General features: G+C 33.7%; 17 protein-coding genes, 1 non-coding gene and 2 pseudogenes across 20 annotated transcripts; 13 read left to right on the forward strand and 7 right to left on the reverse strand.

The window, feature by feature from the left end:
* Window positions 1-18,870: 18,870 nt before the first annotated feature.
* On the reverse strand, window positions 18,871-20,983 carry LOC125829559 (uncharacterized). Its single transcript, XM_049508774.1, has 4 exons — window positions 20,969-20,983; window positions 20,134-20,253; window positions 19,146-19,815; window positions 18,871-19,094 (listed from the first exon to the last, which is right to left on the reverse strand). The coding sequence occupies exons 1-4, from the start codon at window positions 20,981-20,983 to the stop codon at window positions 18,871-18,873; spliced, it is 1,029 nt and encodes a 342-aa protein (XP_049364731.1).
* Window positions 20,984-24,256: 3,273 nt separating this feature from the next.
* LOC125829541 (uncharacterized) lies at window positions 24,257-26,101 on the forward strand. Its single transcript, XM_049508755.1, has 3 exons — window positions 24,257-25,360; window positions 25,456-25,635; window positions 25,712-26,101. Exons 1-3 carry the CDS (start codon window positions 24,257-24,259, stop codon window positions 26,099-26,101), a joined length of 1,674 nt encoding a protein of 557 aa, XP_049364712.1.
* A 10,137-nt stretch (window positions 26,102-36,238) lies between these two features.
* On the forward strand, window positions 36,239-36,684 carry LOC125829549 (auxin-responsive protein SAUR68-like; annotated as a pseudogene).
* Window positions 36,685-39,257: 2,573 nt separating this feature from the next.
* Window positions 39,258-47,752, forward strand: LOC125829545 (auxin-responsive protein SAUR68-like). Its single transcript, XM_049508760.1, has 2 exons — window positions 39,258-39,359; window positions 47,150-47,752. The coding sequence occupies exon 2, from the start codon at window positions 47,155-47,157 to the stop codon at window positions 47,599-47,601; it is 447 nt and encodes a 148-aa protein (XP_049364717.1). The 5' UTR covers window positions 39,258-39,359; window positions 47,150-47,154; the 3' UTR covers window positions 47,602-47,752.
* A 4,750-nt stretch (window positions 47,753-52,502) lies between these two features.
* On the forward strand, window positions 52,503-53,021 carry LOC125829550 (auxin-responsive protein SAUR68-like). The gene has a single exon (XM_049508764.1). The coding sequence runs from the start codon at window positions 52,503-52,505 to the stop codon at window positions 52,944-52,946; it is 444 nt and encodes a 147-aa protein (XP_049364721.1). The 3' UTR covers window positions 52,947-53,021.
* Window positions 53,022-53,983: 962 nt separating this feature from the next.
* On the reverse strand, window positions 53,984-54,400 carry LOC125829554 (auxin-responsive protein SAUR21-like). The gene has a single exon (XM_049508767.1). The coding sequence runs from the start codon at window positions 54,324-54,326 to the stop codon at window positions 54,051-54,053; it is 276 nt and encodes a 91-aa protein (XP_049364724.1). The 5' UTR covers window positions 54,327-54,400; the 3' UTR covers window positions 53,984-54,050.
* A 656-nt stretch (window positions 54,401-55,056) lies between these two features.
* Window positions 55,057-55,524, forward strand: LOC125829552 (auxin-responsive protein SAUR68-like). Its single transcript, XM_049508765.1, has one exon. The coding sequence runs from the start codon at window positions 55,057-55,059 to the stop codon at window positions 55,495-55,497; it is 441 nt and encodes a 146-aa protein (XP_049364722.1). The 3' UTR covers window positions 55,498-55,524.
* A 1,004-nt stretch (window positions 55,525-56,528) lies between these two features.
* LOC125829555 (auxin-induced protein 15A-like) lies at window positions 56,529-56,822 on the reverse strand. The gene has a single exon (XM_049508769.1). It carries the CDS (start codon window positions 56,793-56,795, stop codon window positions 56,529-56,531), a length of 267 nt encoding a protein of 88 aa, XP_049364726.1. The 5' UTR covers window positions 56,796-56,822.
* Window positions 56,823-57,404: 582 nt separating this feature from the next.
* Window positions 57,405-57,993, forward strand: LOC125829553 (auxin-responsive protein SAUR68-like). The gene has a single exon (XM_049508766.1). The coding sequence runs from the start codon at window positions 57,477-57,479 to the stop codon at window positions 57,903-57,905; it is 429 nt and encodes a 142-aa protein (XP_049364723.1). The 5' UTR covers window positions 57,405-57,476; the 3' UTR covers window positions 57,906-57,993.
* Window positions 57,994-58,781: 788 nt separating this feature from the next.
* On the reverse strand, window positions 58,782-59,340 carry LOC125829542 (auxin-responsive protein SAUR21-like; annotated as a pseudogene).
* Window positions 59,341-59,816: 476 nt separating this feature from the next.
* On the forward strand, window positions 59,817-63,219 carry LOC125829544 (auxin-responsive protein SAUR68-like). 2 transcript variants are annotated; one of them, XM_049508759.1, is made up of 2 exons: window positions 59,817-60,220; window positions 63,086-63,219. In XM_049508759.1, exons 1-2 carry the CDS (start codon window positions 59,887-59,889, stop codon window positions 63,196-63,198), a joined length of 447 nt encoding a protein of 148 aa, XP_049364716.1. In that variant the 5' UTR covers window positions 59,817-59,886; the 3' UTR covers window positions 63,199-63,219. The 2 variants fall into 2 exon arrangements, with proteins under 2 accessions (XP_049364716.1, XP_049364715.1); XM_049508758.1 differs by lacking the exon at window positions 59,817-60,220 and having other exon boundaries at window positions 62,752-63,219.
* Window positions 63,220-64,640: 1,421 nt separating this feature from the next.
* LOC125829560 (auxin-responsive protein SAUR68-like) lies at window positions 64,641-65,087 on the forward strand. Its single transcript, XM_049508775.1, has one exon. The coding sequence runs from the start codon at window positions 64,641-64,643 to the stop codon at window positions 65,085-65,087; it is 447 nt and encodes a 148-aa protein (XP_049364732.1).
* Window positions 65,088-67,111: 2,024 nt separating this feature from the next.
* LOC125829548 (auxin-responsive protein SAUR68-like) lies at window positions 67,112-67,558 on the forward strand. The gene has a single exon (XM_049508763.1). The coding sequence runs from the start codon at window positions 67,112-67,114 to the stop codon at window positions 67,556-67,558; it is 447 nt and encodes a 148-aa protein (XP_049364720.1).
* A 4,481-nt stretch (window positions 67,559-72,039) lies between these two features.
* On the reverse strand, window positions 72,040-72,699 carry LOC125829547 (auxin-responsive protein SAUR68-like). Its single transcript, XM_049508762.1, has one exon. It carries the CDS (start codon window positions 72,694-72,696, stop codon window positions 72,250-72,252), a length of 447 nt encoding a protein of 148 aa, XP_049364719.1. The 5' UTR covers window positions 72,697-72,699; the 3' UTR covers window positions 72,040-72,249.
* Window positions 72,700-76,481: 3,782 nt separating this feature from the next.
* Window positions 76,482-76,928, forward strand: LOC125829546 (auxin-responsive protein SAUR68-like). Its single transcript, XM_049508761.1, has one exon. It carries the CDS (start codon window positions 76,482-76,484, stop codon window positions 76,926-76,928), a length of 447 nt encoding a protein of 148 aa, XP_049364718.1.
* A 1,685-nt stretch (window positions 76,929-78,613) lies between these two features.
* LOC125829543 (auxin-responsive protein SAUR68-like) lies at window positions 78,614-79,187 on the forward strand. Its single transcript, XM_049508756.1, has one exon. It carries the CDS (start codon window positions 78,693-78,695, stop codon window positions 79,140-79,142), a length of 450 nt encoding a protein of 149 aa, XP_049364713.1. The 5' UTR covers window positions 78,614-78,692; the 3' UTR covers window positions 79,143-79,187.
* A 4,766-nt stretch (window positions 79,188-83,953) lies between these two features.
* On the reverse strand, window positions 83,954-87,307 carry LOC125829561 (uncharacterized). The gene is made up of 6 exons (XM_049508776.1): window positions 87,147-87,307; window positions 86,398-86,977; window positions 86,239-86,334; window positions 85,481-86,042; window positions 84,291-84,411; window positions 83,954-83,963 (listed from the first exon to the last, which is right to left on the reverse strand). The coding sequence occupies exons 1-6, from the start codon at window positions 87,305-87,307 to the stop codon at window positions 83,954-83,956; spliced, it is 1,530 nt and encodes a 509-aa protein (XP_049364733.1).
* A 17,021-nt stretch (window positions 87,308-104,328) lies between these two features.
* On the forward strand, window positions 104,329-106,134 carry LOC125829562 (cytochrome P450 78A7-like). Its single transcript, XM_049508777.1, has 2 exons — window positions 104,329-105,342; window positions 105,517-106,134. The coding sequence occupies exons 1-2, from the start codon at window positions 104,329-104,331 to the stop codon at window positions 106,132-106,134; spliced, it is 1,632 nt and encodes a 543-aa protein (XP_049364734.1).
* An 18,909-nt stretch (window positions 106,135-125,043) lies between these two features.
* Window positions 125,044-125,124, forward strand: TRNAL-AAG (transfer RNA leucine (anticodon AAG)). Its single transcript has one exon. It is a non-coding gene; the product is annotated as a tRNA-Leu (tRNA).
* Window positions 125,125-126,720: 1,596 nt separating this feature from the next.
* LOC125829602 (OVARIAN TUMOR DOMAIN-containing deubiquitinating enzyme 5) lies at window positions 126,721-129,969 on the reverse strand. 2 transcript variants are annotated; one of them, XM_049508807.1, is made up of 3 exons: window positions 129,845-129,969; window positions 128,394-128,509; window positions 126,721-127,847 (listed from the first exon to the last, which is right to left on the reverse strand). In XM_049508807.1, the coding sequence occupies exons 2-3, from the start codon at window positions 128,495-128,497 to the stop codon at window positions 126,962-126,964; spliced, it is 990 nt and encodes a 329-aa protein (XP_049364764.1). In that variant the 5' UTR covers window positions 128,498-128,509; window positions 129,845-129,969; the 3' UTR covers window positions 126,721-126,961. The 2 variants fall into 2 exon arrangements, with proteins under 2 accessions (XP_049364764.1, XP_049364765.1); XM_049508808.1 differs by having other exon boundaries at window positions 128,394-128,506; window positions 129,844-129,962.
* Window positions 129,970-144,179: the final 14,210 nt, after the last annotated feature.

Genomic DNA, 144,179 nt, shown 5'->3' on the forward strand with positions numbered 1-144,179 from the left:
TTACTTTCATATCTCAATGATCAACCAGTTTCTTGTATATAGTTTCCCATGTAGTGCTAGAAAAAGAATGAAGAATCATTTAGGAGATCCAACATTGTTACAGATCAATTTCCTCCATGGTAGTTTAGGATATTCTCATAGTAGCTTATAATACGTTCTTTTGACAGTAAATGTGGTCATTTGAATTAGGTCTACTTCACGCATCCCTATCTTCTCTATATACTGTTGTATCTTCTAAATCTTCTGTATAATCCAAGTAGCTTGTCGATGTTCCTTACCCCACAATGAGCTTCCCCTACCATAATTGATAGAGTTGGTTTGGTTCTTGTGGAATCAAACTCCATGGAAGATGAATTAATATGAAGATTTGGTATGAAGATAATTAGTACAAAATAAAATCAAAATAGTATCTTGGTAGGTGAAATTTAGGTAAACCATAAAATAGTTTCACATGTTTAACCTTCACATTTTTGACACATAGTGATGTCATGGATGACATCAATAGGAAGAATTATTCCTATAAATAGGTAGCTCGTAATTCATTTTCAAATCATCATCTCACTTGCCTTCTCACCTTCTAAGGCATTTGATGTTTTCTCTCTTGTAGTATTTCACTTGTATTCTTTGCAGAGTGAAATAAATAATGGTGTAGTTGTTCTTTGGTGGACGTAGGATCATTTTGATCCGAACCACGTTAAATATTGTTGTTCTTCCTTGTTCTTTAATTTCACGTTTCCGCTAACAATTGGTATCAGAGCTAAGGTTCTGTCTGTATATGCTCTGTGGTTGCAGCACAGTCTGAACTTCCACATCAGAAAAGAATTACTTTGGTTTTCTGTAGTTCCAAATACATTGTAATAGAAGAGGAAGAACAAGTAACGATGAGTTCCATGAAGTTTGAAATTGATAGATTTAGTGGGTGCAACAACTTCAATATTTGGAAGATCCAGATGATGGCGTTACTGCGGAGGGAAGGTTCAATCCATGCTATTGACGGAAAGTATCCCGATAACACATCAGATTCCGACAAGGAGAAGATTGAAGGAGATGCATTAAGTGTAATCCAATTGTCCCTTGCACCTAACGTACTTGTCATCAAGGCATATACCAAGCACACCTTGTCACGAGTAATATCTGTGTAGTGGAGACCCGATATTAAATAGTTCAAGACAAACTTTAGCCAGACACGTGTCTCCCAAAGCATGTGAGCATAGGGAAGAGATTTGTGATATCTCTTCCCACTGTGCTTAGTCTATTGCGCCATGGACTGTGGACCGCACAGAGTATGTCGGATGACCCGATATAAAGAGCGTATATTTAACCCTGTCAGCACTAGTAGGTCCGTGTCCTGTGGTGTACCCAATGTCATTTATACCTGAGGGAGTGATAGACACATTGATTCCTCTCACCGTCACAAAATGGGTTCTTGCCTCCGCTGCCCAGTTGGCGTAGAACTCTCGGACCATGTGCAAGTTCCACTTTTCCGGTTCGGCAAAGATAAACTCCATCCACAACTCCCTAATTCGCCTCAGGATTTGTAGGAACTTACGAGCTAGGATGTTCCTGTCAATACAAACATCGGAGAAATAAGTGGCATCTGTGTGCTTTTTGTACCATGCCTTCCCTTCTTTGGTTACAACCTTCACCCAAACCGCCTGGTTTGGTCCCTGAGAACTGCATATGCGGGTGAGACATTCCCACTCCGGACACGTATTCTGTGGCTTGATATGGCCACTTCCTTGCCAGGTTTTTGTGAAGTCGACATGATTACCTATAAGTATAGTATAGTTTAGCCCACCACTCATAACATTGATCACAATTTGGGTGGTGCGCATACACTACCCATACTTATGTCACATCATGCTTCAACCTAGGTACTCAGACTTCCCAAAAATGACCGACAACACGCTTATTTAATTAACACATTCATGGAACCAGATAAACATCATTATATTTGTCACAACCATTCAACAATCAAGTAGTGTTACTCAAGACTTCACACGACTATGATAGACCTATATGACACTTTAGAAATACATGGCCTTAAGCCACAACTAACTTGCAAGTGTGACACACACATGCCTATTCATCCTTCAAGTCCCAGATGACTATACCACTTCGATATGCAACTACATATAGCCATCATGATAGGAAAAACAACAGTAAACCAACACTTACAATAATCTGAATAAGATGGTCAACTACCCCTTCATATATGCAACAAACTTCCCATACTAGCAAATAGAGGTAATTTCTACTCAGACTGCGAAATACCGGATATACACAACATAGTGTCCACAATTAGAATCAAAGTACTGCCCCATTCCTCTAGCCCAACATGTGCAAGAAGCTACCCATGTTCATGCAAAAATCATAACCAGACCGATTCATAACCCCAACAATAAATAGTGGATGAGTTCTACTCAAAAATTCGAAAACACCCAAAGCAACACACATACACCACTGTAAGCACAACCCTTTATAGTCCAAACATCACACACAATCATACAAACAGTGACAACGATTTCTTCATACCAAAACGCCCAATTTGTGCTAACAAGAGTAGCAAAATACGTACCTATCGTCTTGTAGTTGCAGAGAATCAAAGGGAAGAAGGGTGGATTTTTGCTTCGCGATACGATTAGAACATAAGAATTTGCCCAGGCCAAAGAGAGGGAAAAAATCACGTGAATTTGGGATGAAATGGGTGTGGGGACGAAAATTAGGGGTTAAAAAGGGACTGGGTCGAGTTAATTTCAAAGAAAAATGGGTAAAACCCATTGAATTAATAAAAATCAAAACCGGACTTACCTGGGCGCGACGCAGGCTCTTTACAAAGTGTTTTGCCTGGCCAACTTAATTAATTCCAAAGGAAATAAAAAACATAACCAAGCTCCACGACGCGACTCTATCACATATCTGCCTTCTTTTTGACGTAAAATTAACTTACTGTCGAATCAAAATTTTGAGCCTCCCTCCGCAAAGCTCGAAGTACATGGACCGTTCTGCCTACACTTGGAAAATTAATTCCAAGCGAGGCAAAATTTAGACCCCTCTCCGTGATACGGCTCCTTCATGGAGCTGCCTTGGATCAACATTTCTGATTCCTGCATATTTCAAGCCCAAAACTTGTTGGTCAAAACACGATGGGTTGCCTACCATCAAACGCCTTAGTTTTGGTCGTGGAACAATTTTTTTTTGTACTTTTCTGAATATATCATTTTTTTTACTAATTCCTATGAATTGAAATAACAAAACAAAAGCAAAGGAATGCTAACTATTACAAGGGTTCACAGGTTGCCTCCTGTGTAGCGCCTGATTTAACGTCGCGACATGAACCATCTCATGACTCATTCGTCATTCAATGTGAGAGCTTCAAGCTCACGATCAACATCATTCCTTAAATAATGTTTGACCCGTTGCCCATTTACAAGGAAAGTAGAGCTCTTGTCCTTGTTCTTTAGCTCCATCGCACCATGTTGAGTCATTCTAACAACTTCAAAAAGGCCACTCCATTTAGACTGAAGCTTTCTGGGGAACAACTTCAACCTTAAGTTAAACAACAACACTAATTGACCAGGCTCAAAGGTGAGTGACACAATATGCTTGTCATGCCACCTCTTGGTCTTTTTTTTGTACAACTTAGCATTCTCGTAGGCGTGAAGCCTGAACTCTTCTAACTCATGCAACTGCATTTTTTCTCTTCTTTCCAGCTAACTCAACATCCAGATTCAACTTTTTGATCGCCCAATATGCCTTATGCTCCAATTCAGTTGGTATGTGACACGCTTTTCCAAATACCATTCGATAAGGAGAAGTCCCTATTTGTGTCTTGTATGCAGTCTGATATGCCCACACAACATCATCTAGCTTGTCAGCCCAATTTTTCCTTTGGGCATTCACCGTCTTTTGTAGAATCTGCTTGACTTCTCTATTAGACACTTCCACTTGCCCACTAGTCTGGGGATGATATGCTGTAGCTACCTTGTGTCTCACCCCATATTTAGCTAACAATTTACGCACTGAACTATTAATAAAGTGTGTACCTTCATCATTGATCATATCCCTTGGAGTTCCAAACCTTGTGAAAATGTGTTTTCGGATGAACTTCACAACCACTTTTGCATCATTGGATGGTAGCGGAACTGCCTCCACCCACTTAGACATGTAGTCCACTGCTACTGCAATGTATTGATTACCACGGGACAAGGGGAATGGTCCTATGAAGTCTATCCCCCAGACATCAAAGATCTCAACCTCCAGTATATTGCTCAATGGCATCTCATGCCTTCTAGAAATGGTGCCCATTCTTTGAAACTAATCAAAACCCTTCACAAACATAGCGGCATCTTTAAAAAAAGTAGGCCAAAAGAAACCAAATTGCAATACCTTATGTGCAGTTCGCTCTCCCCCGTGGTGTCCATCGTATAGTGAAGAGTGACAACTCTCCAACACTTGTGTCATCTCCTGTTCAGTTATACACCTTATCATCATATGATCAGGTCCCTAGTTGAATAAGAAGGGCTCATCCCATATATAAAAGTGTGCATCATACTTCAACCTCGACTTTTGATGGGTTGAGGCCCTAGGTGGAAATAAACCACTCACCAGAAAGTTAACGATGTCAACATACCAAGGCACTTGAGCAAGGTCCAAAGCAAGCAATTGCTCCTTAGGAAACTCTTCGCGAATCTGCCCCTCATTCTTCACATGAGATGAATCCTCCAATCTAGACAGATGACCAACTATATGGTTCTCAGTTTCCATCCTATCTCTTATCTATATATCAAAATCTTGCAATAGCAGAATCCATCTAGTCAACATCGGCTTGGCATCCATCTTATTAAAGAAGTACCGAATTGCAGCATGATCAGTGTAGACTATAACTTTGGCTCCCACCAAGTATGATCTGAACTTATCAAATGCAAACACTAATGCCAACATCTCCTTCTCATTAACAATATAATTTGACTGGGCTGCAACAAGTGCCTTGCTAGCATAGTAAATGGATTGAAACATCTTAGCTTTTCGCTGCCCAAGCACTGCCCCAACCGCTATATCACTGGCATCACACATCAACTCGAATGAGAGCTCTCGGTTTGGACCAATCAGAATATGAGCTTCTATTAACTTCTTTTTTAGCAACTCAAATGCCTGCAAACACTTCTCATTAAAGACAAACTTCATCTCTTTCTCTAACAGGCTGCACATAGGTCTTGCAGTCTTAGAGAAGTCTTTGATGAACCTCCTATAGAATCCAACATGGCCTAGAAAACTTCTAACTCCCTTCACTGTGATGGGTGCCGGCAACTTCTCAATAACCTCCACTTTGCTTTGGCAACTTCCAGCCCTTTCTCGGAGATTTGTGTCCTAACACAATCCCCTGTCGAACTAGAAAGTAACACTTCTCCCAGTTCAACACCAGATTGTTTTCTTCACACCTGGCAAGAACCCTGTCAAGATTAGTCAAACACAGTTCAAAAGACTCACCAATCACTAAGAAATCGTCCACGAACACATCAACAAAATCCTCCATCATATCATGGAAGATTGCCATCACGCATCTCTGAAATGTCGTCGATGCATTGCATAAGCCGAATGGAATGCGCTTGAACACATACGTGCCATACGAACAAGTGAATGTAGTCTTCTCTTGGTCCTCTGGTGCTATAACAATCTGATTGTACCCTGAGTAGCCTTCAAGGAAGCAGTAGTATTCCAGACCCTCCAATCTATCCAGCATCTGATCAATAAAAGGTACCGGGTAACGGTCCTTCCTAGTGGCATCATTTAACATCCTGTAGTCTATGCAGATATGCCACCCCGTCACTGTTCTTGTGTGTAGGGATTAACTCATTCTTCTCATTAGTTAGCACAGTCATTCCTCCCTTCATGGGCACACACTGTACTGGACTCACCCACTTACTATCTGATATGGGGTACACAATCCCTGCATCTAACCACTTGATCACCTCTTTTCTCACCACATCCTTCATCAATGGATTCAGTCTCCGTTGATGTTGTGCACTCGACTTATGCCCATCATCTATGTAGATTTTATGCATGCACAACGCGGGACTAATTCCATGGATGTCGGACATTTGCCAACCCAAAACTGCATTTCTCTTCTTCAAAGTGATTAAAGCTGCTTCCACTTCTGCATCAGACAATGCTGCAGAAAAAATAACCGGTAAAGTTTTAGCTTCACCCAAAAATGCATACCTGAGGTGGGCTAGCAATGCTTTTAACTCCAACTGGGGTGCTTCTTCAATGGAGGGCTTGGGTTGAGGACCCAACATCCTATTTAAAGGCTCCCAACGATCTCCGGATGTACCTACAAGTGCCACACCAAGATATTGCACCATTTTCTGTGCCTCAGCATCCCCATAGATATCCTCTCCTACTAACACTCGCTTTAAAGGGTCTTAGATGCAATGTATCGAGCCTCTGCCTCAAGATCTATCACATTTATGGCAGACAACTTTTCATAAATAACTAGTAGCTTTAGTGCTTTGTACACGTTGAACACCTCCACTTTATCATAGGCTCACATAGTGAGTTGCCCAGCTATTACATCTATCATAGCCTGCCCAATAGCCAAGAAAGGTCTTCCTAACATGAATGGGACCTCAGGATCTGGCTCAAAATTCAACATAACAAAGTCTACAGGGGATATCAATTATCACACTTGCATTAACACATTCTTTACAACACCCTCAGGACTAGCAACATATCTATCAACCATCTGTAAGATGATGGTAGTAGGTTTAAGACTACCCAACCCCGGGTTTTTGTATAAAGAAGTTAGCATAAAATTGATACAAGCTCCTCTTCATTGTGCATTACATACAAAATTAACAGAATCTTGGTTTGCACCACATACCTTTGCACTATGATCACCACCTCCGCAGTTCTCACACCAAGTTGGTGGTTGTTGAACTGCATTCACCTATGCTGGCTGTTGTCCTAATGCTAGATTGCTAAAGTGGGTGTTCATCATATTCTGCATTGCAGCAATCTGTGCAGTTAAAACAGTCACTGCATCTACTTCTAGCATACCTGCAGTTTTTGTATCATAAGTTTGACCCTCCTCCGTTCCATTCGGGGTTACCCTGTGAAATCCTGTTCAGCAAGGTGAATAGCTCAGCATATGTCTTCTCCAAAGCCTGACCACCTGTAGCTGAATAAAGTAGAATTTTGGTGTTAGGCTCCAATCCTTGAATGAAGGTATGTACCAACACCTCATTAGATTGATGATGATGTGGGCATCTCATCAGCATCGATTTAAACCTGTGCCAAGCTTGGTACAAGTTCTCTCCCTCTTACTGTCTTAAACTCAGAATGTCGCTCCTCAACTTAGCTATTTTTCCAGATGGAAAAAATCTGATGAGGAACTGCTCTGCAAGGTCATTCCAAGTGGTAATTGAGTTCGCGAGTTCTGAGTTTAACTATCTTTTTGCTTCCGCAAGCAGAGAAAAGGGAAATAAAGTGAGCCTCACGTAATCCTCGTTTACTTCAGTTGTAGTGTAAGTATCACTGATCTCGAGGAAATTTTGGATATGAAATATTGGATCCTTGTGCGATAGACCAGTGAACTACCCCATTAGAGTGCAATAGTTGCACCATACTCTGTTTCAGTTCAAACCTTCCACCAGCTGCATGAACTTCCACCAGCTGCAGGTTTCTGAATGCATGATGTCACATTGGTGGTACATGGGATTGCCACGTCTCATGCCTTCATCTCAGCTATTACTTCAGGTTCCTCTTGCTCAACTCTTGCTACTTGAGATGTTGGTTCACTATCAAAAAGAGAGACTGGGTAAGTAAGTTGTCTTAGCCTTCTTCGGTAGTGCACGAATCATTCTGGTTCAACTAGAGGTGATACCAATCCCTGATTGTCGTCCAGTTTGAAATTCCAATACAACCTGTAACAGTGAAATGCTAAGATCAAGTTGTTAATTGAACTTCAAAAATAAAAAAAATCAGATAATTCCTATTTCTAAAGTCTCCGACAGCGGCGCGAAAAACTTGTTGCGCCCAAATTGCACACGCAAGTGCACGTGGTCGTTCAATTATTAAAGCGGCTCTTATAAAGAGCTGGATATCATACCCATGGGGACTTACGCTTAGAATCACTTAATTTCTCCAACTTTCAGCTAAGCACAAGTGTTATCAAGATTCCAAAAGTGATTTATTTTATAATTCTAAGAATTCAACAAAATGTAACAAACGCAATTCAATTTCAAGGGTTTAAAAACAATGATTGGGTAAAGTCTAAGGCTACAGCTTCTTTCAGGATTCATGCAATTAATATAATTTAAAATGGATATTTATCAATTATCGAATCAATGAATCACAGGGTTAAATGTATGATCATGGTCTCCCGACCTCTAATAGCCTACGATAAATGACCGCCTATTTATACTAAAAGTCGTCGTTCTTCAAAACCTAGAAAAAGAATAATTTAATAAAATAAAGTATTAGCCTATTTATACTAAAAGTCGAAACGACCAAAACTGGGACATCAGGGCGCGACGCAGCAGCTACACAGTCTACTCTACCTAAATTCGAGCATCGTGAATTAATTTAAGACTCCCTCTCCGTGACGCGGAGAGGGCACAGAGTGCTCTGCCTGGAATTGTACTTTATGAGCCAAATTGTAATTTCTCTCTGTGATGCGGAGAGGATACGAAGATGCCTTAAATGACATTTCTTCAATCTTCTTCCTTGCTTCCTTTCGACTCGGATCTTTTGTGTTCCCCATTGTCCATTTTCGTGCTCGTTTCTCCAATTAAGCTCACCTACACAACTAATCATGTTGGTTAGCTCATAAACAACTAAAAGACTCGATAAGACTATAAACAAACACACATTGAACTCATACTTAGCTTTAAATATAAGCAATATTAGATTTCTAGGCATATAAATAAGCCTAAGATCACTACCCCACACTTAGAGCTTTGTTCGTCCTCGAATAACTTACCAACTACTCCTAGACTTAGACTCTCTATTATGGTATTTGTGCATCCGCCACTTTCTTCCGAGGATCTGTAAACAGTTAACACAAACATGATTTCATTCAAAATTTGCATGACTCCTGTAATTGACTTGGCAACTTTTTGCAACCAACGCATTCAACAACATGTGCCCCATTACATATCATCTATCTTTCATACAAAAAGTGCCCCACACTCTAAAGAATAGTCCACACACTCAGATCAGCAAATTGAATATACTTTGAGGACTTTAAAAACATGGTACACTCTCAGTCAACAAGGACATTAAACATATATGCATTGAGAACCATAAGCTTGCCCATTATGTACATCTCTACTAATAAAGTGTATTATGCTCAAAATCAAATAGGACTTGTTCCGGTTGTAATGTAGACTTAAGGTAGGGAGGATTCATTTAGATAAAATCAGTGACTTATTCCCTCTAATGCGCCATATTCAACTTCCTTTTTACATTCACAACATTTTATTCTCTTCAGCCCCCTCTTTCTTTATATATTTCCACTAGTATTACCCACCTTACCTTTATTTATCACTCGCCCCTTTATTTGTATAGCTCTTTTTTTCTCATTTTTTTTAAACACTCACCACTAGCCATCCTTGACTTAGAGATTTCTCTCGAGTTAAGGTACATTTTTCCCTTGTAAGGGCCAGGGCCATCATTGAGGTATTTACCAAGTTAGCCACCTTCAACTTAGGCTTTTAACCTTAGTCGAAGTGCACAATGTCCTAAGGACCAGGGCCAATCTCGGATTAAAACTCATGAGGTATCATTTTACCACCTCTTTTCATTCTTCCCCAACAAACTAACATTTCTACCCTATTTACTCTTTCCGTTGTTTTCACTTTTCCTCCTAACATAGTGCATTAGGGATTTGGGATTAAAGCTAACGGTATTAATAAAAGGGATTTGGGTTCATTACGCGGGTTAGAACAAAATCAAGGCTAACAAGGCTCAATTGAGCTATACCAGGGATATTATTTCCGATAAGGATAAAATTCAAGACAATTCAAAGAAAGCCTATTATCATCTTCTAAACACAACAACACTTGTATTTCGCTTCGATAACAAGCCAGGCAAGTTGTAGACTCAGATGCATTCATGAATACTACAAAAATCTCACCACACATAGCACGAGTTCTAATCAAGAATGGTTCAATCACAACACATAATCAGTTCATGCACAAGGTCCAATTTAAGCTTATGTTGCAATCATTCAAGCCAAATACAAAAAATTTACTGCATTCATATATCAACTTCAGATCATGCTTTCATACATATTCCTTTCAGAATTTCAGCTTTAGCATAAAGCAACCTACGACTCAATGACGAAATTGCCCTTAAGACGGTCGTCATCCATCTATCATTAGGCAGTGTGACTCAACTACGATTACTGACTCAATCCTACAAAGACAAAATATTTTTATATTTTGCATGGTTCAAAGGGTCTTTCCTTGGCCAAAAAACCAAAAACAACCTCCAAGGAACCCAAAAAAATAAAGCAAAACAAAAAAAAAAATAGACTCTAACAATGTTCAACAATAAAAATATATACATACCAGGTATGCTTTTCACCCCTTACCCCACACATATACATTAGCACTGTCCCCAGTGCTTTACAAAATTTATCAAAATAGTTCAAGAGGTAAGTTGAAAACACTCCCTGATCAATCCTCCATTGCATCACCCCATTCAGCCTCATTACCGTCCTGAGTGGGGTCTATCTCCTCATCCGAGGTGGACTCCACATCTGAGCTGGTCCACAATTTCTCCTCATCAGTCGGAATGTCATTGTCGATCGACTCATAAACTCAGGACTGATGCCAAGTAGTGCCTTAGCGTGGTCATTAAGGGGGTAACACATCTCAACCTCTCCCAGCTAGATGCCAGGCAGCCATTCTGATGGAGCAGCATCTCTAAGCCATACATTCTGGCCATAATCAACTCATCGTGTCAATGACACTCAACAGTGGTGAGAATTGGCCCAAACTTAATGTCAAAGCCCTTGGTCCTAGTGATGTCCACCGGTGCTGGGAATAAGGGTGCCATGTAGTCCACATTTTCTTCAGGGACACCTGCAGCACGACACATCTTAGTAATAAGGCCACCAAAAGCATACACGTGCCCTTTGTGAACTCGGGCCTTTCGCATAGCAGATATTAAAACAACTCTGATATTCAGCTTTGTTCCAGTCATCAAGGCATATACCAAGCACACCCATGTTACGAGTAATATTTGTGTAGTGGAGACCCGATATTAAATAGTTCAAGACAACCTTTAGCCAGACATGTGTCTCCCCAAGCATGTGAGCATAAGGAAGAGATTAGTTATATCTCTTCCCGCTGTGCTTAGTCCATTGCGCCATGGACTTTGGACCGCACAGATTATGTCAGAAGACTCGATATGGAGGGCGTATATTTAACCGTGTCAGCACTAGCGGGTCCGTGTCCTTTGGTGTACCTAATATGTCATTTATACCTGAGGGAGTGATAGGCACATTGATTCCTCTCACCGTCACAAAATGGGATCTTGCCTCCGGCGCCCAGTTGGCGTAGAACTCTCGGACCATGTGCAAGTTGCACTCTTCCGGTTCGGCAAAGATAAACTCCCTCTACAACTCCCTAATTCGCCTCAGGATCTGTAGGAACTCACGCGCCAGGATGTTCCTGTCAATACAAACATCGGAGAAATAAGTGGCCTCGGTGTGCTTTTATACCATGCCTTCCCTTCTTTGGTTACAGCCTTCACCCAAACCGCCTGGTTTGGCCCTTCAGAACTGCATGTGCAGGTGAGACGTTCCCACTCTGGACACGTTCCTGTGGCTTGATGTGGCCACTTCCTTGCTGGGTCTTTGTGAACTCGACATGATTACCTGCAAGCATAGTATAGTTCAGCCCACCACTCATAACATTGATTACAATTTGGGTGGTGCGCATACACCACCCACACTTATGTCACATCATGCTTCAACCTAGGTACTCAGACTTCCCAAAAATGACCGACAACACGCTCACTTAATTAACACATTCATGGAACCAGATAAGCATCATAATATTAGTCACAACCATTCAACAATCAAGTAGTGTTACTCAAGACTTCACACGACTATGATGGACCTAAATGACACTTTAGAAATACATGGCCTTAAGCCACAACTAACTTGCAAGTGTGACACGCACATGCCTATTCATCCTTAAAGTCCCAGATGACTATACCACTTCGATATGCAACTACACATAGCCACCATGATAGGAAAAACAACAGTAAACCACCACTTACAATAATCTGAATAAGATGGTAAACTACCCCTTCACATATGCAACAAACTTCCCATACTAGAAAATACAGGTAATTTCTACTCAGATTGCGAAATACCGGATATACACAACTTAGTATCTACAATTAGAATCAAAGTACTGCCCCATTCCTCTAGCCCAACATGTGCAATGAGCTACACACGTTCATGCAAAAATCATAACCAGACCGATTCAAAACCCCAACAATAAATAGTGGATCAGTTCTACTCAAGAATTCGAAAACACCCAAAGCAACACACATACAACCCTTTATAGTCCAAACATCACATACAATCATACAAACAGTGACAATAATTTTTCAAAGAAAAATGGGTAAAACACATTTAATTAATGAAAATCAAAACCTGACTTATCTGGGCGTGATGCAGGCTCCTCACGAAGTGTTTTGCCTAGCCAACTTAATTAATTCCTGAGGTAATAAAAAACATAACCAAGCTCCACGACGCGGCTCTATCACAGAGCTGCCTTCTTTTTTACGTTAAAGTAACTTACTGTCGAATTAAAATTTTGAGCCTCCCTCCGCAACGCGCCAAGTACACGGACCATTCTGCCTCGACTTGGAAAATTAATTCGTAGTGAAATAAAATTTAGACCTCTCTCCGCGATGTGGCTCCTTCATGGAGCTGCCTTGGATCAAAATTTTTGATTCCTGCACATTTCAAGCCCAAAACTTGTTAGTCAAAACACGATGGGTTGCCTCCCATCCAGCTCCTTAGTTTTGGTCGTGGCACGATTCATTTTTTTGTACTTTTCTGAATATATCAGTTTTTACTAATTCCTATGAATTGAAATAACAAAAGAAAATCAAAGAAATACTAACTATTACAAGGGTTCACGGGTTGCCTGCCGTGTAGCGCTTTATTTAACGTCGCGACCTGACCCATCTCATGACTCATTCGTCATTCAATGTGAGCACTTCAAGCTCATGATCAACATCATTCCCAAAATAGTGTTTGACCCGTTGCCCATTTACAAGAAAAGTAGAGCTCTTGTCCTTGTTCTTTAGCTCCATCGCACCATGTTGAGTCATTCTATCAACTTCAAAAGGGCCACTCCATTTAGAGCGAAGCTTTCCGGGGAACAACTTTAACCTTAAGTTAAACAACAACACTAATTGACCAGGCTCAAAGGTGAGTGACACAATATGGTTGTCATGCAACCTCTTGGTCTTCTCTTTGTACAACTTAGCATTCTCATAGGCGTGAAGCCTGAACTCTTCTAACTCATGCAACTGCGTTATTCTCTTCCATCCAGCTAACTCAGCATCCAGATTCAACTTTTTGATCGCCCAATATGCCTTATGCTCCAATTCAGCTGGTATATGACACGCTTTTCCAAATACCATTCGATAAGGAGAAGTCCCTATCGGTGTCTTGTATGCAGTCCAATATGCCCACAAAACATCATCTAGCTTGTCAGCCCAATCATTCTTTTGGGCATTCACCGTCTTTTGTAGAATCTGCTTGACTTCTCTATTAGACACTTCCACTTGCCCACTAGTCTGTGGATGATATGTTATAGCTACCTTGTGTCTCACCCCTTATTTAGCTAACAAATTACGCACTGAACTATTAATAAAGTGCATGCCTCCATCACTGATCATATCCCTTGGAGTTTTGAACTTGGTGAAGATGTGCTTTCGGATGAACTTCACAATCACTTTTGCATCATTGGATGGTGGTGCAACTTTCTCCACCCAGTTGGACATGTAGTCCACTGCTACTAAAATGTATTGATTACCACGGGACAATGGGAATGGTCCCATGAAGTCTATCCCCCTGACACCAAAGATCTCAACTTCCAGTATATTGCTCAATGGCATCTCATGCCTTCTAGAAATGGTGCCCATTCTTTGAAACTGATCAAAAACCCTTCACAAACATAGCGTCATCTTTAAAAAAAGTAGGCCAAAAGAAACCAGATTGCAATACCTTATGTGCAGTTCACTCTCCCCCGTGGTGTTCACCGTATAGTGAAGAGTGACAACTCTCCAACACTTGTGTTGCCTCCTGTTTAGCTATACACCTTCTCATCATCTGATCAGGTCCCTGCTTGATTAAGAAGGGCTCATCCCATATATAAAAGTGTGCATCATTCTTCAGCCTCTGCTTTTGATGGGTTGAGGCCCTAGGTGGAAATAAACCACTCGTCAGAAAGTTAACGATGTCAGCATACCAAGGCATATAACTACAAAAAAAACCCAAATTGCCAACAAATTTTACTAGCAACTTTAGTTGGTTAGTAGTCTACTAAGAAATTACCAACATATTTCTAACTGAACTATATTTTAAAACTTAACAACGAAATTCTAACAGATTACCAACCAAATCTTACTAACTAAGTATTTTAGTTGGTAAATACAGTGAAAAAAAATGGCGCCAAATTTAGCAACATTCTATCAATGGATTACCAATTGAAATATTACTAACACACACCTTTTGTTGGTAATATTACCAACGAAGTATATATCGGTTGGTAAATATGACAAAAAAATTGTTTATATACTTTATTAACATATTACCAATGAATTACTAACCAAACATTTTCCAACGGCAAGATTGTGTTGCTAAATTTACCTACCAAATATAAATGTGTTGGTAAATTAGTAACGAAATGTAATTTGTTGGTAAACTTGCCAACCAATATCCAATTAGTTGGAAATTTTGCTGACGAATAAAGATTGTAGTTAATAAATTACTAACATCATTAAAATAGTTGGTAATATACCAACCGATCATTAATCCATTGGTAAAATTTACAAACATACTAATCATTTTTTATCTAACAGGAAGGCTGGTTCAAGTTTTGAGGCTTCCATTTTTTTGTTTGTGCCGTTAGGTGTTTTAAATCTTATGTTTTGGCCAAAATTTGACTTTGGTCAATATTTTTGTGAACGTGCTCAGATAAGAATTCCGTCAGCGTAATTAAATCCAAAGGTCATTTTTTATCTGATAGGATGGTTGGTTTGGATTTTGAGGCTTTCACTTTTAGTGTGTGCCGTTAGGTGTTTTAACTTATAAATTTTGGCCAAAATTTAACAGTCAATATATTTGATAAACGTGCTCAGATGAGAATTTCATCAATGTAGTTAGTTGCGGAAGGTCATTTTTGATGTAATAAGATAGAGGGTTCGGGTTTTGAGGCTTTCATTTTTAGTTTGTGCCGTTAGTCATTTTAACTTTTAGGTTTTGACCAAAATTTCACTTTACTCAATATTTTTGGTAATTGTGCTTGAATTGAAATTTTGTCACCGCGGTTAGCCATATAAGTTTAGTTTTGGTCTCATAGGATGGTTGGTTCAGGTTTTGAGACTTTTATTTTGAGTTTGTGTCGTTAAGAGTTTTGACTTTTAACTTTTGGCGAAAATTTGAATTAGGTCAATTTTTTTGGGAAACATGCTCAAATTTGAATTTTGTTAGTGCAGTTAGCTCTGGAAGGTCATTTTTCGTCTTATAGGATGGTTGGTTTGGGTTTTGAGATTTTCATATTCAATTTGTACCATTAGGCGTTTTAACTTTTAACTTTTGGCCAAAATTTGACTTTGCTTAACATTTTTTGTAAACGTGCTCTGATAAGAATTGTGTCAGCGTGATTAACTTCGGAAGGTCATTTTTATATCTAATAGGATGGTTGGTTCAGGTTTTGAGGCTTTCATTTTTAGTTTGTGCTGTTAGGTGTTTTAACCTTTAAGTTTTGGCCAAAATTTAGATTTGGTCAATATTTTTGGTAAACGTGCTCAAATTAAATTTTTTGATATAATGACATGTGTCATATTGAGATTAATTTAACTTGTTATCATAGATTTTACATTGTTTCATTCAAATATGATTTATAAAATTGATATTAATATTTTTGGATTTATATTCGTGCTCTTAGATTTTTAAATGCAACAAATTAATAAATATTTTACTATTGAATAATCATTCAGTTAATAATATTTTGAACATATTGTCAATCAATTACTAACCTAACATTGAACTTGAATTATATATTACCAACAAACTAACACTCAATTAGTAAATTTATTTGAAAAACAAATAATCATATTAACGTATTTAAAATTTATTACCAACAGGGGTTGTGGTGGAGTGGTAAGTACTCCTTCATCCTTAACCAAGAGGTCTCGGGTTCAATTCCCCTTGGGTACGGAGTCACCTTTGTTAGGGAGCGCTTTACCCCCCAATGTCAGACTTCCCGACGTGAATTCAGATTTAGTTGGGCTCCAATGTGAGTACCACACACCGGATGGGAAACCCAAAAAAAAAGTACACCGGATGGGAAACCAAAAAATAAAAGTATTTAAAATTTATTGGTAAATTACCAACATAAATTTTCTGTTACTAAAATTGCCAACCAATTACCAATGTATTTAGAAAAGTTTACGATTAGACATTTGTTACTATAATTACCAATGTATTACCAACGAAATCGAATAATGAAGAAAAAAAATTACTAACTCCTTTTCAATTCGTTAGTAAAGGTACTAACAATATACTTACAAAAAATTAGTTGGTGAATTTACCAACGGAAATTTCAGGGCCATGTTTCAAAATTTTGTAACATCTTTGGGTGTTTACCAACTGATTTTTGGTTGGTAAGTTTACCAACAAATTAAAATCGGTTGGTAATATTTACCGACAAGCCTTTTAGCAATGGATTAATATAAGTTGACATTTGGTTGGCAACTCAATTTGCCAACCAATTTGATCAATTTACCAACAAATTTTTTTTGTTGGTAATTGGGGTTCCTTTTGTAGTTGAGCAAGGTCCAAAGCAAGCAATTGCTCATCAGGAAACTCTTCACGAATCTGCCCCTCATTCTTCACATGAGATGAATCCTCCAATCTAGACAGATGATCAACTATCTGGTTCTTAGTTCCCATCCCATCTCTTATCTATAAATCAAACTCTTACAATAGCAGAATCCACCTAATCAGCATCGGCTTGGCATCCTTCTTATTAAACAAGTACCGGATTGTAACATGATCACTGTAGACTATACATTTGGTTCCCACCAAGTATGATCTGTACTTATCAAATGTAAACACTAATGTCAGCATCTCCTTCTTAGTAACAGTATAATTTGACTGGGCTACATCAAGTGTCTTGCTAGCATAGTAGATGGATTGAAACATCTTATCTTTTCGTTGCCCAAGAACTGCCCCAACCGCTATATCACTGGCATCACATATCAACTCGAATGAGAGCTCCCAGTTTGGAGCAATCAGAATATGAGCTTCTATTAACTTCTTTTTTAGCAACTCAAATGCCTGCAAACACTTCTCATCAAAGACAAACTTCATCTCTTTCTCTAACAGGCTGCACATAGGTCTTGCAGTCTTAGAGAAGTCCTTGATGAACCTCCTATAGAACCCTACATGGCCTAGAAAACTTCTAACAACCTTCACTGTGATGGGTGGTGGCAACTTCTCAATAACCTCCACTTTAGCTTTGTCAACTTCCAATCCATTCTCGGAGATTTTGTGTCCCAACACAATCCCCTCTCCAACTAGAAAGTGACACTTCTCCCAATTCAACACCATATTGGTTTCTTCACACATGGCAAGAACCCTGTCAAGATTAGTCAAACAAAGTTCAAAAGACTCACCAAACACTGAGAAATCGTCCATGAACACTTCAACAAAATCCTCCATCATATCATTGAAGATTGCCATCATGCATCTCTGAAATGTCGTCGGTGCATTGCATAAGTCGAATGGAATGCGCTTGAACGTATCTGATGGTAGTCTTCCCCTGGTTCTCTGGTGCAATAACAATCTAGTTGTACCCTAAGTAGCCTTCAAGTAAGCAGTAGTATTCCTGACCCTCCAATCTATCCAACACCTGATCAATAAAAGGTACCGGGTAATGGTCCTTCCTAGTGGCGTCATTTAACTTCCTGTAGTCCATGCAGATGCGCCACCCCGTCACTGTTATTATGTGTGGGGATTAACTCATTCTTCTCATTAGTTAGCATAGTCATTCCACCCTTCATGGGAAAACACTGTACTGGATTCACCCACTTACTATCTGATATGGGGTACACAGTCCCTGCATCTAACCACTTGATCACTTTTTTCTCTCTACATCCTTCATCACTGGATTCAATATCCGTTGATGTTGTGCACTCGGCTTATGCCCATCATCTATGTAGATTTTATGCATGCACAATGCGAGACTAATTCTATGGATGTCGGCCATTTGCCAACCCAAAACTACGCTCTCTTCTTCAAAATGATTAATGTTAGTTCTACTTGTGCATCAGACAATGCTGCAGATAAAATAATCGGTAAAGTTTTAGCTTCACCCAAAAATGCATACCTGAGGTGGGCTGGGAATGCTTTTAACTCTAACTAGGGTGTTTCTTCATTGGAGGGCCTGGGTGGAGGACCCAACACCCTATTTAAAGGCTCCCAATGATCTCTGGATGTACCTACAAGTGCCACATCAAGATATTGCACCATTTCCTGTGCCTCAACATCCCCATAGATATCATCTTCTACTAACACTCGCTCTAAAGGGTCTTAGATGCAATGTATCAAGCCTCTGCCTTAAGATCTATCACAGTTATGGTAGATAACTTTCCATAAACAACTGGCAGCTTTAATGCTTTGTACACATCGAACACCTCCACTTTATCATGGTCCCGCATAGTGAGTTGCCCAGCTGCTATATCTATCATAGCCCGCCCAGTAGCCAAGAAAGGTCTTCCTAAGATGAATGGGAACTTAGGATCTGGCTCAAAATTCAGCATAACAAAGTCTACATGGAATATCAACGATCGCACTTACACTAACATATCATCTACAACACCCTCAGACCTAGCAACAGATCTATCAGCCAACTGTAAGATGATGGTAGTAGGTTTAGGACTACTCAACCCCAACTTTTTGTACAAAGAAGTTAGCATCAAATTGATACTAGATCCTAGATCACATAATCCTCGCGCATGAATGCTTTGCCCTATAGTAATATGAACCGTAAAGCTACCCGAATCTTTCAGTTTAGTGGGTAACTTATTTTGGACTCTGGAGCTGCACTCTTCAGTAAGTGCAATGATCTCATATTCAGTCAGCCTCCTTTTATTTGCCAGAATCTCCTTCACATATTTAGCATACCTAGGTATACCCTGCAAAACATCTACCAATGGCAAGTTAATGTGAACTTGTTTCAAAAGAGAGAAAAACTTACCAAAACATTCATCCTCCTTCTGTTTCTTAAACTTTTGAGGGAATGGAGGAGGTGGTTTCACTATTGGTTGCACTCGTTCTTCTTGTACAACAACTTCGCTCTCCTTGGGTTCACTATCTTTCATCACAACTTTAGTGTTTCTTTTCTTAGGAGCTAACTCTTCCAATTGCAAACCACTGTGAGTACCCACCGCATTTACTTGCTTGGGATTTGGATCAGTGTTTCCCGACAAACCTCCTTGCGGTCTTGAGTTCTGGGCACTAGCAAACTGCCCGAATTGCTTCTCCAGATTCTATGTAGCCAACTGATTATTTCACACATCAGCAGCTTACTGAGCTTGATCAGCCATGATCTTTTTCAACATCTCCTCCTTGCTCATGTTACTAGACTACTTATTTGGCTGCTCTCGTTAGATCTGTGGTTGGTACCCTTGTGCATTTCCTTGGGGTCTATACTAATTTTCGCCTTGAGCCTGATTTTGATTTCCACCCCAAGAAAAGTTTGGATGGTTGCGCCAACTCAGGTTGTAAGAGTTTCCATAGTTCTGAAGGCCTCCTCCTAGTTGTGCATTACCTACAAAATTAACAGAATCTTGGTTTGCACCACATACCTTTGCACTATGATCACCACCTCCGCAGATCTCACACCAAGTTGGTGGATGTTGAACTGCATTCACCTGTGTGGGTTGTTGTCCCAATGCTAGATTGCTGAAGTGGGTGATCATCATATTCTGCATTGTAGCAATCTATGCAGTTAAAGCAGTCACTGCATCTACTTCTAGCATACCTGCAGTTTTTTGTATCACAAGTTTGACCCCTCCTCAGTTCCATTCGGGGTTACCCTGTGAAATCTTGTTCAGCAAGGTGAATAGCTCAGCATATGTCTTCTCCAAAGCCTGACCACCTGCAGCTGAATCAAGTAGAATTTTGGTGTTAGGCTCCAATCCTTCAATGAAGGTATGGACTAACACCTCATTACATTGAGGATGTTATGGGCAGCTCATCAACATCAATTTAAACCTGTCCCAAGCTTGGTACAAGTTCTCTCCCCCTTATTGTGTAAAACTCAGAATGTCGCTCATCAACTTAGCTATTTTTCCAGATGGAAAAAATCTGATGAGGAACTTCTGTGCAAGGTCATTCCAGGTGGTAATTGAGTTCGCGGGCTCTGAGTTTAACCATATTTTTGCTTCCCCAAGCAGAGCAAAGGGAAATAAAGTGAGCCTCACGGAATCCTCATTTACTCCAGTTAGAGTGTAAGTATCACTAATCTCGAGGAATTTTTGGATGTGGACTGTTGGATCCTCGTGCGATAGACCAGTGAACAACCCCATTAGAGTGCAATAGTTGCACCATACTCTATTTCAGTTCAAGCCTTCCACCAGCTGCAGGTTTCTAAATGCATTATGTCACATTGGTGGTATGTGGGATTGCCACGTCTCTGACCTTCATCTCAGCCATTATTTCAGGTTCCTTTTGCTCAAATCTTGCTACTTTAGATGTTGGTTCACTAGCAACAAGAGGGACTGGGTAAGTAAGTAGTCTTTACCTTCTTCGGTAGTGCACGAATCATTCTAGTTCAGCTAGAGGCGATACCAATCCCTGATCGTCATCCAGTTGAAATTCCAATACAACCTACAACAATGAAATGCTAAGATCAAGTTGTCAATTAAACATCAGAAATAAAAAAATCAGATAATTCCTAATTCTAAAGTCCCCGGCAGCTGCGCCAAAACCTTGTTGTGCCCAAATCGCACACGCAAGTGCACGTGGTCGTTCAAGTATTAAAGTGGCTCTTATAAAGAGCCGAATATCATACCCACATGGACTTACGCTTAGAATCACTTAATTTCTCCAATTTTCAGCTAAGCACAAGTGTTATCAAGATTCCAAAGTGATTTATTTTATAATTTTAAGAATTCACAAAATGTAACAAACGCGATTCAATTTCAAGGGTTTAAAAACAATGATTGGGTAAAGTCTAGGGCTGCAGCTTCTATCAGGATTCATGCAATTAATATCATTTAAAATGGATATTTATCAACTATCAAATCAATGAATCACAGGGTTAAATGTATGATCATGGTCTCCTGACCTCTAATCGCCTAAGATAAATGACAGCCTAACTACATCGTTGAGCAGGGATAGGCTGGATCAAGCATCGAGCATTACGATTTCTTCTTGTATAGTGACCAAGCATAGTTTCTAGGTATATCCTTATCCTAGATACAAATTAACCATAATTATTATGAGAAAATCATGCTCCTTATTTCCCACGTTCTATCCTCTTATTCCTCTCCCGAGTTCAATTTGGACAATGTGTTTATTTCATTGGTGATCAGTCACGAAATACGAAAAACAAGAATATAAGAAAGATTCATATGATAATTGATATTAAACCAATGAAAACTTAATAGATTACAATCATCTTGTAGCCACAACTCTAGAACTAGGGTATGTAGCTACTCATAATCAAAGATTCGATCAAACAATGTTTAAGTATCATAGAAAGATCGAAAGTAAAAGAGTTTAGGAAAGAACCCTAAAAATTGATGAAATAGATCTCCAAGTCGTCGTTCTTCAAAACCCAGAAAATGAATAATTTAATAAAATAAAGTATTGGACCGCCCATTGGATGATCAAAGCCAAACTTTTCTTCAGCTTGAGCTAACAAGTTTTGAAATAAAGGCTAGCTCAAGTATGATACTGGCATGACGAATCGCTTCTTCTGGCTCTCTCCAACATGTATTGTGCAATGTCCTTTTGGAACACCTCCAAATGTTGAAGGCCTCCTTAGAATTCGATTAGCCAGAATAAATGGAGTCATTTTGGTATCCATTATCTCAAGAAATAAGATGTAACTTGTTGCGCCCAAATACACACGCAAGTGCACATGGTCGCTCAATTAATACAGTGACTCTTTCGAGTCGGATTATCGAACCCAAAGGACTTCAAATCATTAAACACTAACTTTGTTGTAACTAAAATAAATTTACTTATGTGGCAGAAAGGTTTAACAGTCTGTTTAAAGTAACACCATTAACACAATTTTCAATTATTAACTACTAACAATTAAACCAGTTGCAAACGGGATTTCACAATTTGGGAGAAATTCCAGGCTTTTAGCATGCATCGATTTCAAGTATAATAAAAATTATGCCAGCATTCGACAGGTTATCCTCATTATTGATTCACAAGGTTGAATTTATGATCATGGTCTCCCGACCTCTAATCGCCTACCACCATTGACAACATAACTACATCGTGGAGTGGGGATAGGCATGAACCAATCGCGCAGCATTACACTATAATCTTGTATATTAACCAAATGAGGCCTATAGGTATATTTCTATTCCATAGCCGAAACACTCTATGTTTTTACCCTAGAATGAACACGTTCCTCACATTCTTTTATCTATCCCTCCATTCGTCTTTCGAGTTCAAGAGAGGACAAAAAGTTTATTTCAATGTTGGTGAGGCATCAAAATAGTAAAATCTAGAATGTAAGCATAAATCATAAGAAAAGCCGTCTCATGCTAGAGTTAAATAATATTATGCCATCAATCGTAGCTACAACCCTAGAATAAGGGAATTTAGCTACTCATAATATGATTCATCATAAAATAATGTTCAAAGATCATTAAAATGTTTACCAAAATGAAAGAGTAGAAGAAAAACCCTAGAATTCGTCAGCAAAAATAGCCCAAATCGCGTTCTCCTCATTGTTTTGAAAAAATGACTAATGATAAATGTGAAATAAAACACGTGAGAAGAATCTGGAGTCCAGGTCCGCAATGCGGACTTGTTCCCTCGCTTCAAATTTTTAGAAGTTCATTCCTCCTCCGCGACGCGCCTATATCGCACACTTCATTGTTTTGTGCACTTCGTTTGCCACACTTATCTACGAGATCCGCGACGCGGAAATGCTCCCATATAATGTATTTTTCCAGCTTCTTGGCCATTTCTCCTTAGCAACTTAATTTCTATTTTCATTTTCTTAGATGGCTTCCTTTTTCGCTCCTTTTCCTTGCTTTTCACCCTACAACCACCTAATCATATTAGTTAGAGGACAGACAATCAAATTACTCTAAAATTGCAATTCAAACTAGGAATTTGCTCTCGAACTTGACTATAAATATGGGATAAATTGATTATTAGACACATAAATACGCCTAAGATTATAACTCCAACTGATGAAGGAAAGCAAAAGACCAAGAACTTTGAGAATTGCACAGAAAATATAAGTTTTTTTTTAATGTCAGGATACTCTCATTTCTTTTTCTTCTCTCTTTTGTTTTCATCTTACAAGTTTACGTATAGATGTGCAGTTAAAAACACATTTTCTTACTTTTTCTCAACATTCCTCGACTTCTCTTGTTGATTTCTCTGTCAAATCACGAATTTGTAGCAACTTTTTTTGTAAAACGATCTCTTTCTATTAAAGCGAGAGATGAAAGAGAAGCGAGATGATATATATGTATATTTCCCAATCCAGACAAATATTCTTTAATAAAATTATGTAAATATATAATTATAAGTTATATATTTATTATTAATATTTTATTATTTTGAATAGACATAATAGTTACCAACTTCCTAAACCGTTGTGTAGTTCTATGATAGACACAACTCCTCCATAAAAATGATAGATTTCCTAAATCTCTTTTCCTCTCTCTCTCTATATATATATATATATATGTTAGAAATGATGTTCGAAACCCTACATTGTTTGTAATGGCCGCCGATACTCTTTCTGATTCCGATCAAATATTTTCCAAGTTACCAGAAGACATCATCGAGAAAATCCTGTCTTGTGTAACTCTGAAACAGAGACCAATAGTTTCTCTTGTTTCCAAAAAATGGCAACAAATAATAAAATCATTCAATGACGATCTCAATTTAGTCCATAAATATTCTTCAAAGATAGCATGTGGATACTGTGGCTCCTCTCAATTGGACCGTCATGCGTCCTGTTTATGCTCCGACACTGATCTCTACCATGTCGATCCATTTATTAAACTTGCTGCAGACAACATCAGTTTCAAAGAGCTTTATTTGTTCATACCACCTACTTTTAGGTATTGTGCGTCTCCCGGAATTTTAGATTCCAAATTTTTAACCATTCTCCATATAAAAGGAAATTGCAACATGAATATTATTCGAAAATTTAATGTAATGCCTTCATTGAAAGAGTTGTATTTTCATTCTGTTTGCATTTTTTCGCACACCTTCTCCAATTTTATACCCAAGTGTCCTCTCCTTGTTCTGTTAACTTTGATAAATTGTGACAACCTTAATGAATTAACAGTCCCCCATCTCAATTATCTCGAAAAGCTTCATGTCAATACTCGCAAAAAAATTACAAAAATTGAAGTAAAAGCTCAAAATCTCCTCGAGTTTCACTTGTGTTGTCCAGCCTTTACCAAACTTGATCTGTCCGCTTCTACTAAACTACAACTCCTCCATATAGATTCTACAAATGTTCCTGACTCATTTCCTCATGACATTTGCTCAACATTCCCATCTCTAAAATCCTTATGTCTTATATTATGTAGAGGATTGAAAAAAATCAAAATTGTGAGTCCTCTATTAGAGAGTTTGACATTGAATAACATCATTGATTTGGACGAAGCATTCATAGCTACTCCTAATTTACAATTGTTCAACGTAATATATAGCTTTAAATTCCAAACCCCGTGTCCCATAGTGGGATCAAGGCATATGGAAGTTGAGATGGGTGCTCGTGCAACCAATAACTTGCTTGAGTTGAGAACTTTTGCTGAAAATTTGGGTGAAAATATCACGTTGTCCTTGGAAACTGACACAACTGGAGCAAAGGTATGTACTTACATCTTTAGTATTTTTCAATTCGATTTCCTTTCATGTTTGACAAGTCATTTTGTGTTGAATATTATTTTTCATTGTCTATGAAGGGGGTAACATTTCAGCCAGGAAACCTTGGACCACTTTGTATCAAGTGCATAAATTTGGTAATACAATCTTCATTTAAACCAAGATATGAATCTTTTCTTGCTGAATTTTTTGGTTACTTCCATCCGCGGACCTTGGTAGTGACAGTGAATTCAGATGCCCACAAACATGACTTTATACAGGTATTCTACAATATTATAATGACTTCATTTTTCTCCTTAATAATTTCCCATCTTCACTTATGTTATGAATTTGTAGGTCCTAATGAATGAGCTGGAAGGCTGGAACAGAGACGGCACTAAACGTTACAAACGTAGTGAGTACATATTTTGGTACAGTGCATTGAAACGCTTTACAGTCCTTGGATCAACTGCATTTGCAAGACAAGAAAGGGAAGCCAGGTGTGATAGGTCCACGCTATTTGCTGGGTCAGGGGAAGGGTCGAACCAGAAGGGGCTATCAGTAGACTTACCCAACATTTCTACAATTACAAAACAAGAAAGGGAAGCTCGAAATGGTAAGCGCCCGCTCTGTGCAGGATCTGAGGAAGGACGGGAACAACAATGCATATTGTTCGTAGCCTTACCTAACCTTTCTACAATAACAAGAGAAGGCGCTCATCAAATTAAGTTGCAGTTTGAGTGGTAATTGTCACATAACAAACATTTGTTTAGTTATTTATATATAGCTGAATTAATGGATAATGTTGTAACTTTAATGCAGGTATAATTGAATCAGAATTGCAACTAAGCAAGAGTAGTTCTATGTTGGTGGAACACAATATTGTTGTGCAACTTACAAACGTAGGCAAATTTAGAAAGTTTTTTTTCTAATGTACTATCCCTTAGTGTTACAAATATATATATATATATATATATATATGATAAGTTTCATATCAAATGTTTAGTGGTTGAGCAAAATTGGTGACTACGGATGAGACAATGGCACATGAAGCTTCACATGGTTTTGCTTACTCTAATTCTATTAACTATTTTGGATAACAAATTTGTTGAAGAACAACATTAGGCCCCACTTTTATTTGAAGGACACCCTTAAAATAAAATCCACCAGAATTGATGAAGTTGATTGCGAAGATGGAAATCTAAAGGTCACCTATCTACAAGACAAAGAAAATAGCGGAACATGGTTTTGGTTGTTACCAACAATTGTTCATTTAATGGTTTCAAATTATTGGCATTGAGAAAAGAAACAAACAAACTTATCATCTTTTATTTTTTTAATTGAATGGAAGATGTTGTCTTATTCCACGCAGGTGAACAGTGAATAAATACAATACATAAGGTGCTAATAAAGGAAAGAAATAAAGAGTGATTCGTACAGATCTGCAATGATCCATACAAATCTGCTGCCTATATATATATATATATATATTACTAAGATTAAGTCTATATACATTCTATAGCACTCCCCCTCAAGCTGGAGCATGTATGTTGATCATGCCCAGCTTGTTACAAAGATAATCAACTAGAGTTCCATTCAATGCCTTTGTGAGCAAATCAACTACTTACTCTCCGATCTTCACGTAACCGGTGAAAATCAAGTTTTCCTGAATCTTTTCACGAATAAAATAACAGTCAACCTCAATGTGTTTAGTTCTTTCATGATACACCAGATTTGAGGCAATATGCAGGGCAGCTTGATTATCACACCAAAGTTTTGCTGGTGTATGATATTCCAACCCAATTTCAGTTAGATGATGATATATCCACATAATCTCACATGTAGTCTGTGACATAGCTCTGTACTCATATTCTGCACTTGATCTAGACACAACACTTTGCTTCTTACTCCTCCATGAAACTAGGTTCCCCAACAAAGACACAATAACATGTAGTCGATCTCCTATCAATTTTGGATCCAACATAGTCGGCATGTGCAAAAAACTCAACACGAGTATGACCGTGATTGCTATATAATATCCCAAGACTAGGGGCTCCTTTCAAGTAACATAAAATCTGTTCCAAAGCTGCCTAGTGTTTGACTGTAGATGAGGACATGAACTGGCTAACAACACTTACTGCAAAAGCAATGTCTGGACGAGTCACAACAAGGTAGTTTAACTTCCCAACTAACCTCATGTATCTCTCAGGATCATCAAAGGGGTCGCCGTCATCTTTCATAAGTTGTACATTTGGAACCATTAGAGTACTGCAAGGTTTAGATGCCAGCTTTCCAGTGTCTGCAAGAAGATCAAGAATATACTTTCTCTGAGACAAAAGAATTCCCTTCTTGTTTCTATTTACCTCTATACCCAAAAAGTATTTCAACTAACCCAAGTCTTTCGTATGAAACCTAGTATGCAGGAAGGATTTGAGGGAAGAGATCCCCGCATAATCACTTCCTGTGATGACGATGTCATCAACATACACAACCAACATGATAGTGTCAACTGTTGATTGTCGGTAGAAGATTGAGTGATCACATTTGCTCATTTTCATCCTAAACTCCATGACTACCTCACTGAACTTCCCAAACCAAGCTCGGGGACTCTGTTTCAAGCCATACAAGGACTTCTTCAAATAAAAGACTCTCCCATACTCCCCTGAGCAACAAAACCAGGTGGTTTCTCCACGTATACTTCCTCTTGAAGATCACCATGATATACAACTGATGTAAAGGCCAATTCTCAGAAGCAGCTAGAGAAATGAACAAGCGGACGAAAGTAAGTTTCGTAATTGGAGAGAAAGTGTCTGAATAATCTAATCCATAAGTTTGAGCATACCCTTTAGCCACAAGCCTAACCTTAAGTCTTGCGACAAAACTATCTGGATTAACTTTAACTGTGAACACCCACTTACATCCCACTGGTTTCTTCGTGCTAGGTAAATCCACCAAATCCCACGTGTGATTTTCCTCTTAGGCATGTATTTCCTCAAGAATCGCATCATACCATCCAGGATGGTTCAAAGCTTCCTTCACTATTTTGGGTATAGAGATGAAGTCTAAAGAAGCAACCAAGGACCTCGACATAGAGGATAAAAGGTCATAGGAAACAAAATTAACAATGGGATATGTGGATTGATAAGTCCTTTTACCTTTGCGAAGAGTAATAGGGAGATCCAAATTCTCTAAAGGATCGGGTGAAGAAAGATTTGATAACAGAGGAACCGGTGCAGAACACGTATCATCGATCTCTCATCTCTTCGAATAAACTTGAACAATTGGTGGTCTTACTAGAGCAGAAGTTGTAGATCCAATAGTCAATTGGTGTTCAATAGAGGAGCTAGGAGATTGAAGAACATTATTTGATTGTTCTGTCACAACACCAGTAACCTGATAGACTAATCACTCATCTTCCTCCTCTTAAGTTGTAAAAATGGGAGGTTCATAGAAGAATGGCGGTCTCTGAAAATACCTCATCATTTGACACTAAGTATTTGCCAAGCTCAGTAGAATAACATCAATACCCCTTCTGAAGGTGTGAATAACCCAAGAAAACACACTTCAATGCCTTAGGGCCCAACTTGGTAACAGATGGCCGAACATCTCGAACATAACACGTGCTTCCAAATACCTTAGGCTCCACCGGAAATAGTGGCTTGTTTGGAAAAAGAACATTGTAAGGCACATTACCAATAAGAACAGTCGATGGCATGCGATTAATCCAAAAACAAGTTATAGAGACTGCATCAGCCCAAAATTGTTTAGGAACCTTCATTTGGAACAAAAGTGCTCGATATGTCTCAAGTAGGTACCTATTCTTTCTCTCATCAACTCCATTTTGAGAGGGTGTATCAACACATGAAGTTTGATGGAGAATACAATGTTGTCTCATGTAGGACTGAAACAATTCTGACATATATTCTTTGTTGATTTGTAAATATCTAAGTGTGATCAGATATGATTTTATAGGATTTAAATTGATCTTATAAAATCATATCTGATATGCTATTGAATAGGTTAGGATGTTAGATCAATAAGATCATCCCTTGATTCTCAAATTTGCCAGAATCAAGGGATTTGATTGCTAGATAGTTTGGTTTTCTATACTATAAATTTGTATCTCTATGGATGAATAAAATAGTACAACTTTGGTACCAAAACTTACATGGTATCAGAGAAACTTCATTCTTATTTTGCTTATGACTAGAACAACATTTACTGGGTTACGTCACCCAGCGGCATTGATAGAAGCCGAGAGTTCTAACAAAGCTCCAATGAACGAAGGCACTGATTCTTCTCATTTTTCTTTTCAACTTACTTCTCACAAGCTGAATGGAAAGAATTATTTGGAATGGGCGCAATCTGTCCATTTGGAAATTGATGGCTGAGGAAAACTTGGACACCTGACTGGAGAAACGAGAAATCCTGAACTAGGAGACCCGAAAATGAACACCTGGAGATTAGAAAACTCGATGGTAATCACTTGGCGACTAAACTCCATGGATCCTGCCATAGGTAAGCCATATTTATTTTTTCCCACTGCTAGGGATGTTGGGAGGCTGCCAGAGAGACTTATTCTGATTTAGAGAATGCCTCTCATATTTATGAATTAAAAATTAAATTGTGGAAAGCTAGGCAGGGGGAGAGAGGTGTTACTATTTATTATAATGAGATGGTTTTCCTATTGCAAGAATTAGATCAATGCTATAATGATGAATGAGAGTGTCCTAAGGATAGCGTGAAAGCAATGAAAAAGGAAGAAAATGAGAAGGTTTATCTATTTCTAGCCGGGTCGAACCAAGAATTTGATGAGCTTCGTTCTCGAATTCTTGGAAAAAACCCACTACCCACCTTGAGGGAAACTTTTTTTGAGATTAGGCGAGAAGAAACAAGGAGGACTGTTATGCTAAAAATAGATCCTAATCTGGAAACAAAAAATATAGATTCTTCTGCTCTAGTTGCTGCGAAAAATGAAAATGATAGGAAAAAGAAGCTATGGTGTGATTTTTGCAAAAAAATACCGACACACTCGTGAGACTTGTTGGAAAATCCATGGGAAACTGTCTAATTGGAATAAAAAAAGGGCAGACAACCATGGAAACCAGGTCATTCAATGTACCAACGAAGAATCAGGGATGAAGTCTTCTCCAGAAATGCCACCATTCACCAAGGAACAATTGGAGCTACTGCACAAACTTCTCCAATCTCAACTCCAGATCAGTAAACCTGATCCACCTACTCCTACTTGTTCATTTTCTCAAGCAGGTAATGTACCTTCAGTTTTTTTGAGTACAGATTCTACTGGTATTAGTTCTTGGATCATAGATTCAGGGGCAAGTGATCACATGACATGGAATTCCCATTTTTTCTCGACTTACATTCCATCTGCAGGAAATAAGAAAGTCAAAGTTGTTGATGGTTCCTTCTCGGCAGTTGCTGGAAAAGGGACAGTCAAACTAACCCTCTTTTTTGACTCCTGTTGATGTCCTTCATGTTCCAAAATTGTCTCATAATTTTTTGTCCATCAGAAAATTGAGTCAAAACCTTAATTGTCGTGCTATCTTTGACTCTATTTCATGTGTATTTCAGGACAAAGTCTCGAGGAGGATGATTGGCAAAGCTAGAGAGTCTGAAGGTCTCTATTTTCTTGAAGATGGTGACAATTCAATAAATCTAAGTTCAGCTTGTTTGAACTCTGTTCTAGTTGATAATAAAGTCATGTTATGGCATTATAGACTTGGTCATCCTAGTTTTCATTATTTGAAGCTCTTGTTACCTCAATTGTTTAGGAATAAAAGTGCATCCCCCTTTAAGTGTGAAATTTGTGAAATGGCTAAACATAAACGTTCATCTTTTTCTTCCCAAAAATATCATGCAACAAAACCTTTTAAGTTAATCCATAGTGATGTTTGGGGACCTTCTAGGGTAGCAACTGTAAATGGAAAAAGATGGTTTGTGAGTTTCATAGATGATCACACTAGACTAACTTGGGTGTACCTATTGAAAGACAAAGGAGAAGTAAAACATATGTTTGAGGCTTTTTATGTTATGGCAAAGACACAATTTCATGAGAAGATTCAAATATTTTGGAGTGATAATGGGAGAGAGTTTTTCAATGACCATCTAGGCAGTTTTTTCACTTCCAAGGGAATAGTCACTAAATTTATTTGCGGAGAAGCTCTTCTAACATCCACCTATCTTATTAATACGATGCCTTCCCGTGTCTAGGTTTCAAAACCCTTTTTAGTATGTTTAAAACATATTTCCCTAATTCTAGATTGACCGCTGACCTATCCTTGAGAGTCTTTGGGTGTAGTGTATTTGTTCATATTCATGATCATAATAGGAGTAAACTTGACCCACGTGCTAATAAATGTGTTTTTGTTGGCTATGCCCCTAGTCGAAAGGGATACAAGTGCTATGACCCAAATACTAGGAAGGTTATTGTCACAATGGATGCCACATTTTTTTAATCTCAATTATTTTTTGGAACTCATCTTCAGGGGGAGAAACATAGAGAAGATTCGAGGGATAATAAGGATCCTCTTGACCTCACATGTAAGGAAAAAAATGATCCAAGTTTCATGATAGATACGGGAAATAGTATTTTTGGTAATAACCTAGATAAGGTAAGAGATCCCAACTTAAATATTGAAAATAAGAAAACTCAGACAATACAACTTATTCATGATACAATTAATGACAAGAACATGGAACAAACAAAGGAATTAAAGGCATACATGAGCAGAAATCGGAACCAAGAAAAAGAGATCAAGGACTCTCATCAGAACTAAATGTCCACCCCGCAAGATCTCATTGATACACAAGGTAATTCTATAGAACCTAATTCTGATTTTCCTTTTGTTATTTTAGACCTTGATCTTCCAATTGCTAAACGTAAAGGGGTAAGAAAAGTCACCAACCATCCCATGTCAAATTCTGTGTCATATAGAAACTTGTCCCCTTCCTATATAGCTTTCCTTTCTCAATTATCTGGAATGGAGATACCGAGAAATGTGCATGATGCTTTGAATGTTCCCAAGTGGAAAGAGGCAATTATAGAGGAGATGAATGCTCTTGATAGAAATGAAACCTGGGAAATGGTGGATCTGCCATGTGGAAAGAAAACAGTGGGTTGCAAATGGGTGTTCACCATCAAATTTAAATCATATGGGTCCCTGGAGAGGTATACGGCACATTTGGTAGCAAAAGGGTTCACTCAGATCTATGGGATTGATTATCTTGAGACATTCGCTCCAATTGCGAAGTTGAATTCAATCAGGGTTCTTCTAACCATTGATGACAATCTTGATTGGCCCCTTCAACGACTAGATGTCAAGAATGCATTCTTGAACGGAACACTTGAAGAAGAAGTCTACATGGATCCTTCTCCGGGTTTTGAAGAAAGGTATGGAACTAGAGTGTGCAAGCTAAAAAAATCTCTCTACGGGCTCAAACAATCTCCAAAAGCTTGGTTTGAGAGGTTTACTCAATTTGTAAAAAAACAAGGGTACACTCAATGGCAAGCAGATCATACCATGTTCATTCGACACTCTGTTAAGGGAAAGACAACTATCCTGATAGTGTATGTCGATGATATCACACTTATAGGAGATGACTTGCCCGAAATGAAAATTTTTTAAAAAACAATTGGCCTCAGAGTTCGAGATCAAAGATTTGGGCCAATTGAAATATTTTCTTGGCATGGAAGTAGCAAGAAGACATTATGGTGTCACAAAGGAAGTATGTACTAGATCTTCAAAAAGAGACAGGTATGAGTGGTTGTCGTCCAGCTAATACACCTATTGATCCAAATATGAAATTCAGAAACAAAGAAGGAAATTCAGTTGACCAAAGTCAATATCAGAGACTAGTGGGAAAGTTGATCTACTTATCACACACTCGGCCTGATATAGCTTTTGTTGTAAGCTTAGTGAGTCAATTTATGCACTCTCCAAAGGAAGAGCACCAAGAAGCGGTCTACAGAATTCTAAGATATTTGAAAAGTTCACCAGAGAGAGGTTTGTTTTCAAAAAGGGACAAGATAGGGGCATTGAAAGCTTTACAGATGCAGATTGGGCAGGTTCTACTATTGATAAGAGGTCTACATCAGGATATTGTACTTTTATATGGGGAAATCTTATGACTTGGAGGAGTAAAAAGCAGAATGTTGTAGCTCGTAGCAGTGCTGAAGCTGAATACCGATCTATGGCCCATGGGATCTGTGAAATGATTTGGCTCAAGAAAATGATGGAAGAACTAAAAAAATTATTTGTGTTACCAATGAAGTTGTACTGTGACAACAAAGCTGCCATAAGTATTGCTCACAATCCAGTTCAACATGACAGAACAAAGCATGTTGAAGTGGACAAGCACTTCATAAAAGAGAAGATTGAAGAAGGAAACGTGTGCATGCGTTTCATCTCAACAAATCAACAAATTGCGCATATTTTCACAAAAGGCTTGTTTAAACCAAAGTTTGAAATTTTTGTAAGCAAGTTAGGCATGACAGATATTTACATGCCAACTTGAGGGGGAGTGTTGATATGTAAATATCTAAGTGTGATCAATTATGATTTTGTAGGATTTAAATTGATCTTATAAAATCATATCTGATATGCTATTGAATAGGTTAGGATATTAGATCAATAAGATCATCCCTTGATTCTCAAATCTGCCATAATCAAGGGATTTGATTGCTAGATAGTTTGGTTTTCTATACTATAAATTTGTATCTCTATGGATGAATAAAATAGTACAACTTTGGTACCAAAACTTACATTATTTAGCATTATCACTCCTTAGAATACGCACTGAAGTATTGAACTGAGTTTTGACTTCAGCACAAAAAGCACAAAAATGAGTAAACACTTCAGAACAACTCTCCATAAAATAAATCCAAGTCATTCGAGAGAAATCATCCACAAATGTGACAAAATACTTATGTTCAGTTTTTGAAACAACATGACATGGTTCCCAAACATCTGAATGAACTAACTCAAAAATTGACTCCACTCGCTTATTAACCCTTGGATTTGTTGAGCTACGATAGTGTTTGGCAAATTGACATGACTCACAATCTAGTGAAGGAATATTCTGAAACTGAGGACAGAGCTTCTTCAACATAGGCAAGAAGGATGTCCTAATCGACAATGTGCCTCAAATGGAGACACGACACAAGAGTAGGAAGCAAATTGAGGCTCCCAATATTCATCAAGAATGTAGAGACTATTTGATACATGTCCTTTACCAATAACTTTATTTGTCTTCAGATCACGAAACAAACAATGATCGGGAAAGAATGAGATATAACAGTTTAGGTCTCTGGTAAGCTTACTAACAGACATCTAATTAAAGGCTAACTTTGGTAGACCTAATACAGATGACAAGGTAATGGAAAAAGTTGGTTTTACAGTCCCAGATCCTATAATATTACAGATTGAACCATCAGCAACCGTCACATGAGAGAGTGCTCCGTGTGATCGAAAGCTAGAGTATATATTAGGATTACCTGTCATATGATCTGTGGCACTTGAATCGATCACCCATTTATTCGAATAGGATATAAGACATGCTTTTCCTGACTCAACAAGAGTAGTAACTAAAATAGATTCTTTTTTGTAATTTTTGATATTGTGAGAATTTTGCAAACTCTTCCGCCAAAACCAAAGTTTTTTTATCTGAAGACATAGGAGCCACAATTTCAGTAATTCTCTCCAAATATTTCAGAAGCACAAGAACTCATCAACAGAAAATATAACCAGAAACATGTACGTGACCCCACAAACACTTATGAACAAATTCTAAAAATGATTTTATCAACTAAGAAATCAATTGTCCACCCAAAATGAAGAATCTGAGTACTTTACCAGTAGACAAGAGCAAGTAATGAACAATCAAATACCCAAACAAGTAGTTCAGAGAAAGAAATCATGAACCGCAGCTTATGACCAAACAACACCAATTATCTGAACTCAAGTAGAAGCTAGCAACTACAGAATCACAAATCACAAACCAGATTCAGTGTAGCAGAATAAAAACGAACCTGGAAGTGATGAACAAACTTTCCAGATCGTATTTTAACACCATAACACACATGAGAAGTGACGAACAGACTTTCCAGATTGTATTTTAACACAAGAACAGATATGAGATTCGCCAGAAATACGTGTCGATGCCGTAAATTAAAACCCAATCAATTCAGCCAGACACACACCTTCACGTGCCGACACGTGATGTACAAAAGATTGTATGACTGGTGCGTGACAGCCACTCGCTTCACAACCAGATGCCGATGAAGACTGGTTTGGCTAGAAAATATACTCCACCTCCTTCTGTGGTAATGATAACACAGACTGACCACTTTAAATCAGAGGAATAGAAATCCAAACTTCTTCCGTAACATAGCCAAAATGACACGAGCCTATTGGCTATGATACCATGTAATTGCATGGAAGATGTTGTCTTATTCCAGTAGGTGAACAATGAATAAATACAATACATAAGGTGTTAACTAAGGAAAGAAATAAAGAGTGATTCCTACAGATCTGCAGTGATCCCTATAAATCTGTTGCCTATATATAGCTATGTATATTAATTAGATTAAGTCTATATACATTCTATAACAATTTTCAAACTCGTTGCATCCATATATTTTAGGCCCCATATCAACATGGCCAACAAGCATCAGCACACGGCTTTGCCTTCGGTAGTTAGTGACAAAAACTTCAGCTCCAACCCAAGGCATGTCTATAGACTCCTTATATAAATAATCCCCCATTCATGATCTCTTTTCATCATCAAGCTCAAGCATTATCAATTTACCATCAAAGGTCTCTAAATTTCTCATTTAATTTCTTTCTTATAGTCTTCAAAGGAAAAATGGCAATGCTCAGTGCTAAGAAACTCATCAAGATGGCCAGGAGATGGCAGAAGTTTGCAGCCATGTAGAGGAAGAGAATTTCATTTCCAAGAAATGGTAGTGCTGCAGACAATTGCAGTACTTCCTCATCCCCTATAGTTGAGAAGGCCATTTTGTAGTATATACAGCTGATGAAGCCCGTTTTGTCGTTCCATTGGCTTACATTGAAAATGAGGTCATTAGGAAACTTTTAAGCATGTCCACAGAACAGTTTGGGTTACCAAGTGGTGGCCCTATTAAATTACCCTGTGATGCAGCCTTCATGGACTACATTGTTTCACTAATCAAGAAAGGCGTAGTTGTAGAAGATCTTCACAAAGCATTGCTCCTCTCAATTCCTTCATGTTGCTGTTCAATTTCTTCTTTGTACCAAGAAAGTGGAACTCAACAGATTCTTGTTTATTGAGTTAAGGTCAACAATTTTTTATGTACATGCTAGCTCAAAAATAGTTTCTAGACAGGGTGGAGATTGAAGAGAACACAATTGTAAAGCAAATCATACACATTTAATATTATTTTTTCTGAAAATTGGCCATATTCAAGGCTTTTGCTTTTCAATTTGGTTACAATAAGTCCTAACAATCTAATCATATAATTGAAAACTCTAATTCAAGCATTATAAATCTTCAAAGGACTTGTCAAAAGACTTCCACATCAAACCCCACATTCAGGAAGCCTTTTGAACCAAATGGGAATAGAGTTAACAGGTTCAGTGGAAATAACCCTAGAAAGAGGTTAACTGCCGCAGAAATGGATAAAAAGAGGGCTAAAGGGTTATGTTATTCTTGTGATGAAAAGTACGTGGTTGGCCACATGATTGACACTGAAAGTACCCATAAATTAATTGACCAGGAAGTGGAGAAGAGGTTAAGTTGTAAGGCTAACCCTATCTTGGAGCAGTCAATGAGTGTAGTTGATGAAAGAGAAGTGCAGACTGCCTCTATATGTAAAAATATTCAACAACTCTTACACGGAACAACTTTTGCTTCAAACTTCTTGATATTGTATTGGGAGTGCAATTGTAAAACACGTTGGGCAGAATCTTGTTTGACTTCAGCAATAGGACCATTGAATTTATGTATCAGAGCAAAAAGCATGTGCTAAGAGGTTCTAGTAGTCAGTTCAAGTCATCTAAGGCAAAGGTCTTTTGGTCGGGCCCTTCCCTGGACCCTGCACATAGCGGGAGGTTTAGTGCACCAGGCTTCCCTTTTTTACTCACGTCCTTTTGACTGGGGAGCTGCATCATTTTATTGATGCAGACTCATGTACGTAGATACGAGATCAGGCAATATGCTAGGTTCTATATTCTCTGCTCTTGGTAAGCCCCTCTCTGTTCCAGGGGCTTAGTCTACAGTTCTCGAGTTCTCCAATCATTCACATTTCTTCTTAAAGTAATGTCATATCATGTTTCATCAAAACTAACAGATATGTATACATTTGTGAGAGATCTTTGTTATTTTTTTACATACGTAAATTTGACTACTTTCGACCATTAAGTAGGATATCTTGTTTGACGATTTCAAGATCAAAGTGTTCCTTACACTTATGCTTTTCTCGTCATAACAGCAATATAATGCCACTATCAAATTTCACACAAAGAGAATTGGATGAAACAATGAATACCATAAATTTGTATTTTTCAAGTCAAAATGAACAGATCTGATAGTAAAAGACTGTGCTACCATCTCTTCGACAAAAAACCTCGAATAAAATTTTCTAGTTCATCTTCAGTATGCACCAGCTTTAGGTCTTGTAAAATTATTTAACACAACCACATAAAGGAGGGGTTCACGAGCTATAAATGTTGATAACAGTACTTAACCGCTGACGTCAATATAGTCAGCAGAATGGCTGTGCAAAATATCAGGCGCATTAATCCATAGAATGAGGAGGCATGAAAATACAAAAAGTTTTAAGTCTTCTAATCAAGTGACTTGAATTTTTTTTTCTTAAATAAATATTGTCTATATCCATTTGACAAGAGGTGGTTAGTCATTTTAGCTCAACTTTACATGCAAAAATTCCTTGTTTACTAATACTATACAAAATGGTTAAGAAACAAACAAGGAATTATTTTATTTCACTGTCTACTATCATTCATTTTTCTCATTTCTAATCCTATTGCTTGACAAAATTTCATGGGCAAAAGAATTTACACTGTGTTCCTACTCATAATCTCCATAAGTGGGAAGTGAGTTCAACGAACAAATCCTCTTTGCAAGGTATTGTGAGACCGCCCATTGGATGATCAAAGCCAAAATTTTCTTCAGCTTGAGTCAACAAGTTTTGAAATATAGGCTGGCTCAGGTATGATATATTGGCACGACAAATCACTTCTTATGGCTCTCTCCTATATATATTGCGCAATGTGCTTTTGGAACACCTCTAGATGTCGAAGACCTCCTTAGAATTCGATTAGCCTGAATAAATGAGTCATTTTGATACCCATTATCTCAAGAAATAAGATGCAACTCTAACTGATGAAGGAAAACAAAGAACTTGTGTTTTGCTGACATGTTTGGGTTTGAAATATATATATATATATATATATATATATATATATATATATATATATAAGCTTATGACAAGTTTCATATCAAATATTTAATGGATACTTGTGAGGCAATGGCACATGAAACTTCACATGGTTTTGTTTACTTTGTTACTATCAACTCTTTCAGACAATAAATATGTTGAAGAAGAACATTAGGCCCCACTATTTTTTAAGAACCCCTTTAAAATAGAATCAACAAAAATTGATGAAGTTGATTGCCAAGATAGAAATCTATAGGTCACCTATCTACATGACAAAGAAAAGAGTGGAACATGGTTTTGCTTCTTTAATCATCATTTATTTTCAAACAAGCTGCATCCACAAATTTTAGGCCCTATATCAACATGGCCAACAGGCATTCGCATATGGCTTTGCCTGCGGTGGTTAGTGACAAAAACTTCAGCTCCATTTTGTATAAATAATCCCCCATTCATGATCCTTTTTCATCATCAAGCACAGGAATTATCAATTTAGCCATCAAAGGTCTCTAAATTTCTCATTCCATTTCTTGTTTCCAGTATTCAAAGGTGATAAGAGCTTATGCCTTTTGGTGTTTTGATGATCTCCTCACAAGTGCAGGGACCTGGTCCTCTGCAGAGTATGAATACTCGTCCAGCTGTCAAAGTGCTGTACAGCTGTAAAAGCTGTCTGCGTCAGAAAGTTGGTGAAGCTGCAGAGTACTTCACCAATCAGAAGCAAGGAGGTTGCTTGTACGTTTGGTAATAACTTTTTATGGTATATAACAAACAAGATACAACAATATTACTCATTCATTCAAAGAGAGAGTCTTTCAAGCTTCAAAAACAGCAATGGACTTGATCGATTGCTTCAAGAGCTTTTTGTACCAGCTGTTATTTTGTTTGCTTGTAATAGTTCTGATATTGTAAGATCCGTTTCACTTGTGAAAGAAGCGTTTCAAACTTGTTTGAGTCATTGTAAGAACTAGGTTAAGGGTAACTTAGGTTCTTACTCTAAAAGTCTATATTAATCGGTTAGGATTAGTATAGTGGGCGGTGTTGTATCCGCTTAGCAAAGTCTAAGTTATCTAAGGGTGATAGCTTAGTGGGTAGTGTTGTATCTGCTCTGGCTCATCTAAGTAATAGGAGGTTTTGCTTAGGGTTGGGATTAGTAGGCTAATCTCAGTTTGTAAACTTGATTTTACTTTTGCTTGGTGAAGATTAGTGAAAGAAGTTTGAAAAGTCCTGGCAGGCCAGGTCGTGGTTTTACTCCCTTGAGCAAGGAGGTTTCCACGTAAAGTTGTTGTGTAATCTTTACTTTCAGCACTTTGTTTATTTTCTGTTATTGTAACTGTGTTGAGGACCTGGTCCCATAGATAACATGGACGCATAAATTCCAACAAGTGGTATCAGAGCGAGTCTTTTCTCTCTGGTTAACACCAAGAAAAGGAAAGATCTTGACGGAATGGCCGCTCCACCTAACATAGAGGAAGGACAGTCTTCGACCAGACCACCTCGATTCAATGGTTAATATTATGGATGGTGGAAAAATTGTATGCATGATCATATCAATGCAGATGACACTGAGTTGTGGGATATCATTCTTGATGGTCCTTACATTCCAGTCAAGGAAGTGAATGATGGAGAGACCACCACTTCTATCGTCAAGACAAGAAAAGAATACAATGAAGCTGATAGGAAGAAGATTGAAAAGAATTACAAAGCCAAGAAGATCCTAGTGTGTGGGATTGGAGCGGATGAGTACAACAAAATTTCTGCCTGTGAATCAGCCAAAGAGATATGGGACTGTCTCCAAACAGCCCATGAGGGAACACAACGAGTAAAAAAGTCTAAGGTCAATATTTTTATGACTCAATACGAGAATTTTTGCATGAAGGAAGGTGAGACTATCTTTGAAATGAACTTAAGATTCACTTCCATCACCAACGAACTAAGGTGCTTAGGTGAGCCCATTCCCTTAAGCAAACAAGTTTGCAAGATTCTCAAGGTTTTTCCCAAGTCATGGGAAAGCAAAGTTGACGCTATAACAGAGGCAAAAGATCTGAAGACACTTGCCATGGATAAGTTGATTGGAAATCTCCAAACCTATGAGCTGAACAAAAAGCAGGGGACAAACATGAAGGAGGGAAAGAAGGAGAAATCTATTGCTCTGAAAACCTCACAAAATGATGCGACTGAGGAGGAAGATCAAATGGCCTATGTTACGAAAATGTTTCAAAAAATCATCAAGAAACATGATGTCTTTCAAAAGAAGGCTTCGACCAGCAGAACATCAAACGGAAATGACCTTTGTCATAAATGTGGCATGCCTGGTCATTTTATGAGGGAGTGTCCTAGCCAGAAGCAGGAAACTCAGGATTTCAGATCTTGTAAGAGGGACCTGGTCCTAGACAGTGCTCGGAAGAAGGCTCATGTTGATCAGTTGGTGAGAAAAGCCTTTGCTGCATGGGGAAATGATTCAAGTGAGTCACAAGAAGATGTAGAAAGTTACAAGGATGTTTCAATGATGGCTATTGAAGATGATGAAAATGTCTTCAACTCCATTTTCTCTTTAATGGCTAAATCTGATAATAAAGAGGATCAAAATGAGGTAACTCTTCTCGATCTTAAAAATGATTTAGACTCTCTTCCCATTAAAAATTTGAGAAAACTTGCTGCTCTATTAATTGACTCAGTTGATGAACTGACCTCTGAAAATTTGATGATAAGTGAAAAGTTGAGTATGTGCGAAGATGAAAACTCAGTTCTTAATGCTCAAATGTCTAAACTGAGTATCAGGATAGGTATCCTCGAGAATGATAGTCTGGAACCCAGTGAGGGACCTGATACCTCAGTAGGTGAAAAGAGAAAGCTTAGCATCCTTGAGGAAGAACCGGAAGAAAAGCTCAAAATCCTTGAGTCCAAGTTAGTTGCTTCTCTTGAAACAAATTCTCTACTGAGAAAGGATCTGAGTAAGGTCAAGGAGGAGTTAAGCCACTCTTTAAAATGGACTGACTCTTCTAAGATACTCTCTAATCTGTCTAATCAGAGTTTCAATGGAAAGAAAGGGTTGGGCCGTAGACCAATAGAACCTCTTTATAATCCTCATAGCAACTATGTGTCTGTATCTGACAATCTGTTGTGCACTCACTGTGGGCGTAATGGTCATCTAAAAGAAAAGTGTGAGACTTTGAGAAAAGCAAAAGAAAAGCATGAGAAATTTGTCAGATCTGAAAATAATGATAAAAGGGAACTCAAGGGACCTAGTCCCCGTTATCGGTTTAGTAAGAACACTTTGCCCCCCCGGACAGGAAGGTTTCTTATTAAGCCTTTTGATAGTTATTGGGAACTCCGTCTGAAGTGGGTTCCCAAGTCTAATAAGTGATTCTTGTGCAGAAGAGAGGAAGCAGTCAATGCTGGTACATGAATAATGGATGCTCAAGGCATATGACTGGAAATACTCTTAACTTCATCTCTTTGGAAGCACACCAAGGTGGTGGTGGGTCATTTGGCAGCGAAAAGAAAAGTTTTATTCTTGGTATTGGCAAAATCGGAAGAATTGTAGATCATTCCATAGAAAGTGTACACTATGTGGATGGTCTGAATTTTAATCTCTTAAGTGTGTTTCATATTTGCAACAAGGGAAATGAAGTCAAGTTCATGTCTCAAGGGAAACAACTTGTCATGTCTGAGTGCTCAAACTGATGATGCAAATTTTTGGCATAGACGACTGGGTCATATAAGTACCTTTTTACTTAATAAGCTTGTTGCAGGGGACCTGGTCCGTGGACTACCAAAGCTGAAGTTCTCAAATGATAAAGTCTGTGACACCTGTGCAAAAGGCAAACAAACAAGATTTTCTTTCAAGGCAAAGAAGGGTGTGAGCACTACCAGACCTTTGGAACTTCTCCACATGGATCTGTGTGGACCTGTCAAAATTCAAAGAAGATGAGGTAAAATATATATTCTTGTGATTATTGATGAACTCTCCAGGTACACCTGGAATATGTTTCTGCCGAAAAAGAATGAGACTGTCGGAATTTTGATTGCTTCTGCCAAAGCAATTCAACTAAAGGTCAACTGCAAGATTGCTAGTATTTGATCTGACCATGGGACAGAGTTTGAGAACTCTCAAATTGAAAGTTCTTGTGCTGGAAATGGAATCAATCATAATTTTTCTGCACCAAGATCTTCTCAACAAAACGGAGTGGTTGAGAGAAAGAACAGAACTCTGGTTGATATTGCAAAGACTATGTCGATTGACTCAGGGCTGGCTATGAACTTCTGGGCAGAAGCAACACAACATGCTTTGTTACTAAATAGATCAGGTTTATGATAAAGAAGACACCGTATGATTTGTTGAACGACAGAAAGCCTTCAATTGCTCACTTTAAGCTATTTGGGTGCAAATGCTTTGTACCAAATAATAGAAAGGATGACCTGGGTAAGTTTGATGCCAAGAGTGATGAAGGTGTGTTTGTAGAATACTCTTCTACTAGCAAGGCCTACAGAGTGTCTAACAAAAGAACTCTATGTGTCGAAAAGAGCATTTATGTGACATTCGATGAATCTGAGAAAAATTGATGATCAAAGGGAGACCATGAGATGGAAGAACTGATCTAGGAAAGGGAAGACAAAGATATCCAAAACTCTGGAAACAAACAGGTTGCAAAGGAAATTGCTGCAGATCTCACAGGAACACCTGGTCCCTTTGATACTACCCAGAAGGTTCCATCTCAAAATCATGAAGATGATGATGCTGAATTTGATGCTGAAATCGAAGAAGAGTTGATCAGAAAGTCCGGATGGAAACATCAATCCTCACATCCATTGGACAATCTCATCTCTCCACGTAACTCTGGAATTCAAACTAGATCCAGGACAAGAAATCTAGTTGCATATTCAGCCTTATGTCATCCATTGAACCAAGAAACATCAATGAGGCTCTACAGGATACAGATTGGGTAACATCAATGCAAGAAGAACTCCGTCAGTTTGAGAGGAGCAAAGTGTGGCACCTGGTCCCCTGACCTATCAATATAACAGTTTTTGGAACAAGATGGATCTTCAGAATTCTGATAGCATTTGCTGCTCATATGGAATTCAAGCTTTTTCAAATGGATGTCAAGAGTGCCTTCTTGAATGAGAATCTAAAGGAAGAAGTGCATGTCAAACAGCCCCCAGGCTTTGAAGATACAGAACTGCCAAATCATGTGCTGAAGTTAGACAAGGCTTTGTATGGGTTGAAACAAGCTCCCAGAGCTTGGTATGAACGCCTATTAATAATTCTTCTTGCAAATGGGTTCAAAAGAGAAATTTGCTGATCTGCTGAACAGTGAGTTTGAAATGAGCATGACGGGAAAAACTCACTTTCTTCCTAGGCCTACAAATCAAATAGTCTGTTCAGGGTACCTCTATATGTCAAGAGAAATACATCAAGGAACTGCTTTGAAAGTTCAATCTGATTGAAGCAAAAGTTCTTGACACTCCCATGAGCACAAGTTTGAAGCTTGACTTAGATAAAGATGGAGTTGAGGTAAATCAGACTATGTATAGGGGAATTATTGGGTCACTCTTTTACCTCACAGCAAGCAGGCCAGCCATAGTGTTCTGTGTAGGAATGTGTGCAAGATTTCAAGCAGCACCAAACGAGTTTCACCTGAAGGCAGCCAAACGAATCCTGAGATACTTGAAGGGAACTCAGGACCTGGTCCTCTTCTACCTAATAGGTGAATCACCTGATCTAATTGGTTTTGCAGATGCTGACTATGCAGGCTTTCTTGTAGATCGAAAGAGTACATCAGGCATGTCACATTTTCTTGGATCATCACTGATTTCCTGATGGACAATGTTGAGAAGCAAAATGTGGTGATGAAGTTCTGTAAGACTAAAGACCAACTGACTGATATCTTTACAAAGTCATTGAGTAAAGAATGTTTCATTAAAAACAGGACGAGGCTGGGGGTGCACAAGATTACATGATTCCTTGACAAGTTTGCACAAAAATCTTCTATTTTGATTTTGTTATGGAGGGCAGGTATCTATACTTGTTTTAATGCTTGTCACTTAAGAATTCACTTCTGGTACCTTAATGCAGGTATACACTCATGGTGTGTCTAGCTGAAGGGAAGATTAAATCATACAGACAGGGTTGCAAACTAAAAAGGGGACCTGGTCCTCCTAAGGTTAATATCACTTACGCTACACTGTTTGTATGTCAACTTCACTGCCACGTGTCCCTCGCCCATTCATCGCGTCAGTTTCAGATGTCTTTTTGCTTTTAAACCAAAGGTCGCTACTGTTTGGGGACCCGATATCTTTTTGGTTTTAGATAACACTTTTCTTAGTGAATCAAATTCACTAATCCCCTTTCCAAAGCTTTTCACTCTTTCTCAAAATGCCTAACTCTAATTCTTATTCAAAAATCCCTAACTCCCAAGAAGTTGAAAATCCTAGTTCATTCAACTTCTCATTTCCTACTCCAGAAGGCTGCAAAGAAATCTCCTGTGAAAAAAAAAAACTAAGTGAAGAAAAGGAAATGACAAGGGAGGAGCGGTTAACGTCTCGACTACTGTCAGGAATGTTGAAACATGTCTGGATGAAGAAATATTAGGGATCATTTTAGGGGTTCTTATGGAAGGAATTCAAACGATTGATGGTTGTAAACCATCTAGTGACTCCACAAAATGTGGAGATGTCAAGAATGCAGGGTTACCAAAAAGGTTTCTCAAAGGGGATGTCATGGAGAAACTTGATGAACTTGAAGAGATCAACCTCCCTGCCATTATGCTGGAATGTGAGTGTGTTAAAGGAAAATCTAGGGGCAGATCTCAAGTGACAGATGTTCTAGAGTAGCAGGCTACTCTTAAATGGGAAGTAACTGATCTCACTGAGATTCTGAATGACTAGGAGGCTAAAATCCCTAAACTGAAGTCTGAATTGTAGAAGGCGGTTTCGAGGGGACCTGGTACCAGTGATGGAAATGAGCAGGTGTTGCAAAAGTTGAGGGATGAAAATGAAATGTTGCTGAAGACAAATGCAGCTTCTCAAGGCTCATGAGGATGCAAATGAGCATCTATCTATGTTTATGCGCACCCTCAATCCATTTCCCCTTCCGTCCTAAAAGTGTCTTGTTTCCTTAGTTTCCCTTTTTGTTCTTCAATCCTGATTAAAACTCTTGTGGCTTTGTGTTTGTTTTGCTTGACTACAGTGGTCAGTATTTGTGATCTAATGCTATTTATGTTTCTCCCCTGTTCATGTGTGGCTTAATATTCTCTTTATGCTTACATACACATGTTCTGTGTGGCCTAAGGCCCTGAATTCTTTATTGCCTTGCATTTAACTTGAATATGTTTACTGCTTCACCTTTTCAATGATGTCAAAAGGGGGAAGTTTTGTTGTAAAGTTGGTTGTGGAATAGGGGCACTGAACTAAGGGGGCACGGTGGTTGTTAGAGGAATTGATTTAAGGGGAAAACACCAGTCATTGAATGAATGTCTGTTCACTCACGTGAGGAGTTATGCAGGTTGTTTGTCATCATCAAAAAGGGGGAAATTGATAAGAGCTTGTGCCTTTTGGTGTTTTGATGATCTCCTCACAAGTGCAGGGACCTGGTCCTCTGCAGAGTATGAATACTCGTCCAGCTGTCAAAGTGTTGTACAACTATAAAAGCTGTCTGCGTCAGAAAGTTGGTGAAGCTGCAGAGTACTTCACCAATCAGAAGCAAGGAGGTTGCTTGTACGTTTGGTAATAACTTTTTATGGTATATAACAAACAAGATACAACAATATTACCCATTCATTCAAAGAGAGAGTCTTTCAAGCTTCAAGAACAGCAAGGGACTTGATCGATTGCTTCAAGAGCTTTTTGTACCAGCTGTTATTTTGTTTGCTTGTAATAGTTCTCATATTGTAAGATCCGTTTTGAATCATTGTAAGAACTAGGTTAAGGGTAACTTAGGTTCTTACTCTAAAAGTCTATATTAATCGGTTAGGATTAGTATAGTGGGCGGTGTTGTATCCGCTTAGCAAAGTCTAAGTTATCTAAGGGTGATAGCTTAGTGGGTAGTGTTGTATCTGCTCTGGCTCATCTAAGTAATAGGAGGTATTGCTTAGGGTTGGGATTAGTAGGCTAATCTCGGTTTGTATACTTGCTTTTACTTTTGCTTGGAGAAGATTAGTGAAAGAAGTTTGAAAAGTCCTGGCAGGCCAGGTCGTGGTTTTACTCCCTTGAGCAAGGAGGTTTCCACGTAAAGTTGTTGTGTAATCTTTACTTTCAGCACTTTGTTTATTTTCTGTTATTGTAACTGTGTTGAGGACCTGGTCCCATAGAAAATGTGGACGCATACATTCGAACAAAAGGAAAAATGGCAATACTCAGTGCTAAGAAACTCATCAAGATGGCTAGGAAATGGCAGAAGTTTGCAGCCATGCAGAGGAAGAGGATTTCATTTCCAAGAAATGGTAGTGATGCAGACAGTTGCAATACTTCCTCATCCTCTATATTCGAGAAAGGCCATTTTTTAGTATATACAATTGATCAAGCCCGTTTTGTTGTTCCCTTGGCTTACCTTGAAAATGAGGTCATTAGACAGCTTTTGAACATGTCCGAAGAAGAGTTTGGGTTGTCAAGTGGTGGCCCTATTACATTACCTAGTGATTCAGCCTTCATGGACTACATCGTATCACTAATCAAGAAAGGCATAACTGCTGGAGATCTTCACAAAGCGTTGCTCCTATCAATTCCTTCTTTTTGCTGCTTGACTTCTTCTTTGCATCAAAAAAGTGGAAACCAACACCTTCTTGTTTGTTGAGTGAAGGTTAACAATTTTGTTGTACGTGCTAGCTGAAAAACAGTTTTTTAGACGGTAAAGATTGAAGAGTACACAATTGTAAAGCAAATCATACACATTGAATATTATATTTGTCAGAACATTTACCATATTTAAGACTTCTACTTTTCAGTTTGGTTACAGAAGTCCTAACAATCTAATCTTGGATTGATATCTCTTCTTTTTATAAGCGAAAACTCTAATTCAAGCATGATAAATATATCATTAAAATAAATTTTCAAAGGCAAAATAACACACACTTATCACCATTTTGATCTGTATTGTTTTATCTATTTTTGTCAGAACTTCATTTATTGAGTTGAATCAAAACAATTATTTCATAATATGAAAGATGAAAACGCTGTAAGTTTCAAAAGCAATTAATTATGGGGAGTTAGTTCCTGGATTATTGTAGGAAAGAACATCCAGTGGCTTATTTCCAATGTTTTCTTGCTCTTCTTGAATTTGCACAGCTGAAGCCACCAGTTGAGAGTTGATTTCTTAGATGGTCACTCAACTAATAGTAATTATCTCAAAAAGTCACTTTCTTTGTTGAAAACTATCAGTTGAGTAATTTTATGGGGATAAGGCACAAGTAGCCCCTAGATTGTGACCGAAATCCCAGAGATACATCTTAACTAAACTAAGGTCTTATTACCTCTGAACTCATTTTTTTTGTAATTTTGTACACCTTTTGGCTTATGTGGCACACTCCGTGACTCTACACAGTTGAGGCGGGTGAGAGGTATTTGGATGCCACGTAAGCCAAAAAGGTAAACTATCAGTTGAGTAATTTTTCTGAGAAATCAACCCCACCAGTCCTGTAAACTCCTATTACACAAAAATGAATCAACTGGTCAAGTTAGTTAGCTTTGGCATATCAACATTTAGTTATGGGCTGCTAAATTAATTAGAAGCAATTAACAAATTAGATCCTTTTCCCATTTCTATAAACACATCTTATCATCACAGATTCAATTATCAATTGAATATTACTTCAAAGTAATTACTGAAATTCTATTCTTCATCTTCTATCTTTTCATCCAACATAGCTGAATAACTCGAGCTTCTCCGCTACACTACTTTTCAGCTTCTAAAACCTCGGATTCTACTTTAATTGTAACATCCGGCAATGTGAAATAATTGAAGAGGCTTAGAATTGGAAATTTTCATTTTTGGAAAAAAATTAAAAAATCTGGAAATTTGGCTAAGTATGGGAAAAAGGTGAGTTTTTGGCCAACTTTGAACAGTATTACTCTTAGCTAAAGATGAGTTAGGTGTAGTTCCAGTTATGTTTGCAAAGCTCGTGGAATGATCTTTCCAACGCAACCGAGTTTGCTCGATTCCGAGTTCTTATGAGGGAGTTATGCCCTTTGGAAATTGGGCAGTTGGCAGGGAAGTCCGTCTGGAAATTTGTAAGGGCATTTTGGTCTTTTCCCTAGCCTTTTCTTTTGGATATATATGAGTGTGTTAGACTGATTTAGATCAGTTTTCCCTTTTAAAAAGTGAGAGTTAGGGTTGTGAGTGAAGAGAGAAAGAAGAGAAGAAGGAGAGAAGAAGCAACTTCGTAGAGATCGTCGTGGATATCGTCGGGGGTGATCCCTATTAAGGTATGTGAGTTCATAGTGTTGGGTTGGTTCTTTGCCCCACACGCCAAGCTCGTTTTATTTATGAGAAAAATATTGGTTGTGTTGTTGAAGTTGTTGGTTGTGGTGTTGATGTTGTTGAAGTTCTTGTTGGTTTGGTGTATGTTTCCGGTGGAGTTTTTGAGTTGAATCTATTGCATGTTGAGGTATTTTACGATCCTTAGTGTTTGGGGTTGAAACCATTGAAGGTAAGGGAGGTTTAGAGTTGGAAAAATGAAGGAGAAAAGTCAAGTTTTCGGGGAAAAGGGTTGGGGCGTCGCGCCAGCCAGCGCGCCCCAAAAGGGACTCTGAGGTCCAGCCCTTGGGGCGTCACCCCTACCAGAGCCCCAACCAGATCCTTCTGACCTTTGAGGTCTGGCGCTCCGCGCCTCTCAGAGCGCCAAGTCTTCCCATTCCTTCCCCACTTTTTCATGCATGTTCCTAGGTATTGTACCTATGTTCCCTAGTTGTTTCCAACACCCCAAGGTACATTTAAACGTCAAGAACTCGTCCATAACATGTGATCAAACACCTTGAATCCATAATCAAATTCAAGGAGAGTTAGTTTCCAAGTCAAGTGAAGTTAGAATTCAAGTGAAGTTAGAAGTCAAGTGAAGTTAGAGCCAAGCTTAGAAGTTAAGAAGTAAGTCAAGCAAGTCTCTAAAGTTTTTCAAGAGTCTTTAATGAACGTTTTAACTTCATTTTAAGGCTCAAGTTTCCAGTCAAGCAAAGAGTATAAAGTTTCCAATCAAGCAAAGAGTATCGAGTTTCAAGTTAAGTCAAGAGTTTAAAGTTGAGTTCATTTCTCAAAAGTTATAAGGGAACTAAGTATTCCCTAAGAGTTTATAAATGTTTTTACATTTGAGTAAGAGGGGAACCATGTTTTCCAAAAGAGCCTTTGGGCTAAGCATTGAGTAATTAACTCAAACTAAAGAAAGAGGTTGTTTTAAAAGTAAAGCTAAGGTTTGAAGTTCTTTTCTTCAAAGAAGTATATGGGGACTATGTATTCCCAAAGAAGTTTATAAATATTTTCACATTTAAACAAGCTTTGGAACTGAGATCTCCAAAGAGCCTTCGGGCTAGTTTTTCAGAAAAAGAGTTATCGCCTTCTAAATGAAGCAAAAGAGGAAACTGAGATTTCCAAGATAGCCTTTGAGCTAAGTTTTTGAGTAATTATCTCAAATCAGCAGGAAGACATATGTTTTTAAAACATAAGATCCAGTACAGTTTTGGGAGTAGTATCGAGCATCGAGTTGGGGGAGCATTCAAGGAACCCACAGCCCCCATAGAACCATGTTAGCCACCATGGGTAGAAAATGATCTTACTTTTTAGATGAATCCTTTTCCAGATAGACTGGTGGATCCATTAGGCAGTTCAGGTCTTATACCTTTGGCCGGGTATAGGATGCTCTGGCAGCGTGAGGTCGATCGATGTATCATCACTATAGCTCTATGTGATGGTTGTCGGTTAGAGAAACTCCCACAACAATTATTGTATTTTTATACACAACAGTTATTGTATTTTTATACACAACGGTTATTGTATTTTTTACATACATCAGTTCAGTTGTATTTCTATATATATCTCAGGCTTATGGTATCTTTGTATACACATCCGAGTTTATAGCAGGTTTTAAACAACTTTTCTTTATATTGCACTTGTTTAAAATTGCATTATATTGAAATGAGTCAGTCAGGTTGAGTTGAGTTGAACCAGGTAAGTTATTCAGTTTCTTCCAGATTTCCTTCTAGCCTATGTTGCTTAGCTTTCCAGCTTGCATACTCGTACATTCAATGTACTGATGTCAGTTGGCCTGCATCTTATGGTGATGCAGACGCAGGTACCCAGGATCAGCACCGGGTACGCCGTTGATCCAGTTGAGCATTCCAGAGTCAGTGGTGAGCCTCCTTGCATTCCGGAGGACTCTGTTATTTTGTGTTTCTAGTTTTGTTTTGTTATGATGTTGCGGGGTCTGTCCCAACATTCATATCAGTATTATAGAGGCTTCATAGACAGTCAGTCAGTTAGTATTGAGTCTCTCATCTATGTATATATGTAAATATTCTATTTTGAGACTCGAGTTGCCTTTTTGGCCAGATTTTTATTAGTTAAGTTGTTTTATGTCCTTGCATTGCATGGAGTTATTCAGTTAAGTTAGGTTTCCGCTGAGTTAAGAAGCCAGGCCAAGGGTTCGCTTGGGGCCAGCAATGGTCTTCAAGTGTCGGCCACGTCCAGGGTGTAGGCTTGGGGCGTGACATTAATCCCTGCATTTTAGGTAACAACTCGATAGGAATCTCTTCCTTATCAGGTATTCCATGACTTGAGATTTATCCTTCTTATCTAGTAAATACCCCTTCAGTTATCTATGATTCTATTTTTCGCCACAACAAGCATCTGATTTCAGCTTTAGCACTTCAAGGTTAGGCAATTCACTCAAGGTGTTCAGGTAGTCCTATGTCTGACCAATTAGGACCAATTTTAATTCCTTGAGATGTGACAGGAAAACTTTTTGCACTTGGAATAGATGGACAAGATTATCAAACTACCTGTTTTTCCACCAATTTTATAGTCCTTCGTAGTCCCGTAAAATCTTAGCTTTTTGATGTTCTCACACCTTGGAATGATCTCTTTTGTACAACATTGTGGCAGCATGACAGAAACAATTTACAGGTATGGAAAACCTGAGCACCTATCCCCATCAACAGATCTTGGAGGATTTCAAAACAAAATTCAAGACAATGGCACATGAGATTTTTGCTTACTATGGTATTATCTAGTATTCAAACCAAAAATTTGTTGAAGAACAACATTAGGCCCCACTTCTATTTTAAGGACACCCTTAAAATAAAATTCACAAGAATTGATGAAGTTGATTGTCAAGATGGAAATCTAGAGGTCACCTATCTACATGACAAAGAAAAGAGTGGTACATGGTTTTGCTTCTTACCGGCAGTTGTTCATTTAATGGTTTCAAATATTGGTATTCAGAGAAGAAAGCAATAAACTTATCATCTTTCATTTTCAAACTAGCTGCATCCACATATTTTAGGCCCCATATTAACTTGGCCAACAGTCATCGGCACATGGCTTTGCCTTCGGTGGTTAATGACTCTAACACAAGGTCTATCAATAGCCTTTTATAAATAATCCCCCATTCATGATTCTTTTTCATCAACAAGCACAAGCATTATCAATTTAGCCATCAAAGTTCCCTAAATTTATCATTTATTTTCTTGTTTCCAGTCTTCAAAGGAAAAATGGCAATGCTCACTGCTAAGAAACTCATCAAGATAGCCAGGAAATGGCAGAAGTTTGCAGCCATGCAGAGGAAAAGGATTTCATTTCCAAGAAATGGTAGTGATGCAGACAGTTGCAGTACATCTTCATACTCTATAGTTGAAAAAGGACATTTTGTAGTATATACAGCTGATCAAGTTCGCTTTGTCATTCCATTGGTTTACCTTGAAAATGAAATCATTAGGCAACTTTTGAACATGTCCGAAGAAGAATTTGGGCTACCGAGTGGTGGTTCTATTACATTATCCTGTGATTCAGCCTTCATGGACTACATCATTTTCCTAATCAAGAAAGGCATAACTGCTGGAGATCTACACAAAACGTTGCTCCTATCAATTCCTTCTTGCTGTTCGACTTCTTCTTTGCACCAAGAAAGTGGAAACCAACAGCTTCTTGTTTGTTGAGTCATAATACATGCTAGCTGAAAATAGTTTTTTAGGTAGGGCATACACTGATGAACATTACTGTAAAGCTAATCATACAGATATATTGAATATTATTTTATCAGAGAAAATTTACCATATCCATGGCTTTCACTTTTATGCTTGGTTATGAGAAGACTTAACAATCTAATACTCGATTGGTACCTCTTATATATTAAAACCACTTTGTTTATGGAAAGAATTTCACTTACAGCAGTACCTTCTTGATTGAATAAGGTCTAAATGATCAATAAATCAACTATGCCTCCTTTTATGTGTATATGCATTAGTATGTTCTAAATATCTGCATTAGGGTGGCAGAGATGCGAGACAACGACATCTGAAGTACTGTTGTGCTTGTCTTCTAAGTTAGCATCCAATGTGAACATTTTGTGGTATTTTCAGAAGCAATTAGGTGAATAAAATAATATGAGCTAACTAGACTTGAAATCTAAAGAAAAACTCAAGTATGATATCAAACAACTGCAGACGTTCTTAAAATTCAATTAGATTGAATACGTAGAGTCATTTGTTGATTCCCCTTCTTTCAAGATATGATTTTTAACTCTAACTGATGTTATAAGAATGAACAAGTAACACATAATCTTGAGAAATGCACGGAAAAGGAAAGGTTTTTGCACTGTGTATATATAAGTTTATGGAAAGTTTGATATCCAAAAGTTTATCCAAATATACAGACACTAAACTTGTTGAATAGTATGCCTCAGCTTCTCATAACTTAGAATCAAGGACATCATAAAAAACTTAAAGCCTTAAGTATAGATAAAGCTGATGACTTGGTTCCGCTATGTAATTTCTTGTTTCTTATCATAAACTTCATTCTTATTTTGCTAAATGATACTTTCTTGGATGTGTTAGTTTGCAAGCAAATATAACCAATAAAAATAGTGATTATAAGAAACAGTACTTCTGCTATTAATAAATTATTCATGGAAACAACTTCTATAGATTCTTGTGTTTCTGAACTATACAGCGAAAGTTCCTTTCTAAATCTCCTATTTCTAATATCTAAGTCTACTACTCTACAAAATTTCATGTGCAAGAGAATTTGCACTTTGATACAATTTATGATCTCAAGCGGGATGTGAGATGAACAAACACGTCTTCCTTGCAAGGTATTGTGAGACCACCCATTGGATGATCGAAACCAAACTGTTCTTCAGCTTGAGTTAACAAGTCTTGAAATAAAGGCTGGCTCAAGTATGATATTGGCACGATGAATCTCTTCTTCTGGCTCTCTCCTACATATACTGCACAATGTCCTTTTGGAACACCTCCGGAATTTGAAAACCTCCTCAAGATTCTAGTACCTTGAATAAGCGGACTCATTTTGATACCCATAGTGAGATACTTTGTAACTTCAAATGATGACTTCACAGAAAGATAAAGGATTTTGAGGAATACACATCAAGTGAAACTTGTGTTTTGCATAAAAAACTTTCTATGAATGTATATATACAAAGTTAGTGGTAAGTTTCATATCCAAATTTAATGGTGAAGAGAATTTTGTGGCCACTGGTTAGGGACAATGACACATGACCTTCCTTGCTCTATTATTATCACGTATTCAGACAATAAATTTGTTGAAGAACAACATTAGGCCCCAATTTTATTTTACGGACACCCTTAAATTAAAATCGACAAGGATTGATGAAGTTGATGCCAATATAGAAATCTAAAGGTCACCTATCTACATGACAAAGAAGAGATCAGAACATAGTTTTGCTTCTCACCAGCAACTGTTCATTCAATGGTTTCAAATTATTGACATTGCTGAGAAATACCGAGTAGGCCTAGTTAATCAAAGATTAGAAAGGAAGAAACTTATCTTCTTTTATTTTCAACGTAGATTCATCCACAAATTTTAGGCCCCATACCAACTTGGCCAACAGACATTAGCACATGGCTTTGGCTTTGGTTAGTAACAAAAACTTAAGCTCCATCTTGTATAAATAATCCCTCTTCTATGAGCCTTTTCATCATCAAGCAAAAGCATTATCAATTCATCCATAAAAAATCTCTAAATTTCTTATTTACTCTCTTGTTTCCAATCTTCCGGTTTTTTTTAACAATGATCAGTACCAAGAAACTCATCAAAATGGCCAGGAGATGGCAGAAGTTTGCAGCAGGGCAGAGGAAGAGGATTTCATTTTCAAGAAATGTTAGTGATGTAGATGATTGTAGTACGTCTTCATCGTCTATAGTTGAAAAAGGGCATTTTGTAGTATATACAATTGATCAAAAGCGCTTCGTGATTCCCTTGGTTTATCTTGAAAATGAGGTCATTAGGCAGCTTTTGATCATATCTGAAGAAGAGTTTGGTCTGTCAAGTGATGGCCCTATTACATTACCTTGTGATTCAACCTTCATGGACTACATCATTTCGCTAATAAGGAAAGGCATAACTGCAGGAGATCTTCACAAAGCATTGCTCCTATCAATTCCTTCATGTTGCTGTTCGACTTCTTTTTTGCTCCAAGAAAGTGGAAACCAACAGCTTCTTGTTTGTTGAGTCATAATCAACATTATTTTTATTACATTCTAGCTCAAAATAGTTTTTAGATAGGGCATTCACTGAAGAACACACTTGTAAAGCGCATCACACAGATTGAATATTATTTAATCAGAGAAAGTTTATCATATCTGTGGCTTTCAGTTATACATTTGGTTATCAAAGGTCCCGAACTATAATTATTTAATAGGTCCATTCAGTTGTCAACCAAATGAAGAAATAAAGAAACTCATCAACTTCCATCCTGTCAAACAAGATTTTTTCACAAATTTAATACCCCATATCAATATCCAACAGACATCAGGCTTTGCTGAAGTATCCACATTAAAGTGGCAAAGGTGAGAGACAGCAGAATCTGAAGTACTATCACGTTGCTTTGTCTTCCAAGTTAGTGTCAGCATATTAAAAATAAACTTGTTAAAGAAAATAAGATGTCCAAAATATATTTGTGCAGAAACAATTAGGTGATAAAACAATTGCAGATGCTGAAGACGTCCTTAAGTGGAGTCATCTTGATTGCTGTTCTTTCAAGATATTATTTTTAACTCTAAATGATGATCTAAGAATAAACAAGAAACAAATAATCTTTAAAAATGCACAAAAAATGAAATATGTTGTCACTGTACATGTTATGGCAAGTCTCACATCCAAAAGTTTAGTAGTCGAGACAAATAAGGTGTTGCTGGTGAGAAACAACTCAAATAACATTCTTATTCCGATAAATGATACTTTTTTCGATGTGCTAGTTTGTGACACACAGTGCAACTGTTGCATGCAGGGGCTTAATTAATTTGCTTAGAAGAAATATCATAAATGAATAACAGAATTGTTTTAGCAGATACTACCAAAATAGTAATAATTAGAACCAGCACTTTTGCTATTCATAAATTTATCATTGAAGATTTTTTCTAGTTTCTTGTGTTTCTGAACTATACAGTGGATTTTACTCTTTCTAATATCCAAGTCCTACTACTACTTCACAAAATTTCATGTGCAAAATTTGAATTTGCACTTTGATACAATCATCGTCTTCAGCAGGATGTGAGATCAACAAACACGTCCTCTTTGCAAGGTATTGTGAGACCACCCATCTGATGATCGAAGCCAAACTGTTCTTCAGCTTGAGTTAACAAGTCTTGAAATAAAGGTTGGCTCAAGTAAGATATTGGCACGACGAATCTCTTCTTCTGGCTCTCTCCTACATATACTGCACAATGACCTTTTGGAACACCTCCGGAATTTGAAAACCTCCTCAAGATTCTAGTACCTTGAATAATCGGACTCATTTTGATACCCATAGTGGGATACTTTGTAACTTCAAACGATGACTTAAAAAGAAAAAGAATGAATGATTTTGAGAAATACACAGCAAGTGAGACTTGTGTTTTGCATAAAAAAACTTTCTATGTATGCGTATATATACAAAGTAGTGGTAAGTTTCATATACAAAATAAATGTGAAGAGAATTTGGTGGCCACTGGTGAGAGACAATTGCACATGAAGCTTCACATGGTTTTGCTTACCCTGTTATTGTCAAGTATTCAGACAATAAATTTGTTGAAAAACAACATTAGGCCCCAATTTTATTTTATGGATACCCTTAAAATAAAATCGACAAGGTTTAATGAAGTTGATGCCAAGATGGAAATCTACATGACAAAGAAGAGAGCAGAACATGGTTTTGCTTCTCACCAGCAATTGTTCATTTAATCGTCTCAAATTATTGGCATTGGTGAGAAGAAACGAAGAAACTTATCGTCTTTTAAACTAGCTTCATCCACAAATTTAGGGCCCCATATTAACATGGTCAACAGGCATCAGCACATGGCTTTGCCTAACAAACTTATCAGCTCCTCTTGTATAAATAAGCCCTCTTCCTTGAGCGTTTTCATCATCAAGCACAAGCATTATCAATTCAACCATCAAAAGTCTCTAAATTTCTTATTTACTTTCTTGTTTTCAATCTTCCGGAAAAGAAAATGGCAATGATAAGTACCAAGAAACTCATCAAAATGGTTAAGAAATGGCAGAAGTTTGCAGCCCTGCAGAGGAAGAGGATTTCATTTCCAAGAAATGGCAGTACATCCTCATCACCTATAGTTGAAAAAGGACATTTTGTAGTATATACAGTCGATCAATTTCGATTTGTCATTCCATTGGCTTACCTTGAAAATGAAGTCATTGAGCAACTCTTAAACATGTCCGAAGAAGAGTTTGGAGTGCCGAGTGGTGGCCCTATTACATTACCTTGTGATTCAGCCTTCATGGACTACATCATTTCGCTAATAAAAAAAGGCATAGCTGCTGGAGATCTTCACAAAGCGTTGCTCCTATCAATTCCTTCTTCTAGCTGTTCGACTTCTTCTTTGCACCAAGAAAGTGGAAACCAACAGCTTCTTGTTTGTTGAGTCATAATCAACATTTTTTCTTATTACACTCTAGCTTAGATAGGACATAGAATGGAGAACACAATTGTAAAGCGCATCATACAGATTCAATATTCAATATTATTTTATCAGAGAAGATTTACCATATCTACATCTTTCACTTTTACATTTGGTTATGAGAAGACTTAACAATCTAATCCTGGATTAGTACCTCTTATGTATTAACACCTCTACGATATCCATTCTTCATTCAAAGGTCCCAAACTATTATAATTTGTGAGAAGTTCCTAAGTGTTATTCCGCAAGCAAATGAAGAAAGAAAGGAAATCTGCAAGACTTTTTCACAAATTTAAGACCCCATATCAATATCCAACAGAAATCAGGTTTTACTAAGTATCGCGTGGCTTTGTCTTCCAAGTTAGTGTCAGAATATTAAATTAAACTTGTTGAACATAATAAGATGTCCAAAATATATTTGTGCAGAAACAATTAGGTGAAAAAACAACTGCAGATGCTGAAGAACCTAAATGATGTCCAAAATATATCGCGCGGCTTTGTATTTCAAGCTATGATTTTTAAATCTAAATGATGATCTAAGAACAAACAAGAAACAAATAATTTTGAGGAATGCTCAAATACTTATGTGTATATATAAGTTTATGGCATTCAAATGACAGTCTTATTCCACTAAATGATACTTCCTTCGATGTGCTAGTTTGCGCCACACGGTGCAACTGTTTCATACAGGGGCTTAAATATTTTTTGAAGAAATATTCTAAATGAAAAACAGGAATTTTTTTTGCAAATACTACCAAAATAGTGATTATCAGAACCAGCACTTCTGCTATTCATAAATTGATCATTGAGGAAATTTTCAAGGTTCAAGTGTTTCTGAACTATACAGTGGATTTTTCTCTTTCTAATATCTAAGTCCTACTACTTTACAAAATTTCATGTGCAATAGAATTTGCACTTTGATACAATTCATCGTCTCAAGCGGTATGTGAGATCAACAAACACGTCTTCTTTGCAAGGTATTGTGAGACCACCCATCTGATAATCGAAGACAAACTGTTCTTCAGCTTGAGTTAACAAGTCTTGAAATAAAGGTTGGTTCAAGTATGATATTGGCACGACGAATCTCTTCTTCTGGCTCTCTCCTACATATACTGCACAATGACCTTTGGGAATACCTCCGGAATTTGAAAACCTCCTGAAGATTCTAGTCCCTTGAATAAGAGGACTCATTTTAATACCCATAGTGATATATTTTTGTAGCTTTAAATAAGTGACTTAATAAAAGAAGGATTTTGAGAAATACACAGAAATTGAGACTTGTGTTTTGCATAAAAAACTTTCTATGTATGTGTATATTTACAAAGGTAGTGATAAGTTTCATATCCAAGTTTAATGGTGTAGAGGATTTGGTGGCCGCTGGTGAGAGACATTGGCACATGAAGCTTCACATGGTTTTGCTTACTCTGTTATATATTGTCAAGTATTCAGACAATAAATTTGTAGAAGAATGACATTAATCCCCGCATTTATTTGAAATAAAATCCACAAGAATCAATGAATTGATGCCGAGATGGAAATCTAAAGGTCACCTATCTACATGACAAAGAAGAGAGCAGAACATGGTTTTGCTTTTTACCAGCAATTGTTCATTTAATGGTCTCAAATTATTGGCATTGCTGAGAAATACCAAGTTTGCCTAATTGATTAAAGAGAAGAAAGGAAGAAACTTATCATCATTTATTTTCAAACAAGCTGCATCCACAAATTTTAGGCCCCATATCAACATGGCCAACAGGCATTGACACATGGATTTGCCTTCGGTAGTTAGTGACAAACACTTCAGCTCTAACTCAAGGCCTGTCTATAGCCTCCTTATATAAATAATTCCCCATTCATCTTCATCAAGCACAAGCACTATCAATTTAGCCATCAAATTTCTCTAAATTTCTCATTCAATTTCTTGTTTCCAGTCTTCAAAGGAAAAATGGCAATGCTTAGTGCTAAGAAACTCATCAAGATGGCCAGGAAATGGCAGAAGTTTGCAGCCATGCAGAGGAAGAGGATTTCATTTCCAAGAAATGGTAGTGATGCAGACAGTTGCAGTACATCTTCATCTTCTATGGTTGAGAAAGGCCATTTTGTAGTATATACAACTGATCAAGCCCGTTTTGTCGTTCCCTTGGCTTACCTTGAAAATGAGGTCATAAGGCAACTTTTAAGCATGTCCGAAGAAGAGTTTGGGTTGCCGAGTGGTGGCCCTATTAAATTACCCTGTGATTCAGCCTTCATGAGCTACATCATTTCACTAATCAAGAAAGGTGTAGCTGCTGGAGATCTTCATAAAGCAGTGCTCCTCTCGATTCCTTCATGCTGCTGTGCAACTTCTTCTATGCACCAAGAAATTGGAAGTCAGCAGCTTCTTGTTTGTTGAGTTAAGGTCCACAATTTTTTGTACATGGTAGCTCAAAAATAGGTTTTAGAAAGGCGGATATTGAAGAGTACACAATTGTAAAGAACATCATACAAATTGAATACTACTTTATTTGAAAATTTACCATATTTCCTATTGCATATATTTTGATCAAGATTTGAAATACAAAATATAGAAAACTAAATCAAAATCTGAGATCCGACCCTTCTTCCGAAAAAAGGGAAGGAAAGGGAGAAGAATCTTCTCAAATGGATCCCTCTTGTTCTGTTTAGTCCAGTCCATGCATTTATTAACTGAGAAAGAAATCCACCAGGGCAAAAATACTAAAGATGCATAGAAAAGAGGACTGAGACACGGCCTGAACTCCCACAGGGGGAAGCAGTGGGGAATCTTGGACAATTAGATCCACCCGATCGATGAACACTCAAACCAAACTCGCCCAGCCTTTTGCGCACATGGATGCGAGAACCAATCCGAGTAATCAATCGCTTTTTCAATTCTTTTGAATTCATTGATCCTTTTCCGCTTCCGAGAATCCCCCACTTCTTCCACTCTGCCCCGAAGAGTAACTAGGACCAATTTAGTCATGTTTTCATGTTTTCATGTTCTCACTATTCAATTTGGTTATGTAGTACTAACAATCTAATGTTGGATTTTAGCACTTCCTTGATTGAAGAAAAACTAGATGGTATGAAAATTTGAAACAAAGGAGATCAAACGATCAACATTCAACTGCGTCTCAAACCCAAACTGTTTAGTCTCAATTATATGAATCAACTTTATGTGTTATGTTCTAATCAGGTTCCATTCACTCCCATAAAGGTCTCAGTCCATTCGGTCGTCAATTTAATGAAGAAAATAATAAACTCATTATCTTCCATCCTTTGAAACAAGATTCATCCACAAATTTAAGTCCCCATATCCAGAAGGTATTCTGCATCAGGCTTTGCTGAGGTATTTTCATTAAGGTGGCAGAGGTGATAGACAACAGCATTTGAAGAATAAACTTGTTGAAGAAAATATTATGTCCAAGTATATTTATGGTATTTTCATAAGAAATTAGGAGATAAACTACAATATGATCTAACGGATCTTGAAATAAAGGTGGATTCAAGTATGTTATTTGATTAGACTTAATAAATGGAGTCGTTTTGATACCCATTGTTTCAAGAGACAATTTTATTATTCTAAAACATGACCTAAGAGAAAACAAAAAAACAAATAATTCTGAGAAATGCAGACAGCTCAAAAATTCTAAAAGAATAACGGAATTGTCTAGAAAATATTACTGAAAAAGAGATTAATCTGAACTAGAACATTTTCTATTCATAAATTGATCATGGAAGAATTTTCAAGGTTCGTGTGTTTCTAAACCATACAGTGAAAGTTCCTCTCTCAATCTACTCATTCTAATATTTAAGTCCTACAACTTTACAAAATTTCATTTGCAAAAGAATTTGCACTGTGATCCTACTCACGATCTCCACAAGCGAGATGTGAGATCAATGAATACATCCTCTTGGCAAGGTATTGTGAGGCCACCCATTGGATGATCGAAGCCAAAATGTTCTTCAGCTTGAGTTAATAAGTCTTGAAATAAAGGCTGGCTCAAGTAAGATATTGGTATGACGAATCTTTTCTTCTGGTTTTCTCCAACATATACTGCACAATGACCTTTGGGAACACCTCCGGAATTTGAAAACCTCCTGAAGATTCTAGTACCTTGAACAAGGGGACTCATTTTGATACCCATAGTGAGATACTTTGTAACTTCAAATGATGATTAATTAAAAGAAAGAATACACATCAAGTGAAAGTTGTGTTTTGCTTAAGTTGATTTCTATGAATGTGTATATATACAGGTTAGTAGAAAGTCTTCAATCCAAATTTAATGGTGAGAAGCAATGGCACATGAAGCTTCACATGGTTTTGCTTGCTCTGTTAAGACAAAAAATTTGTTGAAAAACAACATTAGGCCCCACATTTATTTGAAATTACTATACACAAGAATTGGTGAAGTTGATGCCAAGATGGAAATTTAAAAGGTCACCTATCTACATGACAAAGAAAAGAGTGAAACATGGTTTTGCTTCTTACCAGACATTGTTCATTTATGGTTTCAAATTATTGGCATTGGTGAGAAGTAATAAGTAGATTACAACTAATAGGCCTAATCGGTTGTTCATCAAAGTAAACTAGCTTCATCCACAAATTCTTGGTCCCATACCAACTTGGCTAACAGACATAAGCACATGGCTTTGCCTTCGGTGGTTAGTGACAAGAACTTCAGCTCTATTTTGTATAAATAATCCTTCTTTCATGAGCCTTTCATCATCAAGGACAAGCATTATTCAGTTCAACTATCAAAGGTTTTTAAATTTCTTTTCTACTTTCTTATTTTCAATCTTCCAAAAAACAATGGCAATGCTTAGCGCTAAGAAACTCATCAAGATGGCCAGGAAATGGCAGAAGTTTGCCGCTATGCAGAGGAGGAGGATTTCATTTCCAAGAAATGCTAGTGAGGCAGACAGTTGCAGTACATCTTCATCCTCTATAGTTGAGAAAGGCCATTTTGTAGTTTATACAGCTGATCAAGCCCGCTTTGTCGTTCCATTGGCTTACCTTGAAAATGAGGTCATTAGGCAACTTTTAAGCATGTCCGAAGAAGAGTTTGGGTTGCCAAGAGGTGGCCCTATTACATTACCCTGTGATTCAGCCTTCATGAGCTACATCATTTCACTAATCAAGAAAGGTGTAGCTGCTGGAGATCTTCACAGAGCAGTGCTCCTCTCGATTCCTTCATGCTGCTGTTCAACTTCTTCTTTGCACCAAGAAAGTGGAAAACTACAGCTTCTTGTTTGTTGAGTCAAGGCCAACATTCTTTTTGTAAATCTAGCTCAAAATAGTTTTTAGAGAGACGGACATTGACGAGTACACAATTGTAAAGCACATCATACAAAATTTTAATTCTACATTAGTTGAAAATTTACCATATTCATGGCTTTTACTTTTCAATTTGGTTATGAGTAGTCCTAACAATCCAATCTTGGAGTTTTCTAAAACTAGTACATTCTCTCGATCTCACTTTAATCCCAGTTTTGGAATACAGACATACACATCTTTAACTAATAAAAGAAAATTTGACAAAACCCAGAAGTTATGGTAACTTCCTTTGTCAATCTCCTCTTTCCAATATCTTCACGAATTCATATCCCAATTGAATTCAACAAGAACCAAAATCTTGTGGTGCCAGTTTCATACTTGAGCGAACCTATATTTCAAGACTTGGTAGTCAAGCTGAATAAGTATATGTTAATATTCAATATATGCAGTATATGTACCAAGAGGTCATTCTACGCTGCCAATATCGTACTTGAGCCAGCCAGCTTTATTTCAACACTTGTTGCTCAAGCTGAGGAAGATACTGGTTTTGATCATCAAATAGCTGGTGTCAAAATCCCCTTCAAAGAGGATGCTTTCTTTGATCTCACTTCTCGGTTGGGAAGGAATTAATAGGGGATTTACTCCCATTTTACTATCAACAATTTGCGCACAAGTAATGGAAAAACTTAGTACCGAGACTAAGGGAGAATCTTTGACCCCTGAGAATGAATGTAATTCCAGTTTATTTTTTTCTATTGTCAAAGAGATGGCATCACATTCCGGAGACTAGTATATATATACATGTTTATGACAAGTTTCATATAAAAATATTTAGTGGTGGTCAAGAGAAATAGGTGACCACTATAGTGAGAGATAATGCCATCTGAAGACTCATGATTTACATAAAGGACACTCTTGAAACAAAATTCACAAAAATAGATGAAGATGATAGCTTTGCCTGGACCACCTGATTTAAAGATAGGGTGACAGAGACCAAAACAGAATAGCCACATGATGACTTTAATGAAATGGTTTTTCTAGCACAAGTATGATAGTCAAGTGTCCCCTATCTACATGAAAATGAAGGGAGAAGAACATGGTTTTGCTTCTCACCGGCAATTGTTCATTTAATGCTTTCAAATTATTGGCATTGGTGAGAAGTACCATTTATGAGCTGATATTATAGCTAATAGGCCTAGCTTCATCCACAAATTTTAGGCCCAATGCCAACTTGGCCAACAAACATCGGCACATGGTTTTGCCTTCGGTGGTTAGTGACAAGAACTTCAGCTCCATTTTGTATAAATAATCCCTCTTTCATGAGCTTTTTCATCATCAAGGACAAGCATTATCAGTTCAACCATCTAAATTTAGTCTCTAAATTTCCTTTCTACTTTCTCATTTTCAATCTTCCAAAAAAACATATGGCAATGCTCAGCGCTAAGAAACTCATCAAGATGGCCAGGAAATGGCAGAAGTTTGCCGCTATGCAGAGGAAGAGGATTACATTTCCAAGAAATGATAGTGATGCAGACAGTTGCAGTACATCTTCATCCTTTATAGTTGAGAAAGGCCATTTTGTAGTTTATACAACTGATCAATCCCGCTTCGTCATTCCATTGGCTTACCTTGAAAATGAGGTCATTAGGCAACTTTTACGCATGTCCGAAGAAGAGTTTGGGTTGTCAAGTGGTGGCCCTATTACATTACCCTGTGATTCAGCCTTCATGGAGTACATCGTATCACTAATCAAGAAAGGCATAACTGCTGGAGATCTTCACAAAGCATTGCTCCTATCAATTCCTTCTTTTTGCTGTTCGACTTCTTCTTTGCACCAAGAAAGTGGAAACCAACAGCTTCTTGTTTGTTGAGTCAAGGCCAACATTCTTTTTTGTAAATCTAGCTCAAAATAGTTTTTAGAGGTGGACACCAAATAGTATACAATTGTAAAGCACATCAACAAATTGAATACTATTTTACTAGAAAATTTACCATATTCATGGCTTTCAATTTTAAATTTGGTTATGAGAAGTCCTAACTATCTATTGATCGAAGAATGACTAGAAGATATGAAAAAATTTGTGAAACCCAAACTGTAATTTTGTGAAACCCAAACTGTTTAGTCTCAATTATATGAATCAACTCTATGCATTATGTTCTAATCAGATCCATTAAATCCAACTATAATAAGTTTGTCTTTTAATTCAATTTGGGAGTTTTCTAAAGCTAATAAATTCTTTAAATCTCACTTTTTTTCCCAACACATACATACAAATCTTTAACTGATAAAAAGACAGGTCACCAGCAGCGGACATAATGCTAACTATAGATTCTTTTGCATCAATTATTCTATGTTCTCAGTTAAGTCCACATTGTCTCCAAGAGGTTGTAATACTTTGAGCACTCTATGCGATATTTGGTTTAACTCATTCTTTCTTACCATCTTCCAACATCATATATATAATTGCACCTATGGATTTCCATGCTCTCGAAGGTCCATTAGGATATGGCTTGATAGATTCGACGACTTTCTCTCATATTATCCTCTATATTTGCCCTATATGCACCTACTTCAGGGTTCAACCTCTAATAATAACTTCAAAATAAATGTGATAAGATGCTACAATAAGCAAGTAGCCATATGCACATTTGTTTCTTCCAAAATAGATTTCAGGAATAAGTAACAAAAGTAGCTTATATTAAGATTATATCATCACAACAAAATCATTAACTTTTGTAATTTCGTGTTACTTAATATCTTCTATTTATTTGACTTCCTTGTTTGTCAATCTTCCGAGTCTGTACATGTCCCTCCAAATTTCCAACACTCCTTATCTTATTCATTTGTCTACTTCTTTAGTGGAAATCCAAGTTTCACGACTGTGTAGAGATCCCTTATCAACATGACAAAGCAGACAGCACCACTAAGATATCAATTCTTCTTCATTCAAAAGTCTCAGACTATTATTATATGTGAGAAGTCCTCCATGTTATTTGGTGTCATAATTAATAGGTCCATTCAGTCGTCAATCAAATGAAGAAAGAATGGAAGTCATCATCTTACATCTTTTTGGACAAGATTCATCCACAAATTTAAGGCCCTGTATCAACATATCCAGCAGGCATCAGGTTTTGCTGAAGTATCTGCATTAAGGTGGCGGAGGTGAGAGACAACGACATTTGAAGACCTGAAGAAAGAATGAAAGTTTGCAAGTCTGGAAATTAGTATGTGTGTGTATATATATACAAGTTTATGACAAGTTTCTTATCCAAATAATTAGTGGTGGTCAAGAGAAATAGGCCGGTGACCACTGGTGGAGACAATGGAGGATAAAATTTCATTTGGTTTTTCTCTTCTTCTCATGATTTGTAATAAATTACTCTTAAAATAAAATCCACAAGAATAGATAAAGATGATGATTTTTCCTGGACCACCAGGTTTAAAAATAGGGTGAAAGAGGCCAAAACAGAATAGCCACATGATGACTTAAATGAAGGGGTTTTTCTAGCACAAGTAGCCAAAATGATAGTCAAGTGTCCCCTATCTACATGAAAATGAAGGGAGAAGAACATGGTTTTGCTTCTCACCAGCAATTGTTCATTTAATGGTTTCTAATTATTGGCATTGGTGAGAAGTACCATTTATGAGATGATATTATAGCTAATATACCTAGCTTCATCCACAAATTTTAGGCCCCATGCCAACTTGGCCAACAAACATCGGCACATGGTTTTGCCTTCAGTGGTTAGTGACAAAAACTTCAGCTCCATTTTGTATAAATAATCCCTCTTTCATGAGCCTTTTCATCCTCAAGGACAAGCATTATCAGTTCAACCATCAAAGGTCTCTAAATTTATTTTCTACTTTCTTATTTTCAATCTTCCAAAAAAACAAATGGCAATGCTCAGCACTAAGAAACTCATCAAGATGGCCAGGAAATGGCAGAAGTTTGCTGCTATGGAGAGGAAGAGGATTTCATTTCCAAGAAATGGTAGTGATGTAGACAGTTGCAGTGCATCTTCATCCTCTATAGTTCAAAAAGGCCATTTTGTAGTCTATACAGCTGATCAATCCCGCTTTGTCGTTCCATTGGCTTACCTTGAAAATGAGGTCATTAGGCAACTTTTAAGCTTGTCCGAAGAAGAGTTTGGGCTGCCAAGAGGTGGCCCTATTACATTACCCTGTGATTCAGCCTTCATGAGCTACATCATTTCACTAATCAAGAAAGGTGTAGCTGCTGGAGATCTTCACAGAGCTGTGCTCCTCTCGATTCCTTCATGCCGCTGTTCAACTTCTTCTTTGCACCAAGAAAGTGGAAAACAACATCTTCTTGTTTGTTGAATCAAGGCCAACATTCTTTTTGTAAATCTAGCTCAAAATAGTTTTTAGAGAGGCGGACATTGATGAGTACACAATTGTAAAGCACATCATACAGAATTTTAATACTACTTTATTTGAAAATTTACCATATTCATGAGTCATGGCTTTCACTTTTCAATTTGGTTATGAGAAGTCCTAAACATCTAATGTTGGATTTCAGCACCTCCTTGAGAGAAGAAGGACTAGATGATATGAAAATTTGACACCGAGTAGATCAATCAATCATATATTTATATAAAAGAGAACCCTAGGCCTGCCTACGTGGCACCACCATAAACCAGGATTCCCTTTTAAATTTATTTATTTCCAAAACTAGCCTTCCCTTTTCATGAAAAGTTGTGACTTTTATGAAAAGTTGTGATATTTATGAAGTGTTGCGACTTTTATGAAAAATTGTGACTTTTATGAAAGGTTGTGACCTTTTCAGAGGTTGTAACTTTTCCAAAGAGTTGTGATCTTTCCGATAAGGCACAATAAACATTTGTTCACACTACCCTATATTGTCGATAAATGAAGGAATTTCCTGCCACTATAATTTGTAGGTTTTTTTTCCACTAGAGGGTAGTCAAATTCAAATACATTAATTAAGTTTTTATGAAGTTTGTTTCATTCCTGAAAGTTTTCTTCCTCCTATTTCATGGAGCTTAATCTTTACTATAAGTCATAGTCATTCATGTAACTGTGGCAATTTTTTTTTCCTATTTTGGTGACCCTTTTTTAACTCTGTTAAAGTTTCAGCAAGGATGATAGAAGATTGATCTTTCTTTTGTCCCTTTCTACAGGTTTCTTCATATAAACAAAGAAAATTGATTTCAATTGGAATGCGATATTACCACTCTTTGACCTCTCAGTGCACAACTCCTAACGCTTCTGAAATGGTTGATGGTTGAATTCATTACATTTGGTACTTTAGTAAACAAATCTTTTATTTCTGCCACTATTATTTGTATGTTTTTTTCGAATTCAATTACATAAATTAAGCTTCTTATGAAGTGTATTTCAATCCTCAAAGTTTTCTTCCTCCTATTTCATGAAGCTTAATTTTTTACTATAAGTCATAGTGATTCATGTATCTATTGCAATTTCTTTTTGCTATTTTGGTGACTCTTTTTGAATTACTAGTCTTTGGGAACATGCGTTGCACGTTTTGTCCCAAACAATAATGTATTCATCACATCTTCCACATAATCAATAAATTTTGAGAGTTTAGAAATTGACATTATGCAATCTAAAAATTATTGTAAAGCAAGAAGAGATTCTGACCAAACAAATATAATGAATCATCAAACTTCTCACATACAATCATAATTATACTTTGTCATGAAATTTGAGAGAGGATAAAAATGAAAAACATAAATATAATTAAATGTGATAATACATAGATGACGAAAGACTAAGTTGCTCGGACTCGGGTGCGGGTGTCCGATACGGGTGCGGATCTAGAGGTCGGATTTTTCATGATCTAATTTTTAAAATTCGGCAATATGGATCCATGCACGGATACGGGTGTCGGGATTCGCCTAAAAATAATTAAAATATCTAAAAACGGAGTTATAAAATCTAAATTATAAGATATTAAATGTAGAACTTGAGGAGAAACATGGAAGGAGATTAAATGAAAATGAGTGACATAGAAATTTCTATATAAAAGGTGTTCCATTTTCTTCAATTTCACCTTAGCTTTTGTATTGATTATAGGAATCATTAAAATTGTCCAAACTTTCCCCATCGATTTTGGCAAAGTACCCAAAATCTGTTGACCAAATCAGACACAAATCCCACACCCACGTCGTGTCGACACGGGTGCTGCACCAAAAGTAAAGAGTTCGAGCAACTTAGAAGAAGGAATCAAATAAAAGAAGAAAGTTTGAAATCAACAATTGAACACTACTATTTCTTATGATTTATCTCATATTGTCCAATGTCTTAATTTATAAGCTTGCAAGACCAACGTTTTTCTTAATTCAATATGAGAAAATGAAAAGATAAGAGTTTAAAATTTAATTTTAGAAATGAAGGGTTTTGAAACCATGATATTCATTATCATCTTTTCTTAATGTCTTTCTCATTTAAAAGTTGATTCAACTTTGGACTTAACACTTTCCCACTTTAAGTATTTAGTATAATATATATGGTATTATTTAATATTTAATTAATTAGATATTTTATTTAGAATAGGGGTAAAATGGTAATCCAACTTTGAAGTTGGAAGCTTCCCACTTTTAATATAATATGATGTTCAAAATTACTGTGAGGATGATTTAAAATTTATCTTCTCTTTTGTCCCTTTCTACAGGTTTTTCTCATATACTTTTGGGAAAATTGCTTGTGGGTTGTGCTATATTTGATAGCACACAACAACAAATATTTGACAACTAATACGGAACCAATGATGAAGTTTGTTAAAAGAACCAAAATGATTGCTCTCTTGCTTGCCATAGTTAGGATATTATTTTGATTGTTTTTTTCTTAGGTACAAACATTTTGTATGTCATTGCACTATTCCTAGAACTAGAATATTTGTATAGAGACAATTAGTCCACATCTTTTATCGCAAGTTAATTAATTTGTCATATTTCTTCTTCTCTTCTTTTATGGCAAATTAAGAGATCAAGTTTTCGTGAAACTAACAAATGTCCAAAATACACTATAACAAAAATACTTTTTATCGGCAATAAATATGCATGTTCACGAAGAGTGTTACAGCCTTTACCGACATTAATTAATTGTCATTAGATTCAATGTTGCTATAGACTTTAGGGACATTTATACAGAATACTAATTGCCTCTGAAAATACATATTTAGCGATAATTAAGCTATTAATTGTCATTATAGATCATTTTTGTTGTAGTGATAACTCATTCTTTTGATAACATTTTTTATTTTTTGGATAAAGAAGTAATAACTCTTTCTTTTGGCTTCTTTCAATTAAATTTGTGAACTGTAAACTTGGATACAACCCGAAAGACTATCTTTTTGAAAAATGTGTTAACCAACATGCCTTTTTCTTCTTGATTGTTAGGAAAGTAAGGTCGTCTTTTTTTTATATATATATTTGTGAGTTCAAGTGCTCACAAAATTATGATGTGAGATTTTAATATGTTGTGTCAAAATTTTGGTTTAGAATGTCTGTTCTGAACATTCAGATACCACCTACTGCTTGGTTGATAATTGCATTAACTCATTGTAACTGCATACTATAACCATAACAATAACTATAGTTTAATCCAAATAAGTTGGGGCCGGTGATATGAAACCTTAAAAATAGTAATGACTATTTTGAGACAATGACAAAAAACATTTATGATAATAACAATTTTAGGGTCACTTTTAGCATATACTTGATATGGCATACAATAATGAAAAAGAGATTGATAGAGGTTCATAAGAAAGGTGTCCAAGGTCGTCCATTTGAATTTAGTTAATTATGATATTGTATGGACGTGATGTTCCACTTTATAGTGTTGTTGTTCGACGCTTTTTGGTCTCTTTTTTAACGTCTGATGTTGTTCTTTATAACTTCTTGGAATTTAAAAAATTTCATTACTTCTGACCAACTATTTCCAAAGAGATCTTATTTCTTATACTTAAAAATCTCTCTATGACTCATAATTTTTGTATAACAAAAATTAAAATTAAAAAAAAATAGCACTTAAACATTTCGGAGGAACGCTTTGCCTTAAGATAAAATGTTCTTGACAATGTAGTGTATGATTTTAAAATATGAATATTACCGAATGACCATATGTAAGCTTAATAAATTAGTTCAATCCCATGCGAAGCACGGGTAATTTACCTAGTTAACAATAATTCAGCTGTCTCAAACCCAAACAGTTTAGTCTCAATTATATGAATCACCTTTATGCATTATCCTCTAATCAGGTTCATTCATTCCAGTTATGAAAAGTTTGTATTTTAAGTCAAACGACAGTTCACAACGCCGGATGTTATGCTTATGCATCCGTTGGTTTATGTTCTCAGTTAAGTCCGCATTGGCTCCAAGAGGTTGTACTATTAGCACTCTATGTATATGTTATTGGTTTAACTCATTCCTTCTTATCATCTTCCAACATCATATAATTATACCTACGTATCCGTGCTCCTAAAAGTACACTAGGATATGGCTTGATTAGATTCAGACGACCTTCTCTCATTTTATCCTCTGTATTTGCACTATATGCACCAACTTCATAGTACAACCTCTCACAATAAGTTCAAAATAAATGGGATAAGATGCTATAATAAGCGATTAGCCATATGTTCATTTGTTTCTTCCAAAATAGATATAAGGAATAAGCAAGCCACAAAATTAGCTTATATTAGGATAAGAATATAATGCATAAAGTTGATTCATATAATTGAGACTAAACAGTTTGGGTTTAAGACACAGTTGAATGTTGATTGAATGATCTCCTTTGTTTCAAACTTTCATACCGTCTAGTATTTCTTCAATCAAGGAGGTAAAAAGATCCAACATTAGATTGTTAGGATCATAACCAATTTGAAAAATGAAAGCCATGAATATGGTGAATTTTCAAATAAAGTAGTATTAAATTTGTATGATGTGCTTTACAACTGTGTACTCTTCAATGTACGCCTCTCTAAAAACTATTTTTGATCTAACATTTACAAAAAGAATGTTGGCCTTGACTCAACAAACAAGAATCTGCTGGCTTCCACTTTCTTGGTACAAAGAAGAAGTTGAACAATAGCCTGAAGGAATCGAGAGGCGTAGTGCTTGGTGAAGATCTCCAGCAGTTACACCTCTCTTGATTAGTGAAATGATGTAACTCATGAAGGCTGAATCACAGGGTAATGTAATAGGGCCACCAATTGGCAACCCAAACTCTTCTTCGGACATGCTTAAAAGCTGCCTAATGACTTCATTTTCGAGGTAAGCCAATGGAACGACAAAGCGGGCTTGGTCAGCCGTATAAACTACAAAATGGCCTTTCTCAACTATAGAGGATGAAGATGTACTGCAACTGTCTGCATCACTACCATTTCTTGGAAATGAAATCCTCTTCCTCTGCATAGCGGCAAACTTCTGCCATCTCCTGGCCATCTTGATGAGTTTCTTAGCATTGAGCATGGCCATTTCTTTTTTGGAAGACTGGAAACAAAAAAATAAATGAGAAATTTAGAGACCTTTGATGGCTAAATTGATAATGCTTGTGCTTGATGATGAAAAAGGATCATGAATGGGAGATTATTTATATAAGGAGTATATAGACAGGCCTTGGGTTGGAGCTGAAGTTTTTGTAAAGGCAAAGCCATGTGCGTATGCCTGTTGGCCATGTTGATATGGGGCCTAAAATATGTGAATGCAGCTAGTTTGAAAATAAAAGATGAGAAGTTTGTTGCTTTCTTCTCTCAATGCCAATAATTTGAAACCATTAAATGAACAATTGCTGGTAAGAAGCAAAACCATGTTCCACTCTTTCTTTGTCATGTAGATAGGTGACCTTTAGATTTCCATCTTGTCCATGTTGATATGGGGCCTAATGATGTTTTTAAACAAATTTATTGTTTGAAATAGTTGATAATAACAGAGTAAGCAAAACCATGTGAAGCTTCATGTGCCATTGTCTGTCACCATTAAATTTGTATATAAAACATTCCCCTAACTTGTATATACATACACACATACATTGAAATCATTTTAAGCAAAACACAAGTCTACGGATGTTCAAACAAACTTTCACTTGCAGTGTATTTCTCAAAAGAAAATCATTTGTTCTTGTCACCATTTGAAGTTACAAAGTATCTACTATGGGTATCAAAATGACTCCCTTTATTCAAGATAATAGAGTCTTGAGGAGGTTTTCAACTTCTAGAGGTGTTCCCAAAAGTCAATATTGTAGAATAGTATGACATGTAAAAGAGAAAGAGAGGAGATAATCACTTTTTACAAAGGCTTGATGGGTACAGCAGCAGACAAAGTCCCTAGTATAGCCTTATCTATCATGAGACAGGGCTCCAGAATTAATCTACAACAACAAAGGGCAATGTGCTTGCCAATCACTAGAGAAGAGGTCGGGATTGCATTCTTCGTCATTGATGACAATAAGGCACCAGGTATTGATGGATTTAATGCATACTTTTTATAAGAAAACGTGGGATATAATCAGCATCATATTAAGGCAGTACATGAATTCTTTCAGCATAACAGGTTCCTTAAAGCTGTAAATAGCAAGGGATTTTAGGCCTATAGCTTGTTGCACAACAGTGTACAAAGTTATTTCTAAGATCTTATCAAGTAGAATTCGAGGTCGTTTAGATGGGGTAATTGGCCAAAGTCAATCAGCTTTTATTCCTGGTAGGTTTATTTCAGATAACATTATCCTAAGCTATGAAATAGTGAAATGATACACTAGAAAAAAAATCCCACCTAGATGTATGATAAAGCTGGACCTACAGAAAACATATGGTTCAATTGAGTGGCACTTAATTGAGAAAATGTTAAAAGGAGATTGGATTTCCTAGTATGATGGTTAACAGTCAGCTATACTTTTCTGATCAATGTTGCCTTATCAGAAACTATCAAATCTAAGAGCGGTCGATCCTATATCCTCTTATATCTCTGTCATAGTGATGGAATATCTGAACAGATGCTTGGGTACACTGAACAAGAACCTGAGTGCAATTACCATCCAGCTAAAATAACCACATGGATGGCTAAGAGCCTAGCTATCATATGCAGGGAGAATCCAACTTATCAAAGCAATCTTATTTGGTGTACAGGCTTATTGGGACCAAATGTTCTTACTGCCAAAGAAGGTTATGAAACTAATAGAGAGAACCGTCCATTTCTAGGAAGGCCTTAGCATCTTGAAAGAAGGTATGTCTCCCTAAAGTTGCCGGTGGGATGAATCTGTTGAATCTAAAGATATGGAATTTTGCAGCCTTATGCAAACTACTTTGGGTCTTGAGTTTGAAGGACAAACTACGGATAACATGGATTATATTCACACATACTACATTAAAAGTCAGCTTATTGAGACTATAAAAGTTCCAACACAAGCATCATGGATGGTGAAAAAGATATTGCATATGAGGAAATTCTGGCAAACTAGACACTGAAAAACTGATCCATGAATGTAAATTTCTGATCTCAAAGGCGGTACTTTTTATTGATCACAAATCGCTTGTTATCGCACTGTACTCCTTTTGCAAGATTAGCTCTTAGATGCGAAAAATCAAATGATGAAGGGGGAAATGAAATGTCGGATTGAATCGCCGAAGCAAGGCTAAGACGAATAGATATGAATGACGAAATGAGGTCTTCTCCGACCCTTTACCAGAAGACAAGAGATTCGCGTTATGGCTTCATAAGAGGTATTCATTATACAGATATCGTTTAACGAATTGCCCTTTGGTGTAATAAACCGCAAGCCCTTCAGACAGAAAGACATAATATAATAATGAATTAATTAATAAACATTAATAATTCAAAAAAGAAGGGTTGATTAAGAACTATTGACTGTAAGAGGTGAGGTTCCTAATGTGGAATGGAAGAACTTGGTATGTCATAGTTGTGCTGAAGCAAAACATATATTTATACTATGGCTACAAATGCAAGGCAGATTGAGGATCATTTTTTTTTTAATTGCCCCTATACCAAAGCATTATGGACACCAATACTAGCATTGAAAACATGTCACAGAGGCATACTCCAATGGAAAGATGAGTGAAAATGGGTGGATAAGAAGTCAAGGAGTAAACAAGCAAGAGGTATCATCTTGAAAGCCAGTTTTGCAACGGTTATATACAACATCTGGATTGAACGAAACAAGAATGATCTTTCAACAAACTCAAAGACCAATGGAAACACTTCTTCATCACATAAAACTGGGACTTTGAATAAGAGGTAGTGGGAACAGAAAGTTGATGGAGTATATAGATACATGCTAGTTTGGAGTTTGATATTGCACTGCATGTCCCTGAGTAGGATCAATTCTCTGCTATCTTGACAGCTAATCGAGTCAAGAAGAGAGCAATAGTTATTGTGTTGACCCGATCCTAGAATATTTAGTTCTCTCTAGTTCTTTTTTTTTGCACGCTTGTTCATTAGTAGAGGTTTGTCAACTCATTAGGAATATTAAGCAAAGGTCTAGCACTCCCCTACTTATAAAAATAAAAATAAAGACTGAAGGATTTTAGAAACACGCAAGTGAAAGTTTGTTATGACAAGTTTCATATCAAAATATTTAGTGGTGGTCAAGAGAAATAGGTGATCACTATACTGAGAGACAATGCCATATGAAGTTTCACATGGCTTTGCTTACTCTCTAAAGTATTCAGACTACAAATTTGTTGAAGAACAAGACTCATGATTTACATAAAGGACACCCTTAGAACCAAATCCACAAGAATAGATAAAGATGATAACTTTGCCTGGACCACCTGATTTAAAGATAGGGTGACAGAGACCATAAAAAAATAGCCGCATGATGACTTTAATGAAGTGGTTTTTCTAGCACAACTAGCCAAGATGATAGTCAAGTGTCCCCTATCTACATGAAAATGAAGGGAAAACAACATGGTTTTGCTTCTCACCAGCAATTGTTCACTTAATGGTTTCAAATTATTTGCATTGGAGAGTACCAACTATGAGCTGATATTATACCAAATAGGCTTAATTTGTTGTTGATCAAACTAGCATCATCCACAAATTTTAGGCCCCATACCAACTTGGCCAATAGACATCGGCACATGGCTTTGCGTACGGTGGTTAGTGACAAAAACTTCAGCTCTATTTTATATAAATAATCCCTCTTTCATGAGCCTTTTCATCATCAAGGACAAGCATTATCAGTTCAACCATCAAAGATCTCTAAATTTCTTCTCTACTTTCTTATTTTTAATCTTCCAAAAAAAATAATGGCAATGCTCAGCGCTAAGAAACTCATCAAGATGGCTAGGAGATGGCAGAAGTTTGCCCCTATGCAGAGGAAGAAGATTTCATTTCCAAGAAATGATAGTGATGCAGACAGTTGCAGTACATCTTCATCCTCAATAGTTGAGAAAGGCCATTTTGTAGTCTATACAGCTGATCAAGCCCGCTTCATCGTTCCATTGGCTTACCTTGAAAATGAAGTCATTAAGCAACTTTTAAGCGTTTCTGAAGAAGAGTTTGGGTTGCCAAGTGGTGGCCCTATTACATTACCCTGTGATTCAACCTTCATGAGATACATCATTTCACTTATCAAGAAAGGCGTAGCTGCTGGAGATCTTCACAAAGCAGTGCTCCTCTCAATTCCTTCATGCTGCTGTTCAACGTCTTCTTTGCACCAAGAAAGTGGAAGCCGACAGCTTCTTGTTTGTTGAGTCAAGGACAACATTCTTTTTGTACATGCTAGCTCAAAAATAGTTTTTAGAGAGGCTGACACTGAAGACTACACAATTGTAAAGCACAACATACAAATTGAAATCTACTTTATTTGAAAAATTTACCATATTCATGGATTTCACTTTTCAATTTTGTTATGAGAAGTCCTAACAATCCAATCTTGGAGCACAGACATATAAATCTTTAACTTGTAAAAGGAAAATTGACACAAACCAGATGTAAATTGTAATGGTAAGTGTAACTTTGTTTTATGTTCCTAGTTAAGTCCGCATTGTCTCCAAGTGATTGTTAATATTTTCAGCACTTCGTGTGATCTATGGTCTTACTAATTCCTTCTTACCATCATCCAGCAACAGTCATCATACTGTGTTGAACCTATGGATTTGTGCATCTAAACGTCCACGTATTATATGGTGGATCATATTAGATGTGTATTGTTGCGCTACATGCACCCACATTAGGGATCGATGACCTCCAATAATACTACAATAACAACTACACCTAAGTCCCAAATAAGGTGCGATCAACTATATAAATTCTCACTTACTATATTTCTCCATTTAAACTCATTGCAGACTAGCTTCATGTCAAATGTAGAAACATATTAAAAGTTCTCTAAATCTTTGGCATTAGGTTACTACATAGAGTAAGAAGTTCAAATAGATTGGATAAGATAGAATTTGCAATTTAGTCATATATATGTACATTTGTATCTCCTAAAATAGAATAAATAAGTCAAAAGTAGCTTATATTAGCAACTAATTCCACTAAATAATACTTTCTTGAATGCAGGTGCTTAATTAATCTGTTCAGCAGAAAAATTCCAAAAGAATTAACGAAATTGTTTAAGAGAATATTACCATAATAACTTCTGCATTCGTAAATTGATCTCCTCTTTCTAATATCTAAGTGCTACTACTATACAAAACTTCATGGTGCAAAAGAATTTGCACTATGATAAAATTCATGATCACATGCAGGACATGAGATCAACGAACACGTCCTCTTTGCAAGGTATTGTGAGACTACCCATTGGATGATCGAAGTCAAACTCTTCGTCATCTTTAGCTAACAAGTCTTGTAATAAAGGTTGGCTCAAGTATAATATTGGACCACAAATACATACAGTATGTGTGTGTATAACTGTATATACAAGTTTCATATTGAAATATTTAGTGGTGGTCAAGAGAAATAGGTGACTACTAGTGAGAGACAAGGGCGGATAAATATATAGTTTTACTTACTAAAGTATTCAAACATAAATATGTTGAAGAACAATACATGTTGACTTTGCCTGGACCGACCAAGACCAAAACAGATAGCCAGATGATGACTTTAATGAAGTGATTTTTCAAGCACAACTAGCCAAACTGATAGTCAAGTGTCCTCTATCTACATGAAAATGAAGGGAGAAGAACATGGTTTTGCTTCTCACCAGCAATTGTTCATTTAATGGTTTCTAATTATTGGCATTGGTCAGAAGTACCATTTATGAGATGATATTATAGCTAATATACCTAGCTTCATCCACAGATTTTAGGCCCCATGCCAACTTGGCCAACAAACATCGGCACATGGTTTTGCCTTCGGTGGTTAGTGACAAAAACTTCAGCTCCATTTTGTATATATAATCCCTCTTTCATGAGCCTTTTCATCCTCAAGGACAAGCATTATCAGTTCAACCATCAAAGGTCTCTAAATTTCTTTTCTACTTTCTTATTTTCAATCTTCCAAAAAAACAAATGGCAATGCTCAGCGCTAAGAAACTCATCAAGATGGCCAGGAAATGGCAGAAGTTTGCAGCTATGCAGAGGAAGAGGATTTCATCATTTCCAAGAAATGCTAGTGATGCAGACAGTTGCAGTACGTCTTCATCCTCTATAGTTGAAAAAGGCCATTTTGTAGTATATACAACTGATCAAGCCCGTTTTGTCGTTCCCTTGGCTTACCTTGAAAATGAGGTCATTAGACAACTTTTAAGCATGTCCAAAGAAGAGTTTGGGTTGCCAAGTGGTGGCCCTATAACATTACCCTGTGATTCAGCCTTCATGAGTTACATTATTTCACTAATCAAGAGAGGTGTAGCTGCTGGAGATCTTCACAGAGCAGTGCTCCTCTCGATTCCTTCATGCTGCTGTTCCATTTCTTCTATGCACCAAGAGAGTGGAAGCCGACAGCTTCTTGTTTATTGAGTCAAGGACAACATATTTTTTGTAGATGCTAGTTCAAAAATAGTATTTAGACGGAGTACACAATTGTAAAGAACATCATACAGATTGAATACTACTCTATTTGAAAATTTACCATATTCATGGCTTTCACTTTATTTTAAAATTTTAACACAACAGATAGTAACCAACCTTCACTAACTTCAAAGAGCGGTTTCAGATTACAACTATATAATCTAAGGACGAACTCTAGTACTTCAACCTCAGCAGTTAATTATAATTGTTCTAACTACTCTTCAAGAAGTCAATCCTGCTTGTTGTTACAAATCTCACCAACACAACTACTCACTTCAATCTAGAAATTATTACAACTCAATAATAACCTTCGAACAAAAGCCTATTTGACTAGTCCACTTGATCTCCTTGCATGAATGTAGTTCTCTTTTACTCTACTTCGTTGTTGAACCTATTTCTTCAACATATTTGTCTATCATCAAAACTCCTTGAAATTTGAACTTGTATTTTCCATCAATTTCCCCCTTTTTGATGGACAAATACTGAATCCTCAAAATTCATTATCTTCCTAATAGAATATTTCAAATATTATATTTGGTAAAAGAAATATAATTATAAAAACATCTATTTAAAAAAGTTTCCCTCAAGTAAGTGGCATAGAAAATTAAAATAAATAAAGCTTCTTTCTTATTAATTTGCTCTAAAAAATTTAGCAATGGCTTCCCCAAAGTTCTTGTCGATGTCCTTTTTACATCTTCTCTTGTTTCTTGCTATTTGTTTAACAGTCTTCATAATCGCTCTTATGGTGCTTTCAGTCCTTAGCGAGATGAAGAAAGGAAACAATGCAACTAACTTCGAAAAGAAAAGGATCTACCTAGAATACAAACCGATAAATGAGTGGAGCGAGAAACCAATTTATTATGCATGTATCAAAGAATTAAAAGAACATCTTGAAAAGTTGCATAAGAAATTTGATCAATTGAAAACGGAGGTTAATTTTATTTTCATCAAATGTTCATTCATGAAATGTTCTAGTAAATTGATTATTGACTTTATCTGGCCTTTTCTTGCGGTATGAAAAGTTGACAAGCTTTGTCAATTATGTGAAGACATTACCGGATGAAAAGCAAAAGTTTGGACCAAAAATTTCGAGTGAAAAAGGTTGGGTATTATTAAAATAAAGTAATTGTAGTTTTCTCTTTGAAAATTCTAGCTAGTCGTATAGATAGCAATACTTTTATCTTAGATTTAATTATTATCATGTTTTTCTGTACTTTTGACTTTGTTTAAATGTATTGTAATTTTTCTCATGATTTTGTTTAGTCTTTTTAATGTATAAGAATAAGAAGTCAAATAAACCAAAAAGTTAAAATTAATGGCATACCTTTAAAATCAATAGAGACAAATATTTTCTAAATACTAATTTTACAACTAAATCAAATAAATTACAAATTAAAAATTAGTGAATAATTATCAAGTTCAATGGTACAAGTTTTTTCATATTTAGTTCTCACGCAATTGCAAAATCAGATAAAATCTATATATATATATATATATATATATATATATATATATATATATATATATATTACTATATAAAAAAGGGAATAAGTATTCACCACAAGTCAACATGTGTTCCAATAAGAAAAGGGAATAACCAATATATTTATAACAAGAAATGACATATAAAATATTACTATAGAGAGAGTATTAGTTTTTGAAAATGGAAAAGGACAAAACACATATAAAATTAAAAGGCATATAAAAAAAAGTTCGTTTAACTCTCAAACATAAAAAGTAACATATGTTATTAAAAACTTTAATAAAAAGTATTATAATTTACAATAAATAATAACTTAAAATATCTACAAGACAACAAAAAAAAGACTAATTTTTGTACTGCTTCTGTCACATAAATTAGGATTGAGATGATTTTAAAATTTTAATTTTGGTTATACATTATAAAATAGCCGAAAAATTGAATGATATATTTTTTTTTAAAATAACCGAATGAATCATCCTATCGATAACCCTAATGTTACTTCTACTCTGTTTATTTTTACTTAAATTTAGAAAGATATGCTTCATTTCTACCCTCAATCTTATCGCTACATTTATTTGCTATTTAAAATTGAAATTAAAAAGACAAATGACAAATAAGTTTCTATATTAGCTCACTTATGAGCAAAATATATTATAACAATCTTTACTAATTTTATAACAATACATAAACTATACTCCCTCCGTCCCATATTAGATGGGCACTTTCAACTTTACACGGTGATTAAAAAATCATTAATAAATTGGAAGACTTCACCATTTTGCCCTTTGTTTATATCAATGCACATTGAAATGAGTTACAAAAAATACACATACAATATAGGAATGGTCATATTAATTGTAGGGGTAAAATGGAAAAGAATTAATTAATTCTATCCTAATTTAATAAGTGCTCAAATAATATGAAAAAAATATTTTTAGTAAGATTCTATATCTAATATGGGACGGAGAGAGTATTAGTTTTTGAAAATGGAAAAGGACAAAACGCATATAATATTAAAAGACATATAAAAAAAAGTTGGTTTAACTCTCAAACATAAAAAGTAACATATGTTATTAAAAACTTTAATAAAAAGTACTATAATTTACAATAAATAATAACTTAAAATATTTACAAGACAACAAAAAAAAGACTAATTTTTGTACTGCTTCTGTCACATAAATTAGGATTGAGATGATTTTAAAATTTTAATTTTGGTTATACATTATAAAATAGCCGAAAAATTGAATGATATAATTTTTTTTAAAATAACCGAATGAATCGTCCTATCGATAACCCTAATGTTACTTCTACTCTGTTTATTTTTACTTAAATTTAGAAAGATATGATTCATTTCTACCCTCAATCTTATCGCTACATTTATTTGCTATTTAAAATTGAAATTAAAAAGACAAATGACAAATAAGTTTCTATATTAGCTCACTTATGAGCAAAAATATATTATAACAATCTTTACTAATTTTATAATAATACATAAACTATACTCCCTCCGTCCCATATTAGATAGGCACTTCCAACTTTACACGGTGATTAAGAAATCATTAATACATTGGAAGACTTCATCATTTTGCCCTTTGTTTATATCAATGCACATTGAAATGAGTTACAAAAAATACACATACAATATAGGAATGGTCATATTAATTGTAGGGGTAAAATGGAAAAGAATTAATTAATTCTATCTAATTTAATAAGTGCTCAAATAATATGAAAAAAATATTTTTAGTAAGATTCTATATCTAATATGGGACGAAGAGAGTAACAATATAACTTTATTAATGTTAGGCCCGGGCAGCGCCCGGGCTTTCTTTACTAGTATATATATAAAGGTGAATGTGAAAATGGTGATGAGGCACCTCTTAGAAGCCAAGATTCCTATTTATCTATTATTTCAAATATTTAAAAAAAATTCTCATACTAAATACAATATGCTTTATTATATTATATTTCATGTGTATAGCATTAATTGCATCGTATCTATATATATATATATATATATATATATAAAGCTGAATATAGACAATCTGATGTGGCACCTTTCTATGGCCAACATTCCTATTTATCTTTTATCTCCTTTTTTTTCTTGAATTTTTCATCTTTCTTTTCTATTTTATTTGTATTTTCAAAAGAACTGAAAGTATTTAAATGCATTACCCAATTAATCATGTTTCTTTAAAACTTTCATTACATTAATATACATTTAAGTAAATGGAAACTCAAAAGATCAAAAAACTTACATTACACTAATATAAATTTAAGTAAATGGAAGATGAAAAGATAAAAAAACTTTTCATTTTCCATAACTTTCTTTTTTTAACAATGAAAACAAAAATCAAAATAAGAACAAAAAAGGACAAACAAACAGTTAATAGAGAAAATATATGGGAAATGAACGGTCTTTGGAGAAGCACTTAGCACCTCACGCCTTCTTCCTCCTTGTGAATCCAGTGAGATGTCCGATTTGCCTTACTCAGAAAATACGGCGACGAAGCAACAGTTCATGAGCTTGGGTGTATTTCATTCAACATTTATCATGTCTCACCTTGCCATGAAATCAACTCCATTAAAGACTTCTTCAGCTCCTAACTTGAATTCAACCACAACGCCTCCAGGAATGGTCCTTCTCCTACCAAAAAACTCCTTGAAAATAATCCTACTGAGTCTGATGCTAAACTTGTACGTGCCTTGTGCAGATTGAGCTCCATAAAGCTGAAACCACTACCTCGAGTCATGTTCGAGATTTAGCACCCTCTTCATGCTCACTAACCGAGGTAACTCTTAAACTCTTCTAACGGTTTATAAAAAAATTGGGGCAACCCCTGTACCTCTGAACTACAAGAAATTAACCATGACTGTTCCTTTTGTTTACTTCTTGAACTTAATTTGGTAGTCTAAACAGATTGTTTTGACCCTTCTTGATTCGTATACTTGGTGTTCCTTGTTTATATATCCAACTGCAGAATATTTTTGCCTTTATTGATAGACCATTAGTATGATTAAAATGAATGGAACATGTACCTGCAATATTAACAATTATGTTAGTTAAATAATTTGCGAGCTTGTTCCCTTCTCGAAATGTATGAACTACTGTCACTGCCTTGTTCTCCATTGCCTTCATAATTTCTCTAATGTCTACAGAATAATCCAAGGCACCTCCCAAATTCCATCCAAAATCTTCTTAATGGTTACCGAATCAGTTTCCATTGTCAGAGGGAGGGGATTGTGACCTAGGCAATACAGTAGACCCCTTTAAATCCTTTTACTTCAGCCTGTAATACAGAACAAAACTCAGTTTTGCAATCTTTAGCATACACCAACTCTCCTTGACCATTTCTGATGCAAAAAGCATTTGAACCTAGGCTAGACTCATCTGAGTTGCATTTGTAGCTTTCCCCTTCAAGACACTTCCACCTTACCACTGTATTGTTTATTAGTGGTGTGTAGTTTTTCAGAAATTCAAGTATTAGGCATTTCTGCTAACCAAGAATATCTTGATTTTGCCATCAGATGTATATTTCTATTAATCTCCAGTACCATAGTCTGTTTGCGGTCATGTTTTCCCATGTAAAATTATATTTCTCCTTTTCCATAATTGCCAGATGATAAAACTTGGTACTGCCCTACACAAAGGTTTCAACTTAGTTGCACAATCTTCTTCCCACCACTTATAGATAGCTTGTTCCAGCTGAATGAATGGACCTTGCATTCCAATAGCCCCTGCAAACAACTTCCAGAGATATGTAGCATCCGGACATAGTACAAATAAATGATTAAATGATTCCGGAGTATTAGTGTCACAACAACAACACTTTATGTGATCAACTATCATGCTTCTAACCAGGACTTCTCCAATTGAAATCCTTTGAAACCATATCCTCCACGTAAGAAAGGAAAACTTGAAAGGCAAACACTTCTCTCATATAAACATTATATCCTTGTGAGGATCCTGCCTGCTTCGGATAATTTCAAAATCACTCCCTACAGAAAAAATTTCTTTGTTGCTAGGCATCCACCATTGTTTGTCTTTTTTGTCTGTCTACTGAAGTGTACCCATGACTTGATTCACATGATCACAAATACTTTAATCAAAAGGTCAGTCAACAATTTATTATCCCACCGTTCATCCACTCTTAGTTGATTAACTTCTTCAAAATTCTCATCAATAACATGATCAACAGGCATGATGTAATGTGAGGATCCAAGTTGTGTCCAATTGTCATACCATAAGCTAGCATGACCACATCTAGGTTCGCACCATATTTCTTGATCAAAGCAATCTCTAGCCATTAACATCATCTTCCAAACTTGAGATCCTCCCCTCCATTCCACCAGTTGAGGTCTATATCTCTTGCAGTACTTGTTCCACATAAAGTGAGACCATAAAGAGCCTTTAGTTCTAAAGTTTCACCAAAGCTTTGCGAACATAGCTTTGGACACATCAAAGAGGGATCTAAAGCCAAGACCCCTCTCCTCTTTAGGAAGACAAGTGTCATCCCAGGCTATCCAGTGCTTTACCCTACCATTTTCTTTGAGATTCCATAAGAACCTTGCAAAGATTTTATGAAGGTCCTTGATTACACATTTTGGTGGTACTAGGACCGATAGCAAATATATTGGTATACTTTGCAACACATGTTTGATCAATACCACCTTACCACCAAAAAATGTTACTTGCCTTTCCAGACTTGCAACTTATTCTGAATCTTTTTAATCAATTCATTAAAGTGTGATTTCTTCATCTTTGCATGGCTGATAAGGCACCCTAAATAGATTATTGGAGAAGTACCTCTCACAAAATTAGTAACTTCCTTCATTTCTCTTATAAGAGCATTACTGGCCTTACTGAACATGTAGAGGTGACTTTTTTCCTTATTGACCTTTTGCCCTGATTGATTTTCATAATCTTTCAGGGTATTCATGATAAGAGCAATTGATTTCCTATCTGTAGCAGCAAATATGATGGTATCATCTGCATAAACGAGATGATTTAGCTTCTCACTCCACTTTGGCATCACATATCCTCTAAAATCAGTGTTCAGGAACAATTGGTTTAGGGCTCTTGAGAGCACCTCTGCTGTGATGATAAATAATGCAGGGGATAAAAGATCCCCCTGCTTCACCCCTCTGGTAGAGTGAAAGAAATCATATGTTTGCCCATTAATTAGTACAGAGTACCAGTTGTTGGCAATCAATCTCCAAATCATGTCAACCAACACTGTGTTAAAGCCCATGTGTTCCAACACTTTCACTAAGAAACTCCAATTCACCCTATCATAAGCCTTAGTCATGTCTAATTTTATCACAATATTTGCTGGTTTTCCCCTCTTTCTTATATCTGTAATAATTTCCTGAGCCAGTAATACATTTTCAGAAATGCTTCTAAAACTTCACAAAACCAGACTGATTCACAGACATTAGTCTTGGTAGCAAACCCTCCAGTCTATCATGAATAGTTCTAGAAATCACCTTATTAATGAAATTACTGAGACTAATTGGTCTTATGTCTAAGAAGGTTTGAATAATCTCTTTCTTAGGCAATAATACCAAATTAGTGTGAGTAATGGATTTGGGAAGGGTATTCTCCAGAAAGAAAGCTTGCACAATACCCACAATATCAGCCCCAACAATATCCCAACAGACCTGAAAAAAATGCCCTGTAAAACCATCAGTGCCACAGGAAATCTCCCCATTAAGCTAAAAAACCACCCTTTTAATTTCAGTTTCTTCAGGAATTGCAATCAACAATTCATTGTCCTCTGAAGTCACCAGTGGTTGAATATTCTGTAATAAAGAAAAATTATTATCTAAATTACATCCAGCAAATTGATTCTGGAAGAAACTCAAAGCTTCAGCCGCCACTTCATTATCTCTTTCTACCCATTGGCCATCTGCCTTCATAATTCTCTGTACATTTAATCTTCTCCTCCTTCCTCTTACCAAGCCATGAAAAAATTTGGTATTTTTATCCCCCTCCGAGAACCAGTGGATGCTTGCCTTTTGCCTCCAAAACTCCTCCTCATAATGTAGGTAGAATTTGTATTTAGCATAAGCTTGTTGTAGCACAACTCTATTAGTTATGGAAGGATCTTGTTCAAATAATTCTTCTTTCAACTTAACTATTTCCTCTCTGATCAGAAGTTGTTTGAAAATGTCTCCAAACTGCTCCCTACTCCATTTAGACAGAGCCAGTTTTGTCTTCTTCAACTTCAACTTCCATTGTAAGAAATCATCATTAGAGTAGTCTCCACTCCAGCTAGCCTTAACCACCTCCTTAAAATCTGCCCTGTCAATCCAAAAATTTAGAAATCTAAATGGTTTCTTAAAATTTTGAGATGGACCTCCACAAGTTAGTAATAAAGGTGCATGATCAGATCCAGTCCTTGCTAAATGTTGAAGCCCCAAGTTGCCAAAAGAGATCCTACAACTCTTGATTAATCAGTATTCTATCTAACCTTTTGAAAATACATTCTTCATCAACTCTTCCATTCCACCAAGTAAACGGACTACTAGAAAAATTTATATCAAATAGACCACATGAGTTAACACAGAAAGCAAAATCCTCATATCCTTGAATGTACACAGACAGACCTCCAATCTTTTCATCTTCTCCCATTATGACATTGAAGTCTCCCCCAACCAACCAAGGTCCTGAGTAATTATCACTAATAAAGTACAATCATTCCAAAGTTATATTCTCTCCTCTGCAGAACATTTGGCATATACCATAGAAGTAATAATTTGTTTTCCATCTTCCAAGGTAAGCTGGAGAGTGATTCGTTGAGTAGTGTCTAAGATCACCCCAACCTGGATATTTTTCCTTCAAATTATAATTTTATATTCATTTAATAATGAATTTGCATTTTTCTTCCGCTATGACATTTTTTAAATATATTTTTTTCAACTCAACTGAGTAGATTAAAAATTCTTGCAAAAGAATAGTCCTATCAAGCAGCTCTCTACAAAAGCTTGCACTGTGTGAACCCTTCTTCATTATTCAGATTTTCATTTTTTTTTGTGGGGGAGGGAGTTAATTACAAAAACTCAAAATAGTTTTATATGAATTGTAAATATATTTTAACATAATTTGATTTGTCACTTTTTAATCATTTCTTCTGTTAACGATTTATAATTATATGTAATAATAAGTTGAAATAAAAAATGTGATGTGACACTTATCTTAGTCTAATATTAATATTTAATAATTTTTATCAATTATTTTGACATATTTTTATTAAAATAATTGCTCAAGAATGAAGTTATTCTTTCAAAAAAAATATGTCTCGATATTTATTTTTAATTTTTGATATTTTTTCTAATTTTAAAAGACTGAAAATGTACCTCAAAATTTATAAAATATTTAAATTAAATGATCATATTTAATTCCTACCATCATTACTACTTTTAATTTCTTTTACTTTCATTTCCTTAATCTCATCATTAATGTTATTGATATTATTTCCTTAAATCACTTTTTTCCTTTTTTTTGTTTTTGTTTATTATTTATTTATCCTAGAAATAAGTTATTATCACTTAATAAGAATTTAAATACAAATTTTACAGAATTTGAGTTGCTTCATTTTATTTTTATTTTTTTAATAATAATAATAATAATAATTCCTCAAAAAACGAAGCTACTCTTCAAAAAAAAAATTGTCTCACTTTTATTTTATTTTTGATATTATTTCTGATTATAATAGACTTGAAATTTTATCTTAAAATTTTGTAAAATATAAAAAGTACCATATTTAATTCTTACCATCATTACTACTTTTAATTTCTTTTACTTCATTTCTTTAATCTCATCATTAATGCTATTGATATTATTTCCTTAAATCATTTTTTTTTTTCCTTTCTTTGTTTTTGTTAATTATTTATTCATCCTAGAAATAAGTTATTATCACTTAATAAGAATTGAAATACAAATTTTACAGTGTTTGATTTGCCTCTTTTTTATTTTAATTTTTTGAATAATAATAATAATAATAATAATAATAATAATAATAATAATAATAATTCCTCAAAAATGAAGCTATTCTTCAAAACAAATTATGCCTCATTTTTATTTTATTTTTGACATTATTTCTGATTTTAATAGACTGAAAATTTTATCTTAAAATTTTATAAAATATAAAAAAAAATGACCATATTTAATTCATACACCATGAGCTATAAATTTCTTTTACTTTCTTATCTTAATCTCATCATTAATGTTATTTATATTATTTCTTTAAATCAATAAAAATGTGATGTGACACTTATCTTAGTCTAATATTAATATTTATTATTTTTTATCAATTATTTTGACATATTTTTTTATATATTTTTATTAAATTAATTGCTCAAAAATGAAGTTATTCTTCCAAAAAAATATGTCTCGATATTTGTTTTTAATTTTTGATATCTTTTCTAATTTTAAAAGACTGGAAATGTACCTTAAAATTTATAAAATATTTAAATTAAATGATCATATTTAATTCCTATCATCATTACTAGTTTACTACTTTTAATTTCTTTTACTCCATTTCCTTATTCTCATCATTAATGTTATTGTTATTATTTCCTTAAATCACTTTTTTTCCTTTCTTTGTTTTTGTTTATTATTTATTTATCCTAGAAATAAGTTATTATCACTTAATAAGAATTTAAATACAAATTTTACAGAATTTGATTTGTCTCTTTTTTTTTCTTTTTTTTTAATAATATTAATAATAATTCCTCAAAAAACGAAGCTACTCTTCAAAATAATAAATTGTGCCTCACTTTTATTTTATTTTTGATATTATTTCTGATTTTAATAGACTTGAAATTTTATATTAAAATTTTATAAAATATAGAAAATGATTATATTTAATTCCTACCATCATTACTACTTTTAAATTTTTTTACTTCATTTCCTTAATCTCATCATTAATGTTATTGATATTATTTCCTTAGATCAATTTTTCCTTTCTTTGTTTTTGTTTATTATTTATTTATCCTAGAAATAAGTTATTATCACTTAATAAGAATTGAAATACAAATTTTACAGTATTTGATTTACCTTTCTTTTTTTTTTTGAATAATAATAATAAATAATAATAATAATAATAATAATAATAATAATAATAATGATGATAATTCCTCAAAAACGAAGCTACTCTTCAAAAAAAAAAATCATGCCTCACTTTTATTTTATATTTGACATTATTTCTAATTTTAATAGACTGAAAATTTTATCTTAAAATTTTATAATATATATAAAAAAAAATGACCATATTTAATTCATATCACCATCACCTATAAATTTCTTTTACTTTCTTATCTTAATATCATTATTTATGTTATTTATATTATTTCTTTAAATCACTTATTTTCCATATTTTGTTATTTTTCTTTCCTTTTATTTATGTATTCTTAGAAATAAGTGATTATAATTTAGTAGGAACAGCAATTTTTTTAACATAATTAGATTTTCTTTTTTTAAAAAAATAAAATTGATCAATACTTATATATTATAATAATAATAATAATAATAATATAATATAACAATTGTAATAAAGCTGAAATAAAAAAGTGATGTGACACTCTTCTGAGTCCAACATTGATATTATTTTTTTTTTGATAATTTCTCTTATATGTTTCTTAAACTAGTTGTACAAAAAATAAAGTTAATCTATCAATTTTTCAAAAATAATTATTTACATTTAATATTGTTCAATTAAAAGGGTGAATATATCGAGAGAGACCAAGCAAGATATTTATCTAATTTCTCAGTTTTTAAAGTTTTTTCTTGCATTATAAAAAGTTTGTTGAATCTTAGATATAAAAAAAAACGACATTACAATTTCAGTATTTAAGGCTATAACTATGACACAATTCCAAATATTTAATGCTATAATTGTTTCTGCCTCATATGCATCATTCTCTCCATAATTGCATCATTAAAGGGAGGAACCATTACTAATTTAAAAATTTAACAGTCATGTTACTTAGTGTGTGTTTGGAGTGGGTATTTGAATTAACTTATTTTAAGTTCTTTTAGCTTTTAATTTATTTTTTTTATTTTGAAAATGTTTGTGAAATACAAAAACACGCTTAACTGAAATAAAATTAAAATATAAATCAAAAGCCAAAAATTAAGGTTTTCCAACTTTTGCCTTTCATTTATAAATCACTTACAAAAATCTATCTAAACACTCCCTTAAACTTAAAAGTCCAGACCCTGTGTTGAAAATAAGAGAACAACATTTGAAAATTATATAAAAGTTCTATAATTTTTAATGGTTATTATGGTGCCATATTCTTTCCCAATATTTATATTTCTTTTTTATTATTTAAATTATGTCCTTACTTTCTTTGTTTTTACTATTGATTTTGAATTGCGTGTAATGGTGATTTTTCATGGGTTACATAGCGTTTAAAACGAAATTCAATCGATTGACGTGATAGTAACAAGGGGAAGAAAGAACGTAACGAGTAAAGATGATACAAAATATTATTCTGACAAAATTCTTTATTCAAGATGTAATTTGAATAAGCAAAGTCCATTCACAATTTCAACATCCCTAATATAACTTTTTTCACCTTTTAAGTAGATGTTCGGACATAGATTCTTTTAAAATAATGTTATTTGATTTTTAGGAAGATTGAGACGTGTTTTATTATACTTATTGGAAATAATATTTGAAATTTACTTAATTAAATATAACTTTAAAAGTGAAAAGTGGAATGAAAAAATAATTTCAAACTTGAAACACAACTTCAAGTTGGAAAGTTGTATTTGAAATTTTTATTATCATATATCGATTTTTAAATAAAATAAAAAGTTATTCCAATTCAAATATTAATAATAATGTATTTCGTGTATCATTCATCTCTGTAAATTTATAAGTTTAGCTAAAGAAAAAAAAAAATTATAGTAACTTTTTTTTATCTTATAGAAGTATGAAATATGGTAGCATTGTCATTTAGGTGCTCCAATGTTCTAATTATGATTATATATAATTGAGAGTTAATATTAAGCTTTACAATATCTGTCTGTGGATAATTAAGAAAATAATATTCATATGTCAAAATTATAAAGAAGATTACTATGATCAACTATATATTTTATCTTCTATTTTATTTTTAAATTAACTACATGTCAAGGAATTGAAATTAATATTATATCTAATTTTGTTTCTTTTGTTTTCAAAAGTTAATTAGAATAAAAAGAAGATTAATTTGATATTGGTCATCAATTGTACTATTTCATTGAACTCATCATTTTAAATAAATTAATCTTGATCAAATTTAAAATGTATAACATGTCCTTAGTAAAAAATGAAAAGTCAATATCACAAAATAGGATCATGGTCCTATTTTATTTTATTTTTTGATCGGGCAAATCTAAATCAAAATGCTAATATTTTTTTCCTGATTAGTTTTTAATGGTGTTTCAACTTAACTTGATAATTCATTTTTTACTTTGGTATCATTTGTTAATATGTAAAAAAAATTGCGGCTCAAAGCAAATTAAATTCTCTCATTTGTTTCAATTTGATTTATAAAAATTATTTTAAAATTTTACTTATATACCACGTGAAGCGCGGTTGAGTTCACTAGTAATAGTATAAGTGCAAAATAGGCATAGTAAAGAAAATTCTTTTTTAGGCCAATACTAAGAGCCCATTTGAATTGGCTTAAAAAAAGTAGTTTTTAAGTCAAAAATAAAAAGTCAAACTGAAATGACTTTTAAGTCAAAAAATCAAAAGTAGGGGGAGACCTACTTTTGGTTTCTAACTTATTTTAAGTCATTTTCGACTTATTTTAAGGCATTTTTTACCTTGTCAAACACTCTGTAACGTATTTTCAATTATTTTTTATATTTGACAAACACTTCCAAAAGTCAAAAACTGACTTAAAAGTAGATTTAACCGATTTTTAAGCCAATCCAAGCGGGCACTAAGAGTACTTGCCAATTTCACTTACAAATTCGACAATATCTAACACATAGTTAGAAATTCCTTATAAATGAGTAGTTATTATTGGTTCAAGACCTTATTAATGAGAAGTTATTAATGTGCTAGAAATTCCTTAAATTAGATAAATCTTAGATTATTAATTCCAAAAATATGGTGATTTTTTTTTAGATTTTTCCATTGAAGATTGACTTTAATTTGTTAATCACTTGTTTTTTTTTCCTCTTATTTTTTTTTTCGAGTCATTAGTTCTCATAATGATGGAAGCTATTGATTTAATTGGTCAAGAGATAAAAGAAGACTTCATTTCTTGACATTCTACTGTACAAGTCGAAAAACTAAAAGATTACGAATTTATTGAATAAAAAAATTTATGACTCTCTTTTTTATCATAAAAATCAATTTTTTTTACCATTTCTAACATATTAATCCATCAAAATTCATTATCTTCCGATTAGAATACTTCAAATATTATATTAGGTAAAACAATTATAAAATAATCTATTTAAACAGGTTTTTCCTTTTATAAGAAGTAAGTGATATAGAAGATTTAAATAAATAAATAAAGCTTCCTTCTTTTTAATTTGCTCTAAAAAAAAAAGTTCACCAATGGCTTCTCCAAAATTCTTCTCGATGTCTTTTTTACTTTTTCTATTTTTTTCTTGTTATTTGTTTTACCGTCTTCATGAATATTCTTGTAGTGCTTTCAATCCTTAGCGAGTCAAGAAAGGAAACAATGCAACTAACTTTAAAAAGAAAAGGCTCTCCCTAGAATACGAATCGATGAATGAATGAAGCAAGAAATCAACAATTAAAAAAAAACATCTTGAAAAGTTGCATAAGGAGTTTGATTAAAAAAAAAATTCTCTTTACTAATTTCTTATCTTTCAACTTATAATTGTTTTAAAAAATACGTATATTTTATAATAATAATAATAATTCAAAAAAAAGGTCCTTTAATTTTAATGTTCTAATTTTTTTATGTTTTATTTGATTTTCTTCACTTGTTTCGATATTCTTCTGAATTAACATATATACAAGACATTTGAAATAAAATTTGAAATCCAATAAAAAAAAAAAGGCAAAGAAAATTAAAGGAAAAAATAAAATCAGTAGAAAAAAAGAAGTGAAAAAACAATGAATGAAGTTTAAAAATTGAAAGAAAAAAAAGTTTAAATATAGGGAAAATATTTTATTTTTAAAAAAATTACATGTATTAACTTAGCTTAAATATAAGATAAAGAAAATAAGAAGGTTTTTTTTTAAAAAAAAAAAAGTTAAAAATAAAAAACTACACACATGGCGGTGCGTGTTATACACGCAGGCAATCTTACCTAGTTGAAGGTGTCACATCAGCATTAAACATGTACGAAAATATAGAAAAATTGAGTTTGAAGAGGAGGAGAGATAATAGGAATCGAATTAAGTTAAGGTGTGTCATTGTGATTTCTATTATAGTTTAGGGGGATCTTATGTCTTATCCAAAATATATATCTAACTCCCTATATATTATCCATGTCTCTTTAGGATAGATTCAAATTCAATTCATCTCATTAATTAAATTAAGCATAAAAATCAATTTCTTACCATTTTTATATGTTAATCTATCAAATTCATTATTTTCCTATTTAGATGCTTCAAATATTATATTTGGTAAAACAATTATAAAAACATCTATTTAAAAAAAAATTACCTCTTATAAGAAGCAAGTGATACAGAAAATTAAAATAAATAAAGTTTCTTTCTTAATAATTTGCTCTAAAAATATTTATAAATGGCTTCTCTAAAGTTCTTGTTGATGTCCTTTTTACATTTTTTCTTTTTTCTTTTTATTTGTTTTATCGTCTTCATGAACGTCCATGTGGTGTTTTCAATCCTTAGTGAGATGAAGAAAGGAAACAATGCAACTAACTTCGAAAAGAAAAGGTTCTCCTTAGAATACAAATTGGTAAATGAGTGGAGCGATAAACCAACTTATTCTTCATGTATTGAAGAATTAAAAGAACATCTTGAAGAGTTGCATAAAGAGTTTGACCAGTTAAAAACAGAGGTTAATTTTCTTTTCATCAAATACTCATTCATAAAATGTTCTAGTAAATTAATTGATTATTAACTTTACTTGGTCTTTTCGTTTGCAGTATGAAAAGTTGGCAAGTTTTGTCAATTATGTGAAGGCAATACCTGATGAAAATTAGAGTTTGAACACACAAATTTCTAGTGAAAAAGGTTGGGTATTATTAAAATAAAGTAATTGTAGTTTTCTCTTTGAAAATTCTAGCTAGTTGTATAGCAAAGTTTTTTCCTTAGATTTAATTGTTATCATGTTTTTTGTACCTTAACTTTGTTGAAATGTATTATAATTTTTCTCATGATTTTTGTTTAGTCTTTTTTTTTTTTTTTTAATGTATGAATAAGAAGTCAAATAAACCAAAAGAAATATATTTTTAAAATTAATGACAGACCTTTAAAAGTTAAAATCAATGGAGATAAATATTTTCTAATTATTAATTTTACTACTAAATCAAATGAATTGCGAATGAAAAATTAGTCAATTATCACATTTAATGATACAAGTTTCTCCATAATTGGTTCTCACTTCTCATACAACTTGAAAAATCAGGTAAAATAATACTCTTCCGTTTCAAAAGAATGACCTAGTTTGACTTGGAACGGAGTTTAAGAAAAGAAAGAAGATTTTTTTATCTTGTGGTTCTAAATTAAAGTTATGTCAAATGTACCAAAATGTCCTTTAATCTTGTGGCCTTAAATATGTCACGTGGAAAGTTGAAGTTAAAGTGTTGCCAAAAAGTAAAGGGGTCATTCTTTTTTAAACAGACTAAAAAGGAAATTAGGTCATTCTGAGCAACTTTCACATATAGCAAACACAAAAATCATATTTGTATGTTATAGCTATAGTTTGCATAATTGTGCTCCATAGCAAACATAAATATGTATATTTCGCTATACATATACAAAAGAAAACTATGGCTATTTAGCTATACATATATACAAAAGAAGCAATTGTATAATCTGTTTCGGTATACATATACAAAAGAATCAATTGTATAATTTGTTTTGTATAAAGCGAGAAAGAGAGAAAGACAAAAAAAAACTAGGCAGAGGAAGATCGTATTGGTATAATCATAAGTGTATAGGACGAAAAATATATGCATTTGTGTTTGTATAAAGTGAGAGAGGCGAGTGAGAGTGGCGAGCGAGATCTGAGAGAGTGACGAGCGAAATCTGGGAGAGGGAAACGAAAATATATGCATATATACAATTTTCTCTCACTTTATACAAACACAAACACATTTTATACATTTGTGTTTGGATAAAAGCAAGAGAGGCGAGCGAGACTGCCAGCGAGAACGAGAGTGGCGAGCGAGATTCCACCAGGAAGAGAGGCGAAATAGTAACAGTTTGTTATGGGGTACAATTAAATCAAATTATATTTATAACATTTAATTTGAATTAATAATTTGCTATTATATACAATTTTTCCTTTTTTTTTTAAATTAAGGGAGTAGTATAAGTACAAAATGGGCATAGTTAAAGAATTTCCTTTTTAGGCAAATACTAAGAGTACGTGCCAAATTCGACATTTCTAACACATGATATTAGAAAAAATGCAACTAAAGAGTATCATATAGATAGGGACTCATTAAGTTATTTTGTTGTAGACTTATTCAAATCCAATATTTTTTATGCGAATAATTTAATTTTATGTAAAACTTGATAAAAAAGAATTAAAATTTTTATTTTTGAACTTATAATTTGACATATTGAATTCAGTCTTAAGAAGCTTAAAGATTTAACTCATCGAGTAAAAATTTTGAACCCACCCTAATTATCGATACAACACACTAAACAAAAGAAAATCACAAAACAATTATTGAAACGGAAGTAATTAACGAATTCGATAATATTTCCACCAATTAAATACAATAAATTCTTAGTCTCCCTTCTTATTATAGGATTTTTTTTTAATGTTCTAAGAAAAACATAGTTGAAAATTATCCATGGAGATTTCTATCTTGGGTAAATTAATAATGGACCCTTAAATATATTAATGAGTAATTTTCATCCTTTAATTTTGATGAAACACTTTCGATTTTCATCGACAAGAAATAATAAATTGTTAGACAAAAAAAATTGTCTATATGCCTTACTTTCAATAATTTTCTCTCTCTCGATTCTTTCTGATTTCCTTTTTGGGTTAGTAATTATTAATGTGTAGTTATTGATGTGCTAGATATTCCTTAGATTGGATAAATCTTAGTTTATTTAAATCCAAAAATACGATGATTTTCTTTAGATTTTTCCATTGAAGATTGACTTTAATTTGTTCATCACTCGTTTCTTTTTTCTCTTATTTTTTTTTCGAGTCATGAATTCTCATAATGATGGAAATTGGAAGCTATTGACTAATTGGTCAAGAGATAAAAGAAGACTTCATTTCTTGACATTCTACTATACAAGTTAAAAAAAACTAAGAGTATGCATTTATTGAATAAAAGAACTTATGACTCTCTTTTTTATCATAAAAATTAATTTTTTTATCATTTTCTAACATATGCTAATCCATCAAAATTTATTATCTTCCTATTAGAATACTTCAAATATTATATTAGGTAAAAAAAAAATCTAATTAAAACGGGTTTCCCTTTTATAAGAAGCAAGTGATATAGAAGATTAAAAAAAGTTAATCATAAGTAAAGATCACTTGGTCTTTTCGTTTGCAGTATGAAAAGTTGGCAAGTTTTGTCAATTATGTGAAGACAATACATGATGAAAATTAGAGTTTGAACACAAAAATTTCTAGTGAAAAAGGTTGGGTATTATTAAAATAAAGTAATTGTAGTTTTCTCTTTGAAAATTCTAGCTAGTTGTATAGCAAAGTTTTTCCCTTAGATTTAATTGTTATCATGTTTTTTTGTACCTTAACTTTGTTGAAATGTATTATAATTTTTCTCATGATTTTTGTTTAGTCTTTTTTTTTAATGTATAAGAATAAGAAGTCAAATAAACCAAAAAATATATTTTTAAATTTACTGACAGACCTTTAAAAGTTAAAATCAATGGAGACAAATATTTTCTAGTTACTAATTTTACCACTAAATCAAATGAATTAAGAATTAAAAATTAGTCAATTATCACATTTAATGGTACAAGTTTTTCCATACTTGGTTCTCATGCAACTTGCAAAATCAGGTAAAATAATAGTATAAGTGAAAATGGGCATAGTTAAAGAATTTCCTTTTTAGGCAAATACTTGATTAGAGTACAAATTCGACATTTCTAACACATGATAGTAGAAAAAATACAACTAAAGAGTGTCATATTAATAGGGACTCATCAAGTTATTTTGTTATAGATTTATTCAAATCCAATATTTTTTATGCAAATGAATGAATTTTATGTAAAACTTGATTAAAAAATTAAAAATTATTATTTGTGAACTCATAATATGATGTAATGAATTCAATCCTAAAAATTAAGGTTAAACTCATAACTTAAAAATCTTAAAAATCTCATCTCATTAAATTAAGTATAAAAATCAATTTCTTATCATTTTCTAACATACGATAATCCATCAAAATTAATTATCTTCTTATTAAAATAGTTCAAATATTATATTTGGTAAAAAAATTTATAAAAACATCTATTCAAAAAGGTTTACCCTCTTATAAGACGAAAGTAATTTAGAAGATTAAAATAAATAAAGCTTCTTTCTTATTAATTTGCTCTAAAAATATTTACCAATGGCTTCTCCAAAGATCTTATCGATGTCTTTTTTACTTTTTCTCTTTTTTCTTGCTATTGTTTTCCGTCTTCATGAACATGCTTATGGTGCTTTCAATCCTTAGCGAGATCAAGAAAGAAACAATGAAACTAACTTCAAAAAGAAAAGGCTCTCCCTAAAATATGAATCGGTAAATGAGTGGACCGAGAAACCAACATGTTCTACATGTATCAAAGAATTAAAGGAATATCTAGAAAAGTTGCATAAAAAGTTAGCGTTTACATCAAATATTCATACTTGGAATGTTCTAATATATTGATTATTGACTTTACAATTTGAGCGTTTCGTTTGCAGTATTCAAAGTTTACAAGTTTTGTCAATTATATGAAGACAGTATCGGATGAAAAGTAGAGTTTGGGCCCAAAGATTTCTAATAAAAAAGGTTGGGTATTATTAAAATAAAGCAATTGTAACTTTCTTTTAGAAAATTCTAGTTGTATAGCAATATTCTTTTCTCAGATTTAATTGCTATCATGTTTTCCGTACCTTGATTTTGTTAAAATGTACTATAATTTTTCTCATTATTTTTGTTTATAGTCTTTTAGGGTCTGTTTGGAAAGACACCTGGTAATTGGAATTTGTGTAATTACTAAGGTAATAATTACCAGCCTAGTAATTACACTGACCTGTTTGGTTGCCACAGTGTAATTACACATGTTCTGTTTGGATGCACAATTGCAATCATAAAATTATAAAAAATTTAAAATATTTAAAATTTATACTAGACAAATAAGAAACTTTATAAATGACATTAAATTAAATATTTAAGATATATATTCTTTTTTGAAAATATATTAATTAATAAACATATTTTCTATAACAAATATTATGAAAAAATAATTGATTTATATTTTTTTCAAATTAATATATTTCAATTGAATTGATCGTAACAACTAAAAGTATGAAGTTTCTATGAACATCGTGAAATGCATGTTTGATAAAAAGGATAATATATAAATAAAATGTCATAAATTATTAAATGTTTGACAAAAATATAATTTATCAACTCTAATTAAAAATGACGTGCAATGTAGATTCAATATTACTAAAACAAATGAAACTGAAAATATAACATAAGTTATAAATTCAAAACAAAACTTTTAACATAATACTCTTATAACAAATTTCAACATAGCAATAAATATGATTTAGTGTTAGTTTTTCTTAATAAAGTAAACATAAGTCTATAACTTACTTAACAATAAATTCTATTTTAATTTAAAAATTAGAATATAATAAAATTATGCTAATGAGAAAATAAGCATGGCATAAAGAAATAGATAATACGAAAAAATTACATAGAATCACGTAAAGTAAGGTTGAGAATAAGAAGAAAATGAAATATAATAATAAAAAATAAAAAATAAACTTTTACAAATTTTTAGAATAATAAAAGTAAAAAAAAGAACTTAAAATAATAAAAGTAAAAAAAATTAAAATAGAAATAAAAAAAAAAAAGTAATGATGTGGTGTAATTACCAGCAATTCACAGTCTCTGTCTGTGAATTGTAGAGTGTAATTACCTCCTGCCAATTACACTAATTACATGTTGATCAAGTAATTACATGTCCTTCCAAACAGGACAAGACAGTGTAATACCAATTACACCAAATCCAATTACCAGAGTGTCCTTCCAAACATGCCCTTAGTGTATAAGAATAAGAAGTCAAATAAACCAAAAAATAATAATAATTAATGGCATACCTTTAATTTAAAACCAATAGAAGCAAATATTTTCTAATTACTAATTTAAAACTAATTTTACGAATTAAAAATTAGTCAATCATCACATTTAGTGGTACAAGTTTTTCTACATTTGGTTCTCATGCAACTTGCAAAATCAGGTAAAATAATCGTATAAGTGCAAAGTAGGCATAGTCAAGTTTTTCTATATAAAGTTCTTGTTGATGTCCTATTTACATTTTCTCTTTTTTCTTGTTATTAGTTTTACCATCTTCATGAACGTTCTTATTGTGCTTTCAATTCTTAGCAAGTTCAAAAAAGGAAACAATATTGCAATAACTTCAAAAAGAAAAGGTTCTCCCTAGAATACGAATCGATAAATGAATGGAGCGAGAAACCAACTTATTCTACATGTATCGAAGAATTAAAGAAACATCGTGAAATGTTGCATAAGGAGTTTGATTAAACTTTTTAGTTTTTTCCTCTTTCACTAATTAACTTCTTATCTTTCCACTTTTAATTATTTTTAAAAATTACGTATATTTTATAATAATAATTTTTTTAAGAAAGTGTCATTTAATTTTAATGTTTTAATTTTCTTAATGTTTTATTTGATTATCTTCACTTGTTTCCATATCCTTCCGAAATTAACTTAAATACAAGATATTTGGAATTAAATTTGAAATCATTTTTTTTTAAAAGGCAAAGAAAATAAAAGGAATAAATAAAATCAATAGAAAAACAAAAGAGTGAAAAAACAATGAATGAAGTTTAAGAATTGAAGAAAAAAAGTTAAAATATAAGGCAAAAAAGGTTTTTTAAAAAAAAATACATGTATTAACTTAAGTTTAAATACAAGATAAAGAAAATAAGAAGATTTTTTCTAAAAAAAAATAAAAATAATTAAAATAAAAAGTTTAAAATAAAAAAAATTACACATGTGGCGGAGCATGTTGTGCACGCATCTAATTTTACCTAATTGAAGGTGTCACATCAGCATAAAACGTGTATGAAAATACAGAAAAATTGAACTTTGAGGGGAGGAGAGGGTAATAGGACCCAAATTAAGTTAAAGTGTGTCGTTATGATTTCTATCATAGTTTAGGAAATCTTATGTCTTATCCAAAATATATGACTACCTATATATTATCCAAGTCTCTTTAAGATAGATTCAAACTCAATTCATCTCATTAATTAAATTAAGCATAAAAATTAATTTCTTACCATTTTCTAACCTATGCTTATCCATCAATTCATTATTTTCCTATTAGATGCTTCAAATATATATTTGGTAAAAAAATTATAAAAACATTTTTTTAAAATGGTTTTCCCTCTTATAAAAAGTAAGTGATATAAAAATTTATAATAAATAAAGTTTCTTTCTTATTAATTTGCTCTAAAAATATTTATCAATGGCTTCTCCAAAGTTCTTGTCGATGTCCTTTTCACATTTTCTCTTTTTTCTTGCTATTTGTTTTACCGGCTTCATGTGCGTTCTTATGGTATTTTCAATCCTTAGCGAGATGCACAAAGGAAACAATGCAACTAACTTCAAAAAGAAAAGGCTCTCCCTAGAATACGAATCAATAAATGAGTGGAGCGAGAAACTAACTTGTTCTGCATGTATTGAAGAATTAAAGGAACATCTTGAAAAGTTGCACAAGGAATTTGATCAATTGAAATCGGAGGTTAATTTTCTTTTCATCAAATATTCATTCATGAAATGCTCTAGTAAATTGATTATTAACTTTGTGTGATCTTTTCGTTTGCAGTATGAAAAATTGGCAAATTTTGTCAATTATGTGAAGACAGTACCCAAAGATTTCTAGTGAAATCACATATTAGAAGCTTAATGCTTCAGCTGCCATGGAAAAAAAAGATTGGGTGTTATTAAAATAAAGTAATTGTAGTTTTCTCTTTGAAAAATCTTATTGTTATAGCAATGTTTTTTTCCTCAGATTTAATTGCTATCATGTTTTCCGTACCAGAGTTGTTCAAAGGAAAGAAATTCCGTTATTTAACTTTGTTGAAATGTATTATAATTTATCTCATAATTTTGTTTTATAGTCTTTTTAATGTATATAAGAATAAGAAGTCAAATAAACCAAAAATAAATAAAATTAAAATTAATGGCAGACTTTTAAAACCGAGAAATATTTTCTAATTATTACTATTAAATCAAATTAATTACAAATTAAAAATTAGTCAATTATCACATTCAATGATACAAGATTATATATCCATTCTTGGTTCTCATGCAACTTGCAAACTGAGATAAAATAATAATGTTAAGTGCAAAATAGGCATAGTTAAAAAATTTCTTTTTTAGGCAAATACTAAGAGTGCTTGCCAATTTCACTTACAAAATTCGATAATATTTAACACATAATAGTAAAAAAAAATTGTAAATAAAATGCATCATTGATAGGGATTGATCAAGTTATTTTGCTGTAAATTTATTCAAATCCAATTTTTTTATGCGGGTAATTGGATTTTATATAAACTTGATAAAAAATTTAAAAACTATTATTTCTGAACTTATAATTTGATATAATGAACTCAATCCTAAAAATCTTATTATAGATACAACACGCGAAATAAAAGAAAATCATATGTCAATTGTTGAAAAGGAAGTAATTAACTAATTCAATATTTCCACTGATTGAATACAATAAATCCTTAGTGTCCCTTCCTTAGATTAGATAAATCTTAGTTTATTTAATCCAAACATATGGTGAATTCTTTTGATTTTTTCATTGAAGATGGACTTTGTTTATCAGTTGTTATTTTAAAAGAAAAATTCGAGTCATGAATTCTCACAATGATTGAAGTCATTGATCTAATTAGTCGAGAGATAAAAAGAAAACCTCATTTTTCGACATTCTATTGTACAAGTTGAAAAACTAGAAGAACACGAATTTGTTCGAAAAAGTAAGAAAGAAGTATCTAAAATACCTCTAAAATAGGTGTGAATTTATTAGTTTCATCCCCGAATTATTGACAGCCTTAAAAACACCTCGCAACTTGACTAACTGAACTTAAATACACGCTCAATCTTACATTTTATCGTGTTCCGTTATATTTTGACTAATGCAATTGATGTATATATATTTAGTGTTTTTTTAATATAATTATGGTGTTCGAACAATTTTTGACAACAAAATCCATCATGGTTCAATTGATGAAAAAAAATACTAGTATTTTCCTCGATTAGGTTTTGAATCTGAAATTTTACAATGCTCAACCTACTTTATTTGTCACTAGGTCATGGTTTGAGATGTTTTGTAATTCATTTTCTCATACTTATTTTTAATTATTTTTTAAAACTTATGATACATAGTACTGTATATGTGCACAAATTAAATATATTTTATTGATATATGTGGAAAGAATAAAATTGTCCCCATACATGCTACTGAATTTCTTTCCGCGTTAAAAGTATTGACTCATGGACTAAACGTGTGTAGTTGAACAAATGGAGAGACTGTAATTTGGAAGAGTTAAATCCAAGAAAAACTAGTGAAAATGAGATCACATTGCACGTTTGATTATGAAATTTAGAAGAAAAAAAAAAAAAATTATTTTCAAAGTAGAAAAATAATATTTGAAAGGAGTTGTGTTTAGTCATTAATATAAATTACAGTTGTCTTTGACTATTTTGAGTTATTTGGAGTGAAAATACATCTTTGTTACTTTTCGAATTCTTGAAAGACAATTGAATTCTAAATTATTATTTTTTTGGTCAAACATGATTTCAAATTTTTCGAAATTCATTCAACTCTAAATAACTGAAAGAATTTCAGGGTCAAACGCCTAGAAGATTCACACTAAATAAAGCTATGGTAAGTGATGATGAAAGAAAATCTATATCCATTACTCCTTTCATTTCTTTTTAGTTGTTACGATATTCTTTTTTAGAGTCAAATAATTAAAATTTTGATTAATATTTTATGAAGTATTTTTTCATTATATTGATATGCAAAAATTGCAATTTATAGTACTATTCATATAATTTTTTAATATATAATATCAAATTAATGTAATCTAATTTAATTTTGAAAATTAGTCAAAATTAAAACACAATATGACAACTATAAAGAAGCGACTTACTAGTAAATGATTAAATTTTGCAGCCTATATAAAGCTAGCCATACTTTTCATTTTGAAACATCCCAAATATATTCCACCACTCCTATTTTTCTTCATTTCATGGATTTAGGCATGGTCACAAAAGACTCCAATTGGTGGGTATTTACACTACCAACTTTCCTTGGTTGGAAAATTCTTCTTGATGAATGTGTTATCCTTTATATTATTTTAGCTTTTATTTCAATCACTCTAATCACTTGGGCTTCTACTCCTGGTGGTGTTGCTTGGAAAAACAACACCACCAATACTAGTAGTGGTCCAGGACGAAATATTCCTGGACCACGTGGCTTTCCGATAATCGGAAGCCTTTTCACTTTGAATCGCGATGGCTTAGCTCATCGCACTTTAGCCACTGCGGCTTGGAGTCATAAAGCTAAACAGCTTATGGCTTTTAGCCTTGGTTCAACTCCTTTAGTTGTATCTTCCGATCCTCAAATAGCTAAAGAGATTCTTACATCACCTCATTTCGCTGACCGTCCGATTAAACAATCGGCTAAAAGCCTCATGTTTAGCCGAGCCATTGGGTTCGCTCCTAACGGAACTTACTGGCGTCTACTCCGTCGTATTGCTTCTTCATATCTCTTCTCTCCTAGCCGAATTGCGGCTCATGAAACGAGCCGTCAGCTTGACTGTTCTGTTATGTTACGGAATATAGTTAACGATCAGATTGAAAATGGAAAAGTAGTTTTGAGGACGCATTTGCAATTTGCTGCGTTGAATAATATTATGGGTAGTGTGTTTGGGAAGCGTTATGATAATGTTGATGGTAAATTAGAGCTTGGAGAGTTGCAAGATATGGTGAAGGAAGGTTTTGAATTATTAGGTGCTTTTAATTGGTCTGATTATCTTCCGTGGTTGAGTTTGTTTTATGATCCGTCGGGCATTGTTCGACGGAGTGAAGCTCTCGTGCCACGTGTACGAAAGTTTGTTCTTGATATTATTGATGAACATAAGCGTTATCGTGCTTCTGCATCAAAAATGGTGATGACTGATAATGGTGATTTTGTTGACGTTTTATTATCTCTTGATGGAGAAGAAAAGCTAGACGAAGATGATATGGTCGCCGTTCTTTGGGTACGTAATTATTATTTTTTCTATCTCAATTTATATGATATATTTTTCTTTTTAGTCCGTCTACAAATATTTAGGTCTCACTTATTTGGCTAGAAAGCCCACAAAAATGTACTCTTTTTTTTTTTCTAATTTTAAGAATAGTTTTGAAACATTATAAAGTATTTTCATATGCAGGAAATGATATTTAGAGGGACGGACACCACGGCACTTCTAACGGAGTGGGTGATGGCGGAACTTGTTTTGCACCCCGAAGTGCAAAACAAGTTACGACAAGAAGTTGATAATGTCACGATGGGAAAAGTTGTGACTGATGTGGACGTTGTTCGGATGCCCTACTTACAAGCAGTGATAAAAGAGACACTACGAGTTCATCCACCGGGTCCACTTCTCTCGTGGGCGCGGCTTTCCACATCAGACGTTCGGCTTAGCAATGGCATGGTTGTTCCTTCCCATACAACGGCAATGGTCAACATGTGGGCTATTACTCATGACTCTGACGTGTGGGAAAATTCGCTTGAATTTAAGCCAGAGAGGTTTGTAGTGTCAGAAGGTGGTGTGACTGTGGATGTGAGGGGGGGTGACCTACGTTTGGCACCGTTTGGGGCAGGAAGGAGAGTGTGCCCAGGGAAGAATTTGGGTTTGGTTACGGTTATGTTATGGGTGGCTAAGTTGGTGCAACATTTCGAGTTTGTGGAGGATGGGGCCCATCCAGTTGACTTGGGAGAAGTTTTAAAATTGTCATGTGAAATGAAGAATCCACTCACTGTTGTGGCCATGCAGAGGAATGTTTAGTTTTAGGATTGTGTGTTTTTTTTGTTTTTTGATATTTTTCTATATTTCTCAACTCTATAGATTTGAATTTTGATTATTAAATTTGGGGCAGAGATAGGATATGGAAGATAATGTTCCTAGCATATAAATTTGGACTCCAATTTTGAACCAATGTAGAGAGTCCTGACTTTATGCTTTCTTGTTTTGGAAAAAAACTTATATTGTTTTTTCTTGCAATTTAGTGATATATAATGATATTCATGTTCAGCGTTTGATTATAGATTTTGATTTATAAGTACGTGATCTACAATGATCATCTCGTTTATTTATATTTAGCTGATGTTGTTGGGTATTAATTGCTCAAGTTTTTTTACCATAAAATAGGTTTTCAGTCTCCACGTTTGGCTAATTCATTTTTTGTAGGAAAATATTTAGGACTGTATAAATAGAGACTCGCTCCTTCTAGTTTAATCAACATTCACAATGTAGTCCTAGGGGCTTTGAAAGTTTTGGTTTGGGGAGAGAATTTATGGAACACAAGTGATATGTTATCACTTGTGTGAACCTCTTTGTATTTGTAGTGAATTGGTTGAGGTTAATTTATTCTCTCTAGTATTTTGTACTCTCATGTATATATAGTGAATTACTCATCTCATTTGTGGATGTAGGTCGGTCAATCAAACCACGCTAAATTTTTGTGTCTTTTGATATATTTCTCATTTGTCTTCTTACCGTGGTCTTTCGAAGTTTGTTTTGCTAGCTTTCGCATGACGCTTAATTATTTCGATCCTAACAGATGTTTGGTTACAGATTTTAAAATTTCATCTTTAAATATCTGTTTGATTATTAAATTTGATCAAGTTTTAAAAATTTTGATCTTCAAATATTTTCAAGTTCATTAGTTTTTGGATTTTTGGGACTTCCACTCATAAAATCTTACTAAATTTTTTCTAGTATAATGTATGTCCAAACAAAACTTTAAATTTTATAAGTCTCAACTTTAAAATCTATGGCTGAATTGGAGCTTAGTTCTATTGTTGAATTATAAATGTTTCTTTATAAGTTGTCTTTTGTCACTAAAACTGATATATTGTCGTGTGAAAAGACTAGTCATATTGTTCAAAAAGATTATATTCCAATTAGAGTATCTATGAACCAAAAATATGCTCATCAGATATGTTTTAATTAAACTCTCACGTACTAAGTCAACCGAAAAATCTTGTATAAATCATTTTCTATAAGAAAGAAATGTTGATAGAATTAATTATGTTTGAAAATGTCCTGAACGAGATTCAAGGGAAACAATTAGAATCACACATGAATAAAAGAAAGAAATGTTGATAGAATTAATTATGTTTGAAAATGTCCTTACGAGATTCAAGGGAAACAATTAGAATCACACATGAATAAAAGCAGAATCAGGATACCAATTTTATGATTTTCGATTGATCTTAGAATAACGACTTCATGTTGTTAATAATTTGGTTCTAAATTTAATATGTGTATATGTTTAATGACTTTTTAAAACCTAAATACACTGTTTAATGAGCAAAAGTTATTCAATTAATTTATACAAGTTGTTTTATTACATTTGTTATGACAAGAGAATTTTCTAATTTGATCAACATTAATGCTTCTAGCAATCTAGCCATTTGTTTATTATACTGATTTTTTTTCTTCTCTTTGTATAAGTAATGATTTTAAATTAACAAATTGGAGGGAAGGAACTAGTTCTTTATCAGTTTTAAAACTTTGACATCCAACAATATGTATTTGCTTACTTATAAAAAGCAATTTACCGTGATTTACTCTTATCTATCCTATTTTATGTAATATAATCTTTTTCATAATTTTTCAGAAGGTATTTAACATTTGTTTAGTTGCTAATGAGGAAGAAAACTATTTATGTATTTAAAATTACTAATTCCAAGCAACATATTTAGAACATACCATTTAACACTTAGAAACATAAACTGTTACTACATAAAAAATTATCTTTAATGACAATTAATCAACAATAATAGTTCAATATGTATATTTAACAGCAATTAGCATTCTTTGTATATATGTCTAAAATCTTTAGCGACATTAAATTTAATGACACTTAAATAATACCAATAAAAACTTTATCGCCCTTTATTAATATGTCTATTCATTGTCGCTAAAAGTTATTTTTGTCTCACCCATAAACTTCACTCAGAAACATTGTGGTAGTATACCACACCCTATAGGGCGGATATCAAAACTGTCGGTTAAAAGATTGATTAGAAGTATGTAATAATGAAGTCATATACTAGTAAATCATGAAGGGTACCAAATAAAATTATGGTGGAGCAATAAGTATTCATTCATTTTTAACTAGTGTCAGGTTTAGCCCGTTAGGTACATAGCCGCATGTGAAAAAACCAAAAAAATGAAAAATCATGAAGGGTAGGGTAGGGTAGAGCAGGAGCAGCAACTTTTAGTGTAAAGATAGTTCCAGAGAGATGCAAGCAGATATAGCCAACTCATCCACTGGTTTTAGTCAACAAAACCTATATTTAGTACCCCACTCACTGGCAGAGTTACTGTATTACAGTGGATACATAAATTTTATATTTCATATTTATAAGTGATAGTTTAAATGTGAAACTCATATTTTTAATAATTTAGGTATAAATTTAAAAATAAAAAAATATTTAAATATATTTTTAACACTTATAATAATATAAAAATGTATAAATATTGCCTGCGAATCCACAATCAAAGAAAGATGGCTTGATGGTCTCCGCGTGCCCAACAAGTTCCACTTTTGCTATGTTAAAATCTTCTAACATTAAAATTCTGACTTCGTCACTGTTACCAGATCTCTTTATCTGCGATAAAATTTGGTCAGTGACAAGAAAAGATTTACTAGATATTATAACGCGTACGACTTGTACCCAAGGCATAGGGGGTCAAATGTAAGTCCTCCTCCCCTTGTGTTCCCAAAGTGTAATTAATAACACTCTTTTCTGATTCCACATATTCTGTCGTACCACTCTTCACGTGACTGCATTTCATAACTCCTGGGGGTCACTCCACGTACTACTACCCCTGAGCATCAATTATTATCGGTTTGTCTACCAATTTCATAATTTTAACCTATATATTTAAATTAGTATTATATATATTAAAAAATATGAGATTTAACTCTTATTCCACGTCATAATGCAAAATAAACATGAATAATTGTCACGATTCAAAAACGGATGTGATAACACTTTTCTATTCCCATCAAGACAAGTCAATCTCAATGCAGCGAAAACGAAAGAAATATGGAAAGATAAAATAAGAACAAGTAAAAGCAGAAAAAATATTCTTCTATTAACACCACAAAATCTGATTGTCACGTGTACAAGCAACTAATGTATAAACAAAATTTAAAAGATACATACAAGTCTCACAATCGTCGTTTCTCAAATAGAACAAATCATAAAGAAGGAACAAGAGGGTCTGTTGGGATGACAAACAACTACCTCTCAAAATCCTTGACAAGCCTCGAAATCAGAAGAAGAAAAAAGAGATCACAGTACGGGTAGGGGCTCAGAACCTACACAAATATAAAAGCAAGGAGTGAGTACTAATAACACGGTACTCAACAAGCAACCTAATAAACAAGGCAACCTAGCTAGAATTTGACTGCTCCTTTTCATCCTAATCGAACCTCCTCAAACTACAACCTCCACAGAAATCATTCCAACCTAACAGTTCTATAATATACAGTTCACGTGGCTCAATATTTACAGTCCAAAGTCACCAGTCAACAATCAACACGTATCACGTAAGTCAAACTCAGTGTCAAGTAGATCAATTACACATAACTAAGGCTGGCAAGGGGACGGGGACGGGACGAAGGGGGACGGGACGAGACGGGGGACGGTTCTAGGGGGATTTGGCCGGGACCGGGATTGGGGGGACAAAAATAAGTCCCATCCCGTCCCAGTATATATACGGGATGGGACGGGTTTTGGGGGGACGGGACGGGGGATTTTTAATTTTTTATTTACTTATTTATTTGTATTGAAATTATATGTTATTGAATAACATTTTTAGTTTATTTGATTTTTTTTCAATAACATTTTTAGCTAATAAATAATGCTTAAGTTTTCAAATTTCAAAATTCAATTTCAAACTTCAAATTTCAAACTTCAAATTTCAAATTTCAAATTTCAAATTCAACTTTCAAATTTCAAATTTCAAATTCAACTTTCAAATTTCAAACTTCAATTTTCAATTTTCAAATTACAAATTTGAGAAGTTCAAATTTGTCTTTTTAAATATTTTAAAGTAATTTAAACTTGAAATTTTGATTTTTAAATGAAGAAAAGGCCCCGAAAAAGAAGGACGTTATGTGCAATACTTTGAATTTTCCTTCTTTTAATTTTTTTTTTAATAATCTAGGTGTTAGTTGATGTATTAAAGTTCCATTTTTTAACATTTGTTCCTTATTATAAAATTTTGTAATAGCTAGTTCTCTTTTTATTATGTTCAACTATTTTCAAACAAATTAGTATATATGTAAATATGTATGAATATATTAAAATTAAAATGCAAGACAATAGTTATATAAAAAAGACTTAATAAAGCCTTCAAATTTATTCAATAAAATCTAATTGCAACTTAGAACTTAGAAGTTACAATTTACAAATATTAGTGGAGTAACTAATCTACGCAGCCACCTTCTAGGAAGGGTTCTGTTTCAATAAGTTCTCATATGTAAAACTAATATTTGTTACAAATATTAGATGAGTAACTAATTTACGCAGCCACCTTCTAGGAAGGGTTCTGTTTCAATTAGTTCTCAGATGTAATCTAATATTTGTATTTTCCTTTAAAATCCAATTCTAATTGTCGCATCATATCGACGGTAACATTCTCCGGTGTTGGCAAACTTGCTAGAAACTCTTGTGACTCTAATTCATCATCACTAGATCCAAGTACCGCATTAATCCAAACTTCTTGTTTGGAACTTAACTTTGGCAAATTATAATTTCTCCTCTCGGCGTTGACCCAATCTCTAAATAAAACTGATATTTCCAAACTGTCTTCCGCCAATGAATGTCTATGATCGCTACGTTGAAACCTTGTCGCACTAAAAGCAACCTCTGATCCAACTGATTAAGCTTGAATAGCTAGAACATCACGAACCATTTTGCTCAAAATTGGAAATGCAACGCTCCGCCTCCTCCACCATGCTAATAATTCTTCATTGCCATCTTCGTCTTCCACTGTTTCTAAAGATTGATTAAGATATTCTTCAAAATCATCACGGTTAGTAGAATTAAGACCAAGAAAATCTCGCATATAACTTGAAATTCGAGCTTTAATCTGAGGATTAGAAGTTTGACCAACTTCTTGAGTATTTCCTGTAGTTCTATATTTTTCATACAAAATTTTTGCTTCTACTTTTATGCTACACTTACACAGTTCACAAGTTAGATTTATTTCCGATGAAATTTCTAAGGTATCATAAAAAGTGTCAACAAGCCCCTGCACACCTTGTAATTTATAGTCAGAATGAAGTAAAGTAGCAGTTAAAAAAATTTGAGGAATAGGAAAAAAATATTTTTAAAATTTTTCAATCATACCTTCAATTGCAACTCTAAATTTTTCAATTTTTTTGTATTTAGAAAATTGAATTGAAATAGCACAAATATTTATTAATACTGATGAAATAGTAGGATAATAAATTCCAGAAAACATGGTTGTAGCATCATAAAAAAGTCTTAAAATTTCTAATAGTTCATTAGTTTCTTCCCAATCTTCTTCACAAATTCTGTCTAATGGGTCAGCATTATGAGCATTAAACACCATTTGTATGGGTCCTCTATATTCGTAAGCAACTGAAAACATTTCGTAAAAAGAATTTCACCTTGTTTTAATATGTCTTGGAATTTTTCTTGGTGGCAAATCACATAGTACACAACGCTCATTAAATTCCCTAATTCTAGCAGCTCTATTAGCATAAAAAATCCAGGCAACAACATATTCAATTTTCATACAACCATATTCAAATAATGAAATACCATCTTGTACAACTAAATTTAATACATGTGCAACACATCTAACATGAAAAGAATTAACATCAATTGGACATAATTTAGTTTTTAACATACTAACAGCGTTTACATTATTAGATGCATTATCTAATGCGACAGACATTACTTTATCTATAAGCATGTAATAATCTATAACATTCAAAATATTTGAAGCTAAATATGCACCAGTTTTTTTCTCTACACATTCTTTATAATTTAAGATTTTTTTTTTGCAAATTCCAGTTATGATCAATCCAATGTGTTGTAACAGTTAAATAATCACGTCCATTAACACTACGACCCATGTCCAAAGTTATAGACACTCTACAATCTAATATGCTAAACACACAACGAAGATATTGACAATGTTTACCTTGATATACAAAAACATCAGATTTAACAGTATTTCTTGAAAAATCTCTATAATTAGGATTATAAGTTTGTTGAATATATTAAATAAAACCGGGATGTGAAGGAAAACTATAAGGTAAACCACAAACAGAAACCATTTTAGCTAAATTTTCACGATTTCTTTCCTTATTATATTTACGTTGTGTTAGTGGACCACCGGGGTTAGAAGGATCTAATGTTCCTTGAACCATGTTAGAAGCCCCTACCGATTCATTAACATTAATATTAAAATCATTAACTGGAATTCCTTTTTTTCTATTGTCTAATGATTTAGCTTCTTTATATTGAATCGGCATACAAGATAACAAATGTCTATTTAAGCCCCCCGTCCCACCTTGACCTCCACCTTGTTTATGTTTAAAAGGTTGCTTACATTTATTACAAATAGCAATAGAATTTTCCTTATCTAAAGTCATAAATTGCCACACAACAAAAGTTTTAGGGCGTTGATACTTCACCTTCTCCCTTGTAGGAGGTATAAGGGGTGGGCGTCCAAAATTTTGCTCCGTTGAATTTGTAGTTTCATTTGGAACATTTGTCACCGGACTAATAGTTGTATCTTCTAATTCATCTTCTCCCGAACCAACTTCTACTTCTTCACCTGAATTTTCATCAAGATAAGGATTAATATCACCATAAATTTGTTGTAAAAGTTCACGATCGAGTTGAGCATTTGAATCAATATCATAAGAAGTATCATCAACATAAGTAGAATCATTTATATTAAATCTAACTCTAGAAGTACCACCACATTTACTCTTATTTTTTTCCTTACTACTTTTTTTAGTAAAATTAAATAATCTACTAATGCCACTTGGTTCTTTCTCTTTTCCTTTACCGGTATCTTTTTTGTTAGAACTCATATTTAATTATATGTAAAGTATAATATAAAAATAATAATAAAACAAAAATTAATGACGAAAAATAAAATATAAATATTATGAAACGAATGTACCAAACGTCTGCGTTAATAGCAGACGTTATAACCGATTCTTGAAGCTTGTAGTTTGTTGTAACTTGTAATTTGGAACTCCAATATTTGATAGCAAATATAAAAATTATATATATTATGATATATAATATGAAAACTTAGAATTGAAATATATGTATTATGATATAATATGAGACTTAAATAGAATAAAATATTGAGATTTGAGACTTAAGATTGAGACTTGAAAGGATATAAAAAATAGATGAGAGAATATATGATTTTGTAAGAAATAATAAGGGATAGAGGGGTATTTATAATATTAAAAGTGGGTAAAAGTGTATTTATAATAACTTGAGGGTTTAAAGTTAATTATTAAAAGTAGGGGTGATAGGGGGTGTTGGTAGGGGGAAAATATGGTCAAGAATCCGTTGGGGGGGCCCACTAGCCGTTGCCCAACGAATAGAATTTAAAAAAAAAAAAAAGAAAAAAAATTGTTAGGGGATCTCGCGAACCGGCCGGTTCATCCGGGCCGGGTCGACCAGGACCAACGGGTGAACCGGACCGGTACCGGTCCCCTAATCCCGAAGGCCCCATCCCGCAAGACTCTAACGGGACCGAATCCGGCGAGCTGGTTCTCGAACCGGTCGCGGGCCGACCCGGTCCCCCTGCCAGTCCTACACATAACAAGTGCATCAATCATAAGTAACAAGTAAGTCACACATAAGCATAGAAATATATCAAATTACAAGAATCAATCTCTCACCGGAACTATTTCCCATCGGCAAAATATCACTAGCCGAAACCATTTCTCATTGGTTTTATATCAAATCACTAGTCGGAATCATTTCCCATCAGCTTTACATCAAATCACTAGTCAGAACCATTTTCCATCAGTTTTGTATCAAATCACTAGTTGGAACCATTTTCCATCGACTTTATAACAAATCACTAGCCGGAATATTTCCCATCCGCTTATATCAAATCACTAGCCGAAATCATTTTTCATCGACTTTATAATAATCACTAGCCGTAAACATTTCGGCTTTATAAAGATCATCGACAAAGACCTCGGCATCATGACAATCGCATATCTCATCATGGTGTTCAACAATCAATGCACACAAGCAATATTACACCACACGAAGAGACGACAAGTCATGTAATTCAACTTCACATTCAAGCCATCAAGATATTTCATCAAATCAATCAATTAGGGTCACAACAAGGCAATTCACAAATTGTCGTTATCATCACGAAAGGCAGAGCAATAAGAACCTTCACCTCATTCCTGATTACTCTCCAACATACATACAATGAAGAAAAGTGGATAGTTCTACTAGAAAACAAAGCTTAAGAAATCATTTGCTTTAAATCAATTAATAATCACTTCAAGAGTTGAGTCTTTCCCTTACGAATCACTTCCAAAGTCACACAATCTATAACAATCAAGTATTCATAATCACTCATCAGAAAACAACAAGTTCAACATCAATTATATAGAGAAATGGGTCAATCAACTCAAAATTCAAATTCAAAATGATGGTTTGAATCCAGAAAACAATACCTGAAGATGATGTTTAAGCCTTAAGGAACTCATTAGTGAAAATCATTTCGAAAAAGGGATCAAAACCACTCAAAATCACCATTTTAGATCAAAACTCAAGTTCTTTCAAAACCTTGCAATTTTCCAAATCAAATCTCAAATTATGATGATGTTAGAATCCATAAATAATCAAATGGAAATGAAGTTTTAGGATTATGAAAGCTTACCCAAATGATTTAGCATAAGAAAATCTTTCACAAATTGCCTCGAAGGGTTCCCAAGGCTAAAATATAGAAAATGGGGCTTAAACTTTGAAAATGGTAGGCAAAAACCCTCTTTGATGTCGCAAAAGAGACTATGGGTTCGCAAAAGCAAACTATGCAAAAAGGTGCCTCTCGCAAAAATGAAGTGCTTTTTGCTTTTGCGAAGCTCGCTTAAGCGAAGAGGCTCTCACTTCTGCGAAGGTTGCTGAAGCGATTGGCCTTCGCAAAAGCGATGCCTGCAGACACCAGTAACTCAACCAACACTAGGACTCTCGGGATTCGTTCGTAACCCCGTAAACACAAACCACATATGCAAATCAGTTATACTCAACGTTCTGGACTCAATAAAATCATTAAAACACAAATTTGAGGTCTCCTTGACCCGACATTCGTAAAAATCATTAAAAAAAAACTAATTTAATGCCATATAGGTCAAAAATCAACCAAGACCTCACCTAACCCAAAAATCATCCCCCAAATCCAATGAAACTCTCAAAATTCAGATTCGAGCATCTGAACCTCGAATGTTGACCAACGTCACCCTAAAAGCTAAATTTTCCATAATTTCACAACTTAGGACCTCAAATCCTCAAAAAGACATCGAATCGGAAACCAACAACTTTCAGAGATGAGATTTTATAGTTCGGGACGGATGGAATAGATGAAATTTCATTTCGACACTCAAAACTCTGAAAGGCACTGAAAACCACTGAAAACCACTTTCTTAACAATATAAGTCTTTCAAACTCAAAACTTACAAAAATTCTCAACTTTTAAGTCAAATTCCAAAACCAACTTTCAAAACTCAATCATAGAAGATTCAATATCGGGTGGGCAAAATGGTAAATTTTATGAAACAATTAAAAATGACTATAAACAACAATCACACTTGTACACTAAAGTAAACACATTCATTGCATGTGATTGACAACAATTAACAATTCAGTTTACATTCCTTTAATTGCCCTTATACATACCTTATGCAGGCAATACTAACAATACAATTGACAAGCACATATGATAGAAAACAAGAAAACCATCACCTACCTGAGAGAATTCTTTCTCGAATATTTTCTGATCACAATCTGATTATCTACAATTATTAATTATTGTGATTTATAATATTTTTATGTAACTTTCAAATAATGTACATTACTGGTCACTTTGTCCTAATTTATGTGATATGGATAAAATGACAAAATTAACCCTTTTAAAATGTCTTTCAGATATTTTAAGTTGTTAATTATTATTATTTATAATACTTTTTTGGTAATTTTAAAATGATATGTGTTATTTTTTCTGTCCCAATATATGTGAGCCTGATAGAATTCTGAGAGTCAACGTATTGTATTATATAGCTTTTAAATATTTTAAATTGGTAATTATTGTAATTTTTAATGCTTTTTAAGTCATTTGTAAATGATATATGTTGCTTCCTTGATTGAGACTTTTCCATTTGTGACACATATATATACATATTTGGTGCCCGTGCCAGCACGGGCCCAATAAATATTAATTTTTTTTGTTTTAATTTATGTGATATAAATGGAATTTGAAGATCAATCGATTTTTATATGTTTTCTTAAAAATATATTTGAAGTTATTAAATTGTTGTGATTTATAGTATTTTTGTGTTAGTTTTGAATAATATAGGTTACTCATGTTTCAATTCACGTGAATAATCATAAATATTTTCAGTTGTTAATTTATTGTGAATTCTAGAAATTTTGACGTTATTTTCAAATAGTACATGTTACTTATTCTATTCCAATTAGTCAACCAAATTTCTTATATGATTTAAAAATATTTTTAATTGCTAATTATTGTGATTTATAGCATCTTTTATGTAAATTTTAATAATATATAATTTGTTCAATTTCATATGACAATGATAAGATTTCAAGAGTCAACGCAATAAAAATTTAATTTTTAAAAAAAGTTGTACCTCTAATATATTTTGTAGCTAAAATATACTCTCTCCGTCCACTTGTATTTGTCATGTTGCGCTTTTTGAAAGTCCATTTGACTAATTTTCAAAGTTAAATCAGATTGTATTAATTCGATATTTTTAAAAAAAAATTAAATATGCAAAATCTATACAAAAAGTACTATAAATTGTAATTTTTTGCCTATGAATATGATGAAAAAACCATTGTAAAATATTAGTTAAAATTCTTATAGTTTGATTCTAAAAAGGAAATCATAACAATTAAAAGTGCATAAGGAGAGTAATAAATAGGTAATTAAATTTCAAGAAGTTTAAAATAAAAGGTTGAAAAAAAGAATTAAATAGACAACATATATTGAAAATTGAAAACATATAAATAATAAATTGGCCCAAATGAGGTCAAACTTTTTTACTAATAAGTAGTAGATAATTGATGGTGTTAAATTGTCTAATAATATAAATTTTAAAGGTACAATCATAAAAGAAGAATGTACAACACTATCTAACACATATCATCCAACACTTGTTATGTGCTAAGTAGTATATATTTTCACTTATTATATATAGTAAATATATATAGTAATGAAGTTATTGCATTTAACCAAAAATGTAAAAGACAATTGTGGAAATACAAAGACAATATCTTCAGGATGGATTCAGTGTTGATTAGACTGGACTCTAGCAAAGTCATACCTTTCATACTAATAACATAAAAAAACAAAGTGAGTTATGGGTAGTTGCATTCTTTGAATAAAATTCATATTGGGTTTCGAGAACAACCAAAGCGAATCGCTAGTGTCCAATTCCTTTTGCATGCCTTTGGGTCCTATTGCACACAGAGACGGATCCAATTTGGGGCTTATTATAAGCCGTACAAAAATTATATTATTTCTATATAATTAAAATTATGAATATATATAGATATATAAATTGAATTTTTTGATAAACAATTTGGCTCTGCCATTATATGCATGCATAATCTAAAGGTCATTTTGTTATAATTAGGAGGAGATATAATAATTTCGCAATAAATATAAAATTAACGGATTTATGTAGATATAAGCAATTTCATAATTATTGTTTAACCTTATATGAATTAAAGATTAACAATTGAATGTAAAAATAGAATCAAAAGTAAGTTATAATAATTACTATTAACTTGATCCTGAAAGTAAGTTCTATAGTGTATTGATGTAAAAAGGCAGGGTAAGTTAGGGGTGTGCATCGGTCGGTTTGATTTTATCTATTATCGATTTGATTTATTAATTTTTAATTTTTAAATACACTAAATCAAGAATCAATTCGCGAAAACGCTGACAACAACTGAAAGGAAGGGGTCCACGTAGCTATTGCGTTCGCCCCTTTCCTAGTCAATGGGTCACAACAAGTTCGACATCTACTATAAAAGATAAGATATTTTTAATCAGTTTCCAATTTATTGTAAAATTTTGATTTTCGGTTTCACCAATAAGAAAATGCTTATAAAACAAATATATTACTTGTTCAATGATGCGACGTGACAAGACAATAATGTAAATTTATAGAATGCTCATAAAATAGAAACAATACTAACATGAAAAGAACTATAGAAGTGCAACACAAATAGAAATTAATTAAGCGGAATATGGTTCTTACTTTAGGTTTTGAAGTTTTGTATAATGTAAAGTTGTAAACTCAAAATCATGATGAAGTGTGAATTAAAGGCTACAAGGAAAAGACAATTACCAGTAAGGTACTGAGACTGACATTTAATATTTATGTAGGGATAAAGTAGTAAATAACTATCGTCTTAATGAATTATCGGTTTACCTAATAACCCAATATTAAAAATCCAATATCAAATTGATAATCCGATAATTTTTTTTACAAAACCATTAGAAATTTGTTAACTCAATTACCCAATAACAACAAACCAATAAAAAATTTTGATTCAATTTATCGATTAGTTCGATTTTTGCACACCCCTAAAGCTCCTACTATGTTAATGAGCAATTGATTTAGAACAAAACATATGAGCTTTGTGAACAACTTTGCGAAGGAACTATAGGTGGAAATTTCAACCCATATAAGTGAAATGGATCCATTTTTTCTATATTTAATTAAATGGATCGCTCATATTTTCTTAAATGGATAAATACGGACTTCAAATTATTTAAACTCACACAAATATGGACAGAATGGGTAAACATGAGAATCCATATATATCCATATATCACTCACTTATCATAAAAATTCCTAATTGCAATATTTGTTTTTGAAAATAAAAAATAGAAAATTGGTGGGGTGGGGTAGGGGGTGGATGTGAGGGTGGGGGAAATTTTTTTTGGATGTGGGTGGGAGGTGTCCTGGGGTAGGAGTTGTGGGGGGGGGGGGGTAGGGTTGAAAAAAAAACTTATTTTTTTCAATAAAAAAAATTATAATTTTTTTGGGGGCTGGGTGGGGGTGGGAGGGGGGAGGGTTGGCAATTTTTATTTTTATTTTAAAAAAAAATTCAAAAAAAACTTTTTCTAATTTTTTTCTTTTGGGGTGGGGGGGTTAGGGTTGGCAAAAAAAATATTTTTTAAACTTTTTTTGGGGTTGGGTGAGGGTTGGCTGGGTGGGGTGGTAGGGATTGAGATATTAACAATTTAGCTTTTAATATTTTTTTAGCTTTAGGAGAATGATGTGGGTTACAATCATTTTATTCAAATCATATTTGACCAAATTCATATTTACCCATATTTTATATGACTGGATTGTGATCCAATCCATTTTAACTCAATTAATATTCAATCAATCCAAATCCGATCTAATCCACCCATTTGCCACCCTTGGAAGGAACTATAGATTCGGATCACTCGTGCGGATTAACCTAAATCTATATAAATAATAAATAAATATATGTTTGTTATATATTTAATTACTATTAAATAATGAAAATACACAATGGTTAGGACTCCTTCTAATTTGGATGAAGATTTCTTTTTCGGAAAACATTAAAATAATTCTATAGCAAGGTATTTCCTCCATTTCATATTAATTTAATTTTTGAGGCGTTTCACACCCTTTAAGAAAAGTAGATTAAAACATAAATTAAACATAGTTTTTCATTTTTATCCTTATTAATTATTGTCAAATTTATGATTAAAATAACTAAATATTAATTAATTATTAATTCCAATACTAACTAATGAAGGGATAAATTGAAAGAACACTCTAAAAGTAATTTTGAAAATTTAACAATTAAGTTAATTTGAAAAATGAAAAATGTCTCAAAAATAAAATTAATATGAAAGGGAGTACAATTCATAGACTAAAATTCTTTAGTGTAGTTTGCATTTATATACATGTAATTAAATTACTCTTCCTATTTAAAAAAGAATGACTTAGTTTGACTTGAAACGTAATTTAAAAAAAAAAACTTTATAATCTTGTGGTTCTAAATTAAAGTCATGTCAAATGTATCAAAATGCTTTTTAATCTTGTGATCTTAAACATGTCAAGTGAAAAGTTAAAATTAAAGTGTTGTAAAAAAAAGTCACTCTTTTTTAAGTAAACTAAAAAAAAAAATTGAGTCATTTTTTTTAAACGAAGAGAATATTAAATTAGTGAAACGAATTCAATGATCTTTATTGTTAGATCATGTTTGTACGTCATAATAATCATTATCTGCATGTCCCATGTTGTTGTTCTGTGAAGCTTATCATGTCCAGCCAGACACTTGTGAGTTGTGAGTGACCAATAGTTCATTTTCTGCATAAATATCTGTCCTTCAAATAGTGTTTGGTATGATGAGGTAAACAGTAGAGTAGCAATAGGGAGTAATCTGATTGGGATATAAGCAGATCAGGCGTATTTAGAATTTCGACAAGATGAATGCATGATTATGAAATAATGTATTTTAAATATAAATTTAATTGATTTAATTTTAGATTTTTAATATAAATTATTAAATTTTAAAAATTATAAATTCAAAATATATAATACTATTAATTTTAAATTTTAATATACATATTTAATTTAATTAAATAAGAATTTTATGGTGCTAAATTTTCTAGGAAATTTCAATTGAACATACTTGAAACTTTTGAGAGATTTAAGGAAACAATAAAAGAAAAATTAGTTGAAATGTCAAAAGTCTAACTATTAATCACTTTGGAGAGGTGTTATTCAAAAATACAACGTAAATATAAAATTTAAATTTAAATTTTCGAAGTGCACTAAATCATCATCGTATTATTATATGATACTTTAAATAATAATTTAAACATTTATATATATATATATTTTTAAAATAACACTATTATATATGATCTAGAGAGAGGAGCATGGGTTCACGTGAACCCATGACACCCTCTCTAGATATGCCCCTAGATATATGAAGCTGCAAATTCGTTGTTTGTGGTGCCGCAAATGAAACTACTCTATTTGAAGTCTTAAGTTAGAGTTTTGAATATGAAAATAATTATTGGGAAGAGACACTATCCCTAAATGGAGTTTTATATTGATTGAATTCGAATTAATTATATTTCATTAATGTGAATATTGAACATCGAATGAAGAAGCTCAGATTTCGAGATGAGAAACATTGCCACGTGAATTTGTGCAATTATTAATTACTGCCTCTGCAATTCCTTTTCCCTCTTTGCTCTTTAATTAATTACCCATTAATTCCATCATCACATACGTCAATCTTCAAACTACCATGAATTATTTCTCCGTATTTTAATTTGTTGTGTTTAAAAAAGTCTCTTTTTTTTTAATAAAGAATATTTTAATAAATTTTATGTATCTTTTTAGTTTAAGATTGTAAAAGTAATGTGTTTTTGCTAAAATTCTATTTCAAATCAAAATCAGATAAATAAATAAAGAAAACGAAGGGAACATTTTGCAACTTTATTACAACCTTTATCTTTTTGGCTTAATTTTTCTATCCTTTAGTATCCAGTCTCCTTAAATTTGCAACATAAGCTAAAACAAATGAATTAAAAAAGTTGCAATATAAAAAGAAAATTAGTCACCCATTACATATATGTATACCTTATTTTAAAAGTCTACATTATAACTTTATTAAGTCCTTATTTATTTTGAACATAGTGAATCAATACAATGAAAATTTATATAAAGTTACTTGAAGGCTAAATCCAAGATACTATTTGTATGTATTTAAATATCTTTGTGAGAGAGAACAATTTAATCTTCTTATTTGATATTTCACTTTTGTTTCGAGCTTTAGGGATGAACCTAGCAGTCCGTCTGCAGATTGATCGAACTCAGTCGATTTGTTCAATAAATATAATTGTAACTCATATATTAAAGAGATAACTCGTCTACTTTAGTATCATGATTTGATTATTACTTTAATTAAATTTGTAATTAAACGCTTGTAATTAGGAAGTTATTAGCGATCCAATATACATTAGATTTATTGTACATATACCAATGAAGATTATAAATATAGTATTTAAATTTATGCCTTTTACCACCCACCCGCGTTGTTAATGAACTTGAATGTTTGAATAAATTTATTAAATTTCTAAATTTTTTAAAAAAATAGTTTTTACCAATTTATTTTAAAAAATTTTTGCTGAAGCTTTTGTTATATTTCTTGATAAACTATGAAGAGATAAAAAAACAAAAAAATAAAAAAGAGGAGGAAATTACTGTTGAGTTCAGATTAGTTAACAAAGATTTGGATTCTTGTGAGAAATTGAACATGTATTTTCTTTTCTAGACAATTATTATTTTATAGTAGAATTTAATTTAAACCAGACTGTACCAAAATAATATCTCATACTGTCAGTTGTAAAAATAAAATATAATAATTAATACTAATAATTCGATTTGGCTAATTTGGCCTTTTTTGGTGAGTCGTTGTCACCAGCTTTTTGACATTTCTTCAGTACTGTTTAAATGGAGAAAAAACCAAATTATTAGAACAGAGAAAAATGTACGATAGTAAATTGTTTTCTGTTATTTTGTTTAATTGTCTGCTGATTTCTAGGGATGTGAGCCTTTCCCAACTAGATAGTTACATCTAGTTAGGTTCCTCTTTCTTATTTAGTTTCTTTCTAACCAAGTTGTATTTTATTGCTTTGAGTTAGAGTTTGATAGATTTTATTCTTTTAAATATTTATCTGATTAAATTTTAAAAATATAATTTTCAAATGTTTTCACAAATGGACTTTGATTAATTTTTGATTTATTTAGTTTTTTGGTTTTTTTACTTACAGAACTTCAGATATTGTTCAAGTACAATGCGTAACCAAATATATAATTAAAAATTATAATTTCTTAAACACAATTTTAAATTTTAACTTCATGAAATATGACCAAACGAGTTAAGATAAATTGAATCATAATGAACTAAACAACGAGTCCATAACTCAACTTGTCTAAGTCTGGTTCATCATTTTAACAAACCTGATAAGTTTCTGAATACTTAAAGGACTAAAATCAATAAGTTTATAGTTAAAGAACTAAAATCGATAAGTGTATAGTTAAGGGACCAAAACTGATAAGTTTTTGAATAGTTAATGACTAAATTCGTTAAGTGTATAGTTAAGAGACTATTTTAGACTTACTCTTATAGTTAAATGACTATTTATGTCATTTCTCGTGAAAGGGACCTATAAATAAATAAAAAATGATAATTTGAATTTTATAATTAGTTAAATAAAAATTACATTTCTATTAATTACATTAAAAATAATTTTTAGCGATAGTTAATTAATGATAATAATTTAATTATCGCTAAATATATATTTGTAGCAACAATTACTAGTGACAATTATCTTTTTGTATTTTTTGTAAATTTCACTAAAGCTTAGAGTAATGATTCTAGAGAAAGATACAAGTATTTGATGATGTTACAACGTGGTAATCCTACTATTTCTATTTAGAGTGACATATTAGGAGTTAATTGTTAAGCAGTAATCCCTCATTAATTCATAATAACTGATTAATTGAATGACATTTAATAATGAAGAAATAATATTCTATGTCATTTATAGGTCAGTTTCATAACAACTAGTGTTGGCTATTAACTTTTCCTCCGAATGTAATGCTTGATTATCTTTCACGCGTCACTGTATGATTCGATCATGTGTCTTGTTATGCTTTGAATAACTTTCGCTATTTTCCACGTGTCACAATCTGATACGGCCACGTGTCTTGACTATTTTTACCTTATACAAATTTATTTTTTTGCATCATAATATTTTACACGTTATGTCTCATGTCCTTAAAGAATTTATGCTCTGCTAGACAAATGTTCGATTGAGAAAAAATAAATTAAAGACTAATCCATATAAGGGACAAAAAATAAAGACTAACTCATTTAGAAGACAAATCGTGACTTGAAGGGGCCTAATTCAGCCCTATCTATAGAAGACCAACAGTGGGTAACCTATCCAATCTGTATGTAGAATTATACAATTGCATTTGCTAGTCAATTAATTGTTACCATATTATTTAAGGTAACTTTGTTTTGAATTTGGCATGTGTAACTTTGTAAAGATAAAAGGACTTATTTGTTGATGCTCCTTTGGGATTGGGAAGTTATTGATTATTTGAATTGGAAGTTAGACGTAAATGTTTGAAGTTGGCATACATAAATAATATGTCAAACTTTAGTTCAAATTTCTAACTTCGAACACTAATTTCACTGTTTCAATTCTAGATTTGGCTAATCAAAATCGACTATACTGTTCACTTGGCCCAATCACTGTTGAGGGAAGTCAGTCTCCTTCAAACTCTTAAGCTAAATTCTCTATATGGATTCAATAATAACAGATGTTGAGATGGCCGAGTTGGTCTAAGGCGCCAGATTAAGGTTCTGGTCCGAAAGGGCGTGGGTTCAAATCCCACTCTCAACATTTGTTTTTTCGCTGATACATTAATTTGATGCGCGAAATACATTAATCGTTAAGTAAGATACATTACATTTTATACATGATACACTAATCTGATGTACATTTTATATATGATACATTAATCTGATGCGCGATATACATTAAACTGATGCGCGAAATACGCTAATCTGATGCGCGAAAATGAGGAATTTTGGAGATTTGTAAAACTTATAGGGGATAATGGTAATAAGTAAACTAAAATGCGGGATTTCTGTAATTTTTCCATTTATAAATTACGCCTACTTTCTTTATTTTGATTTTTTTTAAAACTCATTATTATTAATACAAAAAATTATGTCCGGAACAATTTGCCCATTCAAGAAATCAACCTAGAACTCTCTATTTTTTGCCCTAAAAGTCTGTGCTAACATGTCTAGCAGTAGACTATTATTAATGGTACATGGGAAAATTTGACCATTTTTAATTATTATAATTAAGCGCACATTTTATGTTTGACATATACACATGACTTTGACACATTGATAGGGTTAATAAACACAAACATAAATCCTAAGGTTTAAGAATAGATGCTAAATATAAATTAACCATCCAGATAACTGGGAAATTTTTCTCTAACTCATGGAAACCAATTTTGCTGGTACTACCCTCTGTTCCTATCAAGTGGATTAGACCATCTTCACCCTTTGTCAAAATGAACTCGGATGGGACCTGTGTTGGAAACTCAAGTGGCGGAGGTGGAATTGTGAGAGACTCAAACGGCAACTGTATTCATCCTCCCACTTGGAAATGGAACCAGTAACGCAGTTGAAGCTAGTGCATTTCTCTTAGGACTAAAATGGTGCACAAACAATGGGCATAGCATTATAACTAGTGAAATCAATTCACTTCTCCAAAATTGTATCCAAAATATTTGGTCCACTCCTTGGAGGATTAGAGAAACAGTTGAAGAAATTAGGAAGCTAGTCCACAAATACAATATCCAGACTGATCATTGCTTCAGAGAAGCCAACAAAGCGGCTGATAAACTGGCCTCGAGGAGCCATTCTATCAACAATGTCAAAATTTATACCGACCCTAACTCATTGCCAAGACAGGTAAAGTGTCTTTTTAACTTAGATGGCAATTTCGTTCCTTTAGGACTAAAAGAAAGAGACCGGGATTGATTTATTTTGATCCTCCTTGAGAAATTTCTTCCTATTGCCATTTAGTCAAGTTTGCACACTAACTTCTTCCTTAATAATTTCCCTTGACACAACATCCTAACAGATAAAAGGCAGGCACCTAAAAAAGGAGCTTACGCATAGTTTCATGTTCTATTTCACTCTCTGATAGAATGCTGCTAAATACACCAACACCTCTAACAGAAACACAAATCAAGTAGAGATATAATTGCTCACAAGTTCACATGTCCAAGATGTGAGCAAGTAAAAAGCATAGGTATTGGAAAAGAGGAACCTGCAGACCGTTTCCTGGTATTCTACCAAAACCTGGATATGTAGGGATGAAATATGAGTCTAGCATATCTGGTCATTGCAACCAAGCATGATAACAGCCCACTAACCAAACAAATGACAATGAATGTGCATACTGGAAACAAAACAGAGAAACTCTTAATTTGGAATACGAACGAAAGGAAGTATGAGTTGTCACAGAACAGAAAACCAAATCCATAAGCTAGGATTTAGTCCTATAATAACATTGTAGAAAGACAAAACGCATTGAACTCGAAACTTATGACACAAATGAGACTGTTGCTAGATCGGTTTGCTGTAAGTCATGATATCAGTTGAATTATCATGTTGCTGTGAACATTTGTTCCACATAATATAAATCAAACCTATCAAGCTGAACTGGGAATAAGTGAGTTATAGTGCTCACCAAGCCCAAAAGCATGCTTGTGGTAAGATAGCATTATACTGGAAGCTGAAGAGCCAGACCCACTGCTGGATTTGTATTCCTTTCCCATCTCCACATCAGGAAACGACCCTGAGAATATCATTATATGTTTCTTTAAGACGTGAGTTAAAGCACCAAGCTCAAGTTGTCCTCCCCATGCAGCAGTTGACTCCACTTCTCTACAGTAATTCTCGAACCTTCCTACAAGAGAATCATCCGATTCTCCCTCTTCTGCATTCTCAGAGAGGAAAAAAGGGAGAAAGTCAGTTGCATGTTTCCTCATGTAAGCTGCCACCATCTGTCGCAGTTCAAGATATGAATAAGGCGATGAACCACCAGTGTGGATAGCCAACTGATTCTCCACAGCTCGGTAGAGACAGTGTCCATCAGGCTTTATTTCGTTAACAGTCAATCCAAGGGGCTCAAGCTTTCTTTCTAACTTTTCATTCTCAATAACCCGATCACTTATGATATTACTCTGCTCTTCTTGTATTCTCTGCTCTCTGGCTGCCTCTTGTTGAGCTCTTTTCTCACGTCTCTTCACGCTCTTGCTGGGTTTTGAATGGTCAGTTTGACTACTGACAGAAACACCAGCAATGGCCTTCACCAATGTGTCAAGATTCCCTTTTTCCTTCCCATTATCATTATTACTATCACCACTGTAGCCTAAAGAAGCAAGTTCCCCAGCATGCCCTTCTTTGAGCTTTGCAGAAAGTTTAGATACTTCTTCGTCCACTTGTTTTTTCTTAGCTTTCTGTTCAGCTTTGCTGCCTTTAGCTGCTGCCTTTTTCATAGAAATTTCTTTGTCCTGTAGCTTAGAGATTTCTTTCCTGCATACATCAATATGAAATGTCAACAAAAAAATTAACCTCCCAATAACTAATTTGGAGTGATAAATTAAGCAAGTGCTTCACACAACGCTTAGACATTCAATAACTGAAAACCTTATTACAAGCCATCTGTGATATTGGTAACACAATTACTTATCACAGGTCAAAAATTGAAAGCCTATGCATGGTTCAAGAAGCCTGTTATAAGTCATCTCCTCATATAGACTTCCAATCTTAATTATTAGTTCTTGTAATATTCATTTCAACAATTAGAAAAACTTCCAATTCTTTTTAGGTGGATCAGCATTATAGAAAGTCAATAATCATTCCATAAGCTCATATTTTAATCAATAAGAGCAATTTCTTACAAAGTCGATAGTGTTTCCGAATAAACGTGCTAGGGAGTAGGGATACAAGTAGTATGACTGGTCTTATAAGCAGAACAATGTAATAATCATGTGGAGGGTTATATAGAGAATATTAAAAATACAACTAGGGGAGAGCAAAACCAAAGGCAACATGTCCTCTAAGGGCCTTATAAAATACCTATGCCTAGAAAGCATCTCCTCACGGGTTTCTGTCATCTTTTGAGGCGCACTTTCTGAGGCTCCCTCAGGCAACTGATCTTCTGCTTTAGGTGTATCCTCCATTTCAAAACCCTGAAACAATATGAACAGCAAATAAGCATCACAATATAGATGGGAAGATTTTACAAATCAATCATAATGAATGTTATGTCGTAATTTTACTATCTTTAGAAAAATCACTTTTTGAAATGTTCCAAGTATAAGACCATAAGACCACAAGGAGCGGTCATCCAAAACTTCTATGAAATACAAGTCTCCAATTAACTAACATATCTCAAATTTTCTGCAGTTGACTCCCCAAGAAGCACACCAAAGTAAAAGATGCCCCCTTTCTTTGGGCCCTTAACTGTAATATGAATTTACTGTTGTCTTGTATACAAACATTTCAAATCATGATGTCCCTTTGCCTTGTGTACAACATTTCTAAGAAAGGTTCCACCTCACAGATAATTTCTTTTTTCTTTTTTGTTGACCGTGGTGTCTGGGCCAACTTTCGCACACCTCAACTAATTCCACGGGATACCTGCCACCTCCCACTAGCAACACGTACCATGTAACTCTGTCCACCAAGGCTAGGACAAATGAGAAGAATCAACTGCCACCTCACCGATAATCATCTAGATCCCAAGATCAAGGATCTTCCTATTTCTTCAAGACGTCAGAGTAATTTCTAGGGAAAATGATCATTGTGACGCCACATACCAAGCCATAAGCAGACCATTCGCAATGCTGAACCTAGAGAAATCCATTTTCTCTCTCATTATATTTCTCCGGAAGCATATTCCATATGAGGAACTCTCACTTTTCATGTAAACGAAGTATGCTATTTGCTGCTCTACTTCACTGTAATTGCCTACGTGTCTTCCTCTTTCATACACAAATCTCTATCGTCACTACCCCAAAAAAAGCTCAGTTAAAAATCCTAAATCTTCTTATACTAACCCCCCTACTTCAATTAGAATCAAAGTCCTTTTCTTCACTAATCAGTAACTGGAAAAAGGATTTTAACTTCAATTGAAGCAGGGACTTACTCCCATAAAGCTCAGATTTTTGACTAAAAAATAACTACGGTAAAAATATTTTAAAAAACTGAAAATTGCATATTCAATTAAATTAATAACTGAAACAAATAAAGAAATACAACAACAACATCATATCCAATGTAATACACAAGTAAGATTTAGGGAGCTTAGAGTCTAACTACTACAAGTAGGTAGAGACATTGTTTTCGTAGATCCTAAGTGCAATAAATCAAAGTATTTACGGAAAAAGGAATACGATAGCGAAGAAAACATGTCAATTAATAAGGAAAAACAGTTCAACAACATTCAGAGAAAACAAACAAGAGAGATGAAAAAAGGGAGAGGGAGCAGAGCGAGGCAGTAAAGAAGAAAAAGGAAGAAAATTACCGAAAATTTTGAAATAGAACCCTAGGCGAGATTGCAGATGAAGCCAAATTTGGAACCCTAGCCAGTCGATGAAGATGATAAACTTGGAGTCCACAATCCCAATGTCCTAAGATGGAGTTTTTTTTTTCTTTCTTTTTTGGAAAAAAAAGATAGTAACAAATAAAGACAAAATCTAATATACTCCTTAACTTTTTTTGGGAAAAAAAATAACAAGTCCCAATTTTATTAATTTATTAACGGTTAAATAATGGTTTTGATATATAAATGATTTACAATGAAGAAAATTATGCTCGTGTAATCTTAACGATTAATTTGATAACGATCAATAATCAATCTCAATAATTGATATGTTAATGATTTAGCATATCTATAAATTCATAACCAATAATTTTCAAAATTGAATATGCCGCCCTAACACTTCAGAATAGAGGAGGCGTCCGTGGAAAATTGAAAAATCAAATCAAAGAAAAATTTGATTTTTTTAGTTTGATTTTATATTTTGAAAATGGACATAATATAGATTGATTTTAAGCACGAAAAATTGAAAAAAAAAAATATCAAAGCAATTCAATTATATAAATAGATTTTTAGAAATATACTTATGCGCGCATGTACACACACATATATATATATATATATATATATACACCCACCCGTTTAGTTTGTTTGGGTACATTATTAGGTGTTAGTAATGGGCGGGTTGGGGGTTATTTGGGTAAATCATTTTAATTTTGGATGTTTTTTTTTGTGGGTTTAAATTTAGTGAATATTTCGGAAAGATGCATAGGATGACATCACGTGTCCAATTGTTAAGAGTGAATGACACAAATGATCCACTTTTCGGACAACAAGAACATAGTATCCAAATAGTAACAAAGGATATTCATATACTATTTTCAATAGTTTGGAAGTATATATATATTCGTCCCTTTTCCCTTTATTGAATTATGAGAATTAATAATAGGCAATCAATGGTTAGAAAATGATCCTTATATAAGCAGGGGTGGACCTGGAGGTTGCCGAGGGGTTCACCCGAACCCTCTCGATAAAAAAATATGTTGTATATTTAAGGTATTTTAAAGAATTTTTATGTCTATATATTGATTTCGAACCTCCTAAATGTAAGCTTAGAGGTTGACTTAGTAGTTGAGGGGTTCAAAACTCACCTCGAGGTTCTTCCAAGACCAAATCTTAAGCACTATTTTTTTTCCGAACCCCCTTAATAGAAATCCTGGATCCGCCATTGTATATAAGTTGTAGGATTATCATTATATAAAGACACACAATATTTTATACTGAATGCTACAACTTTCTTTACTTCCAACCCGAAGGTTGCGAGTTCGAGTCACCAAGAGAGCAAAATGGGTGGGAGCTCCTAGGGAGGGTAAAATAAAAAGTATTATGCTTTGTTCAATGTTTTTTGTTTGACCACTATTGTGGACTTGAAAATAATTATATAGGCAATTATCTAAAATGAGACTACAATTTCACTTTTTAATGCCTAAACTATATTCCTAAAGGATTTGTACTATGTGGATTTATTGAAGCTCTGATGGAGTAATGTTTTCTTAGTTTAATCTTGAGTTTAACGTAAAGTGCTAATACAGCTTGAAGAATGTCCTCCTTAATTTATAAGCACTTTTTTGATTCACCCAAACATTTTAAAAATGCTTAAAATTATTTTAATTAAAAAACACACTTAAAATAAGTCAATTCAGACAGGCTCTAAGAAGCCTAAGGTAAAAAAATATTACTTAGTTAAGATTGTCCTACTGCTCATCCTCTCTTTGTTAGTCTTGGTACTGATACTTAGACTATGATTTGGGGATAGAAAATGCGATTGTTGAAAGAACTACAAAGGTTTTCTTGTAGTCTGCAAGATATATTAGGGCAGAACTCTTTTGCTTTCAACCTAAGTTGATCGCATTTGGGTGTGGGTGTCCGATATCAATGTGAATTTGGAAGTCTGATTCTTCAGAATCTTAATTTTTTGATTTGAGGGTATGAATCCAAGTACTGATACTTAGACTATAATTTGGGGATAGAAACTATGATTGTTGAAAGAATTTTCTACTATTTAAATAGATCAAAGACTAGGTAAACTATCTACACTTCTATTTATTTCGACATGACATTTTTTCTATATACATTCTCACATACGTAGTAATTTTCTGTCTTGACGGGTTATGTGACAGGTCCTGATGTTTTTTTGATGACCACAAACAAAAGAGGCTGGTAATGAACTTACGGGGCTATCCCTTAAAGTTGATACATCACATGATAGTATTAAGCAAGGAGTTGGTATGTAGTAGCCTCATCTTCTTTCTGTTATTTCATGTAATAAGTTTTTATTAACTATGCCTTTGAAATTGAAAAAAGGGTAAAGATGAATGTTGAAAACAAACTAGGACAAATGCAAAGTATTATATCATCTCCTAAGTCGTTTGTGGTCATAACATTATGTATATCTACCATTCTGTTAAACTAATCTATAAATTCATAACTTGATAGGTGCAGTTTGACCGAAGGAGATCTGTTACTGTATTGTTTATAATGCTTAGATTTACTATAGTAGTGCAATGACATGACATCTCTGCTTCAACTATTTGCTATAAAACAGTGGAACACTTCCCTTGATTTGATCCATATATAAAATATATCATGCATGTTCTAATTTCAAGTTTTTAATTATTGCTAGCATATCAATGTTGAGTACTCATTTTACAAATGACAATTTTTGTTTGTAAATAGCAGGGAACATTTCACCATTTTTAATCATATTGAAGAAAACGTTTGTGTATTGTGACAAAGAATTACTGTTATAAATTATAATTGAATAAAGTCACTGATGTAATAGCAGTAGATCAAATAACCTCATGTCTGCCGAAAATATCAATTGCTGAAGTAGTGCTAGATGTCATGTCTGTGAGGAAGGAACTAAAACAAACCTAGCGACTCTGTACTGCAGAAATTTATCTGCTTCTTTCACCTTGCTATTACGGAAATATCATGCTTGTGTTCTTCCTCGGTCCAAAAACAAAGATACATGCTCCTTGTGTTGGACCACTATTACTTACTATATATATGTAAGCTTTGCTGGAGTTGCTATATTTTCTTTCTAATTTGACTTTTTAAGATAGTGCATGATTTCAACAAATATCACATGAAAGTACTTGGTCGGGCTAGATATTTTGGATGCTCGTCTTAATAGTTACATGGCTACTGTGACCGTGACGAATGACATTTTAGTAATTTTAACATCATTTAAGGGTAAACTAATAATTATATAATTACTGGTCAAAATGAAAATCTAGAAGAATTCATAAATGTCTAACTTTTGTTATGGGTCCATAAGGATATTATTGTAATTTTGTTAAAATGAAGAGTTTCTATTAGTTATAACTTCTTACCATTTTATTAGTTATAACTTCTTACCAACAATAATAAATGCTAAGCTTGTTTTGACATGTTTTAGAAAGAAAATTTTGAATTCATTAAAACAAAATGTGTTTGAATAGTTAATATTTTGTTCCTAAAAATACTTTAAAGGATTACTGCGTAAACATATTTTTAATATTATGTTACATAATATGACCACTAAATTCGTATCTTGATTATTAAAAGTCTTTAAAATGATGTATCAATATTTTTTAATTAATTTGACGAAAATATCAAATTTCGTGACTAAAATAATGGACAACCTGATAAATAAATAAATTAGGAAAAAACAACCTGAAAAAAAGTACAAGTATATTTGTTATTTTGTGGGGGTAAGATTTAGAGTTTTGTTTTACAACATGATATTAAGAGTGTAGTATCAAAAAAAATTATTAATGTAATTTAGAATATAACATTACGATAATTGTTATAGTATATAGAAATAAAGTTGCTTTCATGATTGTTTTTATTGTTGTGGAGTTAGAAATAAATCATACTTTCAATATTTAGAATATAACATTACGATAATTATATTGTTATTGTATATAGAAATAAAGTTACTTTCATGATTTTTTTATTGTTGTGAAGTTAGAAATCAATTTTTTTATTAGTACTTTCAATATTAAAATCAAAATAAATAGAAGTATTTCTATTTATCGGAGGCAATAATAAAATGTATCACAAATTCATCGACAAAGCAAACTACAAACACAATATATACTTAAGTTGAAGCAATAGAGATCTGAAAGACTTCGAATCGATCTTTACGAATTGGTTGATCGATGATTAGTATTTTATAAGATGCAAAATTTATGGTGCAAATATTACAAAACGAAGATAATAACATTGTGGAAAATAGATATCACTTACGAAAATATATGAAGATTGATGAATTTTTTCAAAGATATCAATATTTTATATATTCATCGAACACGAAATCATTAACTCATAATCTAACGCAATTCTCTATTTCCTTCCTGCATAGAACTTTTAGGATTCAACTTTCTCAATTTGGATTGTAAACGACACATTTATGCCGTATGAACATTTGAAATAGATTATTAAGTAATATATTGAAGTTGTTTTCTAAAGAAAAAAATAGTATGAAGTATAGAAATCTCATATCTTTGGAGGGTAATTAATTACATCCTATCGAGGAAGTTTCCTCAATTACAAAAATCTCAAATTTTTAATTGCTTTCCAATACATTCCTTGGTTGTCCGATACAATGCAACATGAGAAGAATGTATCCGAAAGGAGATAGGTATGTAACTGAGAGGGGATAAATGTATTTGAGAGGGAATATGAATATATTCAAGAGAGAATTATGATATCTTAAATTGTGAATTTATGTAATTTTTCTAACAAAATATGTGAAATTATCTTGAATCCGTGTCACGGGACTTAAATTATCTAGTATATATATATATATATATCATAAGCAAAGCACATTTGAATTCATCATTTTCAATGAATAAAAGTTGTAGTCATCAGCTTAGCAAATAACTTTTTTATCATTCCAAAAACCACCTTGTGGAGAAGTTTAGGATGAATACCTGCAAAAGACGAGTAATATCAATAATTAAAATATGGAAATGGATGTCAAACTATTCGAGAAGTATTGAAACTCCCACACACATTATTATTTTTCCAACAATGAAGAAGAAAAACTAACAATATTTTACCAATTGCAACACCTACTATTAAAAAACGTACAATGTGCAAAACTAATAAGAATTACAAATATTTATTCAAATTACCAACCAAAAAGATTATCCAATTGTAAAAAGTGAGGTATATAAGCCTTGCATTTGACAAAACTCTGTAAGTTGATTGGAATATCCCCCCCCCCCCCCCCCCCCCCCCCCAGCCGAAAAAAAAGAAGGACAACAACATCCTTCTTTCTTTTTTAGCCTTGAATTGGCAACAAAAAAGAGAGAAGAGACAAGACATTGCATATATACTATATCTTCTAATATATAATAAAATAATATAATATTTTTGTTCTTACTGAATAAGAGCCTAAATAAATACAAATTCATTTCATGAATAGAGCTACATTTTCTCTACTGTCAAATACATCAAAAATCCTTTTCCCTCATTGATAAGAATTGTGAAATGACTTTTATGCTTATGAACAATGTGATCAATCATTCATGATCCTTTTGAAAGTTGTCCTTCAATTTACTTCCTTTTCCAACTCTTTCATCACCCCTACTTCTTCCAGTTCCTGCATCAATCACCATTAATCCATAGTTCTTGCATTAATCCATTCTTAGATTTTCCTTTTATGTTGTAATAATACTACTTTTGTTTACTGTCGAAACAATGTTGTGTGTAATTTTGCAATTCTTATTAATCCAAATGGGACACCATTGAACTTCTATGAATGATGAAGCTACTAATTCAATTATCAAACAAATGCATTAGAATATCTTGCCAACCGCTAATATTAATCGTACTATCTAACAGTCGCACAAAGTGTGATTAAAATTACCGAATGAGCTGCAGTCACCTTCCTAAGATAATGTACATTGGCCACAGGTTCAACCGAGAATCTTTTGTGAACCAAACCATCGTGAACGACGTGTATGCCATTTCAAATACTGTGATCTCTAGCCCCTGCATAATAGAAAACCATTTCATTAATTTAACACGTTGGACTTGAAAAGTGTTTACACAAAACATAGACACTAATCTTAATCGAGTAAAATTTCTAGACTATCCTAGGTAATGATTTAAGCAAGATTGACATGTTCAATTGAACTAATTTCTTTCAACTTGATCATTTACATTATATGAAAAAGGAAGTTGAAGAACTATATAAATAAAAACGACATTCATTATGAACAAACTGATTTCAAATTCTGAATTTGTGTCCGATTCAAATCATACTTAACATTACAAAACAAAAAACGGAAAGTTAAACGAACATACAGTTCAAAGCAGAGGCCAGGAATAAAGCCTTTATGGAAGAACCAAAGTTAAGGAGGGCTATCACTGAACATTGTTTGTTATGGCAAAAATGTTGTTCAGTTCGAAAAGTCCTCTTGGTTTGTGGTGCGAATGCAACAATTTAACTTAACAAGAATCTTAATATAATCACCTCGAATGAAATAAGACATTTAGTTTAAGCTCCAAATTATCGAATTATAAGTGGTACACTGCTAAAAAAATACAATGTGCAAAACCAATAAGAACTCCAAATGTTATTCAAATTACCATCCAAAAAGGCGATCCACATGTAGAGAGTGAGGTATATAAGCATGATAAAACTTCCACCGTTGAAAACTCAAAAAATTCTCAAACTTGCACTATATAGTTCTCACCATTCTCTATAATCCAAAAATCAGAAAGGAGATGTAAAAATTAAGCGTTATGCATGATTAAGCTATGTAGGTGAGTAAATTACCCACCTACAATTTTGTTTCAGCCGCATTCATGTTGCCTATATGAGTGTGGCTCAACTCTATAAAATTTGTTAAAAGTACAAAAATATATAGAAATAGTCATAAGAGCTGATTTTTTTTCCCTATAGTGAATTGATTTTTTGGCTATTGTATGAAGTACAAATCTCAAGTTTTAGATATTTCAGACATGGACACAATTTGATTGTGTATGAATAAGCAAGTCTCACCTTTGACATTTGTTATAGATCAACATACATACTCCGGACCTGTAATCATCAAGCTAGTCATTAGTCGTGCTCACTTAATCAAAATGGAATTCTATATTAACTTCATTTACCTAACAAAAATAAAGAGAACCTTGTAACAAAAAATTAAAAAAATCAAAAAATATGAAAGTCGTCCACAATTGAAAGGTTAGTGAATTGCAACCAAGAACACTCTTTTACAACATTTAGACAATGACATGTCATAATTGACATATCAAGAGAAGAAAAAGGTTTAAATTAACGAAAGGGCTAACTGCATAAAGAAAGATATTGCCAAAGACATGCCAACAGAAGTGTAAATACCTTTCATTCATTCACTTATAAGAAAAAGTGAATACTTTTACTCAATCTATAACACAAATTTTTCAATGAGATATATCGATAAATAAATATATAGTGTCAGATCATCAACCTATAAATGGAATGTAAGGCTTAAATATTCAAGTGAGCAAGCTATAAAAGGAGAAAAATGACCCAATATACCTTGTATCAACAATATTCTGAATCAAAAAAGCACAATAAATAAAAAAATGAAAATATAAATACATGCAAGAATATGTTACTATAAATAATAATTATTTGGACGAATGAATAGGAAACTATTATTAAGTTATAATGTTGTAGTACCCTTAAGACGGAACCTATTAATAAAGGTGCACACACTTTAGCACCTATTTTGAAAAAAATAAATAAATAAAAATTCACTTTTCACCTTAACAACTATACTAAAGCATCAATTAATTAAGCGAGGTGAAGCGCATAACCTGAAATTTGGTGAGCTTCAGGAATTGATGGATTTAAGCAAGCTTTAACACCACTATCAAAATGCCAAAGAAATATGAAAATTAATGTAGAAAATATGGTAATTCAAGCGATTTTAGAGGGAATATGGAGAAATCTAAACGATATATCATTATTAGTGAACCTTTTACTTTTGAAGGTTACACATTGCAAATATTTGACTCAGGTGAGCTTGTAGGTAAATTTCAAGATAATTGAAACTAAGAATTGACACAACAGAACAAGTCAAGAGTCGGGAAAGAGGAACAATATTTCCATTCTTCTTATCACTATGAGGTGGTGAAATGTTTGCAGTAAGTCTTAGCAATCCAGTGCCCCATATATGCTTTATGATTGTGAAAACCTGTTTTAGCTTATAGAAAATTTGGCATTAGAAATTTCAAGTTTGGTATAGCTAAAGCCACATTATTAGAATTGGATTTAAAATTCTTGACACAGTGAACAAATTAACTGAAAGGCAGAAAAAGAATCAAGTACATTCTCTCCACGGTAAAAAACTATAGGGAAGGAGGAGAAGTAAATCAGAAGATAGTTAATGGCTTATGGGAGCAAATATCATGCTATGCTAGCGCACAAGAGAGAAGCTACTTAACGCGGTGATTCTAGTAGTATAAACGGTATAACTACAATGGCTTTATGCAGCTAGGAAATAACATTATCAATTGAGAATTTGCTAAGAACTAATGGACTATTCTTTAAATGTTTGAACGAGACTTCCATCAAATATGTTATGTGCAAAGGAAATAAGACTTCCACACTTAAAAGCAGCTCATTAGACTATAATCAAGAACATTTAAAAATGCTATTAAATTCCAATAGATATGCCTAGTGAATTGGTTAGAGCAAATTCCAATAGGTATCACCAGATAACTTTTCCTTCCCTCCCCTTCTAATTCTTTATATCTCCTTCTTCATATTCAATTTTGATCTAAATCCCTGCAAGAACCAATTCGTAACTATGCTGAGAAAATTTAAATACCTTGTGCTAACTAAGATGTTATTACATATTAATAAAAAGTGTACAAAGACCCACCTTTATATGAATTATCACAATTTCGCCTCTTCCTTTCTCAAGTGCTACTTTTTTGGGTTCCTCATCAGAGAAAAAAAGAAGTTTGAAACACAAAAACAGAGATTGAACCACACAGATTTGAGAGAAGGGCGGAATGAGTTTAAGCTGAAAGTTCGAGAAGAAGATGAATTAAAAAGTGAAAGCATATAAATTAAGAAAAAGAAGAGTAAGCTTAATATTGAAATGCCATCATATGTCTGATAACGAAAACGAAGATATCTCATGCTTTTCTCATTAAACTTAATATTGGGGTTTTCTACCTTTTGCATGGGAACAATAATCCTATGATGTTGGGCTCGTGCTAAGAAAATACAAATGACCACAATGTGACTATAAGAAGTATAAACAAAAAACCAATAAAGGCACAGATACAAAAAAAGACAAAACAAAAAGATGACAAAAGAAGGAGAAGAAAATTGGGAAAAATTTAGAGAACAACATACCTATGATGAGAGAACACAACTGAGTAATGAAAAGAGACCAAGAAGATAAAGAGAACTGAAAGGTTCACTACACAGCTGGAAAAAATAAAAAAGAGCATCTAGTTGAACGTGAATAAAGATACAGGAAACATGAAATTCGTAACAAATTATCAAGGACCATAATAACCTTAGGGGTCCTTTAGTTCATTGGATAAGGTGGCATAGCTCATTTGTGAAACACACTCCACAACCACATTTATGGAACTACACATACATTTGTTCAATCGTTTTATTTTGTTTAGCTTAAACATTAAGTCTTTTAGATAATATTAGTTAGAATTGCAAAGGTATCTATCTATAATCAAAGAGACTCATATACTTGCTAAGGAGAAGAAGTACATGCCTTCATGCTTTTAGCTTTGTTAAGTTGATATTGAAAAATCCTATATTCATTCTAGTGACAAGCTGCAAACAAGGTAATACTTCTAACAAATAAGGGAAACAATGAAAATAGAAGTAGCTTATGGGGAGAAGGTGATGATACCTTAAATGGACCAAAGATTAATATTTGTAAGACATTCATTTAAAACCTCAAATTCTCCCTTTTGAAAACGGCTTCGAGTATCCACATTGTAGCTGATAATATGAAGCTGTCGAGATGAAGATACTACAGACCATGAGTATTAATTTGAGTGAGAAAAAAAAAGACCGTGACTTCATAATCCAGAGAAAACAAACCAAGAGAGACCAAAAAAGAGGCAGGAGAAAGCTCAGAAAAGTTGGGCAAACATGATAGATATTTGGTGGAGGGCTAACACCACGATAAAAATAATGCTCAAACAACAAACTCAACTTCAACTTCCTTCTCCCTGACCAAAACAAGAACATTATTAAATAAATTAATGAAGGGGCAAAAAATTAAAGGAAAGTGATAGCTTTTAGTGAGAAAGAACCTTTTTTCCAACTTATAATTCTCAATCAGCACCAGTGAGACAATGCAAATACTTCTAGCTAGTAGTAACACTTAAAACATTTTTTTTGTTCAGGCAGAATCTCTATGGTGTAGCAATCTAATCGTTCTACTTTTAGTGAATTCGTTGAACAAAATAAAATCATTGTACTGCACAAAACTCTCATCACAACTCACGATTCTAGCTCAAAAGTCTGAACCAAATTTTATCTTGCTGAAACCAACCACCCCTGATTTGCGTAGAAAGGAATAAAATAATATCATATATATTCTTCATTTTAAATTGTTTGCCTAATTTTGACGTGGTATGAACTTTAAGAAAGTAAGAAATATGTAGAATGTATCAAAATGTCCTTTAATCTCGTGGTGTTAAACATGTTATGTGGAAATTGAAAATTAAAGAGTTGCAAAAAAGAGAGGAAAGAGACATCTTTTTTTGAAACAAAGGAAGTAGGTATCAAAATCCATATTCTTAATCCAAACACAGAACTAACATCTTGTGAGAAAGTTCAACAATAGTAGCTGTATAAGTTTTTGATTATAACAAAAGTCAAAACAAAAAATCCACACAGAAATATGTAAATTTCCACTTCCAGTTGTAAATTCCCACTCCCAGTTGATATCATCTAAACGGGAAATAAGAATAATTCCTAAGTAAAACATAAGAAGAGAAAAGATTTGATCTGAGATGAAAACTTAAAAAGGGTTAAAAAAAACCTAATCCTAAACTTCTGAAAAGATTCATACGGTTGCTTGACCTTACCCTTGCCTCTGGGTTTGACACAAAAATTAAAGAGAGAAGAAGGAAAGGGAAGAATGATCGAGAAGCTCCTAAGAAGAAAGAACTGATCCAAAAGACAAAAATACCCCTACTTTTGTTTTAAATAACTAAAAAGTACAAATCTGTCTAACTTTTATTGCACAATGTACAATAAGATTATGTTGTGGTCGTCCTAGCTCATCATACTTCTATATAGGGTTGTTCATGGTTATGGTTATAAAACCAAACCGAACCGCAATCCTAACCAAACCGATTAAAAAAATCGATATTTGGTTTGATTTGGTTTTAAATTTTGAAAAACCGATATTATTTGGTTTGGTCTTACTAAAAATGAACCGCTAAAATAACCAAATCGAACCTAGAAGTTATATATATAAATTGTATAATTATTTATAAAAAAATATAAGTATTTTGATAAATTTTAATTAACTTAAATTTTTAATTTTACTATTTCTAAAGCTCAACACTTCAATTTTAGCCCAACTATTAAAACCTTAAGTCTAAATCCCTCAATATTCATTACTTTAAAGATCACACTTTCTCTGTTCTTTCTAAAATTTTCTAACACAATATTGAATAATTTAAAGCTCAAGCTAAAGAAGGTGGTACCTGATTAGTTTTGACTATGAAATATTATTTTTTTTAGAAGTAATTTCTCAATATTTTAAGGTGTAATTTTATTGAAAAGTCTATTGATAAGATGTTGAAATCTCCAAAATATTGAACCAACTTTATGCTATTGACAATGAATTTTTCTAGTTTCTTAAACTTGGTACATTGGATGAATCACTTTGTTCGTGTGATAACTTATTTGTGAATTATTTATGTACTAAGTATTTGTGTCTATCGAGATGTGTATGTCCTCAACAAACTTATTACTTTCAAACCGAAAAAAACTGAAAAAACCTAACCAAACCGACGTTAACCAAATTGACGGTTATTTTATTTATTTGGTTTGGTTTGGTTTTAGAAATTTAAAAACTGATTTAAATTGGTTTGGTTTTAACTAATAACCGATCCAAATCGAACCATGAACACCCCTACTTCTCTATATATATAATTTCGTTTTTTTCGGTTAACCGATTTTTTTAGCTAAAAACCAAAAATTGAACCAAAAAACTAAAATATTAAAATTTGAAATCGAAACCGACTGAAAAACCGAAATCGAAATTTAAAAAAAATCGGTTCGACCAATTTTTTCGGTTTTAACCATATATTATGCGTATCCAGCTACTTTAATAAACGAGTCCGGAGCCAAAAGGGTAAGAAAATTTGTCAAAAATTTCAAAAGGGCAACAAAATTGATTATACAACCAAAAGGGCAACTAATAAGGGCAGCCGTCGCAAGGCTACGAATTCCATGCGCCTTGCAAGGCGCAGCCGTAATGAGCCTTGTAAGGCTCAGCCGTCATGCGCCTTGCAAGGCGCAAGGAATACATCGCCTTCCTTTTTGGTATTTATCTATTCAGATCAATTTCTTTAGCATTTTGTATTCCGCCGCCGCAAGGCGCTGTATTTCTTGCGCCTTGCAAGGCGCATGACGGTTGAGCCTTACAAGGCTCATGACGGCTGCGACTTGCAAGGCGCATAGAAATCCGCGCCTTGCGGCGGCTTCCCTGATTTAAACCTCGCTAAATTCTCCGTTAGATAATTTCCCTTTTGGTTGTATAATCAATTTTGTTGCCCTTTTGAATTTTTTGGCAAATTTTCTTACCCTTTTAGCTCCGGACTCTATAATAAACGATCCCCTTAGAAGATGACTCAGATATGTTGTTTAAATGGGTCCACATTACTCTATATATGTACTGTAAAGGATGTAAGAAGAGGAAGAAATTTGCATTCAAATCAAATATCCTTTAGATATTCCAAATATATATCGATCAACACATGATCTAGAAATTAAAAAGGGTAAAACTTTTATACTTATCATCATATTAATTGATTCTCACAAAGAGAAAATGGCTCAAGGGAGAGAAAAGGGTCATTGCTGTCCAAAAGGTCATATATATAAATATAGGGGTGTGATGAATGAGCTATTTGAGTTGAATTTGGGCAGATGAAATTGGGTTGAAGCAATAAATGGGTCATTACTTAATGCTTTCCAAAGTTGAGATGTGCTTTGGTTATTCTTTTAATTTTTTTTTTATATAAAATGATGTAATATATTATATCTTAATATGCATCAATAAGCGACAGTCATGGTTGCTGCTATGATTAGGGAAGAAGGACAAAGGTTGATTACAATATTTTCTGATACTATAAGGCTTTAATTATATGCCTAGCAAAGAAGTTTTGATTTTGTCTGTTTCCAGCTTTCCAACAACAAACAAAAATGGGACTACCTATAACAAATAGGAGTTTGCCATATCTAAGCTGAAATGTATAAAAGATATCTATAAATTAATAAAGTGACCATTCAAATTATAACCGTATGTAAAAAATTTCGTTTGTTGGAGTAAAGTATAAGTAAAATGTCAAAGATTGCTTCCTCTTCTAGGGTTACTCTCAGGGCCGGCTCTATGCTTATTTGAATAAGGCATTGGCCTTAGGCCCCCAATTTTAGGGGGCCTCAATTTTTTACCAATAATAAATTATGTGTTAATTTTTTAAAAAAAAGATTAATTATTTATGATAATATTTTTTCAAAAATATTATTTTATTCTCTTTAATTCCATTTATATAGAAGAAATCAAGAAGAATGGTTTTATTTTTTTACACTCTCTACGCTAATATTCACATTGTTTTATTCTTTTAACTCCTTTTACACTCTCTTCTTTAAATTTTTGATAAGTTAGAGTAATACTCCATCAAAAATATGAATCAATAGTCAAAAAGTGTTGAGCAAAGTGAATTGTAATTTTTTTTTCTATTTCTTCTTAGATTTTCAAGCATTACAACAAGCATAGTAAAATGTGGAGTATACAAAATTATCAACTTCTTGAATCAAATTCTATGTTAACAAGTCGTATAATAATTGCCCGAGTAAGAAAATGTTTTTCAACGTTGAATTGATAAAATCTTATCTAAAACTAATAATTGAAAAAGAAATCGAATAAATCATTTATAAAAAAATATTAAGTATACTTTGCATTTAAAAATGTAAGTTTTTTTTTTTTTTTTTAAATAATGCATATGAAGTTTATTTAGATTTTAGGCCTCTAGTTGAAATTTCGCTT

This window comes from Solanum verrucosum, unplaced genomic scaffold (assembly GCF_900185275.1).
Source record: "Solanum verrucosum unplaced genomic scaffold, falcon-dt-bn FXZP01000031.1, whole genome shotgun sequence".
Classification (NCBI taxonomy): Eukaryota; Viridiplantae; Streptophyta; class Magnoliopsida; order Solanales; family Solanaceae; genus Solanum; species Solanum verrucosum.

Bases quoted from the DNA above. Each gene is read 5' to 3' on its own strand.
- LOC125829550 (XM_049508764.1), top strand. From the start codon at position 52,503: ATGGCAATGCTCACTGCTAAGAAACTCATCAAGATAGCCAGGAAATGG.
- LOC125829548 (XM_049508763.1), top strand. From the start codon at position 67,112: ATGGCAATGCTCAGCACTAAGAAACTCATCAAGATGGCCAGGAAATGG.
- LOC125829544 (XM_049508759.1), top strand. From the start codon at position 59,887: ATGGCAATGCTTAGTGCTAAGAAACTCATCAAGATGGCCAGGAAATGG. The intron at 60,221-63,085 runs GTGTAGCTGCTG...TAATCAAGAAAG, and splicing joins CATTTCACTAATCAAGAAAG to GTGTAGCTGCTGGAGATCTT.
- LOC125829546 (XM_049508761.1), top strand. From the start codon at position 76,482: ATGGCAATGCTCAGCGCTAAGAAACTCATCAAGATGGCTAGGAGATGG.
- LOC125829559 (XM_049508774.1), bottom strand. The intron at 19,816-20,133 runs GTATGTGGTGCA...TTGGCTACATAG, and splicing joins GTGGTGATCATAGTGCAAAG to AATCTGGAGAAGCAATTCGG. The intron at 19,095-19,145 runs GTGTTGTAGATG...TATTCCATGTAG, and splicing joins ATCTGTTGCTAGGTCTGAGG to ACTTTGTTATGCTGAATTTT.
- LOC125829553 (XM_049508766.1), top strand. From the start codon at position 57,477: ATGGCAATGATAAGTACCAAGAAACTCATCAAAATGGTTAAGAAATGG.
- LOC125829541 (XM_049508755.1), top strand. From the start codon at position 24,257: ATGGCCGCCGATACTCTTTCTGATTCCGATCAAATATTTTCCAAGTTA. The intron at 25,361-25,455 runs GTATGTACTTAC...TTGTCTATGAAG, and splicing joins CTGACACAACTGGAGCAAAG to GGGGTAACATTTCAGCCAGG. The intron at 25,636-25,711 runs GTATTCTACAAT...ATGAATTTGTAG, and splicing joins ACAAACATGACTTTATACAG to GTCCTAATGAATGAGCTGGA.
- LOC125829562 (XM_049508777.1), top strand. From the start codon at position 104,329: ATGGATTTAGGCATGGTCACAAAAGACTCCAATTGGTGGGTATTTACA. The intron at 105,343-105,516 runs GTACGTAATTAT...TTTCATATGCAG, and splicing joins ATATGGTCGCCGTTCTTTGG to GAAATGATATTTAGAGGGAC.
- LOC125829602 (XM_049508807.1), bottom strand. From the start codon at position 128,497: ATGGAGGATACACCTAAAGCAGAAGATCAGTTGCCTGAGGGAGCCTCA. The intron at 127,848-128,393 runs GTATTTTATAAG...TGATGTATGCAG, and splicing joins GAGATGCTTTCTAGGCATAG to GAAAGAAATCTCTAAGCTAC.
- LOC125829561 (XM_049508776.1), bottom strand. From the start codon at position 87,307: ATGGGAGAAGATGAAAAGATTGGAGGTCTGTCTGTGTACATTCAAGGA. The intron at 86,335-86,397 runs GTTTTTTAGCTT...CATTTTTTTCAG, and splicing joins AAACTGAAATTAAAAGGGTG to GTCTGTTGGGATATTGTTGG. The intron at 84,412-85,480 runs GTACTTCTCCAA...AGTTGTTTGCAG, and splicing joins AGTTACTAATTTTGTGAGAG to GGGCTATTGGAATGCAAGGT.
- LOC125829552 (XM_049508765.1), top strand. From the start codon at position 55,057: ATGATCAGTACCAAGAAACTCATCAAAATGGCCAGGAGATGGCAGAAG.
- LOC125829554 (XM_049508767.1), bottom strand. From the start codon at position 54,326: ATGGGTATCAAAATGAGTCCGCTTATTCAAGGTACTAGAATCTTGAGG.
- LOC125829545 (XM_049508760.1), top strand. From the start codon at position 47,155: ATGGCAATACTCAGTGCTAAGAAACTCATCAAGATGGCTAGGAAATGG.
- LOC125829543 (XM_049508756.1), top strand. From the start codon at position 78,693: ATGGCAATGCTCAGCGCTAAGAAACTCATCAAGATGGCCAGGAAATGG.
- LOC125829547 (XM_049508762.1), bottom strand. From the start codon at position 72,696: ATGGCCATGCTCAATGCTAAGAAACTCATCAAGATGGCCAGGAGATGG.
- LOC125829555 (XM_049508769.1), bottom strand. From the start codon at position 56,795: ATGGGTATCAAAATGAGTCCGATTATTCAAGGTACTAGAATCTTGAGG.
- LOC125829560 (XM_049508775.1), top strand. From the start codon at position 64,641: ATGGCAATGCTCAGCGCTAAGAAACTCATCAAGATGGCCAGGAAATGG.